This window comes from Carassius gibelio, chromosome A24 (assembly GCF_023724105.1).
Source record: "Carassius gibelio isolate Cgi1373 ecotype wild population from Czech Republic chromosome A24, carGib1.2-hapl.c, whole genome shotgun sequence".
In the NCBI taxonomy this organism is placed as follows: Eukaryota; Metazoa; Chordata; class Actinopteri; order Cypriniformes; family Cyprinidae; genus Carassius; species Carassius gibelio.
In genome coordinates, this window is record NC_068394.1 from 12,139,693 (window position 1) to 12,283,871 (window position 144,179).

General features: G+C 37.5%; 3 protein-coding genes across 11 annotated transcripts; 1 reads left to right on the plus strand and 2 right to left on the minus strand.

Annotated features, from left to right (window-relative positions):
• Positions 1-3,154: 3,154 nt before the first annotated feature.
• On the minus strand, positions 3,155-104,023 carry LOC127945905 (nuclear receptor coactivator 2). 9 transcript variants are annotated; one of them, XM_052542024.1, is made up of 22 exons: positions 103,601-104,023; positions 81,586-81,672; positions 50,529-50,636; positions 49,380-49,552; positions 42,405-42,508; positions 39,330-39,507; positions 37,503-37,685; positions 32,487-32,588; positions 30,746-30,886; positions 30,291-30,438; positions 25,383-26,634; positions 17,908-18,103; positions 15,771-15,971; positions 14,648-14,887; positions 14,411-14,540; positions 14,101-14,263; positions 12,957-13,253; positions 12,143-12,220; positions 11,596-12,064; positions 8,333-8,510; positions 7,634-7,826; positions 3,155-6,580 (listed from the first exon to the last, which is right to left on the minus strand). In XM_052542024.1, the coding sequence occupies exons 3-22, from the start codon at positions 50,615-50,617 to the stop codon at positions 6,566-6,568; spliced, it is 4,530 nt and encodes a 1,509-aa protein (XP_052397984.1). In that variant the 5' UTR covers positions 50,618-50,636; positions 81,586-81,672; positions 103,601-104,023; the 3' UTR covers positions 3,155-6,565. The 9 variants fall into 9 exon arrangements, with proteins under 9 accessions (XP_052397984.1, XP_052397985.1, XP_052397990.1 ...); XM_052542025.1 differs by having other exon boundaries at positions 50,529-50,633; positions 103,601-103,966; XM_052542030.1 differs by having other exon boundaries at positions 11,806-12,064; positions 103,601-103,962.
• Positions 104,024-104,782: 759 nt separating this feature from the next.
• On the minus strand, positions 104,783-112,812 carry LOC127946489 (translocating chain-associated membrane protein 1-like 1). The gene is made up of 11 exons (XM_052543112.1): positions 112,584-112,812; positions 111,425-111,488; positions 110,933-111,054; positions 110,673-110,789; positions 110,522-110,580; positions 110,031-110,115; positions 109,727-109,797; positions 109,369-109,473; positions 109,078-109,221; positions 107,260-107,405; positions 104,783-105,916 (listed from the first exon to the last, which is right to left on the minus strand). The coding sequence occupies exons 1-11, from the start codon at positions 112,704-112,706 to the stop codon at positions 105,843-105,845; spliced, it is 1,110 nt and encodes a 369-aa protein (XP_052399072.1). The 5' UTR covers positions 112,707-112,812; the 3' UTR covers positions 104,783-105,842.
• Positions 112,813-114,947: 2,135 nt separating this feature from the next.
• On the plus strand, positions 114,948-120,898 carry LOC127946412 (XK-related protein 9-like). Its single transcript, XM_052542967.1, has 4 exons — positions 114,948-115,037; positions 116,242-116,656; positions 118,039-118,235; positions 120,076-120,898. Exons 2-4 carry the CDS (start codon positions 116,340-116,342, stop codon positions 120,696-120,698), a joined length of 1,137 nt encoding a protein of 378 aa, XP_052398927.1. The 5' UTR covers positions 114,948-115,037; positions 116,242-116,339; the 3' UTR covers positions 120,699-120,898.
• Positions 120,899-144,179: the final 23,281 nt, after the last annotated feature.

The window sequence follows — 144,179 nt, forward strand, 5'->3', positions numbered from 1 at the left end:
AGAAGAACAGCGTACTTTGATTAAAAAGTTGATTAGAGAGGGGAAAACCTATAAAGAGGTGCAAAAAATGATAGGCTGTTCAGCTAAAATGATCTCCAATGCCTTAAAATGGAGAGCAAAACCAGAGAGACGTGGAAGAAAACGGAAGACAACCATCAAAATGGATAGAAGAATAACCAGAATGGCAAAGGCTCAGCCAGTGATCACCTCCAGGATGATCAAAGACAGTCTGGAGTTACCTGTAAGTACTGTGACAGTTAGAAGACGTCTGTGTGAAGCTAATCTATTTTCAAGAATCCCCCGCAAAGTCCCTCTGTTAAAAAAAAGGCATGTGCAGAAGAGGTTACAATTTGCCAAAGAACACATCAACTGGCCTAAAGAGAAATGGAGGAACATTTTGTGGACTGATGAGAGTAAAATTGTTCTTTTTGGGTCCAAGGGCCACAGGCAGTTTGTGAGACGACCCCCAAACTCTTAATTCAAGCCACAGTACACAGTGAAGACAGTGAAGCATGGAGGTGCAAGCATCATGATATGGGCATGTTTCTCCTACTATGGTGTTGGGCCTATTTATCGCATACCAGGGATCATGGATCAGTTTGCATATGTTAAAATACTTGAAGAGGTCATGTTGCCCTATGCTGAAGAGGACATGCCCTTGAAATGGTTGTTTCAACAAGACAATGACCCAAAACACACTAGTAAACGGGCAAAGTCTTGGTTCCAAACCAACAAAATTAATGTTATGGAGTGGCCAGCCCAATCTCCAGACCTTAATCCAATTGAGAACTTGTGGGGTGATATCAAAAATGCTGTTTCTGAAGCAAAACCAAGAAATGTGAATGAATTGTGGAATGTTGTTAAAGAATCATGAGAGGTGCCACAAGTTGGTTGACTCCATGCCACACAGATGTCAAGCAGTTTTAAAAAACTGTGGTCATACAACTAAATATTAGTTTAGTGATTCACAGGATTGCTAAATCCCAGAAAAAAAAAATGTTTGTACAAAATAGTTTTGAGTTTGTACAGTCAAAGGTAGACACTGCTATTTTTTTGAACACACCCCTTTCAACTAATTGCCCAATTGCACAGCCTTAAGAGCGTGCATATCATGAATGCTGGGTCTTGTTTGTTTTCTGAGAATCTACTGAACCTACTGGTAACTTGTTTGCCACGTAGCAATAAAAAATATACTAAAAACCTTGATTATTCTGGTTAGTCACATTGTACTGCTATTATTTTGAACAATACTGTATATATATACATATATACACTGCAAGTGCACATTCAAAACAATTAAGTGCACTTTTTTTTCCACAAGGCTTTGCATGGACAAAAAAATTCAAATAAAAATAAAAAATGCCATCATCTAGGATGCTTTTATCATTGACCCTAAGGGCTTCATTGTGATTGTATTATAACTTCAAGCTCTTTTAACTCACCATGAGCTCTGATGTATATATGTACTACCAGAAGCCCCAGGGAACTTCAGAAGCTGCAGACAGAATAGAAAAGCCTGCATCTCTCCCTGCTGAGAGGGTAATTGAATTGTCTTCTGAAGCTTGACCTATGACCCGCGCCAGTTCCTGTCAAGGGAACTTCGAACTGCGTCCTCTGAAGGGACACTATGGGGAACAACTCGTCGTGATCGTGTCTGAAGCATACTTTGAAAAACGCCAACGTGTTGGCTGGCGACAGCCTCTGACGTCGCTACGTGTGTTGCAGGCCCCGCCTTCGGAGGCCCGTCAGACAGATTACTGTACCTGTAAAAACAGGATAAAATGAAAAGACCGGTCACTGGAAGGAACTGTGTGCGAACGCACCACTAACAGAGACTAACGAGGGTCGTGACACTACACTTTAAGAACAGAGGGTCAGCAAGAAAGGTCACCGTTAAAGCAGTCTTTCCAACTCTTTTAAAAAGCATTACAGGTGTCATACTCCAAAGACTCCTGACCTCAGCTGGTTTCTGCACATGAAGTGTGGGCTTATGTTCATAATGGTAATGCAAAATAAAACACAAATAAGTTATCCGTCATCAAAACTAGCAAAATATTGTTAAGTGAAATTGTTTACAAATATTCTTACCATATAGCGACTTGTGCAAGTCCTGGGATCCCCCTCTAGTGCTTGGATAACTTTTGACTTGGCAGCTCGGGCACTAGACTTGGGTCTTGTGTGTGAAGCTTCAGACAGGATGCCTTTCCCGTTTCTGTGCGGTCATTGGTCAGCCCTGGGTTCATCCTCTGGGAATTGCACTTTAATGCTCTATTTCATATGCAGCAGAGTCTCTAACGTGTTAACTACTGCAGGCGCACTGTTAACCGCTCCTAACCGGGCGACGGTGCGAACTGCACGAGATCAGTTCCGAGGCTTTTGATGAAATTGAAAGTCATCAGCGGCATTCATTTAATAATGGGAGTTAACTATGTGCATGAACATGAAGTATCAAAACATCTGCTGTAGATAATTTGATTAAAAAAGTAAAGAAGCGGTGCAGGATTCAAATCTTTAACAGTTATACTTCACTAATACAACTATTATATTATGAGGTATAAATAATTGTTCTAAATAATAAGCACAGTAAATATAATGAATTATGTAGAATCTTTAACTGGTTCTACTATGAGTCACATTTATTTTGTACTTTTGTTTTATTAGTTTTTGTTTGTTTAGCAAAATATAATAAAACATTAAAAAATTAAAACTTAATATTAAATCTCTTTTTAGTTTACCACAAATAACAACACAATATTTTATTTTGAGTAGTAGTAGCAGCCGCAGCAATTCTACTAATAAACTTATATAGTATAATAATACTTATTTAATAAATTACTTACAAATTATATGTAAAAAAATATATAAATGTTATTATATTATATTATATATATTTTTTCATTTTATTTTCATTGCCAGAAAAAAATTATAATCTTAATTTTACATAGGAAGAAACGTTATGTGGCATATATATATATATATATATATAATTTTTTTTTTTTTTTGGCACTTCATTCATTTACTAGCAAAAACAGGCATGCAAGCCTTTATTAATTCAACCTTTGTAAATGTCCCATAAAAAAGTTTCTACAAAAGCTTTTATAAAGATCTATGCATCACAAAATCGAAATGGAAAACATTAGCCATGAGATGATAATAAATGTTGCAATAACAGAATCCTTTATTTACAATTCAGTTTGATTCAACATCAAATAGCATCAGCAAAGCCATATTAGTTGACAACTTGCATAACTGTATTTAAATTTCTCTCGGTATATCTAACTTTGCATAAAAGGCTCACACTAAGATTACACACATCGATGCGGATGAACAGAGATGTTAATGTGACCACAACTTGAAAAAAAAAAAAATACATCTCAGGAGCACAACACTGTAAGCTTTCTCCAAAAAGTCTTTATAAATTACATATTGCTTCGATTTCCCATTGCATCATTTTCATTCTCACACACAACCGAGAAGGTAAAATCAAGACTGTACAAATAATAAATCCCACAACTGATAACAAACAAAACATGGAAAATGAGCAATATCGAGACTGGAGGAGAGAGAAAGAGAGAGTGCAGGTGCGTGAGGGAATGGAGAAGAGAGACAGGTATGCATGTATGTATCCAGCAACAGATGAGCAGTAATGAACTGGGACGATCCTGTCAATGATTCACTATACAAATATAATACAGACAACTTTTGTAATATACAAGACAGTAAAACAGATCTAAGGCAATATGCTAAGTCTTAGCATTTCAAGGTTGTTGCATTTAGCTCTAAGAAATTGGCAGACTATACAAAAAGACATTTAAAGTCGGAGAAAAAACCCCCCAAGAGGTAAGGTAAAGACAATTTTAGGAAATTCAATAGCCGTTACAATTCCATGTATTTATTTATTTGAGGGCAAATGGCTCTTTTTGCACTAGCGCTGATAAAAAGACTAGAAAACTCTGCACCACCTTCACATCATGGCTTATATTTATTTCAAAATCGTGACAATCTTTGGACTTTGCAGAAGGGTAGTGGTACAAGTGCGACCTCAGGACTGGCTATTCTCCAATATGATAGTGTAGATGCTTCTGGATGGCGGGCCTTGTTCAAGGCATCCAACATTCATCAGAACTCGGACCAAAAAGGCTTGGAACAAAGGAGTGCGTTAGGCCTACTCCATTTAGTCGACAAATGTTAGCAAGGTTCGCTGAAATCGATAATTAAATCAAATTTTCATCAATGCAGGTGTTTCTCAAAGTACAGTTTTGAATGGTGGGACGCTTCATCCAAACAATGTGAAATCAAAACTGTATTTACAGAGTTCAAAAAGGAAAAGCCAAAGCTATACCAAGACACCAGGTAGGCTATATTCAGCGCATAATGACAGAGCTGGTCGTTGCAAACCTCAGTTGCTGCTGGTACATACAGTATATACTTAATAAAACATGTAGTAGCCTACTTTTTTATTTGCTTTTTGTTTTTTAACACACCAGCTTAAACACAGATGACATGGCGATATTTTCAGCGAAAGCTAAAGGCTGCCCGTTTAACCCCGATACAAACCGTGTGCAAACATGAGACGAAAACGAAATGAAAGGTATGTTTAAGTCTACTGATCAATCCAAAGGCAATGAAATTTGGCTTCGTCCTCAGATAAGCTAGAAAACACAAACTGTATCGCGTACATTACAGCGTTAAGAGCTCACGTGCCTGTAGTGACCGCTCATTCAAATCTAAACCGTTGATCCGGAGGTTTTCAAGACGGCGGACGTTTAGTGAGTCGTGGTTTAAAGTCGTGATTTACGGGATCAAAAATCTGCCTGGAACGCCGCGTTAAGTGTGTATGGTCAAATAGCCACGCAAAACATAAATGCTGCTTTTTTAGTCTATTTATTAGTTTACCTTTTTTTTTTTTTTTTTTTGGCTACACCAGAACTAAAACCTGCATTTCACTGAGGAACAAATAGGTTTGGAAATATTGTTTTTGTCTTATTCAAAACAGAAACCACAATAATAATAGGCTTAAAAAAAAAAAAATGATATCCTTAATACTGAGTTTGAACCGGGGAGCAAAATGTGTCTCCTGAAAAGTCCTGTACAAAAAATTACAAAAAGAAACAAAATTAAATCTCAAGTAATATTTATTGCTTGTTGTCTTTTCTTACACACCCCGGTTTCTGCTTGTACCTATAGCGTCTGGCGTGAAGCACGTCACTCCACACAACGGAGAAAGCACGCTTCAGTGTTGAGTTTATGGCTGTGTTGGGTTCCTCCGGTGGGGCTCCCGGCTAAAGGCTTAGAAGCAAGCGAGTATCTGTACACTGTACACACAGAACCCTCCCAGACCCCCACACCCGGGAAAGAAGGACCACCTCACCCCAGCTCCTCTTCCTTAGTACCACAGGAATCCACCCATCCTCATCTTCCCGCCAAACAAACACCTCCTCGTGAGAAATTCTCTTTAGTTCTAGAAACAGTTAATACCGGACTTTGAGGGGAGGAAGGGGTTATATATCGAAAAACTAAATAAAATAAAAAAATAAATATAATACGAAAAAAATCCCCCCTCCCATTACTGGTATTTACAATCTATCATCATTTCATGTTACTAACCACAACGAAACACATTCTCTCTGAAACTACTGGACCAAGGAAAACTAAATCCACAGGTATGCTGAACGTTTTTCTTATTCGGAGGCAATTCATGTGGACTTTCTCTCATTCTAACCGATGGTTTATAAAGAAATCTACAATGTTAATAATAATAAAAAAAAGAAACTATACATTAGAATAAAACTTAAATTTAATACACAAGAAACCTTTTGACTAAATTAAGTCTAATTTTATAAACCATCATCTGAATTCTCATAATCTATATGCAGATGCCTTTTCAACATCAATCGATCTTTATTTGCACTGTGAAAAAAAAAATAATAATAATAAAACAAAAAGGCAAAATGGCTGAATTTTGAGTTTGGTTTTTAAAATGCAGTCTTCTTGTCGGTTTTGAAACGTCAGATTGGAAAGAAGTCCGAAAGAGAGATGGTTGGGCAAAAAGAACGTCTTCTTAAGAAGAGTCTGAAGTCCAGAGGACGAACCGGGAAGAAAGACAGGGAAAAAGAGAGGGGGGGGGGAATACATTCATGGGAGACAAGGATTCCGATGCCAGTGTCACAGAGTCTTTTCAGGGGAGACCTAAGTCACACTACGGTGAATGCAGCGGAGCAGACTGACGGAAAGGGCTTGCAGTGTAAGTACGGGACAGAAGGCCGTGCTTGACTGAAGGAGGTGGGCGAGGGGGGGGGGGGGTATAGGCCAAAGTGTCAGTGTGTGTGTGTGTGTGTGAGTGAGAAAGAGAGTGAGGCAGAGTGTCCATCCCCTCCGAGCTCCAGTACCCCTGATGCATCCTCTAGAGATGTCCAGTAGGGGGCAGTAGACAGGCTCTCTAAAGACCCGTACAGCCCTGATAGCAGCTTAAACAGCACAGCATCACTCCAATCCCTCCTTGATCACGCTGCAGCTGAAACTCACTCATCAAACAGCTTCTATAAACTCGGTCATCTGCCCCGGGTCAACAATACTTCTGCTGTGGGAAAGAGGAAAAAGAAATCTGGTCTTAGACTCTTTTCTTCACAGAAATCGTATATGAGGTTGTTTTTTATGAGTGTTCACATTGTGGCAAAGTGTTTTGATTAACAACAATTAAGTTGTATGGTAAAAAAAAAAGTGCTTGTGCTCGTAACCCAGTTTCACGTACCCCTCACTAAAATGTGTTTTAATGGAAAACTTTGTGTTGCCATGATGAGATAATTACAGCTAAGAAACCGAGAGTAATAATTCATTAAACCTCCACTAATTGCAAAATGCTAAATTATAAAGACTTATGACTATTCACGCATCTTGGGAATAAATCAGCAGACTGAGAATTCAACGTCCGAAGGACTTATAAAAACTGATGCAACTTAGTTAAATATTCATACTATTTAAACTTAAAAGCTGCAGCGGACTGTGTAAAGCATAACAAATATTGACTATATAACTGGCGATATATGAATATATTAAATAACTCTTTTAAAGGAAAAAATATTGAAGGATTAAAAAGTTTGAGGTCAGTAAGATTTTTTTAATGCTTTAGGAACAAGTTTCTTATGTTCACCAAGCCTGTATTTATTTGATCAGTTAATTAATTATTTATTTTATCAATTTATATATTACTACAATTTAAAATAACTTGTCTTGTTTTGAATGATAAAGCTGTATCAGCATTTTAGTATTACTCCAGTCTTCAGTGTCACATGATCCTTCAGAAATCATTCTAATATGCTGATTTGGTGCTTAAGAAACATTTTGGATCATTAACAAATGTTGAAATAAGTAGATTCATGTTTTTGTGGAAATGTTATCTCTTTCAGAACTCTAATCTTTTTACTAAACTCCTTGGTGGAACATTGAGGAGTTTAAATGTGCTTCATTAGCGATCAAAAGTTTAGAGTTTGACCAGTGCTGCAAAGTAGTTTCACTCTAAAGATGGGTTTCTAAATGAGCTCGTATGGGTTCCCAAAAGGCATTAAACGTTCACACTGTTTATAATAGACAAAGGTGTCACATGACTCAGAAACTGACTGCGTATTTGTCTAACCTGTTCAGGGCCCATGTTGGCCATGCTGCCCCCAGGTCCAGAGTTCATAGAGCTCATGCTCATCTGGTTGCCCATTTGGCCCATGTTACTTGAGTTGGTGCCCATGGGCACGTTAAGATTCATGCCGTTACCATTGTACATGTTGTTACCGGCCTGCTGGGCAAACTGAGGTGGCGACTGCTGAGTGAACATACTGTGGAGGGAAGCAGATAAATGTAGAAGAACGTTCAGGTGGGAAAAATTATTCATCTGCTTCCTGAATTGAAAACTTTAAACATAGTTCATGTCTGATAACATTTCACACACACACTACGGTTCAAAAGTTTGGGGTTAGGGAGGTTTTTAATTAAGTCTCTATATATAAACCGTAATATTGTGAAAAAAACTGTACTAATGTTTTTGTCTGGATACATTTGAAAACATTTTTTGCGGAATTCTCTGATGAACAGAAAGTTCAAGAACAGTATTTATTCAAAACCGTTATCTTTTATAACGTTATAAATATAATCATTGTCACTTTCGATTAATTTAATATCCTTTCTGAATAAAAGCATTTATTCCTTAAAAAAACAAACAAAAAAAAAAAAAAATCTTGCTGACCCCAAACTTTTGAAAGGCAGTGTGTGTGTACATATACATATACATATACATATACACACACACACACACACACACACTATACGAGACGTAAAGCTGTACCTGTTGGCATTAATGCTGCCCTGTGTCCAGCCGTTCATGTCAGGGGAGGACTGGAAAGAGGTGTTTCCCTGCGCCTGTTGCATCATGGGACTCTGGGCGTGGCCCATCCTGGGAGACATGAGGGGGCTCTGAGGGGTGGCGGCACCACCGAACCCGGCTTCCGACTGCTGACTCATACCTGACACACACACACGCGCAGACATGAAGAGACAAACTCTGGCTCGCTATAAACATACATCAAAGAACTATTTAACACAAGTGAGGTCATTATTACTGTACAGTGCTTTTCACATCATATTCACTCTCACACTGTCAGACAACATCTACATTTAGCACCCAGAAATTAAATATAACTGCAACTATGACAACAATTAATAAAAAAAATGACAAAATCTAAACAAATGTGTTGTTTAGATTAGCTGAACATCATTTTGAGAAATGCAGACGCAGAAATCATATCGAGAATATTTCAGCCCATCTCCATAATCAAAAGTGAGGAATCAAGAGGGCTTTAGAGGTGTTATAAGCAGGCAGTGAGACAGAGTCACACATGCAGGTTAGTGTTAGTGGCTGAAACAGCCAGAGAAAAGAGGTTGGGTGGGTGGGATTGAGGGGTGGGGTCTGGGTCACCGCATAATTGGTTTAAAAATCAACTGCTCCGCCTCCACTGATCACCATCAGCCAATTAGTCTAGGCAGGACAGACACTGACACATATGACACAGCACAGGCATAGACACAGGCACAATGATCAACAGTTTAACACAACTTAAGCTTGGCTTAAATCAGGGGTAACCAACCCTGCTCCTGGTGATCGACTGTCCTGCAAAGTTTAGCTCCAACCCTAATCAAACACACCTGCCTTAAATTTTTAAGTGATCCTGAAGACCTTAATTAGCTGCTTCAGGTGTGTTTGATTAGGATTGGAGCTGAATTTTGCAGGAGCAGAAGCAGGGTTGGTTACCCCAGGCTTAAATGATAAACTGATCATCTGACTGCATCAGTAGCTCATGTGTTACATATAGATTTACTGTGGCAAAGTACAAAGATGGATGTTCTGGATTATGTCAATTGTGAATATGAAGATGCAATCTTAATGCCACTGATCTGTTGAATTTTGCTGATTACCACAGAATGATTTCAACTCGCTCTTGAATGCAAAATGCAATTAGTATTTCATTTCATTGGAAGCCTAACAGGGTCATTGAGTGGGTGGCAAAGTCTAAAATATGCAAATGATCACACTATTTGATTTTAAAAGCTGAGCTGTGAATGATAATATTTTTCTGTGGTAATAGACAACAATTGGGTTTATAGACATTAATTTGGAAATAACCTGAAGTATTCCTGTAATATATTCTTATTACACGTGGGAAAACCATTAGTGAGTCTTCTGCCCTCTAGTGCCACATTCTACCAGAACATTATGATCTTTCAAGGGCACTACATAAGGACAATTACTTAATACTGATTTACTACCATAAAGTGCTAAATAACCCAATCTAGTTCACATTACTTGGCTAGACAACCATAAACTGATGTATAAAAGCCCAAATACTCACTGAAACCGTTTTTAAAGTTTAGATCACGAAACATTAATAGATACTAATGAATTTTGGTCTTTAGTTTTATGGCAGCATCTAATCTAATAATAAAGTACATGATAATATAATCCAGAAACTATAAATCTCATTAAATCTCTCTCTCTCGTCATGTGTTATTGTATACTATTAAATATTTATTAAGATTTTAAATTCGATTTTATTTCTATATTTCCATTTTAATTTAAGACTTAGTCACTTTTGTTATATGCTTTTTTTCTTTTTTAAAATGTTTTATTTAGCTGTATTTTCATATCAGTTTTAGTCATTTTAGAATTTCAACTTATTCCAGTTAATGGCCAAGGCAATATTTCTAAATTTAATTTAAAGGGATAGTTTACCCCAAAATGAAAATTCTGTCATTAATTACTCTTCAGGTCGTTTCAAACCCCTAAGAGCTTCATTCATCTTCGTAACACAAATTAAGATATTTCTGATGAAATCCGAGAGCTTTCTGACCCTCCATTGACAGCAAAGTTACTGAAACGTTTTAGTTCATGTGACATCAGAGGTTCAATCCTAATGTTATGAAGCTATGAGAATACATTTTGTGCTCATAGAAAACAAAAATATCAAATTTAATTCAATAATTTCTCCTTGTTGCATTTACAAGGGTACCATGATGCATGTGTGTTAATTTCTCTGCTTGCAAACAAGGCGCAGCACATCTTAGTTTTGCGTCAGAATGCTGGCTCCTGCATCAGCAGCACTACCAGACACATATGTCGTGGTACTCTCGTGAACATGCGTTGACTGTCAGGAAAGAGATTTTTTTTTTTGAATAAAGTTTTTTTTTTTTCAGCTTCATAACATTATGGTTGAACCACTGATGTCACATGGACGTTTTTAACCTTATTACCTTCCTGGGCCATAAAACGTTGTATTGCTGTCTATAGAGGGTCAGAAAGCTCTCAGATTTCATCAAATATATCTTAAATTACGTTCTGAAGATGAACGATGGTCTTACAGGTTTGGAATGACTTCAGTGTTAGTAATTAATGACCGAATTTTCATTTTTGGGACACCTACCTCTTTAAGTTTTTGCATCTAATATATATATATATATTATATATATTATATATTTTTTTTTTCATTTTTTTTTTTTAAACCGAAAAAACCCCCCTGTTTTTAATAGTTTTAGTTAAAAAAAATAACAACACGTCGTTCCTCCTTCCATGAAACAGGTGGAAAGGTGCATTTTTAAGAACATCCATGGCTATTTTTATTTTTAGAACACATTAATGGTGCTTTTTTGTTATTCTGGAGTCCAGACTTCATTCATTTGGAAAATGAAATAAATAAATAAAAGAATCACCTTTTGTGTTCCACAAAAGAAAAAAGTTAAAAAGATTTATAACAACATGGGGGTTTAGCAAATGATGTCAAAATTTGAATTTTTACATAATCATTTAATTCTTTTATAATATAATATTTTAGGATTGGATTTGACTATAGTTGCTGGATTAGTATTTTTACACAGCTGACCTGTGTCCAGAAAATTGCATTTCCAATTATACCATGTGGTTTGTCCCTGAACTTTATGATTTTGAACCGCATATTCAGATCACACACGTTCAGCCTGTAGTGTTGCTGGTCGCAGGTGTGTGTGTTTGTGTGTATGGAAGCGCATGACACACAGACAGAGAGAAAGGGCAGGCAGTACCTGAGCTGGGGAACTGAAAGGCACTGTGCTGCATTTGAGGGCTCATAACAGCCCCAAACTGTCCGCTCAGATTGCCCAGCATCCCCTGGTTAGCTAGACTCATCTGAGAGCCATGCATGGCGTTGTGGGAGAGGAGCTGGGGGGCGGGGAGGTTGGGAGAACTGGGGGAGAAAGGGCTGCTGGAGGGGGGCGGCGAGGCCAGGCCTGTACCGTAGTTGGGTGGATAGGGGAACTGCTGGGGGTTGGCCTGGGGGATCCGTGGATTGTTCATGGCTCCGGGCATGCCTGCTGTGGCCGCCGCCATGTTTGGCGGCAGGTTGAGGCCCTGGGCTCGCATGACCATGCTGCGCTGCTGCTGCTGCTGCTGCTGCTGCTGCTGCTGCCGCTGTTGGTCCAGCTGACGTTGGCGCAAGTGATTACTCAGCAACTCTCTCTGCCGCTGGGCCAGCATCTGAGCGTTGATTGTCCCCTGGGAAGACAGAGAGAGTTAGGCATATTATTTCGGCATCGGAGCACAAGGGAGAATGCAAGGAGTGATTCAGCGTACCTGATTTGGAACGTTGGGTCTTAGAGGTAGGTTCATATTTGACACTCCAGCCATCGGATTCATCATAGGCTGACGATTCTGGAACAAGCAGCACATTGTAGAATCATTTCAAAAGCATAATCACTCGTCTGAATTTTCAATACCTAAGCAATGCATTTCAACAATTGCTCTGTTCAATATAATGGCTCTTTCTTTTAAGATACTGACTTTACACTTTGAATTCTATATAGCAAACAACACTAGTGGAGTGATACAAACAACAACATGCTCTAGTGCTGTAATCTATGAAAAGCACTGAACCTAGCCATTGTGCAAGATAGTATATTACAAATACACAATTACTATATAGTAAAAAGTTAAATATATAGAATATTCATTTTTCTTTCTTTAAAGTATTTAAAACCTACTGTATATAATAGTGCATTAAGTATGTACGTGTAATATATATATATATATATATATATATATATATATATATATATATATATATATATATGTATAATCATTGACTGTAGCTTTAAATTGCCAGAAACTAAACAGTTAAGAGGCATGACCCCTAAATAAACCCAAAATGAGGTCAAGGATCAATTTCTGAAATGTCCAGCAGGGGGCAGTTAACCACAGACTGTATTACTACACCAGTCTGATTTAGATTCAATTAGGCCTTTAAAATGGGTGTATATGAATAGGAAAAAAAGTAATATTGATGGCATAACCAGACAATATTATGAATAGGAAATAAAAAAATAACCAGTTTAACTCTACTTTAATTAAGAGCGTTCTTTCTTCCCATGTATGAGAGTGTAAACTGTACCTGCTGTGCTTGTAGCCTGTGTTGAAGCTGCAGTCTGAGTGCGTTGGGTTGAGTGGGGACGGCCCCGGTGGGCCTGAGTCCTGGTCTAGCCTGCATGCGGAGAATGGGGTAGCCCGGCCTCTGCCCCATCTGTCCTGCCATGCCATGGAAGCTGGGGTCCTGCATGGACGTGTACCCACCCTGCTGAATGTGGGCCTGGGAGGCGGTGTACTGCTGCTGGCCGTACATGGGTGGCTTCTGATCCATCATCATACTGGGGTCCTGACCGGGGAACTGATCCTGCTCCACCGGCTGAGCCTGAGCACAAGTGAGTAAACAACATTACATTTAAACTTAGTAATGCCATATGTGTGTGTGATGGTAATAGCTAATGCACGTTATAAATCTGACAGTTCTGGACCTGGATTTTGTATTAATGCACTGAAATTTCAGCAAGCGAAAAAGAATCTCGTCTCAAATAACCACTCAATCATTGTTTTAACCACAGAAAGATGGCAATAAAACATCTTAGTTTGTATAACTCTAGAGAGGAGCATTTTGCTAATATTCACTATTTTATATATTAAATATATGTTTGTAAGTTTAAACAAAATCTGTCAAGAAAGCAAGTTTTTATTACAGATTCCATTTAAATTTTAGTTTATATTTTTACAACAAATTGGAGTAGAAAGATAAGTATATTAAAAAAGTTAATATAAAAGATGCCTTGCATGCAATAAAAAAGCTAATTAAATGTAAATGTAATTTTATTAACTGATTAATAAAAGAAAACTTTTCAGTTTCAGTGTTTCAGGGCAAAAAATAAAATAGAAATCAGAAAAATTAGTTTGTTGCATCACTAGTATTTTAATGCAAGTTTTTATTACAGTCATTTATTTAACATTTATTTAAATGTTTATATTTTTAACCACAAATTGGAGTAGAAACAATTCTATAATTAAAATGTTGACTTAAAAACTACCTTTGGTGCAAGTAAAATGTTTGATCTGAGTGATGATTGAGTAAGTTTGATTAATTAGCTGATTAAAGTTTTTGGTAGGAAGTCAATTTGATTAATTCATAGATTTTTTAAATAAAGTTATTTCGGTTCTGGTGTTAGGTACACAAAAGAGGCTGGGTTGTAGAACAAAGGTGTTCAACCTACCCGTCCCACCAAAGCCGGGATGCCCAGAGCACGGTCAATCTCCTCCAGGCCGTCGAAATCTTTGAGAACCGTGTAGAGCTGGCTGAGCAGAGCGCCCTCATCGGACGGACCCTCAGAGGCAGGAGGGCACAAAACATCCTCACGAGAACCACTATACATAGAGCTTACAGAGATGAGAGACTCATTAAAGAGCTGAGACCCAAAACGGAGTGTATTTGTCTAGTTATTTTCTTACAGAAGGACAAAAAACCCAAAACACTCTAATAAAGTGGCGGGCCTTAAAACAGTGACAGTAATAAATGCTGTTTACCTGTTCTGGTTCCCAAACGGCACTGGCTCTATAGGCATCACACTGTCTGGCCATGGAGCCGTCTGATTGGGCGGTGCCTGTTGCTGGGGAAACTGGTGGCCAGCCATGCCCATGTCCATGTTTGACTGGGCTAAGGAAGAAACAGCAGATGATAAAAGATCATTCAAAACAGTTATCCTCAAGTGCTTTTCTATACTTTCTGTAAAGCTCTATGTATCCGTTTCTGTGTCCATTTACCATTGGGCATCATCTGGGACTGAAGCATCTGTCTTGGTCCAGGCTGGCTGTTGGGCCTCATGGGCATGCCTGCACCAGAGTTGGGCCCCATGCGAGAGTGGAGCGCCCCCTGTGTGAGGGAGTGCTGGCCGGCGGGAGCAGCTGTGACAGGCGAGGCTGCGCTACCGCCCGGACCAGGACCCTGTGCACCCCAACTGTCCTGCTGCATACCTACACGGGGACCATTATTACCCATGACTCCTTTAAAAAAGAGAAAGAAAGGGGGCTTTTCAATTTTGAAGGTAACACTAAACTAAATGGTATTAGCAACACGTGGAAGGGGACATTTTTGACTGAAATTTACACTACTGTTTAAAAGTTTGTGGATATTGAAAAAAGAAGTCAACACTTTTATTAAACTAGAATGCATTAAATTGATCAAAAGTGGCAGTTAAGACATTTACCATGTTAAAAATTATTATCCAAAGATGTATTAAAATAGAGAAATTATTTTAAATCGAAATAATATTTCAAATAATACTGTTCTTATTGAATTGGGTTGTGAAATTTGGGCTACGATTATATTATTCAGTATTTTATTCAGCTGACCTAAGCTAAGGGTGAACTGACAAAATAAAATAGATATAGAAAAAAAAAACAGTGGTATGTATAAAACCACAGTGTCATTTCATCTTCACAAATGTGATATTTCAAAACATGCAGACACGATCACAGCAGAAACCCTACAATTCTTTCTCAGGTTATGAGACAATCATATCTAGCTGCTCACAGTCTCACTTTATGTGCACATTCATTTGCAAGCATATGTAACCCACCACACACAAACAAAAGGTGCACGGGGGGGCTCGCTTTTGATCTGACTCAACACCTGTGTGCCGTTTTACACATTTGTCTTTCTCTCGGCCAACACATCATGCTTGACTGTGCATTACTGATCAAACTGAAACTTTGGTTTGTACACGGTCGGTGCGGCATTGGAACATTCCTCTCATAGTAGGTGTAAAGTGTGGGGGAAGCCCTGTGTTCCACCGCATATGTACAGACAAAATGTACTTCTATTGTATTTAAGGTTACTGCATCAGTGAATACGAAGCACTGCATTTCTGACCCCAGCTCAACTCACCTGCATTGACCATGTTGGGCTGATTAGGCATAACACTGTGGTTTCCCATCATGCCTTGCTGCTGCATGAGCGAGTAAGGGCTGTTGTTCCTCATCAGAGGGTACTGACCCTGAGCGCCTTTAGCAGCCATGTTCATATCCAAAGACACGCTTCTGACTGGAGGAGCTCTGCCCGGCTGACCTGGTCGTGGAGCGCCAAAATCTATGAACACACACAGCAAATATCCAATAAATGAAAAAAGTATTTAGTTGAACTCTGGAATTAAAAGTTTATAGAAAAAAAGACACCAATTTGAAAAAGTCAGTCTCTTATGCTCACCAAAACAGCATTTATAGGATCAAAATACAATGTCAAAAACTGATATTGTGATATAATTAACATTTTTATCATTATTGTCAATGTCGAAAACTGTTGTGATGATTCATATTCCTGTGTAAACTGATAAAAACAGTTACTCCAGGATTCTTTGAAGTTCATTTATCTCAAAAAATGTTCTGTAACAATATAAATGCATTTACTGTCACTTTCAATCAAACATGCTCGCTGAAAATAGTATTTTGATTCTTTCAAAAAAACAAAAAAAAAATCTTACTGACACATCTTTTGAACAGTGGTGTATCAAAATGTCTCTGATGACAGTTCGTGAGAGAGAATATCCACTCCGCTGAGAAACGAATGTGTCGTGAGAAACTCATGTTCCACCTGCTCATAGTTTCGGTCAGCCCCTGGGCACACTTGAATAGTTTCAGGGTGTTTCGTAAAAATTATGACATGAAAACATAAAGCACTCCGGGTTCATTTTCACGCTTGTGTAATTCTAAATATTTTTGCGAATACATTGGGACGCCGTTTGTGGACACAGGAATTTTTTCCCTGCTGTCACCTCGTAAACAAACGCAAATAAAATCCAAGACTACTCAGTGAAACTCTTTGTAAACACACACTGGTTAGGATTGGGTGCAATCTGGATAGTTGTCCTAAAGGACGTCGATTACACAATATAAGGCAAAGCTCAAACCAATGTGTTACATTGGTCTAATCTTACACCAGCGTTCAAGAGGGGGTTTGTGCATAAATATGAGCGATAAGGCAATTACATGACTATTTGAACACAAGTAAGCATGCTTGGGAAAAACCTGCAATATTTATGCATTTGCTCTTTTAAAGGTGCAGTTACATTAGCAAAATGTAATGTGAAAAAGGGTCCACTGTCTATTATCAATAGTGTTGAGATGAAGCACAGTTCACACAGAAGACACTTTCAAACTAAGTAGCTTTCTGATGGTCAGCACCGCAAATTTGCATAACTTAAACATGAGTGACTTTATTGCTCTCACACAGAACTCCCAATCCCGATTTACAGTCTGGACAAATTGACACAAGTTGTAATTTACACAACAACAGTCTTTTGGGGGCATGAAAATGCTAACTTTTGAATATGGGTTTTAAAGGAACACCACTTTTTTTGAATATAGGCTCATTTTCCAACTCCCCTGGAGTTAAACAGTTCAGTTTTACCGTTTTCGATTCCATTCAGCCGATCTCTGGTTCTGGTTGTAGGACTTTTAGCTTAGCTTAGCATAGATCATTGAATCTGAATAGACGTTAGCATCTCTGACCAAAGAGTTTCTATATTTTTCCTAGTTAAAACTCGACTCGTCTGTAGTTACACTGTGTTCGAAGACTGACAATATATGAAAGTTGCAATTTTCTAAGCCTATTTTTTTTTTAAAAAAGTGGAGTGTTCCTTTAAAGTGAAAGTTTTAGAAAACAACACCACTGAAAAAGAAAACATAATTTCTGGGTAAACTACAAAAATGAGATTTTGTGAAGTCATGCACTTTATGTGTTCAGTCTATAGCCATGTGTAGCAGTGTTGTTTTATATTGTGACATCGCCAACTACTGGCCTGGCACGCAAAATACAGCATTTTTTTAAAATGCAAAAAAATTTAAAATTCTGTTTTTAGTACATTACTGAAGTGTGAATGGTACATTCAGTCATTTAGTTTTTATTTGCAACTCTTTACCAATTTGGCAAGTTTATAATGTGTTTTAAAATCTGCTCAGATTTCAGAAGTCTTACATTTTCCAGCCATTGGATGAAAACTGTAGGAGAATGTGTGTGTGTTACTCACTCTGCTGGCCCACAGCCTGTAGTGCTCTTTGTTGCTGGGGACCCATGTTGGTTCCACCATCTCCAGTCATCTGCAGGATGTCATTGATGATTGACTGCTTGTCCACGGCAGCAGGCAAAGACACAGGTCTGGAATCCGCAAACAGTCCTGGCTGACTGTTCTGTAAATCATCCAGAATATCATCCAGCTCGCTTGACTGCAAACACACAAGGAAACTCCTTTAGTTTAGTATTTTCATTAGTCTCTTCAGTTTGTTGTCTAATATCAAAAACAGGTTTGCCAAGGTCAAATTTCTGGTGGGTTTTAGATGCACATGAAAACATGTTCTTATACATAACACGTCAATGCATATATAACGGCTATGTTTTGTATAGTCACAAGGTTTGGTATCTCAGCAGCGAAAGTCTTCCTCCTGATACACACCCCTCTCCCTCTCACATGTGCACACTCACACACACACACACAGGACTGGAATCTAGGACACCATTCACATTAAGTTAAAGGAGGCTAGCTGAACACTACTCCATTTGCCATGGTTCGGTTACCATCTTTAAAGATTGCTAGATTGCTTCTCCATCAGAGCAAGATCTTCTAAATGCACGCAAGCAAACGCACACTCTCTGCATGCCTGGGAACGCAGCTTGACTTTAAATACACCATCGATCTGACTTCAAATCCTTTCATCTCCTTCATAAGCTTTTAAAAATATTTATTACCTTTGAAATCTAAATGCACACTTGGCTGTAGTGCACTACAGTTCTGATATATATATATATATATATATATATTTGAAACATCTACCCTAATGCATTTCTAACTTTTTTTTTTAATTCTGGCTTGAGTTTGACAAAGTCCAACTCAGCCTGTTGAGATAAAGAAACCTTCTTGGAGCGGTGCATTTCAGATAAACAATACTGACGCAAAGATTCAGAACTGTACTTTTTTGTTTTGTTTATCTAGAGCTGTCGTCGTCTATAAGAAAAGACTGAAATGCAAACAACTTCTGTTAAATGACACTAAATAAATGCTAAATCAAGTGTTCCATACACAAGCACTCTACAGCTGGAGATTTAAATATTTACGCTGGGTAATATATAGATTTTAGGAGAATGCCAGTTCTGGAATTTTCAAGAAACAAGCAGTGAAGTCCTTAAGCCACCACAAGGGGGCAACACACATGACATCTATATTACAATCAGGACAGCAAATCTATTTATCTGCCCATCTGAATGATTACACCTATAATACATGTAAATTACATTATATAAATATTTATTTATCTATACACAGTATATATAGAAAACTTTGACTTCAGGACAGTGGATGAGAGAGTGTGTCTGTGTGTTTCAGGGCTGTTGTGGAGGGTAGTTAAGGTTAAAGGTCAAAGATCACATGCTGTATATTATTCTGTGGGTCGAACGTTTGCCTTCATGCGGCATGTCTGCAGCCTAATGAAGCTGTCGGCCTCTCTTGCCGTTGATTTGCGGCGGAAAAGCGCTGCACAAACAGGATGCGAGTGGAGAGGAGGAACTGCTTAATGAGGTCACTCTCCTTGTGTAGCGCTCGGAAGCTCTTTTTCCCGATCTATCCTCTCTCTCCTCTCATCTCATGCATACACACATACTTGCACACACACTTGTGTGTGCACCCCATGTCTCTGGCTGGCCTCTTGAATCAAACCTGCTGAAGATTATTCACTGTCCATGCATCTCACAGTCTGCTTGTTTCAGCCTTCCTGTCCTCCTCTTTCCAATTATCGCTCACTGCCTTCTCTCTTGTGTATTATCAGTGTGCACTCGCTCAGTCCAGACAGGAAGGTGCTTGTGCATTAGCATGGATTCTTTATATCGCACTGAGCTGCACCTTCATGGATCACTTTCTTGCCAGCGGGAGCGTTGACGTCAGTGTGATGTTGAGCCAATGGTGGAAAAGCTCCCTGTGTGGAGATCTATGGGAGCTGTGTTTCTCATCAGCTACCAGAGCACTTACAGTCAAACTATCCAACATATTCCACTATAATTTACACTTTTGGATGTGGGTATTTGATAAATGACATGTCCATGAACTTTTACTGTTAACATCAGGATTTTAAGTTGAATCGCATATGAATGCATAAGGAAAAGTGTAAATATTGAGGTTCTGTGAGTGGCAATAAATTTGTGTATATATATATATATATATATATATATATATATATATATATATATATATCTATATATAGATATATATATATATATATATATATATATATATATATATATTTTTTTTTTTTCATTTTAAATAAGTCACTTGCAGTTCACGTCTTAAGACATGACAAATAAACCGTATTATCATTAGGTCACAGGTACTGCAGCTATACTACCATTCAAAAGTTTGGCGGTCGGTAAGATTTTTGAAAAATGTTTTTTAATAAGTCTCTTATGATCAAAAAATCATGAGTTTTTTTGAGTCGTGCTCTGCATTTAACCCATCCGAAGTGCACACACACAGAGCAGTGAACACACACACACACACTGTGAACACACACCCGGAGCAGTGGGCAGCCATTTATGCTGCGGCACCCGGGGAGCAGTTGGGGGTTCGATGCCTTGCTCAAGGGTATATCTAAGTCATGGTATTGAGGGTGGAGAGAGCACTGTACATACACTCCCCCCACCCACAATTCCTGCCGGCCCGAGACTCAAACTCACAACCCTTCGATTGGGAGTCTGACTCTCTAACCATTAGACCATGACTTCCCTGTATGAAGTATGCTGATTTTGTTCTCTTTAAACATGTATTATTTTTCTCAGTAGGTGTGCTCCGATTGATCTGGCTTTGATTGGCTTATTTCTGTCAATGGTACGTTTTTGATAACGATAAATAGTTTCAATGTTTTGCCACTTGCTTGAGCAACTTAACATATAAATCTAGAAGTAAATGCAAAAGTAAAAAAAAAAACATTGAATAGTCTGTTGCTTATATTTATTGCGTTTAAACATCTTTGTGTAAAAAAACTAATTGCAATGCTGAAAAATTATTTTCAGTGACAATGTTTGGATTTGAAATCAAAATATGAAATGGATAAATGTTGTGTTTGTAGTAAACACCCACAGATCAGTAGCACTTCTCCTTTCACAAGTCACCTAAGAGGGGAATTCCTCACATTTTCAAATATGAAATTCAAGCCCTGAATAAATGTCTAAAAATCCTGATTGTTGTATCACTGTATATTGTTATAAATGAAAAAATGAAGGCTTTCAAAATATCGATATCGGCAGATACTGCTTTCTGTGATCGGCTTCAAAAAACCTGATCTGAGCAAACCTAATTCTCAATGTTGAAAAATGTTGTGCTGCTCTATATTGTTGTGGAAACTGTGATAAAAAAAATTCAGGACTCTTTGAGGAAGATAAAGTTAAAAAGAACAGTATTTATTTGAAACATAAATGTTTGTAACATTATAAATGTCTTTACTGTCACCTTTGATCAATTTATTGCATTCGCATTGAAAACTATTAAAACTACTAATTTATATCAAAATAAATAATTAAATATCACAAGCCCCAAACTTATTAGGAATGCAAAATTTACTAGAATTAGGAAAATACATCTATAAAATCAAGTATGTCAAGTCTAACTACTAAATTTAACTTACAAAAAAATCTTCAACATTTGTCAAGCCATTTGATAGAGAGACAAATTAGAAATCCCTATTACATATTGTATAACATTTGCTTATTTCCATGAGTTATAACATTGTATTTTTAATTTAATTAACCTATTCAAATGTAAGTTGGAGAATTAAACTTTTAGTTTACTTAGTTAAATTTAGCTTTGGCTGGAGTTCATTTAACATTATTTCAATGCAATAATAAGAAAGCACAATAACTGCTGCTTTGCAGTACTGCAGAGGACCCCTATGGTAGCGGACCCTCTGATGAAGACCCCTAAGGATATGCTATGAATACCAAACTTCAACCGTTAGTCCAAGTATGAAATAAGATATCAGTGCTGGTTTGATGGGACGGGGGGCTGTTAGTCATGTAGACAGGAGCAGGACCAAAGGGGTAAGAGGGGTTACAGGGTTAATTGGTACACAGAGGAACCACCAACGAAGCGACAGTGTCAGGGTTGGGACAGCTGTCTGCACCACACGTGTGTGTGTGTGTGTGTGCAACCCAGGAATGGTGTCAGGGACACAGGGTGCCTATTAGAGCTCTGTGAGGGGTTGGGAAGGGAAGAGGAGTGACACCCCATCCTGAGTCACACTTCCTGCTGCAGACACACACACACACACACGCACCTCCGCAAGAGCATCAGACTGTAACACACTTACAAAGCACATCTATAGAAGCACACTCAGAGAAAGACACACCATCGCCACCACAAATAGAAACAGTAAAATCCTTCTCTGTATGAGCACGTAGAGACAAAGCAGCACAAAAAAAACCTAGTGATGTTCCTACTAGCGAGTTGCTTAGCTGTCTGCTTATTCATGCTGACTAAAGGGGAGCCTAAGAAATTGAATGATTGGAACAACACAGTAGGCAGCAACAAAATAGTGCTCACAAGTTACTTTAGTATTACTGAGACACCAACCCTAATGCTCACAATACTAACCCACTATTGATTCTAATAGAGGAAGTCGTTAGCATGTTGCTAAGCTAATGCATGGTCTGCATTATGGGATTGTCTTCTCTATGAAGTCTGCATAAGATGCAAATCTGGCCAAAACAAGCTGTCTTATAAGACACTGCTGCCCCTGCCTACCTTTTAGAAACAGTGTTTTACATCTTAACTGTGCATATGATTTGAAACTGCTGTTTAGCTACACAGCTGCTTTAAAACAGAGTAAACTAGGACATACAGGATGTAAAAGAGACAGAGATTGAACGATCAATAGGGAGAGCGAGACAGAGAGAGAAAAAGAGGGACTGATACATCAGTGAACAGAGTGACTGAAGCCAGTGCAGCTGCCTGGGTGACAATAATATGTGCATCTGGGTCATTTCTACCGTCTGCCATAAAAACTGCATTATTGAAAGCCACCCTGTCCACAGCCATCGAAAGCCTTTATTTGTAAGCCAACTGTGAAAATAACCTTGAGCACTGAACGACGCTGGTGAAAGTCAGGAGTGGACGTGCTCCACGCGCTCAGAGGCACGGTGTCAGTGAAGACTCCTTGAGCCATCATGACCTTTCACACAGATCCCTGCTTCTCTTCAGTCTCAGCTGTAGCTCTGTCACAACAGCCAGCTGCTCATCTCATCACAGGAGCAAGAGAGAGATGAATGGTTCCAAACCCCAGTGAGCCACCATACTCTCTACATACACTGGATGCCATGCTAGGAGTCAAGGAACCTCCTAAGTCAAAAAAGACTCAGCTAATGACTTTGAAGAAATATTCATGACATTCAAATACTGTTTATTTTAAAAAAACATTTCGAATGCCATAACCTTTTTCACTAAATTTCACCAAATAAAATATAGCTGCTAAATGAATAGTGTAAATGGGACATCTTTTTGAATACGGGCTTGCTATTTGTTTAGATTGCTTTCGTTTTTGGTACAATTCCCAAATCTGAAATGAAAACTGGATGGAACTAAAGGTCATTAAAAATAAATAATTATATATATATATATATATATATATATATATATATATATATATATATTAAGATTCCTATTGCAAAAAAATACTGTTCTTTTGAAATTCCATTCATCAAAGAATCTTGAAAAAATGTGTCAACTGTTTTTAACAGTGATAACAATAAAAAAAAAAAAATGTTTCTTGAGAACCAAATTAACACATTAGAATGATTCCTGAAGAATCACTTCAGTGACACTGAAGACTGGAGTAATGTATTCTTGGCATCACTCGAATAAATGAACATTTAAAATAATATTTCACAATATCACTGTATTTTTTAACAAATAAATACCGCCATGTTAAGCAACTTCATTCTCTTGGAGAGCCTTATTTCATAACTGATGTCTAGGTAGGCAGCTCACTGGGGATTGGTCCTCCCTCTCCACTCTACATTTTTTTCCTCCATTCTCCCGCATCCTCAATAAATCAGGCTTTTTTTTCATGCACATCCATGCTTGAGCATCTCCTCCATCACTCTTCGTGTCCCGCTGTGGCCTCCCTGCTCTGTAAATCACTGTACTTCATGTTCTCAATGGCGCCGTCGTGGAGACCGTGAGGTCAGAGGTTCCTCACTAGCGCAGCTCTGGGCCTTTTCCTGGTAACCGAGGGGCGGTGAGGTCATTCTGCTAACAGGCTAACAGCAGCAGCTTCCTGAGACCGCTGCTTTGATTTGACAACTATGACTCAATTTGTGGCTCAATCAACAGCTTGTAAAAGAGGCCCAGGAAGACCAATGAGCACGAACACACACATACAGGATAATCTCTCTATTCTGTTGCCTGGCCCCAGACGCTCCTCTAACTTTACAGCCGCTGTGCCAGGCCTGATTGGTGCCCAGTGCCAGCTCAGCAGGGCATGTGCCAACTGCTGTGCCAGATGATATGCACTGAACACCACCGAGATGCCTTCTTTCAAATGTCACAGAGCTGCTTCTGAGAAAGTCCTGCCAGTTTCCCACAGAATCGACTTCCTGTGACAGAGATCTCACTTTCCCCATCTCTCTCGTTCTCTCTCTCTCTCTCCAGCTGGCTGAGTCATTTATATCCCTGCTGTTACCATACTGCCTCGATCTGGGGCTTCATTGGCCGGTTTATGAATCTGTTGTTTGCTCTACTTTCACACCCAAACAGAGAGGAATACAAAAAGAGGGGAAAGGAAAGGATGCATACACTAACACTACAGCAACAAACTGAAAACAAGGCGATTAGAGTGTTTGAATGTGTTGGTATCAGTTATCATATCGGTTATTTCTGCGTGAGAATTCACAAATCTGACTGATAGCCAATATCTAACCAAAACATTCATTACCCACAACCACTAATGATGAATCTTTACTGCATTTCACAAAAGGGACATTGTAATTCAATCATTATTTTTTTTCAAGTTTAAAACCAGCACACGCGATTCAGGTGGTGTTTTGCATATATAAACTATCTTTCGGTTTCAGTTATTCTGTATTGACACCATGCTATCAGTTACCACAACAAATATTTTTAACAATGCATTTACCATTTTTATACTGTATAAACTAGAAATTATAGACATACTTTCTTTTTTTGGATTTGCATTATTTCACAATGTTGAACCCTCCAAAATAAAATAATAATAACAATCAGAAAAAACTAATATGGCAACAGTAATAATAATCAAAAATTATTAGGTCATGTCCAATCTCACAGCGTCATGCTTTGTTGACCAGCACCATGTTTTACAACAGCCTATAATTTGTTCCTTTTTAAAACAAAACAAAAATCAACAGGTGCATGACGCCAATGAGATATGCGTCTAAATGACTTGTATTAAATATCTCTTGGTTTATTGCCAGGATGGCGGCATCACTTACCGGCTCCACACTGTCGTAGCCGCCATCAGTTTTCTCTGTCGTAATTCCTTGCATCTTACTGCCCTCCACTTTTATTTCTCCAGGTTCCATCTTGACTTTATCCTTAAGTACATTATCATCTTTATCCAGTAGGTAGCGCAGTAGGGCATTGTCCTTCTTCTTGGGGCTGACGGGCTCTTGTTTAATGGCTAATTCAGCCCCACCGGCCGCCCCACCTGCAGTATCCTGACACAGCTCCTTCCCCGTGGCCTCGGCTGTGAGTTTGGCCAGGTCGACGGGCGATGAGCTATTCTGGAGAAGTCTATGAAGGATCTTGTGCTTCTCCTTCAGGGAGGTAGCATGTGACCCGGCTCCGCCCATGCCGCCGTTCCCTAGGCCCCCAGCGGGGTCCTTACACCCGGGCTCTCCACCAGTCATTGGAGGAGGTGAGGTGGACTCGATAGGCTCAGTTTTAGTGGTGAGGAGCTGCAGGAGTTTAGTATGGCCTTTGTTGTCACGTAGCCGGTTCTGTGGATCACTGGCATCTGGGTTGTTAAACTGGCTAAGGTTGCCCTTTTCATCTCTTTGCTGGTCAATGCCATCGTCCTGCCCGCCGTTACCCTGCTCTGATTGGTTCTGCTCTCCGAATGACTCAGAGGCTCCCATTTTGTTCAACATGTGAAGATTGACGCCCAATGAGGCTGGTGACCCCAATTTCCTGTCGGGAGAGCCCAGCGATTGGCCGTGGCTCACTCCATGGCACTCGCTAAGTGCCTGAAGGGCATTGAGGGAACTGCTTGTATAACCATGGCTACTGCCAGCTCCCCCATTGGCACCAGTACTGCTAGTGCACATGCTCACAGGTGAATGTAAGCTTCCTGCTGGGGAGAACTGCGGTGGGGGCAAGCGTGGAGATCCTACCACTCCGGGACTGGCTCGGTGGCGTGGAGAAAGCATGCCCGGACTGCCTTGAGAAGGGCTGCTCAACTTCAGTGGATAGCCACTGCCCTGAGGTGTGGCCGCCTGCATGGTTGCTGAATGGCTCATGGTTCCCGGGCACCCGAAACGGTGGCCATGTACTGGGCCGATGGCACCGGGCTCCTTCTGGCCAACAGGGGAGGGGAAAGTGGATGTGTTGCTGCTGACAGTGGCATCCTGCCCCTGGGGAGCATTGGAGGAGCCTGCTGTGTTTGGAGAGCTCATGGGGTTCATGGTTTTGCCCATATTCTGAGCATTTCCAAGGTCAGGGGTCATGCCACAGACGGGCTGCTCCCTAAAACAGAAAGAAAATAGACATTTACAGTCGCTAATAGGTAATCAAATAATGCTGCAACATACACGCACATAGCACAAACATAGTTTATTACAGAGTAATTTAATGATTGCAAGCTTGATGTATCACAAGTATAAAATTCATAATTAGTGAACATAATAAAGGTCATTGTTACTATTGTTAACCAGAACTTAAACGATTAAAAATCTGTGATTGACAATTCAGTAACTGAAGTTTGGTAATTTAAATCAAGCTTAAAAAAATTAAAATAAAAAAATAATAACAATTAAAATGTGTGATAAAAAACAAACTTAACTAGACATGTTGCCTTGACAGCTAACTGAATTGAATTTTAAGTACTAAATTACTAAATCTAATGCAGTAAAAAATAAACGAAAGCTTAATAAAAAATTATTAATAAGTACCATAATAGTATATAAATATACTATTTAGTATATAATACTAAAATAAGCCATTTAAATAAATCCTTAGTTAAGTTTTAATACGCATCTTGTCAGTAAAGCCGGTTCTCTAATCAGTGGTAGATTCCCTCAGGTGCGTGATTTCACATAGAGCAGGGGCATGTTCAAGTTCAAAACAGTGTGCAACGTTTTGCTACGGTTTCCGGGTTGAACGTCATGTTTCCTGGAAACGGCGTGCACCGGTGTGCAACGGGGTTTGAGATGCGTTTTCTCTTGTTTGGTGGGTGTGTCAGAACTGCAGTCCAATCAGCAGCAACATGTATATAAAGCATGCGGTATTAAAGTGAACTCTCACAATGGCTTCAAGGAAAATAATTTACAAATGTGTTCGTTGCAGCTCGGTATATGCAACAACTGAGTATATTAGAAGACATGTTTGTCGGAAGTTTTAATGTAAAAATATAGGATATCAACATAATGATGTAGTTGTTTATATTTTTAGCTTCATTGCAAGTGTATGACATTTGGTATAGAAATAAACAATGGTAATTAAGTGCTTTTCCTAAAAATGAGAAAGAAAATACAGGCTATTAAAACCGTATGAACTACAAATAAAGTCAGTATGTGAGGCTAAATAGATGGCTCTGAAAATTCTTCACAAAGAATGGCCTTCTCAGCTGCCATAGTTGCAACTCTTGCGTAATCAGAACAGTGTGTTCAACGCATCACCGTTTCTGTTTAAAAAACGTTGTGGAACGTTTTGTTGGGGCTGAACGCAGCCCAGCTGTTACTACACAGAGCTGTTGTTAACTGACTAGCTGCGCAAATCCACGTTCATTATCAGCGTTTATTTGCGCATCTTCTCAGTTAACAATGGCTCTGTGTAGTAACAGCTGCTCTATGAGAAATCACGCACCTGAGGGAATTTACTGCTGATTAGAGAACCGGCTTTACTGACGAGATGCGCATTAACGATCGGACGATCTTGATCGGTGCACCCCTAGTTTTAAATTTTGGTGCAAATCTTATCCTACACCATTTAATGCACAAAAAATCCCTCAGACTAACACTGAAATAGTGACCCAAAGGGGCAATTAAGAAATCACCTAGCAACCATCTCAAACACAAAGTCCTAGCAACCATTTATCAAATAAGTTAAAAACACTTGGCAACCACATATCAATGCCCTAAACAATTCCCTGGCATAGTTTTAATGCCATGCAAAACGTTTGGTTAATTATTGTAAAAAGAAAGAGACATAAAACGAGAAGAAGTAGAAAAAAGTGAGAGGAAAAAGGGGCATAAAAACAAAACCAGAAAACAATGCCTTAGTTCAGGCAGGGCATGCCTCTCTCATCAGGCTGGCACGTGCTTTTGTTGACAATGGTGTTTTAATTGTGATCCAAGGAATTAATATTGATTTCCAAGTAAATTCTACTGAAACTATTTCATTACATTAATTCATTGCAGTCATTTGTTAAATTAATCTCGTAGTCAGGAAGCGGTTCTTCTAGCGCTCCAAACAAGGAATCCGAGAAAAGCGCTTAAGAGGAATTTCAGGAATGACTTAATTAACTAAAGTATGTTTCAGAAGAGAAGGTTAAAAGAGGGGAACAAATTATTATCAAAGAAAAACAGCAGTGCTCATCCCTCAAAACAAGCCACGGGACAGAGAAAACGAGCGGCTGTGCTGTCGTATCCCCCGCTAATGTAAAAATCTCCTCGGGGTATAAAGCTTTTAGCAAGCTACATACAAAAACTTGCTCAGAGCTGCTAAATGCATAGAGATGCCTTTGTTCGGAGCATGCAGGATGAATCAATGGTCAAGCTAGACTGTGTGTTATTGTGCTAGAGATGCTGTGCTTTAAGACAGCCACCCTCCCGTTGTGAGCTCACTCTGAATTTAATGTTTATCTGTGCTCGACACCCCAGCCTAACACTGCTGCTATTGTGTTAGAAAGCAAACCGGTGTTCCTTCCTCGCATGCTGTGAGAGAGATTGAAACTCTGTAGCTAACATATGAAACTGTGTTCACAACTGCCTGCTGTGGATCCAAGCTTTACTAAGCCATACCCTCCAAATGATTGGATGTTATGTGAACTTATGATATCTGATTTCACTGAATCATGCTTTAAAGAAAAATGTTTTACTCATCTTTGCATTAACTTCCTTTGTGGATAAGAAACTGAGAAATTCAGAAGAATATCCTGGTTGCTCTTTTCCATGCAATTACTACGAACGGGGCCTGAAGCTTTCAAGGTTCTAAAAAGTATTTAAAGCATCATACAAGCGGTCTGTGTGAACTGTGAGTACTGACATAAGTTTTATGAAGTCATATGATAGCTTTTTTGTGAGAAAATGTAAGTCGTTATTTACTGATAATATACCCCTTCAATTATTTCAGCTGTGACCGAATCAGTGAGTTCCTGAGTTGAATTCAAGAACCAGATCGGTCTAATTCATGAAGGACTCATTCAGTGATCATTTGTGAAATGGATCAGTGATTCACTCAAAAAAATAACTCGTTCTCAAATTGGACATTGCTATGTCTCCCATGAAAAACGAGAGGTGATCTACAGTGAATCAATACTTTTGGCCTGTTCCTCACACAAATCTATCATACGGCTTCAGAACACTTGATTTTGTGCATTATTTTTGAAACTCCAGACGCACCATAACTGAATGGAAAAGAAGCACAAGAATCCGCGTTCCACAAGAATGAAAAAAAAATCATATGTGTTTGGAACGTCGTCTTATTTTGGGTGAACTTTCCCTTTAACATCGGAATAATTCGTATTCAGTTACTCCATAATTAAATCAGCAATCAAATTCTGAGGAATTATCAGGGGTGAAAATGCTTGTTTGCCAATGTGTAGCTGTGGGAGTCGTGTTATTCTTGGTTCTGATGGAATGTTTAGAGACCAGCATCGGCCTCTGGGAAAACATGGTCAGATGTTCTCACATGACAGTGAGATTTCAGTATATGGTCATTAACTGGGCTTGTCAGAACTAGAAAGCGTGCGTTTCAACCGACTGCTCACACACAGAGCTGAATCAGACAGGAAACAGTGAGAAGTGGGTCAAAAATGACTCAAACACTTACTCATGTAGTAGTTCATAAAATACACCATTGCATTTACACAGAAAACTCAGATTCAGACATAAACAGAAACAGAAACAAAACAACTCAAGTGCAGGCACTCGTGGCAAGCTGTGCAGCTGGGTAGGGGGTACCTTTGTAAAATGTGCAGTGACATGTAGAGCTGTGGCTCGTTGGTAGCAGGTGACCGAACCAGTTTGCTCTTGGTGTGAGCTGAGACGATGGTCCCGTCCGACAGGGAAAACCGGTAGATAGGACTGAAAGCCTGCCCATGCCTCAGCACTGCAAAGCAACACACCCACATGATTAGAACATCATCACTTGGAGATATCTAAATGTACATTAAAGAACACTGAAACAAACAACATCTTAATTAGATCAAGATAACAAGCGCTATTAAACATAAACCAATATAATTCCTATAAGATTAGCCTTTTCTAGCAAAGATACTGCATACATTACTCACATGCGCACACTTATATATGTTTTCAGACACCAAAATGATTTGTTGTTTGCTACAATATATAAAAATACAGTAATGTCTACTATATTAAGTGTTAAGTGGATTAATGTGAGATGTGCTCAGTACCTTCTTGCTGATGCCGCTTGGCGAATGACATGTCTCCATCATTTTGGAGATGAAAGCGCTGAATGCATCTCCGCACCAAGTCTTCCCAGCCAGGTTTCATAGAGGCTCGTAACAGACTGGTGTCCAGGGAGGTGATCTTACCTACAAACACACAGTTTTGGTTTCGTCCGTGACAGGTTGTCTGTTTTCAAGGTTAAATCTTAAATGTATTAATGCAAAGAATGTTTAAGCACATCTAAAGCTGATCTGCAAAGCAAAATTTGAATACATGTATTGAGACTATTTGTAGTGTTTCACTAATTGCAGAAGTTTAATACTTAGGGCTATGGACTTGGAATAAACCCCTAAGCAGCACGACTGAGGAATATCGAACGTTAATTTGTAAGAACTGTGACCAAAAAATAAACAAAGCATGATAGAAACATCTCAGGGCTATATATGTACACACACACACACACACACACACAAACACAGTGGGTACGGAAAGTATTCAACCCCCTTTAAAATTTTCACTCTGTTATATTGCAGCTATTTGCTAAAATCATTTAAGTTATTTTTTTTCCTCATTAATGTACACACATCAGCCCATATTGACAGAAAAACAAAGAGTTGCTGACAAAAAAAAACTGAAATATCACATGGTCCTAAGTATTGCTGTGACACTCATATATTTAACTCAGGTGCTGTCCATTTCTTCTGATCATCCTTGAGATGGTTCTACACCTTCATTTGAGTCCAGGTGTGTTTGATTATACTGATTGGACTTGATTAGGAAAGCCACACACCTGTCTATATAAGACCTTACAGCTCACAGTGCATGTCAGAGCAAATGAGAATCATGAGGAACTGCCTGAAGAGCTCAGAGACAGAATTGTGGCGAGGAACAGATCTGGCCAAGGTTACAAAACAATTTCTGCACGATATGTGTGGAGAAAACCAGGCACTACTCATCACCTGTCCAATACAGTCCCAACAGTGGAGCATGGTGGTGGCAGCATCAAGCTGTGGGGCTGTTTTTCAGCTGCAGGGACAGGACGACTGGTTCCAATCGAGGGAAAGAAGAATGCGGCCAAGTACAGGGATATCCTGGATGAAAACCTTCTCCAGAGTGTTCAGGACCTCAGACTGGGCCGAAGGTTCACCTTCCAACAAGACAATGACCCTAAGCACACAGCTAAAATAAATAACGAAGGAGTGGCTTCACAGCAACTCTGTGACTGTTCATGAATGGCCCAGCCAGAGCCCTGACCTGAACCCAATTGAGAATCTCTGGAGAGACTTGAAAACGGCTGTCCACCAACGTTTACCATCAAACCTGACAGAACTGGAGAGGATCCCCAAATCCAGGAGTGAAAAACTTGTTGCATCTTTCCCAAAAAGACTCATGGCTGTATTAGATCAAAAGGCTGCTTCTACTAAATACTGAGCAAAGGGTCTGAATACTTAGAACCATGTGATATTTCAGTTTTTCATTTTTAATAAATGTCCAAAAATGTATGTCTGTGAACTGCGGAGCTACACGCTAATTTAAATAACTCAATAAAATTTTTTTTTTCTTTTGGTCACATCTAATTTCACCTAAAAACGTCAAAGGTTTACACTGTTAAACTGGGCGCTAAGCCATTTTTATTTTATGAAACAGTTGTTCCAGGTTACAGTCAGTCTCTGTTGTTGTCTAACTGCGATGTAAACTCCCTTTGAAGAGCAGAAGCGGAGAGAAGGGTGGTGTTGGCATGGTTACCTTGGAGGTCTTGGCGGGTGGTGAAGCTTTCGTGCGTGGGGAGCATGGGTCTCTCTTTCATGGGTACTCTCCGCGCGACGCAGATCAGACACGACTGGAAATCTACAGTCAGAGCGAGAGAGAAAAAGATCAGATCAGTGATAACAGATTATTAAAGTGTTCTGAAGGGTGCTTCTGAATGATGAGGCATGGGTTCTGTGTGTTTGTGTGTGCTGAGGGGGCGGTGCGGAGTGGAGCGTTGGGTGATATGATGGAATGTGACCTTTGCTTTGTGTCATTGTGGAGGCTGACCCTGCTGTGCTGCTCCCATGGAGACTAAGTTAGAAAAGTCATCCCTCATCCACCCACAAAAAGATCAGAAGAGAATCATAATGTCACCTACAGTCTAACACATCAGACGCATACATGATCAGGAATAATCAACAAGAGGACTGTAGTAACAGCATCCATGATATATATGCATCAAAAGTTTGAAGCATCCATGATAAAATACATAATTTGATGTTTTAGATGATTTTTAATTTGATTTAATATTTTTATTTAACAAGGACTCAAAATTAATAAAAAAAAAATGTTTACATTTATAATGTTGCAAAAGATTTCTATTTGCTCTTTTGAACTTTGTTAATTAAAAACCCTGCAAAAAAAACGCTATTATATATATATATATATATATATATATATATATATATATATAAAATAGCATTTTTTTTCAGTATATATATATATATATATATATATATATATATATATATATATATATATATATATATTAAAATCTGCATATTAGAGAGATTTCTGAGAGATCATGTGACATTGAAGAGTGGAGTAATGATGTTGAAAATTCTGCTTTGCCATCACAGGAATAAATTTAATAATGAAAACACTAAAATAGAAACACTTATTTTAAATTGTAATAATATTTCACAATATTACAGTCAAATATCAAATAAATGCAGCCTTGGTGAGTATAAGAGACTTCATTCAAAAACGTTAAAAAATACTAGAATAATATGTATACATGTAATGTATACATATATATATATATATATATATATATATGTATATATACATATATATATATATATATATATATATATATATATATGTATATATATATATATATATATATATATATATATATATATATATATATATATATATATGTATATATATATATATATATATGTATATATATATATATATATATGTATATATATATATATATATATATATGTATATATATATATATATATATATATATATATATATATATGTATATATATATATATATATATATATATATATATATATATATATATATATATATGTATATATATATATATATATATATATATATATATATATATATATGTATATGTATATATATATATATATATCATAAAAAAATAAAACCTTTACTCATAATTCTTCTTATGGTTATGTAGCTAAAGATATTCATTCAGCTTTCTCAAACCTGTAGTACTTGTCTCATTTTAAAGATGGATATCACTGAAAGTTAAAACTTGCAGTTCATTCAGTGAATCAGACATTGATTGAACAACCCCACTGACTGATTCAGAGAAGAAATTGTCAGAATTCGATTCAAAATTGTAACTTTAGTGTTTTAAAAAAAAAAAGTATATTATTGTGCCAACTGATTCCTTGTTTATGAATCAGACTACAGTTGCTAATGACATGTTCTCCTTTTTGAGCTACAGGTTATGATGTTTATATCAAGTCGATGTGAACAGGCCTTTACGTGCAAACACATGGCTGCTGCAGAACCCCTTGGGTGGTCTCTACTCCAAACTGCATGAAGACCCAGCTTACATGTCTCTGCAATAAACTCTCTCTGATACCCCTCTCCTCATACACATTCCTTCTCTGTCTCCTGCGCCAGGGTGAGCTGGCTGGCTGAAAGAGCAGCTGGCACACAGCTAACACAGACGGGCCATAAAGAGAGACGCTCCATCACTCAACACACCAACAGTACCCAGAAAAAATTAAACATTATGTGTGTGCATGTGAGGGAGAGAGAGAGAGAAAGAGAGAGAGAGAGAGAGAGAGAGAGAGAGGAGAGACCAATGCTAACCATCTCTCATTGCCTCGCACTCACTGTTACACACTCACACACTCTTAAACCCCAAGCCAGGGCCAAAACCAAAGCCGTGTTGATCCAGTAGAGAACTGGGTCTCAAATGCACCCTGAACTCTGGGTGACTCCGAGAGTAGGAAGAGGAGGAGAGAAAAGAGCAAATGAATCACAGACTGAAACATTTCTCGGGGCGGGACGCACGAGCGCTGCTGTTGCCTTTTCACCTTATTTTTCAGTAACTGGAAGACTAATTTTTCTCACGTCAGGAATGAATTTTAACACTAAATATTGTTTCTATGTTAGAGCAACTCAAACTTAAAGAGACTGAATACTCACTGTTGTTCTCATATGGATCACACCTTATGATTTGAGGTGGACTAAAATACTTTAATATTTTACAATACCTAATGGATATCCTAAAATGGCAAGATAGCAAGGTACAGTGTGGTAAACTGCAAGGAATTTTTTAAATGATATTATGATTATGAAACGAGGTACAGTATTTCTGCTCATCACTCTTTGCACAAAGCAAGAAATTGACGAAGAATGTTGTGATGAGTGGGGCGGGTGGAGTGAAGTGATTGGAAATGAGCGACACCTGCTACACCCACCGGTCTCGAGTCCCACGGAGGAGATCGGAAGGATATAAAACAGGAGCGACGGCAGTGAAGGACGAGAGAGGACCAGGCCTGGGCTTTATTTGGTGTTTTGATTTTGTCTGTGTGCGGCAGTTGTCCGTGAGGGGCTGTCGCGCTGTTTTGTCTTTATTTTGTTATTAAACTTCATTTTGATTGTCTGCCGTTTCCCGCCTCCTCCTTCCCACGAAACAACCACTGTTACAGTGGTGCTGCTCATTTCCAATCACTCCACCGGCCTCGCCCCATTCCCACGTCTCTCGGCCCCACTCGTCACAAATGTATTAAAATACTATTATTGTATTGCAGCTGTTAAACCAATGTAATATTGTATTGTCAGGCCCAAGCTCAATCTCATTCCTATTTATGAAGTTTCTTTCATTTAATTTTAGGGGTGTGACGGTATGCAAAAATCACGGTTCGCTACGTACCTCGGTTTTAAAGTCACGGTTCGGTTCATTTTCGGTGCAGTAAGGGAAAGAAATGCAAACATTAAACTGCAGGTTGTTTATTACTATAAACTTTTTTTTTACAATTTGTTTACACTTTTTTAAAAATACTTTTTAAAAATATATATATATATATAAAATAAAATAAAAATAAGAAATAAAATACTGCTGCAAAGTTCTCCACTAAATAAAATACTCTCAGTCTCAAACCAATATCATATAATAAAATATAATGAAAAATATAAATAAATAACTATGATTACAGTGCAGCATTACCAATCCCAGCTTGTAGGCCTGCTCATATTTAAAAAATCTATATATAACTTTTCCAAAGTGTAAAATGCAGCATCAACAGTTTCAGTTTTTAGACCTGCTCAGATTTCGTTATTGCGTTGGACCCATCGGAATTAAGATCAAAGGTCTGTTTAAATGCCGACGGGAGCTGTGTTTGAATTACAATAGTTTTTTTCCTAGTTGTAGTGATGTTCACACTCGCGTGATGCCTTTTGAAAGCCTTAGGCCGGTGACACACTGGCATTTTGCACCTGTCAAACATAGTCTATTTTGCCGTCAATACTGTTGACGGTGTCCTTTATCGGTAGGCTTTATATTTATGCTCAACATGAAGTATAGATATTGTTGTCGTGAAGACAAGATCCTGGTCTGTCGGCGGCCTCCCTCTTTGTCACCCACAGTAGCAGCAGCGCGCCAGCGCCACGTCAGGCACGATTCTGGTGTGTAAAGACACAGAAAACGCGAAGCAGCCGTCAAGCAACTGACACGCAGCCAGTGTGTCACCGGCCACCGGGCGGGATTTGCCGTGAACGCCACTTGATATGTTCGTTTGGAAACACGAAAATGTACCTATGCTCCGCATACAAAATATTGCATTCAGTCATTTGGTACACATGTGCACCGTAACGAAAGCCCTGTACCGAAACGGTCCAGTACGAATACACGTACCGTTACACCCCTATTTGTCTACTTTCAGTGCAATCCTAATCCTATATACAGTCATCGTGTCACCAAATGTAGTGTCTCAACACAACAGTACAGCGACTCTATCAGATGGTAATACCATGGAACTCTGATATATATCATGGAACTGAATTATTACAGAATTAACATGTCACTACAAAGTTCTGCAAAGAATACTGTGATACCTTGGTACACTACAGGTAAACAGTTTAGGGTAAGTAAGAAATTAATCATTTTATTCAGAAAAGGTACATTAAACTGCTAAAAAAATTAAAAATAAGAGTAAATGCTTGTGTTTTCTAGTCATCAAAAAATTCAGAAAATACAAAAAAGTTTCTAGAAAATGCAAAGCAACTGTTTTCAACATAATACTAAGAAATGTTTCTTAAACACCAAATTAGCATATTAGAATGATTTTCTGAAAATTCAGCTTTGCCATAGCAGGTATAAATTACACAATATTACTTTAATGTGTTTTAGATCAAATAAAAGCAGCCTTGATGAGACTTCTTTCCAAAACATTTAAAAAAATCTTACCAACCCCCAAAATTTTGAATGATAGTGCATGTTAAATTACTACTGCTTTTTATAGTAACAAGACCACAAAATGACAGCAACTTATGACAACTGTAGATAAGGACAACAATTTTCATCCACTGGAACCAAAAGTCCTTTGAAAAACTATAGGTTAAAAACTGCTTGTTTGTGGCAAGCTTGACAAATGAGCGCTCGGATCTATGTAAGGGGAGTAGTCACTTAGCTTGGCTGAAGCCTCCTGCTCTGCTTTGAAGCATTAAATCTAGAGTTTCAGTACTGTTCATGTGGCTTAAGTGTGTTTTAAGAAACCGTGGCTCACCCTCTCCCTCCTCCTTGATGGACTTTGGTTCAGACACAGCGAAACACTGCATAGTCTCATATTTCTGCTGTGCCTCGTGATCCTGCGTCTCTTCGGCCTCGCTGTGAGGGTTCACCAGCATACGGCAGTTGAAGGTGTGGCTGTTCCTCCGAGGATTCTCGCTGGACCACGGCACTCCATTCACTGTGGGAGAGAGGTGAAGAGACATTAGTGGTTAGGGCTGTCACTTTTGTGAAAAAAATCATTTTCGATTTTTAAGACATAAGTGTTCATTGAATCGATTGTAAAATCGATTTTCCATGTCTAAAAAAAAAAGACGTTTCCTTTTTCAACGTCAAATAACGGACGAACGTAAAGAGAGCGCTGAAAACACACAAGTCAGCAATGTCTCTTATTTATTGGCATGAAGTTTCATGCAGAATAACAAACAGCAACAGGAGTGCAACATTCTCGAAAAAATATATGCAGAGGGGATGTTTGTGAGTTTTTTTTTACATCTATATTTTTTAATTAATTATTTTAAAATGAATAGTGTACATATTTGGTTAAAATCGATTCGCTATTTTCAATTTCGAAACTTTTTTTGGTTGGTCCGATCCGATTGTGAAATCGATTTTCGAACTAAAAGTGACAGCCCTATTAGTGGTCGACCAATAGTGTTTTTTTGACAGCCGATACTGATATCGTGGAAAGCAGGGGGCCGATAGCCGATAGAGCCAATATAATTATATATATTTTTTATATTTAAGAAATTTAAAGACATTTGACTCATTTGATCATCAATGGATAAAACAAAAAACAAATGTATAATATAAACATGCTTATATTTTAGATGACAAAAGTATTTTTCATAAATAATATTTAATAAATATAATTAAAAAGGAAGTTAACTCTGTAACCAACAGGGCACTCAGTATTCTGGTAAGTTTGTGCACATTGGAAATCATATTTTTCAAATAAAGCCAGGGTAACACACATTTTACATACAGCACACAGAAAAAAATGACATGAATATGTCAGTGGGCAAATGCATAAAGCGCAGCATAATTTGAAATCACGAGTTTAAAGTTTAAAGCATTCAATTCACACGCTATTATTATTATTAATTTCGTAATGGTAATTAATATATTGTAACTCAATATCATAGTGAAACTGCATACTTCTCTCTAATGATGTATACACATTTGACTGCAAGCTCAACAACATCTCAAAATCTAAACACCAGCGAAGCATCTGAACAATATAACCAAGTCCCAGTCCTAAATATTTTTTCTTTTTTTGATAATTTGTTACACATAGACATATATAACAGTAAAGAATGTGATTTTGTCGCTACTTCTGTTTCATTGTGACTTTAAGAAACAAAATAAATTAGAAGTTCATTGGAAGTCACTGAGTTAGAACATTTCTTTTATATAAACGTAATGCTTCACATCACCAGCTATCACTGAAAATGATTATTTTTTTTTTTGACATATCTTGGAATTTATTTATCAAATGTGTATCCATATTAGTTTACCCAAATGTCTTCTTAACTGAATAAAATTTTTTATTCACCTCAAGTGAGCAATTGCTTGGTGTTACATGCAATATCTTTACGTGATATTTAATTTAAACTGAAATATGTTGATAGACAGCTATAGCTAGTGTGAACACTTCTTAGACTTAAATAATAAGTAATATTAATATAATCGCAGGGTGGAAATGCAACTGCTCTAAGTGACGTTACACTTGAGTGTTGTCGTTCCTAAAAAGAAGAGGTGCTAAAAGCACAAGTAAAATGAAAATAGCTAAATGGGAAGGAAACAATAAAGGGAAAATTCTCACCATGTGATTTGGGCAGGAGGTTTTTGATGAATTCATTATGGTCTCCTACATGCAGGATGCTGTAAACACTGGTGTTCATCAGCTCTTCCTGATTATACCGCAGGTACTGCGTCACGTTCTCGGACACAAACACGATGTTCCCCTCCATGTTCACCACAAAGAAGAACCCATCTAAGGCCTGGAGGAAAAAAAACACTGCCTATTAGTACTGTGAGCACAGATGCATAGCTAACACCAATATTATCACATGAAGTAGACATAAAGGCTACATAATATACACATCCTTGCTCTAAAAGCGTCAACATTCAATTGGGAAGATGTGATGACCAGCAGAAACTAAATAAAAAGCCGTCAAGGAAGGCTGGGAGTCCTTGTAGTCTCCAAACAACAGATCAAATGAAGTCAAGACGATCAAGACATGTGTCTGAATTCATGACCTTGAGATTGATTGAGTGGTTTTTGAGCAACAACAGACTGAACGTAATGATCTCAATTCAGGTAAACCATGATTAAGTAATTAGCTGCAGGAAAACAAGAAGATCTCGTCAGTTGCAGGTAGGAGGTTATTTTCACAGGCTTCCTCTCAGAGCGATACTGTCAGGCAGGCAGACAGGGGAAGTGGAGCAACTGTTTTCCTTATTTTAAATGCAGATTACAGGCTACGGCTTTATTAGAGTGCATACTTGTTTCACATCTCCTGACGGGTGCACTGAAGGTGTCTTTAATAAGGATATATTAATTTATATATACACCACTGTGCAAACGTCTTATGCCTCTAGTATTTTCACCATCAAAGTTATTTTAATATTTTATTGTAATGTGTCAGTATGAAATATCAGTTTACATTGATAAAAAAATGTTTTGCTATTAATTGGAATAATGCAGTGCATAATGCAGAAATGTAATTTATTCCTGTGATGCAAAGCTGAATTTTCAGCAGCCTTCTGTCTTTAGTATAACACGACCCTTCATAAATCCTTCTAATATGCTGATTTGCTGCTCAAAAAGTAGTAAAAAAAATAAATAATATTAGACATTTCCACAAAGTTAAATGGTTAACATTTTGTAAATAGTTAAATAATACAAACAAACGATATATCAGTAAAAACGATATATCAATTTACTTCTAATACTAAGCCTTCAGTTCAGAATCTGTGGTGAAAGCATCCATGCATGCTTTAATGTGTTCATTGTGTATGAAGATTAACTTTCTCGCCTGCTTGTTTCGAAAATAAACGAGCTCTTCTGAATCTCAGCGCTTCAGAGCATGTGACAGAAATGATATTGACGAGTCTTAATTGAAAGAACACAGCCTTAAGTCAAGCATTACCTATCAAGATGGTGTCAATTAGGCCTCTGAATGCAGTCAGCCCCTGAGGGCCTATAGCGATCGCTATAAAAGCTGCTGTTTGCTTTAGAATGTGGAGCAGCAGCTCGGAAATCATTCTTTAATCTGCGGCGGAGCGTAATAAGCTCTAAATCTTTTTATCAGCAAAACAAACACAGCGCAGAGAATTATTTCACAAACACTCGGCCGTGAAAAAATAAAAACAAAACCCTCAAGAAAGCCAAGAACGAACGTACGTACTCCAGAGAGCGGATAAAGCGAGGGATGGAAGAGGAGAAGAGGAGCAAGCGGAAAAAAAGCCCACAAGCCCCTATTTGTGCACTGCTCTAGATGTGGCCATCTGGTGGGCACATTCAGCAAACATCGCAGAGTAAACACAGGAATGCCAAATCCACCTTTATTTAGCCACAATTATGCAACTCTGTAAAATGTGCTGATGGAGGTGTATTGCAACATGAATGGAGCTGGGTGGGCCCGGCCCGGCCTCAATGTCCCGCTGTAGGAGGTTGCATAACTTCCTATACAAAGAAGAGACTAGGTCCAAACTCATTGCTAGTGTTAGTGGACTCTGAAAACGGACACACACCCTGTGGCACGGCGAGCTTGGCCACAAATCCCCACACACACTGCTCACGAAGAACACAAAGCTGCTTTAGCGGATCCTATGGCTGCTCACACTTCAGCTTCCAACGCCAAACAATGGGGTTTTTCACTGGGGCAGGGGGCCGTGCAGAACTGCGAAAGCTTTACACAAGGCCTGTCTGTGTGCACGAGTGCGTGTGCCTGGGAGGGGCTGTTATGGGTGTTGGGTGGAAAAGGCCAGTCGGGTGAGTCCCCCTCTCTCTGGCCTTTTGTCACAAGTGGTTTTAATTAGGTGCATTATAGCGTGTGGGTGTGAATCGTCCCTTCCTTTGGTTGTTTCAAACAGATGGAAGCTCAAGCGCACAAGCACGCAGGCTATATTTGGCATCTGCTTCGTGTTGATTCGGTGACGGAGGACCTTGGAGGCTATAAATACCCCAAAGAGGAGAGGGTGTGAGAGAAAGATGGAGCGGCTGGATGGGTGGATTCATTCAGAGCTGGGCGCCCTGCCTGCTCGGCCGACCGACCGACCGACGGAAGCTGTTCATTTGCACTGGAGAGAGTTGAACTGTTATTTAAAGGAATAGTTCACTCCGAAATAGAAAATGTATTTTTAAAAACCCTTTTCTAACCCTCAAGCAAACAGAATTTAAAAAACCCTTTTCTAACCATTAGCAAACAGAACTGGAGAAATAATGATCGGACTGTGATGGGGTAACAGACAGTTATGCCCCAAACTCACGCCACTGGTTGAGCTAACAGTGCATAATATGTCAAGTTTGCACACAATGAGTGAAAAACTTCTAGCATGGCATATCAGAGTATATCTGATGTTTCATTGCAGAGTTATATAAAAAGAGATTTGAATGTTTTCATGGATTTTAACAGTTTCAACATTTATTTAGTTTGAGCAGTGTTGTTACTGTTAACCGTTAAGTAGATCTACAGTTACTTTTAATACACACACACACACACACACATATGCTGAAAACTCAGATTATGAGCTCTATATTGAGCATCAAGATGGAGGAATACAAAAAGGCAATCACTATCATTCTGTCGCTCAGACAAGGTTAACGCTTGGCTTTTCTTCATGCATGTTCAGTAGAGCCAGTGTATCCGAGTAAACAGCACAACAGACCCACCTCCAGCATCATCGGTCCTAGGGCATCTTTGTCTATAACACTCTGGCCTGTCGACGACACATCAGCCTTCTGCACTTCATCCTCATTGGCTGCAGCAGCTTTTTCTGCAGAAGGAGAGAGCGATGCAGATAAATCATTACAGATTCTATTACAGATCATGAACACCACTGTCCAGAATAATTTGGCTATTTTACGTTGAAAACCAAAGTAAATAAGCTGTACTTCATTTTTTTGTCATGTGATCACATATTGGGAAAGGCCAGATCATATATAGCTGTCTGTGATTGAGATGCACTTGAGAACAACACACAAATGATTTGTTTTTATGCTAAAAATGATTTTGCATGTCAAGATAACATTTCCGCTTCGCGGGAAAATTACATTTTGTGTCAAAACAAGTCTAAAATATTTTTCATGTTGTTGAATTGCCAGTGTAAAATATCAAGTAAATTATTTGGCTTAAGATTTGCAATGAATTATTAAATGAAGCAGTTTTCCCAAAATGACAGCTGCGGGGTAAAATGTGCCAGGAGAGACCGTGCAAGTGACTCAACCCATAATGTTGAATATTGTCGGAATACACTGGGAAGCGCAAAAGCATGAAAATTCCCAGAATGTCTTTAAACCTGTTTCCTGCTGGTTTATAGAAATCTTTACAAAAATGTGAATAATGTGCAGTAAATTTAGACTTCGGATTTCAAAAGTACATTATCAAAAGTTACCCCCTCTCATTTATGTTCATTTTTATTTTGAAATACATCACACATACATTGTTCAAATTGTTTCCCCAATGATTCAACACCCCTTGCTCACCCTTTTTGAAAGGGACTTTAGTTATAGACGCTTTCTTCTAATTTGAGTTGATAGCAGGCATCCTGGAATATAATTAGTTACATTCGTTTTTACCTCATTCTCCTTTCTCCCTGAATAAAGGACAAGTTAAGCAAAAATTGGCACTGCTTACCCTCTCCCCTAATTAACCGAGTCAGAAACTCAGTCCTCGGTTGGAAACATCAACATTTCCATAAAAGATCCTAAAACCCATCATTAGATCCTGCAGAGTTTAAGTGTTTTATTTTCAAATTACATTAAAGACACTTTATGTGGTCCTGCTAGCTTGAGCATATTAGCATTTCTTGAAAGGGCAGTTCTCTCCCTCTCTGCTCACTAAAGCGTTTAATTTCTTACTGCACTCATGCACCTTTTTAAAGACCTTTCTCACTCTTCCATACTGCCAAGCGCTTGTTGAGACATGTTATTATGGCATACATCCGGACCTTAGCAACGCGAGAGACAGAAGCTGTCAGGCTAAATGGATGCATGTGAAGCCTCACATAACAACCATGCAGCCAACAGCCCGGACATGAATGGAACAGTCAATAAACACATGCGCTCACACACCAACTCCAAACAAACCATTATATAAAGAATGGAGAACATCATTGTCTCCAACAAAGTGACATGATTTGTAAACAAAATTGCCTGCAAAATAAAGGAACTCATGATGGAGCTAAATCTAGAAGGAAAGCTGATGAATCTCCGAAAGAACACGTCTCTGGTCATATTTCATCACAAATAGTAATAATAATAATTTATGCAATATTAATATTTTACTACTTTTAGTGGAAATATTTTTGTACTGTTTTAATGTACAAATGAAGGAAGTTGTTTGCAAACATTCTTTTTGTTCTTTTTTTGTACTGTTATTATTATTGTTTATTTTAATTATTAAATTAATTCACTATGTAAAGAAAAAAAATTCTTAAATATAATTATGATATTAATTTGCCCTTTTTAGTGTGATATATGTCCCAGAGATTAAAATAATGCTGGGAAAGTGGCTAAACTCTAGATTAGGGGTGTGCACGGATAGTAGAACATTCGAATATTCGTTCTGCTCTAATTATTCTATAAATAAAAATGATATTCGAATTGCGCAAAAAAAAAAAAAAAAAAAAAGTTACCTAATTTGGTCACTTTCGGTGATTCTCCACGGCATATTTGAAGATATATGCAAGCAAAAAATAATTAATGAAAGAATAAGGGGCCGTTCACATATTGCGCCTAAAAACGTATGGATAACGCTAGACGTGCTGCTTTCTCTAAATTAAAGAAATTCATTTTTCTAAAATTAAATAAATGTAAGTAATAAAATTACTAAAACTGAAATAAATATGAATTCAAATAGAAACATTAAAAAAAATATAAAGATGACAAAACCACAAAACTAAATTAATGAAACAACCAAACAAGGGAAATAAGGGAATATAAAAATAATAAGTGAATATAATTTAATAATTAATATTAAATTAATAGCAGCATACAAACAATACTAAAATTAACAATTTCTGCCATCAGTAACCTTAACAGTAATCCTTAATCTCATAATTCCCTAGACCAGTCTAACTTCCTGTCTGTTCCCATCCATTAAAGAGAGTAGTCGGGATCATCAGTGGATGCAGTGGGCTCGCAGAGGACACGATAGAACAGCAAACTGTGCTGGCATGATGGGTAGCCATATGGCAAAAAGAGAGGGCCATCCATCAGCCTCCCACTCAGACCGTTCTGGGACGCACCAAACGCTGCTCTTCCCGTATATGTGTGTGTGTGTGTGTGTAAGGGAGACATACGCATGCGTACACTACTGATGATGACTGAATGTGAGCGTGTTTTGTGTCAGCAGGTCTTTGCGGTGCCCAGCAGGGACTGGTAAACCAGCACATCTGCACCAGAGGTCCGATGAGAACTCATTCCTTTTCTCATTTCAAACTCGACTCCAAAACTGTTTCCTTTCCGTCAGCCAATCCCCATCAAACATAAAAAAGGCTGTGTTATCTCCAGAAAGAATGTGAATCAGGCCATAGCATTTACTTCAACAGCAAGCCTTTAGGATCTGCCCTATCAGTCACAATTCAAAGCCCCGCCCATGACTCTGCTCTCGGCCAATCAGTGCACACCCTGATCATAGATACTAGGTCATGACTCCCCTTGGGAGAATTCCATATCTCATGATCTAGTGGGTGTTGTTCAGTCTCTACATTTATAAGCGCTGACTCACTAATGAACAAATTAAATGTGCAATTAAACATAATACAGTTTTTAAGCTCCAGTTTGGGGTTTAAATGTATAGCAGTAAATAAACTGTAATATAGACACATTGAAAGAAGGTTTCGAGTCATATCAATGAAAGGAATCTAGATTTGGAGGTGGACTCTTTTGAGTTGGGAATCTGAGAAACCAACCGCAGCACCCTAGCAACCGCACACAAATGCGGTTACACATAACACTTCAGCAACACCCTGGCAATAACTACTACTTTTTCAAAATATAAATGCTTTTTTAAATGCACCGTTCACATATAAATTATTTTGTGGAACCCAAAGGAGATTTTAGGCAGACTGACAGTTTAGTTGACCGTTTACTTTCAATGTGTGAAAAAAAAAAAAAATGTGCAATTGGAATCCTGTCATTTCAATAGGAACCCACACAATCTGGAAATCAGCATGAGCGCGAAATATTTCCCCACACAGATATAACATGGATTCAAGTTTGTCGCTACAACTACTGACAATGGGCAATTTTAAAATGGGAAATTTACCAATTACCAAATTACAGTAATATTTTACTTAACATCTCATTTTGTGTAAGAAAAAGTCACACAGGTTTGGCGTTAGGAAAATGATGGTAACATTTTTTGGTGAACTATCCCTTTAACAGCTAACATTAACCATCAGTTTAACAAGCAGTAAACAATAATTCATGAAATTACTTAGGTGACTTAAATTACACTTATTATTATATTTTTCCTAGCACAAATTAAAATCCCTAAACTACCTCAATAGCAGTGATTTCTTAAATGTTTCATATTTAACCACAGAAACTAAGTAAAAAAGATCTCTCCAAAGAGACATTTGTTGTTAAGTGTCTGAATAAAATGTGAGGAACAGAATGGTTTTTTTTAGCAGAAAGCAGCTTCTGCTTTAAAGGGCTTCCTGTGAGTGTCAATGATGTTGTGCTTCCTTTACAAGGAAAGCTGACTGCTGTGCTCTATACTTGAGGCCTTGTTTACAGGCCAATTTGTGTCTTAGGAGGCAGTTTGAGACTGTACAAGCACAGTTAGAGCAGTGTGTGATGATGTGGCCGTGTGGCATTGAGCGTAGCTGTGAAGGAGGGGTAAGGGACGACGCAGCAGACGGTGACCATCGCTACGTTAGCTTTGCATCACATTGCTCAGCATTACATAACCCAGAGCTCAGTACATCACAAACAATTTCCATCACAGCCTATTCTGAATCAATGCAGACACACACACGGTAACACGTCAAAATAGCACCCAGTCTCAACTGTTGAAAACAACAAGGATGTTAATTTGGGCAGAAAAAACACTACAGGAGTAAGCCAATCTTATTTGTTATATAAATCTATATCAGTCTATATTAATGATATATTAATGTGCCATATATAACTGATATATCCCTCAATAAGGGAATGACTTCGAGGTTCAGTTAAGCTTCTTCTTAGAAGTTATTATATAATCGGATATAATGTTTCTAAAATTTATCCGCATAGATATTCAACTAACTAAAATCATAACATGTTAACAAGCACTGCACCTGGATCCAAATCTTGCACGTACTAATTTTGGCAACAAAGAAACACAAAAGAGTCAAACATCCCTGATAACTTGAGACAACTTTAAAGGGGGGGTGAAATGCTATTTCAAGCATACTGAGTTTTTTACACTGTTAAAGAGTTGGATTCCCATGCTAAACATGGACAAAGTTTCAAAAATTAAGTTGTACGTTTGAAGGAGTAGTTTTGTTCCAAAAAAACCTCTTCCGGTTTGTCACAGGTTTCGGAAAGTTTTTTTCGAGTATGGCTCTGTGTGACGTTAGATGGAGCGGAATTTCCTTATATGGGTCCTAAGTGCGCGCTCTTCTGCCGGAAGAGCGCGCGCTCCCATATAGCAGAGCAGAGAGAGGCTGAGCACAGCCTGATCAGAGCGAGAGCGTCGCGAAAAGACACAAAAGGAGTGTGTTTTTGGTTGCCAGGGCAAGACAACCCTGCACAGATTACCAAAAGAGAAACAGCATTAAGGGACCAGTGGATGGAATTTATTTTTACAGAGCATCAACGGAGTTGTGCAAGTGTTTTTGTTTGTTCCCTGCATTTCGGATTGCACGTCGTTTATTTCTTAAGGATAATGCAGTCCCAACGGAAAAGGGTCACGATTGTGTGTTGGAACCACATATGGTGAGTAAAACTGCTTCAAATATCTCTGTGTTGTTAACTTAGCTATCAGCGCATAAGCACATCAAGTAAACAACATGCGATGTCGTCATCAAACTGCACTTTCCACATGTACAGCTTAAAAAAAAAAAAAAAAAAAAAAAAAACGACATAAAGTGGAACTTAGTCATTTTCCAAAACCGCTAAGCAAATATATACAGTTTCAGTACATACCACATAGCATACCGCCTTTGCTGATGCTGCTCTTGTTAAATTTCAGCCTCTGGATCTGTTTCACAGCTTCCACATGCTCTCAACTCAAAAGCCTACTGGCGCTCGTGATTCTTTAGCTCCGCCCACACGTCACGCCTCTAGGCGCTTGTGTTTTTCCGGGGAAAATCGGTACAGACTATCTTTCTCTTATAAATATAATAAAAATAAAGACTTTTTGGAGTTATGAAGGATGCAGTACTACTCTATAGGTACTGAAGATTAACAGGATATTGAGTGAAAACGAGCATTTCACCCCCCCCTTTAAAATAAAACACGTATATAGAAAAGTAATGAAGTTATGAATTCTAATTAGGGATGTTCGTTTCACTTATCACCTAACCGACATTCGTTAACCGATTATTAACCGTTAACCGACAAGTTTTGTTTTAAATTAGAATTGAATTATATTAGAAAGGATAAGTGTAAAAAAATTAAATGCGTTAAAAATAATAACATTTGTTCCCCAGGGATTAATTTTACATATGAAAAAAGCAACAAAAAGCAGAGGAATTTGCCTCGATCATTTTTTGTAATCGAGTTACTCGTGGAATCGTTTCAGCCCTAATCACAATATAAACAAATCTTTGTGCGTAAAATAAGCCTAAAGACAAATAGGATGTCGCTTTCTGCCATCTGTTTCCTTTCGCACAGCACAAAAATTAACCGAAACTCTGCATTTTTTATTCATTTTCATAATTTATTATTCAAGTAAAACTATATTTCTCGTATAGGCCTATTTATTCACTATATATAACTTAACTTTATTATGTTTTTCTCTGCAAAAGTGCTGCAGGTGCGTGATGTAATATGAAGACCATGTGAATTTTTGAAACTGTAAGAATTAATTTATAAAAATATTTCTGCAGGGTAATGATAACCATACTGTGTAATCATACTGTGCTGCACATTATTGACAATATTAAGCTGAAGCTTGACTTTGCAAATTTAAAAAACACAAATCAAATCGCAATCGCAATATCTGTCAAAAAAAAATCACAATTAGATATTTTCCCCATATCGCACAGTCCTAATTAACGGTTAACCGATTAAAATGAACATTCCTACTTCTAATTAAATCTTATGTTTGGTTTCCGTATTTATTCTTAATACAGTATGAAATGAAAGCCACATGCCAACTTGTTTCACATCAGTGCATGTTTGCAGTTAGCATGATGCTAATCCATGTAGGCTCCTGCTTAAAGACAACCTGGAATCGATGGCTAATTTGACAAAGTTCTTTCTCAAGATCTCTAGACAGGCCATATAATTTCCTACAGAACCTGAAAAAGGCTACATGTGTCTTGTGTTAGCTAATAAGAAATTCTAGCCTAACGCAAAGTTCTGACTATGCTAAAGCTATGCTAAAGTTATGTTTTGAAGCCTCAGAGTTTATACTTAGGGGCTTTTTTGTGTTTTAACTAAAGATTTATAGATAAAACAGGTAATAATGTTAGTTCAAAATAGTTTTCTTACCTTGCTCTTTAATTTGACGAATCTGTTTGACGGTTTCCTTTAGGATTGCACATTTGTCAGGCTTGACATTGAAGTTGTCGATATCATTGAAGTTTGCGAAAATCAACTCTGCGAGCTCTTCGATGTATTTATTTTCATGTTCCCGGTTACGTTTCTCAGTGCTTCGTTTGGGACTGTGAAGAGAAACAGAAATGATTAAGACTATAATGCAAGAATAAAACTTGTCAGTCAGACCCAGTACATGCTTTATGTGTTTATGTGTTTATGTGCTTAAGTGAAAATATCATGGCCTCCTCAGTTTGTTAGTTTCAACTTTTACTTATCTATTATTTTGGCAAAGATCAAGAGAAAAAGAAATGAAATGAGGAAAAAAGCAGCATATTTTTCTTTTAGGGTATACTATCTCAACATCAGCATTTTTGTTACAAATCTGAAACGTTTAAAAACAACTGAGAAAACTACTGTTTTTTTACATTTCATTATTTGTTGAAAATTCACTAGGGCTGCACTTTCTTCATATTTCAAAATGTTGTACACATGGTAATGGGTGTCTTTGGACGATAAATTTGATTAAATCTAGTTAGTCGCAAGTTAGTCAATATTAACAATCTTCACACAACCCAATGACTAATAAAATCTAATGATATGTAATTTTGCATATTCCCAAAAAAATGCTTTATGACATTAGGAGGATAAAAAAAAATAGCTAAAAAAATCTAAACAATCCTCAACAGCAAAAGCAAGACACAGAAATAGACAAAAGTTCCCAAAGCTTCTTCTGTGCAGCCCTAAGCAGGTTGCATTTTCAATTTGCTGCTCTGCATCTTCAGCAGTTTGCACAGAAAATTTAGTCAATAAAGAAGGCATGCATAGCTCCTTCCTATGAATGAATTATACAGACTGATGTTTCCTGACTCAGTGGAAAAGCGCTTTATATAGAAACGTGAATTATCTAGGCTGAGCTCCACCGGTGGGAGGCCTGCTCAAGATTATTGCAGTTCAGCGGTTCATAGCATAGACACTGAGAAATTCACTCTTCTATACAAACAAGCAAAAAATGCGTATGCCGCAACGAATGCGGTGTCAGAATTCACTGTAACCTGCTGTTCATTTGTCTACTGGTTTGCATGCCATGTCTAGGTGAAGTACCTTGGGCCCAGGAGGTCTGAAGGGCATTCCTTGCGCTTTTGAGCCTCTGACCTGGCAGGGTCCGACGCGTTTTCCCCGACAGCACTCATCCTCAGTGCATATCACCTACTGGAGACAAAGTCAATGAAAGAGATTCAGAAAATGCTCAAAGGACACTTCCATCTTTAGGTAGGCTTGACCAAACTTATATTTATATTAAGGCTTCATTGCAGCATTTAAGGCAGTGGACCTATAAAAAACAGGTTAAATAACAACACACTGTGCCAACTATTTCTAATGCGTTTTGAGAAAACCAGTAGATTTAGGTCTGCTTGATGGTTCAGACACATGCAGTTAAACACCATAATGTAATTTGCAAACAAGCCAAACAGCTATTCTGAGAGAGATTCATGTGGAATCTATATGTCATCTATCAGGTGCTTACGGTTGAAATGACTCTAAAAGAGATTTCTGAGGATTTTGGGGAATAGTTTTTCCCCCCTGTTGTTTGGCTGCATGAGCCTGAAAACATCTTGGAAGCTTGCATTTCAGAAATCTCTGAAATAAATTCTTATCAGTCAATACAGTCTTGGACGGTTCTTTACAGGGACTGAACAGTAGCCGTGTTTCCACTATCGAGCTAGGACCGGGCGTGCTAGTGCGTGCCAGGGCCAGTCGCGTTTCCACTGTCACTTCCGGGGCTTGATCGTGCCTCGCCGGGGCTTCCTTGGGGCCAACGGCCAGGTTTTTTCGGCCCGACGAAATCCTTGGGCCAAAGCGGGCCAGCTGGGGCTAGAGGAGGGGTCACGAACAAAGGCGGAGTTTCTCAGCGTCTGGAGAGCGTCAGCGCGGATCATTTCAGAAAGAAAACAACTTTAACACCAGCATTAAAGACTTTTTAAAATCAGTTGAGCTCAAAACTCACTCTTAGTCAGCAGCGAGTGTTTGAAATAACTTGATCCGATGTGGATTGCAATCACTAAACAAGGCAGAAATATTTATAAGCGATGTAAAAGACTATGCACGCTAAACATTAACGTTACCATAGTAAATATGGTAAATATGACCGCTTGGAGAAATCAGACGTCAGCTTCTTATTCTCTATCACAATTGTGTATTTATTAAGTAACATTTTATCTATCGTCTTGTTTCGTGAGTTTAGCTCCACGTTTTATATCATCAAAATATAATAATGATATTTGTTCGGGAGCTTTTATAAAAATAGAGAGTCTGCGCTGTGGATCATTTCAGAAAGATAGCCGCGATAACGCCAGCATTAAACGCTTTATTTAAATAAGTTGAGCTAAAAACTCTCTTTCAGTCAGCAGCGAGTGTTTGAAATAACTTGATCCAATGTGGATTATAATCACCATACAGGGCAGAAATATTTATAAGCGATGTAAAAGACTATGCACGCTGGGCATTAACATTAAACATGGAAAATATGACCGCTTGAAGAAATCAGACGTCAGCTTCTTATTCTCTATCACAATCGTGTATTTACTAACTTATATTATCTATCACAAGCCTTGTCTCGAGAGTTTAGCTCATGTTGCCTATTATAAAAATATAATAATGTTTTTGTTCGGGATCCTTTATAAAAATAAAGATATCATTCATTCTTAATGTGACGTATAGACCACTGTGACTACAAATAAACAGAAACAGACTCTACTGAATAAGCAGGCTATTTTCATAAGCGTTAAAAATAAATAAATAAAACATAAAGTGTATTTATGTGCGATTAATTTTGAGTCTTGATAAATTAAATCATTATGATCAATGTATCACTTATTCTGTAGTTAAAACATCATGCTTTTGAATTTGAATAAAAAAGCATGCAAACAAACGGCCGCTTTTATCATGTTCGTTTTGTGATCACACATGTTCCAGTGACTTATTTCTTAGTTTTCTGATAACTTCTCTTTGTTAGTGAAATAATGAGGTTGCATGACGTTGTTCTGAGAGGCGTGTAAAGGGCGTGTTTTAGTGACGAGCAGCGGTGCTTCAAGCTCCACTGTGGAAACCCTGCGCTACTCTGGCCTCGGTGCTACTGGCCCGAGGCTATGAGCCCCGCCCGGCCCGCTTTAAGCCCTGGCTCGCACTGGCCCGACAGTGGAAATGCGGCTAATGTAATTACTAATTAGAGATAGTTAAAAGCGAGAAGGTTTAGGGGTTTTGTTCAGAGGTCATATACTGAAGATGTGGGTTGATGCTGGAAGGCGTAAGGAGGTCTGCAAAAATGAAAATGAGAGAAAATGGAACGAAAAAAGGGATTCAATTATATTGTGCGACAATGGGTGTCTCCTGAGAGCCAGCGAGAGAAAAGAGAGGGCAGAGCAATGAAAGAAAAGTGGAAGTAACACGAAAGTAAGAGAGATTGAGAGTGGTGAGAAATAAAGAGAGAGTAAGGGGTCAGCGAGTGAGAGAACACAATGTGCCAAATACTGTACAGCACAAAGAGACTGTTGAGCATGCAAATTTTCATTAAACAAGCCCCAACAAATACAGAAACAAGCGCAGCCATTTATCTTTCCAACACCTACTACAATATGTAGTTTCACTTTCTATTCACTTTTGGGTGCCTTATAGAACCACGCTTGACATGAAAATTGCCAATTCCCAAGAGAGAGAGAAAACTAGTACATTTCATCATCTAGTACTGGTCTTTTTTTTTTCTTTTTTCTTCTTAGATGGAAACTGCAAAACCATTTTTTCATCATTCTGTCACGAATAAAGAGATTAAAACAGCATTTATTTGAAATTAAATCATTTATAACTTTAAAACTATTGATTTCTTACAGAATTAATAAAATATGATATCATATTTAATGATAATATTATATAATATTACAAGTTAGTCTTCTTTTTTTCTTTTTGGTTAATACAAAAAAGAAAGAAACCTGTGCATGCAAAGTGTGGGTTGGTGCTGAAAGTTTTTGACATAAATAGAATTGTTAATGTAATGGAAAATGTTTTCAAATGGTTACAGTCTCTGTGCTGAATCTGCTGAAAACTGCATTCAGCATTCCAATAAAAACATCATATAAATAGCATTATGTGGGCTAATTATCACAATTGAAAATGGCAGACCTATTTTAAAAAGGTGGAATTCTGATAATGGTCCGTTGCAATTTGAGCATTATCTACTCAAAAGCATTGTTGGATCATTTAGATTAGTTAGATTTCCATTTCTGAAGCCAAACACAGAAGTCAGGGGGAAAAAAAAGATCGTCAAGATTTCGTCAGCAAAAAACAGGCACTTTAGAGTGTTGATGAGACCTGTTGTGAATTTGGCGCTAATTTAAAACACCAGGCAGTGGAGGTTAATGAACACCCCATCTATCTAATTTCTCCCAGGGCTTCATCTGCAGTGTTTGCGAAGCAGGCGGAGAGATGCCCGGGCCAGCACACGAGGCCAACACATTGGGCTGCGTTCAGGCCAAACTGACGCACACACATTGCCTTACGTAATTTGCACCCTCACTATAGGCTGGCTGGGGGAGTCAGAGCCGGAGTGAATGGAGCGCTGGTATTGAATCCCTGCTGGATTGCACTGCCCTACTTAAACCTAATGACAGAGAGGCCGATCAAACAGCTCTGGGGGACAAGGCCGACACTACAGACACTGGACACCAGCTAACTACAGGAAAAAAAAACAGAGAAAGATTTCTTCAGACAGCGTTAACCTTCAGGTCTGAGAGACATTCATCAGCCAGACATCTGAATCGTAACATTACGTAAGGCCTTCTGCCAATCACAGGGCCCTTCTGTTCATCTTGATGACAAACGACTTCTTGTGACACAGTCTAGAAGGTTTTTCATGCCCCTTTGGACAGCAGACACCACTGGAATCGTGAATGTAATTAGACAATGTCACAGTCAGCATTACTGTTAGTCTGCATTAACATTAAATATGCCAAAAGCACCGTTACAGATGCCGGGTATACAATACAAAATTTTAGACCTGATTTTTCACTTCATTTTTGTGACACGATCCAGCTCACGGAGACAGAGACGGTAGAAAGCACGTAAATACCACGTAAAGGAAGGCGGAGCCTCAGGGCACACCTACCTATTACTTAATCGCTACAGACTAGTGAAGTACGAATGAGTTTTGCAGCTGGAAAGAACGTTTCCAGAGAGTCCACTTTGGCAAGCCCTTTTGAACTCCTAAAATGAAATTCGTTTTGGACTTATTTTGTTCAAAATGACATCACATCAGCTGATCTTCGATTTCGTTTTAAGCATATCGGGGCCTTTACTCTTATTTGTATGAACAAGAATTGACTATTTTAAATTGTTTCCACTGTTATCATGAAAAAATACAAAGTGTCTCGCCAGCAGCTCCATATTATGCACCTGTTCGCAAACAGCTTCCACATTAGGGTTAGGCGATGTCTACAGTGAAACAACGTGATGGACGATGAAATTGGAGGGGGGTTAGGAGTGTGCCCGAAACGTGAAACAAATAACGCATTCTACAGAGTATTGAAATATTTTTCATCCCATCTCGTAGGCTATTTATTCCCTTTAGGGTTTCCGTAGTATACTTCATTTCCTTTCTGAACACGGAACTGGGATGTGAATCTCGATGTCAGCTTAACATCGTGATGTCTGCCCAACCCTATTCCACATGACACACAAACACTTAGATACATGCCTAATCACACAGATTTATCTAGGTTACCGTTAGAGTGGACGTAAAACTGCTATTACTTTTTGAAGTTGATGAATGATAGACGAAAGCATTTCCTGCTCAATATACTGCAATTACCTCAAGGACAAGCCGTTAACTTTCTGTCCATCAAGGACAGTTTTTTTTTTTTTTTTTTTTTTTTTACTATTTTGGTCGACCAAGCCTTGTTTAGTCGGCTATTAGGGGACAGCTCTAGTATCACCAAACACATGATATGAAAGTAGTAGTATTTAGAAATCTAAATATCTGGACAACAGTGTGAAATGTACTTGTGAAATGTGCTTTGACTGGAAATTACATCAGCGATGACCTACAGCCAATGAGAGAGCAAGATACAGGGCAAGGGAAATTTCAGAGGAACAGCGATCTGATGGCCTTAAAAAGCATGTAGTGTAAACCCAGCATTAGCCATGGATAAAATAGAAAACTATATAAAGTATCATTGAACCAAGTATCATGGTATGGATAATCATACAGTTTCACTGGAATTGGCATGAGGTATGGAGAAATGCATTTCCTAAACTCTCAAAAAATAGGAAACACTCATGCATCCAGCTGTCAGGTGCACTGTTTTTCTTCATACCAAGACAACAGAGCCACTTCAACCTCTACAGCCTTAAAAATATAAATAGCTCACTGTCATGTGACACATAATTCAATCAATTGTTAATAGCAGCTTCTCAGAGGCAGCAGGGGACTTTCACGCAGTAAGGTAGGTGAAAACACGGACAATCACCATATAATGAGAGGCGTCGAACGTTAGACATGGTAATTAGTGTTTAAAGAGACAGCTATCAACTCTTCCCGCTAACTGACACAATCCGATTGGCTGAAGAGGATTCAACATAGATGGAGGGGACCAAAGTGCAAAAGATTAAGAATACCAAATATCTGATAAAAGAGAGGCAACGTCAAGCAGCTTTCTGATAAATGTACGAATTCAAAGTTTGCAAGTATGGTGGTAAATCAAATTCTTTAATTTTGAAATTTTGAAATTTAGTTTTCAAACTAGTCTGCAGTACCAGTATCAGCGAGCACTGATTCTATTAAAGACATGACAAAACAGCAATACTGACAAGACGTTTAACAAATGAAAAAAATTAAATTAAATTAATAAAATAATAATAAAAATAATAATAAAAAAAAATCAATTCACTTCAAACCATAAACAAAAACTAAAAGAAACAAAATGAAATTAAACACAATTAAATAAAAGAAAAAAATATCTAAAATAATTTAAAATGGAACATAAACAAACTACAAATACATCAAATAAAAACAAAAACAAAAGTGACAACACTAGACTGGACTTGCGACCTTTGACGTCAACAGCAAAATATTTAAGTTTATTCTCTTTTATGTCTATATAAAAATTGATTTACCAGTCCCAATTGTACAAAGTTACATGGTTAGTTGTTTGAGATCAGAACTGACCAGCCAGCAATTTCTGGGCAATGACCCACTAGTTGAGAAGCACCATCATAAATCACACTCAGAAACACCTTTTATTACTGTGCTGATAACGATCGCTCTCGAGATCTTTGCAGATACTCTAATATGTTTATATTATCAGGAATTGCTACACTAGTGTTCAAGTGCTATATCTGATGGGAGTTTTTACAGAGATGCCAACTGCCGTCAGGCTAGGAGGACACAGTAATGAAACCGCAGGCTCTAAGTGACTGATAAGATCTCTACAGAGTGAGTGTGCTTGAAAAGGAAAGAGACACTTTCTTCCTTTTCTTTTCCTACCTTAAGTTAGAATCAATTATGTTTTTTTTTATGGGTTGTTGATGAAATTCTCTTTGATAATGTAAGTGAAAATAACGTAAAACAGTTAATGCCAGACTGCTTTTGACAGGTTTACAGTTAGCAGATGTCCTGCTAGCTGCATGCATCACCCACATACGCTCAAGAATGAGTCAGAGATGTTCGTGTCCCCTAAGGCACAGGGAGACAGTCAGAGGTGTCTGATATCCATATACCCCACACAGAACTCCATGATGACTAGTGGTATGGTGACCGGCTTGTGTTAAAACTCCCAGTGAGAAACATGTGTCTAATAAACCTCACTGTTCTAAATAGATGTATGCACAGAAATATGTGGAATCTGCTGATAAAATCTAGAACTAGTATTACACATAATAATAATACATAAAAAAATCATGGGTGGCCTGATATTATAATTCTGACCATCACTGACAATAAATATTTTCATGTTTCATGATTGATAAAAGGCATGATTGATAAAAGACACAAATTAAAATAATTTTTTATTAAAATCAAAAAAATAAAATCATTTTAAATGATATACGTGAATTGAGACAACACAACATCTCAATACATTTTAATTAAGTGAGAATAATCTAATGCAGAAATGGAGGAAAATTAACATTAAAAATAAATAAATAAATAAATGTCCAATATCAAAAAAAAAAAAAAAGAAAGAAATATCCATCTAATATATATTTTATTTCAGCATTATTTCGATTACCAAAAAATATTTTTTTTTATAGTTATTTTAACTAAATCTAAAACAACCCTGATCAATATATTGTGTAACCCTAAAATAAAATCAACTGTTAATGTTCATGTCTTGCACTGCCTTTAAAGTTGATTGCCTTTAAACTGATTGATACTGGTTAGTTAACAAACACAACCAATTTTTAATGAGCTTCTAAAATGAGCACATTTTTTTTTCGATGTAATCTTAAATAGTGAAAAATATGAGTATTCTGTCTAGCTAACACCTCAACCACTAATTCTACATACTGCATACACTGTAGAAGCGGCAAAGAGTAAAAATCAATCAACGGTTCAATCAAAAACGCACCCGTTTCTGTTCAAACATGGGTCAAATCATAAATCAGGATTGCCTTGTTTAATATTAATGAATGACTCATAAAGGCGGGCTACAATCAGCTACTTTAACCTAGTTAAGTTTTGCTAATTAGATCCACACAAACAGTTCAACATGAATGTAGCATGACCAGCTTCTGGAAGCCCCTGCGCTTTAAGTAGGTCGCAGCTGGTGCAGTGAACAGGGCATAGCCCACGACAGGGCCTGGGAGGCACTGATATGGATCATTAATTATTTACAGCAGTAGGGAAGGAAAGGGCCAGTCAGCCAGGCAGACTCTGAACAGCCTGCTGCTGTTCCACGCTCAACATGAGCCATGTCAGACCTCCACTGATCAACAGCACTGCGGAGGCAGAGACAGATAATGAGGAACACTGACACATTTCTCAATCATTCACTCCCATTAGCAATTCTAGGCTATGTTAAAGATGCAGGTGATAAATGTTAATGGACGACCAATCAGAGGCATTCACTGGTGGGCGGAACTGTGGGGTGGTTCTAAACTCATGCCCCACCCACACACCATCTCCGTGCTATGTAATAGACCTTAGAAGAGTAGATGGCCTAGATAATTTGATGTGAACGGAAATTAGGCTATCAATTATCCAGCCAATTAAGCATTAAAAATACATCTTTCTGTCCACTGGAAATTTGTGGGAAGACATACAGTATTGTTCAAAATAATAGCAGTACAATGTGACTAACCAGAATAATCAAGGTTTTTCGTATATTTTTTTATTGCTACGTGGCAAACAAGTTACCAGTAGGTTCAGTAGATTCTCAGAAAACAAATGAGACCCAGCATTCATGATATGCACGCTCTTAAGGCTGTGCAATTGGGCAATTAGTTGAATTAGTTGAAAGGGGTGTGTTCAAAAAAATAGCAGTGTGGCATTCAATCACTGAGGTCATCAATTTTGTGAAGAAACAGGTGTGAATCAGGTGGCCCCTATTTAAGGATGAAGCCAACACTTGTTGAACATGCATTTGAAAGCTGAGGAAATGGGTCGTTCAAGACATTGTTCAGAAGAACAGCGTACTTTGATTAAAAAGTTGATTAGAGAGGGGAAAACCTATAAAGAGGTGCAAAAAATGATGGGCTGTTCAGCTAAAATGATCTCCAATGCCTTAAAATGGAGAGCAAAACCAGAGAGACGTGGAAGAAAACGGAAGACAACCATCAAAATGGATAGAAGAATAACCAGAATGGCAAAGGCTCAGCCAATGATCACCTCCAGGATGATCAAAGACAGTCTGGAGTTACCTGTAAGTACTGTGACAGTTAGAAGACGTCTGTGTGAAGCTAATCTATTTTCAAGAATCCCCCGCAAAGTCCCTCTGTTAAAAAAAAGGCATGTGCAGAAGAGGTTACAATTTGCCAAAAAACACATCAACTGGCCTAAAGAGAAATGGAGGAACATTTTGTGGACTGATGAGAGTAAAATTGTTCTTTTGGGTCCAAGGGCCACAGGCAGTTTGTGAGACGACCCCCAAACTCTGAATTCAAGCCACAGTACACAGTGAAGACAGTGAAGCATGGAGGTGCAAGCATCATGATATGGGCATGTTTCTCCTACTATGGTGTTGGGCCTATTTATCGCATACCAGGGATCATGGATCAGTTTGCATATGTTAAAATACTTGAAGAGGTCATGTTGCCCTATGCTGAAGAGGACATGCCCTTGAAATGGTTGTTTCAACAAGACAATGACCCAAAACACACTAGTAAACGGGCAAAGTCTTGGTTCCAAACCAACAAAATTAATGTTATGGAGTGGCCAGCCCAATCTCCAGACCTTAATCCAATTGAGAACTTGTGGGGTGATATCAAAAATGCTGTTTCTGAAGCAAAACCAAGAAATTTGAATGAATTGTGGAATGTTGTTAAAGAATCATGGAGTGGAATAACAGCTGAGAGGTGCCACAAGTTGGTTGACTCCATGCCACACAGATGTCAAGCAGTTTTAAAAAACTGTGGTCGTACAACTAAATATTAGTTTAGTGATTCACAGGATTGCTAAATCCCAGAAAAAAAAAATGTTTGTACAAAATAGTTTTGAGTTTGTACAGTCAAAGGTAGACACTGCTATTTTTTTGAACACACCCCTTTCAACTAATTGCCCAATTGCACAGCCTTAAGAGCGTGCATATCATGAATGCTGGGTCTTGTTTGTTTTCTGACAATCTACTGAACCTACTGGTAACTTGTTTGCCACGTAGCAATAAAAAATATACTAAAAACCTTGATTATTCTGGTTAGTCACATTGTACTGCTATTATTTTGAACAAAACTGTATTTTAGTGGTTTCTCAGCTGAACGATTAACAACAAGGTGCTTCACTGATATGTAAGTGTCCAGGATAAATAAAAATAATTAAATCTACTTTGAAACACGTGCCAAATTCTTAAAAATGTGCTATTTGGATTAAATAAATATAATAATAATAATAATAATAATAATAATAAATAAAATATTTTAATTGAATGCCTCCTCAAAAACATAATATGGTGTAAAGAAAAAAATATACATATACACATTGTATTTTCTTGGAATTCATTATTTTTGAAAAAGGTTTTAAAATCTATCAATTAAAGCCTGACCGATATGGGTTTTTTGGGGCCGATACAGATACAGATATTAGGGATAAAGAAAGGCAGACATCTATATATCAGCTGATATTCTTTCTTTATATAATAGTATATTTTTCACAGCCAAAAGTTTGGACACTTTCCCATTCGTGTTACAATTTTACTTGTCTGTATATAGACTTACAGTATATACATAAACAGAATATATATATACACATAAACACATATTTTGCAATGATAACTCAAATCTGGTGACCAAACACTTATTGATCATGTCACGAATTAATGAGGTGACCGAGAGAGCATTTAACAATAAACCTTATTTCACTTCGGGACATTCATACACGGATCTGCACTACTGTCTTGACACACAGACGAAACTTACAGGAGAAGTGTGACGTGTGACATACCTCTGTAAATAAATACAATATAAATTCACGTCTCGAGCTTTTCAATGCCCTTTGAATGTAACGCGTACATACCCTTGAAACAGGAATCATGGCGGAATTTCATGTGAAATCCACTCTTCAGGCCACCTACATTCGAATAAGACAATGCTTGAATGCTGCTGCCTGAACAAGAAATTGTTGACTGGTGTCACTATCCCGCGAACGTGTTTGTGGATCTCTAAGGAGCCCTCTCGAAAGCCACCCTCTCTAGGTCGGTAGCCCCCTGGGATCACTAGTTCGGTCGGTGCCGGACCACAAATTTAACCACCCATAGCTCCCAAACCCCAGGGGTTATCAATGCGGGGGTGGTCCCATTCGAAAGAGGGCCTCTAGACGTACACTCGTTTTGCATTCGAGAGGGTTTTCCCAGAGCTGAAGGGACCCCCCGAATTTGGTGTGGATACGCTGCACCATTAAGGAGATATGGCCGTTCAAATTTTCAATGGTTTTCCATAGACTTTAAAACATTTCATCCAGGTCGCCAGTAGCAAACAATGGAGCGTGCTCTGCTGGACAAACTAAGCAATTACACAATTTAGAGCACTTTATGTTTTGTAAAAAAAAAAACAATCATATCAGCGGCATATTCACTAATACCGATATGTTACGACAGGCTCATACCAGCCAATAATATTGGCGAAATTTTATATAGTATGTATTTCATACGTAATTCCACCGGAACTGCTTTCGTTTACCACAGTGAGCGCAAGCTAGATTCAAGTGATTATTACATTTTGAATATGGATATTTTTCTTACAAAAATGCATCAGTTCACCTCATGAGGCCAGTGTTCACCACTCAGAGCTGTATAAGAATTTTTTTTATGGAAGGGCGCTTTTTATTTCATGTCTTTTGGACAAAAGTAATGCAACACCCTCTGAGTGCCATGGTAACAGCTTGAAAGATCAAAGACCATTTTTTATGTAACTCCGACTATATTCTTCTTAAAGAAGAAAGTCATATACACCTAGGATGCCTTGTGGGTGAGTAAAACACAGCCTGATTCTCTTTTCTGGGTGAACTAACCCTTTAAGACAGTTGGGAACACAGTCATCAAGCAAAACATTGGTAACACACCATGCCGCAATGGACTGAAATCCTGCAGCACCCTCAAGGTCCCGCTGCTCAAGAAGGCACATGTTCAGGACCATTTAAAGTTTGCTAAAGAACATCTAAATTATTCAGAGAAGGCTTGGGAGAAAGTGCTGTGGTCAGATGAGACCAAAATTTAGCTCTTTGGCATTAACTCGACTCGCCACGTTTGGTGGGAGAGAAGTGCTGACTATGACCCCAAAAAGACCATCCTTACAGTCTGCTTAGGGTACAGAACCACTTCACCACATTGAGTGGCAAATGGATGAGGCCATGTACTGTAAATTCTTGGACAAGAATCTCCTTCCCTCAGCCAGAACACTGAAGATGGGTCATGGATAGGTCTTCCAGCATGACAATGACCCGAAACATACTGCCAAGGCAACAAGAATGGCTCAAGAATAAGCACATTAAGGTCATGGAGTGGCCTAGCCAGTCTACAGACCTCAATCCTATAGAAAATCTGTGGAGAGAGCTGCAACTTTGAGATGCCAAATGACAGCCAAGAAACCTTAAGGATTTAGAGAGGATCTGTAAAGAGGAGTGGATCAAAATCCCTCCTGAGATGGGTGGAAACCTGGTGACCAACTACAAATAACGTCTTGCCACTGTACTAGCCAACAAGGGTTTTTGCACCAAGTACAAAGTTGTGTTTTGCTTAGGGATCAAATGCTTATTTCACTCAATGAAATATAAATTCATTTCTAACCTTTATATTCTGAATTCTGGATATTTCGGTTGGTATTCTGTCTCTATATATTAAAATAAACCTCTGGTATTCTGTCTCTATACCATTAAAATAGCAGACCCTTCATTTCTTTGTAAGTGGGCAAACTTACAAAATCAGCAGGGGATAAAATTAATATTTTCCCCACTGTAACTGTGCTCTTTTGTTAAACACTTCTCATGAAAAACACTTGACAGGTCAGACAGTTTACCTGTGATTTTAGAGTGCTTGATTAGATGCACCAGAGCATGTCCATCAAACATTCTGTCAGTGTCCGTACTGTGCCTGATCAAGTCTGAATGATCATGAAAGGTAAAATAATGATGACAATTATTACATCATTTTAATTGTGAATCCCGTGTGCAGTTCAGTAATTGGATTGGACAAAGGGTGTACTCACACTAGGTGATCTAAACCGTGCCCGATCACGTTTGACCACCAAAGCCTGGTTCGTTTGAATAATGTGATCGAACTGTACCGTACCAAGGCATGGTTCTTTAAGCCATCCCTGGCTCGCTTGGAAGAGGTGGGCCACAGCATGAATTAGTTGGGCTCAGTGCCCTCCATAAGTATTGCAACAGTAAAGACAAAATTTTTCTGATTGATGTGTAGTCAATAAACCTGTAAATATGATTAAAAGATGAATATGAGACAAAACTACAGAATTTCACATTTTATTATTGGGCGGTTCAGCAATTTTAGAATTTCATATCCCTATCTGATGTGAGCATAAGTACTGGAACAGTTGCCTGACAGGTCATTCTAAGAGTTCAGCTGTGTCCTGTAGCATTAATTCTACAGATGTTAAAATCAGGGAATGTGTCTTATCAGTTATATCCATTGCTTCTGCATTCTACCATGACACACACAAACCAGGTTGAAGACGAGGAAGCCGACTCTGAAAGAAAAGCAAGCAATTTGGATGCTAAAAGAAAAGAGGAAGTCTACTGGCAACATCAGCAACCAACGATTTTTGATCAGCGGAGAAAAACAACAGTAGTTGATGACAGACAAATCATAAAAGCTGTGAAAATGAACCATAAAATACATGTCTGTAAAATCACCAACAACCTCCAGAAAGCTGGGGTATTGCTCTGTCAATCTACAGTCCGCATGATAATTTGACACAGAATTACAGAAGCTACACAGCAAGATGCAAACCTCTGATCAGCACCAAAAATAGAAAGGCAAGATTCTTCACAAATGTGACCCAGTAGAGTTTTGGAACGGAGTTGATGGACCGATGAGACAAAGATTAACCTTTATCTAAGTGCTTGGAAAGCAAAAGTGTGGAGAGAAAAAGGGAACTGCAATTGATCCTAAGCATACAACCTCATCTGTAAAGAGTGGTTGAGGTGGTGTCATGGCATGGGCATGAATGGCTGTATCTAAAACAGGACCTCTTAAATTTTAACCCTCTGAGGTCTAGGGGGTTTTGGTTTAGAGGGTTAGGGTTAGGGTTAGAAACCTTATATTATATATTATTGTATATTACAAACAAAAAAACACTTTTTGTTTGTAATATGTGAGTAAGCGTCAGCTATCATGAATATTATTGTGATGTACACCTGAGAAGACAAAGGCCTGCATAATGAGCTGCATAATGAGCCATTCAGTCAGGTGTGTGACTGAGAGGGAAGAGTTACAAGAAAGAATGTGAGGAAAAAAAAAAATATATATATATATATATATGTTTGTATTTAATTATCCCACAAAATAATTTGAGATCCACTTGCAAGTGCAGTTAAACATTTTATTAGGAACAATCAAAGCTGAATTTTTAGCATCATTACTCCAGTCACATGATCCTTCAGAAATCATTCTAATATTCAGATTTTCTACTCAAAACAAACAAAAAAACATTATTATTATTATTATTATTTGTATTAATTGTGAAAAGAGTTGAGAACATTTTTGTCAGGTTTTTTTTATAGACTGAAAGAAAAGCATTGTTTTGTTTTTATTTATCATCGTGTGTGCTAAATAAAAGTTTTCTAATATATCGCATTAGATATAATGAAGGGAGATGTGAAAGACAGACATCGCGTTGTTTTCATATGGATTACTTTATCACAGAATATTTGTTTTTAGTAGCAGTTTAAAAGTAGACATATCAAGCTTTCTATAGATATCTCTCTCATGTCTCTTCATTGATTATTCAGTTCATTTAAATTAAGTTTCTAAATGAAGAACACTGCAGACCAAGGCTGCAGACCGCGCACCTTGTTTGTTTTCTTTAATTTAAAAGTGCACAAATTTTTGTAGTTATGTGTGGATACAAATAAAAGTAAACCCTTTATTTCGATTCGATTGATGTATTGCTCTTATCTGAATGATCAAAACTGAAAGTGTAATTTATAGCGGTGTAACGGTACGTGTATACGCACCAGACCATTTCGGTACAGGGCTTTCGGTACGGTGCACGTGTGTCCCGAAGACTGATTGCAATATTTTGTGTGCGGAACAATAGGTTACATTTTTGTGTTTCCAAACGAACATATTAAGTGGCGGAAGTCTCCGCTGCGTGGCGTGAGCATGGCATTTCTGCTGCGTGTCAGTTGCGTGATGGCTGCTTCACGTTTTCTGTGTCTTTACACACTAGAGTCGTGCCTGATGTGGTGCTGGTGCGCTGCTACTACTGTGGGTGACAAAGAGGCCGCCGACAGACCAGGAATCTTGTCTTCACGACAACAATATCTATACTTAATGTTGAGCATAAATATAAAGCCTACTGATAAAGGACACCGTCAACAGTATTGACGGCAAAGTAGACTATGTTTGACAGGGGCAATATGCCAGTGACTATGTTTACAAGCTGTTAAAATTCAGGTTATGGTCGGGTTAAGGTCACTATTTGGGTTTCTGAAACATTCGGGATAACCCAATTACATGCGTGAGCAGAGAGAGTTACTCCCGAATACATGGAATGTGTAATCAGTCGCCAATATCCCGATGTAAACGGCGACGCACGGTTAGCGTCTGGAAAATGTACCGAACCGTAACCGAGTTATGTACCGAACTGTGATTTTTGCGTACCGTTACACCCCTAGTAATTTAAGTTATTTTCGGGGTTATCAGGAGAAGATGCCTCCACACGAATATACGCAGGGATTGACTCCAGAGGGTTGATGATGACTTAATGTATGATGGCAGCAGCAGAATGAATTTGGAAAGGTACAAAATCATCTTGGCTACCAATTTTCAAGAAAAAGTCACCAAAATTATTAGAAAGCACTTTATATTGGATCAGGACAATGACCCAAAACACCATGCCAGTTCAGTCAAGGACTTTATCAGGGCAAAGAAATGTAAAGTCTTAGATTGCCCAAATCAATCTCCAGATTTAAATCCAACTGAAGATTAATGTCACAAGCTGAAGAGGAGACTAAAGACAGAAAGTCCCCAAAATAAACAACGGTTAGAATTGGCTGCATTAAAGGCTGAAGAAAAGCATAAGACCAAGAGTCTGGTGATGTCTATGGGTTGCAGACTCAATGCTCTGATTGCATGCAAGGGATCTGCAACTAAATATGTAAGTAATAATTGATGATGGGCCTTTGAATTATTTGAAAAATAATGCATTGCCAGGTACATTCAGAGAAAATTTTAACATACAACCTCTTTGGACAAAATGTAATACCTTGAAAAATGCCATTTAACAATTTTTTATACTTTTTAAGGGCCTTAACTTTCTCTAAGTTGATTTATCAATAAAATTAGGATATATTTTGCATTTTTGGGCAGTCAAACTGGATGATATTTTACAATTTGAAATAAATTTGGCTATTCATAAAAAACTCATTATATCAATCAATATCAATTATATCAGACATTTTAATGTGACTTAAGCCCCTATCACACTGAGATTTCGGATAATACACAGGTCAAGTGTCCCAGCAATTGTTCCCGGATCGTTAGATTTTGGTTCATTCACACTGCCAGAGATTTCCTGGAATCTGTGCATGCGTTCACACACAACCTGTAAAGGTCCCGTAATGACACGTGACATCAGGATGTGACATAAAATGTACATGTCAAAAACGTTAGGCACATTAGCTTTCACTTAAACTGGCGAATGATCTCAGCTTCAGCGCGGATAGTGATGAGCTAACAGATCTCTGCTTCATTACAGATTGCACATATTTTTTTGGTGCAACTGTTGATCTACCTTTAAAACACCCAGTAAAAGAGTCGCACGATAACATGCGTCATCACTACGACACACCCTTTACGCCATTGGTTCTGGTTTTTGTTCATAAAGAGCTCGTTCCAGGATTGAACCTGGCAATGTTACTAGGTCCCGCGTTTAATTTCACACAGAAGATTTTTCTGGGGCCAACATGCAGTGTAAAAGTGGCTTTACTGGCCTTGACATATAGTTATTAGGGTTAACATGGGTCCTCTCTATAAATATCAATGCGATTTTTATGATTTATGGTTTTATTTCCCTGCATATATGGAAAAGAACAGTGTGAACATTCATCAAAATCTCTTGCGTTTTGAAACAACAACAACATTATGTTCTTTAAAGATCAGTCCATTCAAAAAATGTCATTACCATTATTTAAACTTCTTGGACTTTTTGAACTGTCAAAGTTTATAAAGAGATGGTAAAAGAAATCCATATGAATAAATTGTTTTAATCCAAGTCTTTTAAGAGACAAATGATGAACAGATTTAATCTAGGCCTTCATTGACAAAAACACTGATCAATGGACATACACGGTGCACATAAGTTACAATAAACAAAAGCTCAAATGTGCTTGATTGATGCACAACCAATGATGTTTGTTCTTGTGTTTCAAGTACGGTTGCATTTACCATATTTTATTCTTATGGAGTTTGAACAATATGAGAGGGAGTCAATTTTCAGGTTTGGATGAACTATCCCCAAACCATCCATGCTAAATATCTACTCTAAAGACAATATTTGGCTTATGTATACAAAAAGTTTCCAAACCATCCAACAATAGAGTTCTAAACTGCATTATTTTCAATGCATTTTCTAATCTTGACAGATTTTAAGTATTGAAAATATAACATCCAGTACAGCATCTCAATTGTGCTCAGGCTCCCTTTTTTCCAAGTACTATATTCTCTTGAGGAAAGACCTCCATCCCTTTACCCTGTCTACCGTTTCTTGCTATAAACAGATGTGCCAGCCTGCAACACTCATCAAAGGAGGAAAAGAGAATAAGGCAGCGCAGAGAACTTTCACTCTCCAGCATACAGAGCACTCACAGCCTCCAGTTCTCTCCTCCAGTGATATCATTTAAAGTCCACAGGGATGACTCCCTACCGCAAAGCTTTGCTCCCATCAACACAACTAAGAAGAGACCCTCTATCTCAGACAGTTTGAGGGTTATAGGGAGTTATGTTTGTTTGTAATTCAACAGAACTAAAAATGGCATGCTTGATCACTGATACCAAATGAACATATGATGTTCGGGAGGGTTTACTCTAGAAATACAGAAAAGAATCGCAGTCGATCGCTTCAGTCCCTGAAGGCAACAACAACACGGATAAAAGTTAAACGGCAGCCCCAGCATGTGTTCTCTTTCCAGTTCTGACAACCAGATTCTCAATCTGGCTTCTAAACTAGCTTGACTTTATCAAAAGTACTGTGTGGTTAGGCCAGCTTCACCAGCAACATTTTTAATGTCTACGCTAGGTTATCAGTTAGACTAGCACCAAAGCAGCACTAACTAGCTGTTTGTTTTCCAGCATGGTGAGTTTTAAACCCTTATTAGGGATAGACGTATCGATCCTGAAGTATCGATACTGATGCGACAATCTGAGTTATTGATACTCAAATAAAACATATCTATACTAAGGTGTTTTTTTTACAATTTTGTTTAACATAAAAAATTAATGCATACAATATGTACTGAATTTGGTGAACAACCTATGTTAGCAAATAAATGTGTAGGATATAACTATTTTCCTGCTCATCCGAACACACACAAATGCTGCAAGACAGAACAGAGAGCGTTCACTCACTTCTGACTGTGCATTCAAACAGGACTGCATTTCCAAAGATATCATAAGAAACCATTGATAATTTTGGGAACGGCAGAACAATGCTTGTCAGAGGACAGAAGAAAAAAAACATACATGCTTGAGTTATATCACAATAAACAAATTGTGCAATTACATTTATTTAAATGGAACGTTAAATGTTGATATTGATCGTGTTCTATTCTGTAATGTTAGTATAAATCATAACTGTCAGAATAAAAAGGTTGCATTTGATGCATGCAACAGCCTTTCAGTGTCAGTCCCTTATGAAAATGAATCATGGTGGTATTACTAAAGTGACGGTAGTTTCAACTATATTATTTGTGGATTTCCATGGTCACCTCTACAGTAAACATTTTAACCATATGTATACAAAAATATAACCTAATAAGTTGCAAATAAAGTGCACTGATTGTTAAAAGTTAAGTGGGTATAATTACCCGTTTAATTCTCAGTCATTTTACAATTTAATCAATTTCATTATTTAAAAGTTTAGAATTATTGTATCGGTATCGAGATTAATGATACTGGCCTTTAAAAGTATCTGTATCGTATTGAAAACAAAATAAGCGGTATCGGCTATCCTTACCCTTTATATTATATAGTGGATCAATTGGACACAAATTGATATTTACTGTGTCAGAAATACTGATTAATCTATAACTTTTTATTTTCTTTACACCGTCTTTTTCTCATTTAGGGCCATGAACATGCCTGCAAATTGTTGAAAATATTGAAATGTGTGAAAATATTGAAATTTACGCTGCAATTATTTATCATATCTGTGATTCAGTTTGAACCATTTTAGGGTTAAAAACATAATTTTATGGGTAACCATCTTTTTTTATGTATTTTATGTCAGTTTCTCAGCTAACCTCTGAAGGTATTTCCATTTCCATTTTCTGTAGTGCAGGCATACATTTTTATCAGTTCATGCATATAAATTTCAATGGAAATCGGACCTATGCGGTTGCAAAAAATTGTTACACGTTCTCATGTTTATTTATTTTTCTTCTGCGAAATGTATTAATATTAAAATATTTATAATTTAAAAAGAAATCAGTTAGGGTCAACAGGACTCGCACCATAAAAAAACGTACACAAAATTTGAACGTCATGAAATTCTAATAATCAAAATTTCATTTAAAACTGAAGAAAAAATATATTTTTAAAAGGAAAAGGTGACATTTTATGCTTTGAAAAGTAGCTTAAGGTAAATACATCCAAATTTGACTTCTGCTAAGCAGTAGAAAAAAATGTAAAAACGCTTTTCCCATACAATTTATGATATAGATTACACTTTCATAATGCTAAACAGCTTAAACCATTGACAAACGTTTTGAGTTAAAATCTGGGTATTATGCCTATAATGCTAACATGGTCTGTCAAAGCTGTGCTGAAACCACTGTCTATAGCTGTAATAAAACATTTAAATATGTGGAAATGTCACTTCTGAAAAGGATCTTACCTGATTTGCCCCTTTCAATGGCAGTTTTTTAGCTGTGTGTATGGTTCCATAATGCATGGGCATCACTCTATGAATCCTCCATATATCACTGGTGTATACTAAAATTTAGATGAACATAGCACAGCCTAAAAATTATTTTGGAATATATAAAAAAAGAAAATGAAAAAAAAAATAAGACCTTAAAACTGGGTCATGGCAATTCACTGTATGTGACGCACTAAATAGGCATGCTGGACAACAGGTGTGATGCAAACAATGCTATTATTTTGCACTTAGCAAAAAGGAGTTCACAACCAGGCTAATTATCCTGCAGCCTTTTTTTTCCTGCAGACACACCCAAAAACTGACACTTTCCCCTTATGATCTTGTGTAAGCACAGGCGTTCCTTGTTAGTGTAAACTTATCATTAAGACACTCTGACACGATTAAATCACAAGCCTCACAAAACATGACATGCCGAAACCTCCTATAGTTACATATTTAAAGGGTTAGCTCAACCAAAAATACTGTCCATGTCCAGAAAGGTAATAAAAACATCATCAAAGTAGTCCATGTGACATCAGAGGGTCAGTTAGAATTTGTTGAAGCATAGAAAATACATTTTGGCCCAAAGATAAAAAAATTACAATTTTATTCAGCATCGTATTCTCTTCCGGGTCTGTTTTACGGGAAGTCGTGGCCTAGTGGTTAGAGAGTTTGATTCGAGTCTGGGTTCGAGTCTCGCAATACCACGACTTAGGTGCCCTTGAACAAGGCACTGAATCCACCACTGCTCCCCGGGCACTGCAGCATAAATGGCTGCCCACTGCTCCGGGTGTGTGTTCACTGCTCTGTGTGTGTGCACTTTGGATGGGTTCAATGCAGAGCACGAATTCTGAGTATGGGTCACCATTCTTGGCTGAATGTCACATCACTTTCACACTTTTACTTGTCAATCTGCGTTCACGTGATGGGAAGTTCGGTTCTTTTCCGTGAACCGGTTCTTTCGGACAGTTCGATTCAATAAACCGGTTGAAAAAAACAAAACAGTTCACCAGTTCTTTTGCGCTCGACGTAATGACGTCATTGGCGATGACTGCCCTTCATTCAAGCCTTCGATTTACCCGCGCTCATAACATTAGCACAGAATAAGTTAGGAAATCAATCACAAAAGAACCAGTTCAGTTCAGTTGTGCTTTGTGTCAGTCTGCTTCACGCTGAATCATGAATGCGCAGTATCATCAGCTCCTCAGTTCTCAAATCGGACGCGTCCACCAGAAACGGTTCTCGGTTCATTGTACTGGTGATCCAAAAAAGATGCAACCGGTTCTTGACTCGAGAACGAGTCAATCTTTTGTTTGTTATCTGACTCTGCTTGGTGTTCAACTTCAGTTCTCTCTTCACAGCAGTTCATTCACTGTACTGTTTGAGTAAATTAATTACTCCGGGATATTGGTTTGTTTTAACTCAAAGGGAGTGTCAGCCATGTTAAAAAGTTAACAGCTTAAAGTGATAGTTCACTTTCAAATAAAATTTTGGTATGTTTTAGCTTACCTCAAGGACATCCAAGATGTAGGTGTCTTTGTTTCCGCAGTAGTTTCCATTTATATATTTTTAGGTCAAACCGTTCTTGTCTGTGGACTCATATAATGGAAGTCTATGGTCACCACCTCAAAGAGCATGCACCGAGAAGTCTAAATTAAACAATTCCCCATCGTAAGTACAAATTGATGACCGAAGACACGAAACGAGTGGTTTGTGTAAGAAAATGAACAGTATTTATATTGTTTTTACCTCTTGTACAAAATCACGTCCAACTGATCTGAGGGCTCACGTGCTTCCTATTGTGTGACGTGAGCACGTGCACTCTGCTCTGTGAAAGCGCGGAAAGCGAAATACATTTATTTCAAATAAATATGGCTGTGTAAATATTCAACACTGTCTGTTGATATATTGAAATCGTCTTCCATTGCAATTTCCTGTACGTCTAAATATGTTTAGATCTTCCCGGTGAAAGATAACACTTCCGAAATCTCTGTGTAAACCATAGACAGTAAGTGTAAACAATGAGTGACGTACATGCGCCAGAGATCACCTCCGGCACTTTCCGCACTTGCGCAGACTAAGCCAGAGCCTGTGCACAAGTCACACAATAGGAAGCACGTGCGCCCTCAGATCAGTTGGATGTGGTTGTGTACAAGAGGTAAAAATGATATAAATACAGTTCTTAGGTCATCAATGTGTACTTACGATGGGGAATTGTTTAAATTGGAATCCTCTGTGCATGCTTTTTTGAGGTGGTGACCATAGACCTCTATTATATGAGTCACAGACAAGAACGGTTTGACCTAAAAATATCAAAATGGGAACTACTGCGGAAATAAAGACACCTACATATTGGATGCCCTTGAGGTAAGCTAAAAGATATAAAAATTTAATTTGAAAGTGAACCATCCCTTTAAGTAATTTTTGGATTAATGCTTATTGGAGAAGCGAACCGTTTCAAACGATTCTGTTTGATTTGGTGAACTGGTTCACGAAGAAAAAACTGTTAAATCGAAAGATTCGTTCATGAACCGGACATCACTACACTGCAGAGTTGTGAACGCACTCACAACAGACCCGGAAGAGAAGACAATGCTGAATAAAGTTGTAATTTTTGTTATTTTTGGACCAAAATGTATTTTCTATGCTTCAACAAATTCTAACTTGCCCTCTGATGTCACATGGACTACTTTGAAGATGTTTTTATTACCTTTTTGGACACGGACAGTATACCGTGCACACAGTTTCAATGGAGGGACTGAGATCTCTTGGACTAAATCTAAAAAATCTTAAACTGTGTTCCGAAGATGAACTGAGGTCGTAGGGGTCTGGAACGACATGAGGGTGAGTCATTAATGACATAATTTTTATTTTTGGGTGACTAACCCTTTAATGGCTACTTGCTGGAGCCCGGAATTCATGAGTTCATCCAGTCATGCATGGCTAGACCTGGTGTAGTCTCACTGAACATCAAACGATGGACAATAAATGGAAGCAGATGGTAAACATGGATTTATTCACAGCCTGAACTGTCCAAACAAACAAACAAACAAAAATTCCCGAACATCAAATGCAGGACTCTACACAATGTGAACAAAATTATTATTGAGCTATTCTGTAATTCAATCAACTTATAGTAATATAAAGTAATGCTCTGAAATGTTAAATTGTAGTATGGACCCTTACAATGTGAGAAGAATACAGGCAGCAGAAGCGGATGAATATGATGAAAGTTTCATCAGTGTTCTGTGTTTCTTTAATACACAGTACCTTACTGGACAGTACATCAATAGTGTGGACAAACTGTTAGCAGAGACTACGACAGCAGCAATTTTCCAAATAGCTTGCAAGGGGATTGGATCTCATTAACCTGGACATCCTGTGGCTTCGCCAGGGCAATGATGTATATAGCTACACTAAAATGTAGATTCTTGTACCATCTTTGGGAAGTGGAGTAAACCTCTTTGCATTTACATCACCACAAACCTAAGCAGAACTGCCTTTTAGAAGCTAGGAAATACATATAGACACCCACACAAATAATGACTGAAAAAAATCGGTTGACTCTGCCCCACTGATAAAGTTGTCAGAGCCATTTGTGTGTACACATCCAATGATGGGTTGGATATCAGTGGAAGAGACAGTGCCTGTCCGACAGGAGGATGACAATCTGGGTTCTTCAAAAAACAGAGACGACAATGCTGGAATTGAAAGGAAGAACCAAAAATCTCCAGACTTCATGGTTTTAGCAGGCTGCAAGTACAGTGCTCCACAGATCATTAGTATGAATTGTTCATGTTCAAATGTCAAGCTGTAAGTCTGAACTGAACTAAAGATCTGAAATCAAAGAGACAAGCTTGAGATTTGATGGGCCAATGAAAAAGACAATTCGTAGAAACAATCCTTTAAAAATCGAGCTTAAAACACATGCCAAATACTTCTAAATGCAATGTTTGTATTCATGTTGATTTTGAGAAACAATTTCTAGACAAAAATGTAAATACAAAGACTCAAAAAATGCATGTGGTACAACCAAGTTAAAACCAATGACTTTTTCTAGCAGCTTGAATACATGTGAGTGCATTACACTTTACAAAAATTTTTTAAATGTATTTGTCAAAGTTTCATGAACAATTATTGTATAAATATCATTACATTTTTTTGTGAGTTGCACCAAATGGCATCTCAACCTAACTGCCAATAATAGGATTATTTTTATAAAAGGATCCAATTACGTGTTTTTTATTTATGTTTTTCAAATTTCTAATGTATCAAAATATATAAACATAAAACATATATTACAAATATAACATTTATAAAAATGCAAATATTAATACATATATATATATAAAAATTAAAAATAAATTACACAAATTACTTTAGATGATTATGATATTTATTTGATACTATATCAGGACAGTTGTATCAACTAAAAGCAACACACTCCCTCCCACACCCACACAACAAAATTTGTACACTAAACAAATATCCTTATTTTGCTTATTAAATTTTGTTCGAGAAGAAGTCTGTATATTAAATCACAAAAGTTTTGACTAAAAGTCTTCTTTAGTTTCATAAAAAAAAATGATTTTTTTTATTTTAATTAAAATACAAAAGATAAATGCAGAAGATACACTATAGTCTTGAGCCTCCAGCTCCAACTGTGGGATGGATACTGTGGAAGGTTAACACGTCGCCTACCAAAAGACAGAGGGTTAAACTTGCCAAACAAAGCCCAACAGACATCTCAAGAGAAGAGCAGAAGAGGGAGACTCAATCCATCATTCTCCTGGAGTAGACAAAGAGGCAGCTTGCACCAAAGCTTCATGTGCCATCCCTGTAATCTTGTGGCTTGAAAAGCTCAGAGGGATCAAGACTGGCGACACACCCTGTGCTTGTAGGGCTCCCGGACATAGCAAGGGCACCACTTCTGCATCGGTCCAGGGGTCTTTGAAGGTTTTGTATAATGACTAGCCTTGCCGTTAAGAACAATGTCCTTGCTTGACCCTCATATACGGACCGGCGCATGATTCAAACCGAGGGGAATTGCATCATAATCATACGTTAAATCTCACCACGTGAATCCAACCTTCACGCCTCTCTAATGGCGCCGAGCCCAAATCCATCTCGAAGGTGAAATTAGTTCAATCTCTGAGTGGGGGGGTGTGGGGGGCTCGAGGTTCGCAAAGCCAAAATACACAAGAGTGTGTGGAGCTGTTGCGAGCAACCCACAGCTATTACCCAACATTACTGATTACAGTGTGGAGAGATCCCTAAGGCCGATGGGGAGCGTGGTTATGCAGAACAGATGGGCCTTTATTAGTAGTGAGTGTCTGAGGGAGATTTGCAGGAGATTCAGTGTTTACAGCCTCTTCAGCTGATGATAATGAGCCCGAAGACGAAGCGTCAGCTAGTGAGAACGAGCACAGACAGGAAGTGAAGGAAATGAAACCAATCAGTGCTGATGGAGAATATGTGAAAGACTTGAAAACAGTCTTGCAAGGAAATGCAAAAAACAAGCGGCGGATGAGAAGGGGGGTGGGGACTGCAACAAGCATGTGACTGAGATAGAGAGAGAGAGCAAAAGAGGAGGAGGAGGGGAGATTGACATTCTCTCCTCCCCAGAGCCGCAGGCCCGGTCTCCAGCCACTGTCCCAGATGGTTAGACTGAGAGAGGGAAAGAGAGATGTTCCTGCCACTCATAAGCTCTACAATTACTGAGAACGTAATGGTCTTAAAGTACCAGCATCAAGCAGGCCCCAAAAAGCCAGCGTCCATTTACCAATGCTGATCATATTCATGAATCTTTTAAACTGACAGCCACTTCAAGTTGCCACAGGGAGAGCGCTGTATAATAAACACATTAAGCGGCAAACGGTGGATCTGGAGCAGTTCGCGGGCACAGGGCGCTCGCGGCTGGAATGGATTTCCCTTATCTGTCCATCAGAAGTGTACTGTTTGCTCTAGCGCTGAGCCTGTCGGAACATTTCGAAACGCCGGGTTAATTGTATTCCCATAACTGAAAGTGTAACAGAGAGGGGGTTAAATCTCTGATGTGTATTGATGGGTTTTGGGTTACGAGAGGCACAGATGCAGTGAGAAAAATCAATAAACGTCTCTAGTGCTTGCTAGGTGGGAGGGTCCACATTCTGCAGCTGACAAACAGAGCTCGGAGATTAGATCGCCGGCGAGCTTAAATACCACCTCCGGGTTTGGTCGAAAATGTCTTAACTTGTGTTCCAGCCTACATAAAAGAAAGGGTTTATGGAACAAGGGTATTGTAAATAGCTGCCTCACACTGATTTTCTAATACAACAACTTAACCTACATTGAATAATATAGAACATTAGTTGAGCAAGATGTGTTTGCCACATCCAGAAAGCTGTATTTTAACTGTATTTTTTATATATTAGTATATGTATGTTAACTGTATTTTTTAGAAGTTTCTGCAAATATAAATGTTAACCAATCCAAATTAGTTCAGGAAAGAGTTTAGCTAGAGTGGAGCAGGGATGACACATTTTTGTTAGCCAACCTGGAAGATAGCATTACCCTGGATTCCACAAAAAAAAAAAAGGAGAGATTTTTCCATTGGCTTTACAGAAAAGAGGCTCTTTGACCAAAAGGTTTATGTTATATCCTTACATGTTCATCAAGATAATCTTCACAAATAAACACAACTTCTATTAATTTTATAACCTAAATATTGTCAGCAGAAATAAAATGCTGACAACTCTTTAAATCCTTATTTAAAATTTGGGCTACAATTTGTAAAGTTCCAGTTATTGTAGATTGCATGAGCGCGAGTAGAAACACAGCAAGACTGTAAAGTGAGTAGCATAAGACTGTCCTGTTCGGCATCATGATATATTTATTGTCCCTGACAACCATTAAGCCACTTTTTAGCAACTGCCTTTTTTAAGACCTTGAATATTATGCCATAAAATAAATGTGAAAATATCTAGAGCTTGTGTTAACCACAAACCTTATTTCAGGCAAATTTCTGCAAACAGACAAAAGTGCAAACTTGATTTGGTGTTTCAGGAATCCCTCCTGTAGGACAAAACAAAACAAAAAACTGACAAATTCTGATTAAAAAAATATCCAATATCACTACTAATGCATATGCATAGGAAAACACTGTCAACTACAGTTGGGCTTTAGCATTAGCATTAGCATTAGCATTAATGGTCTACTGTTTGTTTTCTTTTTCAGGTCAACTGCTGTAATGATGCAGCAACAGTTTGAAAAGATTACTGCAGAGCACTTTAGTGCTCATCAACATGATTACAGCTAGTTATCTGAATAACAACACATCTCCTCATTGCACACGTACATCACCGAGTCATTTATGTGACATCTGAATATACATTTGCAGGAATTTACATTTTTTGAAAGTTTTTTTTTTGCTGTTCTGCAATATATCTATAGAACGTTTCCTATCAGATATCGAATAGACGTTTATAAAATATCTTTAAGATATTTATGATTTAGAATGTACGTTAAAATGATGTCTGAAAGATGTCTATCAGAAGTTTGTACACAGCAGATGCTTTCCAGATGAAGTGATCTTGCAGACCTACGTGTGCTATCTGGGTCCAGTTTAATAGCACAGACATTTGATGCTAATTCTATCACCTTGTTCACGGCACATTATTGCAAGAATGCACATCAAATATGTACTACAGGCTACATGTCTAAAGTTTACAGTTATACATTCAACTGTATACATTCCATATGTATCTGTGGGATGTAAATAGACTTGCCTAGTCAACTGTTTAAGGCCTATTTCTCAATACAGAATAGGTTCCTTTAAGGGTTATAGATGTGTGGATGACATGGATAACTTGCATTAATATATATATAGAATCTCTTTGCAAGATATGGACAGCGCTGAGGAGTTGACACCACATGCAACACTCAGCATAACCTGACACATGGGATGGAACGCACACAGAGAAAACAAGTCAGTTGAAAAATCTTTCAGGACTCTTACATAATCATCTGGATACACTGATTGTGCACTTGAAATTCCACTGACATATTTCCAGCCAAATTTTTACATTTCTATTTTTTGTTGTTGTAATGTGAATCACAAAACCTGCTCAGAGCACAACATGAGAAACGTGCGCATCATAAACACTTCTGAGGGGCCCTTATATGAACACATACAGTCTGCGGTGGTTTGACATAATGGAAAATATTTATGGCTGTTGCATGTTCTCACACAAAGTTAATGGCACAAATTTAGAGTATGCGGTTCATCACCTCCAGATGAGAGAATGACAACTCATCATGCACTCATTTAAAGGACAGTTATGATAATATCATTATCAGGTTTTTAAAGCATGCAAAAAAGGCAATGAGCAGAATGGACAAAGAAATACATATTTTATTTTAATATATCCAATCGTATTATTCTACTCGTCTACAGTAGTCTTAATTTTACAGCAATGATTGTATTATATTCTTCCAAGTTCATTGTGTAAAAAGTTACTTCCTTTAAGAGTATGCATACTAATCTCACAATATAAGTGATAAGAAAAAAAAACAGACACTTAAACTGTTTATTTCAGTGAACTGAATGACAATCAACCATCAGCTGAAATTGCATGCCCTACTTGCTTGCATCAAAATGTAACACTTTTTGAAACAATCACTGCTTTTTGTTTTTCTAAGGTGTGTACAACGGTCGGTTCATGGAGGAGGAGGAGGAGAGAGAGCCGTGTGCAAACAGCTTATCCTCTCACTGTCATCTGCTCCTAATGACAGCTGACAAACTACTAATGCAAATCCCATCTGAGCAGCTACAGCTGCCCCACCCCCAGCTTCCCCTGCCCTTCCTGTACAGGACAACCCCTCCTGCCCTGCTACATACACAACGAATGAAAATGCTTGAAAAGTCCTCCTCTCTGAGGGTCGGCTCACAGCGAGCGCTCTTCTTTTAAACCAAGACAATACCCTGCTCTTCAGTCACATGACAGCAGAGAGCAATGGTTCAAGCAGAGCAGGTGGCGACTGTGTCATCCACAAGCAGCCAAACACATGCTCACTTGCGGCTGCTATTCTGAGTGCCACTTACTGGAGCAAACTACTGACTCAATCTATGAATTCTTGCCAGTAACAAGTATGTATATAAATAAAAAAAACATTTAAATGTGTATGACATAATTCATTTTAAAAACATATTTCAAATTTTAACTGACATTTTAATACATTCATATTCAATATTTGAATATCTAAAATATGTTTTATATATTCATAAATAATATGTACATGTGTTTTGTATACATAATGTAATGTATATGCATTCTCATTTTTATTTATATATTATATAAAAATACATAGAAACATATTTGTTTGTTATTTTATTATTAGTAAATGTATAAATTGTTATTAATTATAAAAATATATGTAAAAATAAAAAATATATACATGTATCTAATATTGCATATGTATTTATCATTTTTATTTATATATTATATAAAAAATACACACACATATATACATACACACACACACACACATATATGTTTGTTATATTATATTAGTAAATATATAAATATAAATTATGCATTACATACATTATTTGAGATATATATATATATATATATATATATAAAATAGATGTTCAATAAATTACATCTTGAAATATATTCAAATATAAAACATCTATTTTAAATAGGCTAGTAAAAATATTTCAAAATGTTACTGTTTTGCTGTCCTTTGGATCAAATAAATGCAGGCTTGGTGAACGGAAGAGACTTCTTCTTCTTCTTCAAACAAAAAAAAAACATTTACAAGCTTACTGTTCAAAAACTTCTGACTGGTAGCTACTAATTTCTAGCTTTTAATTGGCTTAGAAATCTATAAATGCTGGACAATAACAAATAATAATGATTTGTTGATATACTACAAACACTGTTTATCACATAATAAGGCAGAATAGCTTCTATACTGTAATAAATGATATGTTAATTAGCACTGCATTATACTTTATTTATCACCTGCTGGAGATGACTTGAAAAACAATTCATTGTTGTGATCGTATATTAATGTCTTCGTATTTGCATAAGTTTCTGTTTTCCTGTGAAAACCACAGTGATAGCCGGACGCTTTTGTCCATATTAGGAATTTCCTGATATCACTATCAGTGCGAGAGCACGCTCCAGCTTCGAGTATTAATGAAACACACACTGCAGGAGAGTTTAGCGCTCTGTAATGTTCATCTCGCTGTATTATGGGTCCGAATGAAATATCAGGTCATGCGCAGACTATCCTGTCTCTTTGAGTTTGAATCTATATTTATTCACACCAGCTCTTGAAAACAATGTGATTCAAAAGGGTCTTACTCTGTGCAACCACATAACTAAAGATGAGGTTTTTTATTTTTTTATTATTATGAGAATATATATGAGAATATATATTATATATATCCAAGTCCATCGGATCTGGACATCCCTAATATATATACACACACACACACACACACACATACATAAATGGAAATTTCAACTACAGATCCAGCGTCAGAAAATCTAAAAAATATGATGATGATGATGATGATGATGAGATATATATATATATATATATATATATATATATATATATATATATACTTTCAAATTCTGTTAATGTGGTTCATCTTTTTACCACTAAGCATTCACAAAGTAAAACAGATATGATCAAACCCCTTGTTTGGGGATTTCATTTCTTGGGCTTATCTCACTGGTTTATAGGTTAAAGTTTTTTAATTTCACTGACACAAAAATCCTATATTTTCTAAAACGCACGTCGATGGTTTGGCTGAGAGTTTGAGCTTTTAAAAGTAAGAAACCATTGTTTTAGAAGAATAAAAGACATAATGAAAAATGGAAGTGATCAAGAATGCAAACAAGAGAAAAAACAAGGTTCCTTTTTACTGCTCAAATCAAATACAGGGAGGAAATGACATCATGCCACCCACACAAACCGCACCAACTCACACTTTCATTTGTTTCGCAGTAAATCACACAAGTGTTTTCTTCATCTTCTCACTATGTAGTTTCATAAACACACAGTAGACCTTCAATGTCGTGAAGTAACCAACAATCTGATAGGGGAAAGTGTGAGAGAAAGTGACCGTGTGTTCATCACAGGTTGCTAAGCTCACCTTGGCTTCAGTCCAGACTCAGCCTCAGGGCATTTCTGCAGCAGTGGAACCAGTGGAAATCTTTGCGCATTATTCACGTCTCTCAGTCTGTGGAAGAGCAGAACCATCCAGTCAAGATCTCAGCCAAGGCTCAACACAAGCAATGCAATACAGTACAAGTCAAAACCAAAAAGTGCAATTTTATTTATTTTTTTCCATACAGCAGCCATGCTTTTTAATTACACACACACACACATGCATTACAGAGAGAAAAAAATGTAGTTTCAAAGTTTTATTTGAAAGTTTATGCTAAAAAAAAAGTAATCTTGCTAAATGTTATTGCAAAATAAAACAATGGTTTCTGTTTTAATGTCCTTTAAAATATAACTTATTTTTGTGATGCAAAGCTGAATTTCCATCAGCCATTACTCCAGTATAAATTGCCACATGATCCTTCAGAAGTCATTCTAATATGCTGATTTATTGTTAGAATTATAAATGCTGGCAACAGTTTTGCTGGCAAATATTTTGTTTGGAAACTACAATACTTTTTTTAGGGTTTTTTGAAGAACAAAAAGTTAAAAGAACAGCATTTATACAAAATATAAATATTTCTAACAATATAAATGTTCGCTATCACTTCTTAACACTTTACGCATCCTTGCTGAATAAAAGTTTTAAATTCTTAAAAAGAAAGAATTTAAAGAATCCTGAAAAAAAGGTATCACGGGCTCCAAAAAAATATGAATCAGCACAAGAGTTTCCAGCAATGATAATAAATCTGCATATAAGAATGATTTCTGAAGGCCTTTTTGGGAATATTAATATTTCTTGTAATTTTTCATAGTTTTCTTATTCTTGTTCACAAGTATTTTTACTGTATTAGAGTCAAAATATTGAGAAAAGAGGCTCTAATAGGATAAAAAAAAATACATATATACACATACATATATATATATATATATTCACACACACACACACACACACACACAATTGGTTATATATAAAATTTGTTATTCTATTATCAGAATGCATTTATTTATTTATCTTTGGCTTTTAATTTTAGGTTGAAATATGACCTAGACATATTCTTGACCAAGTTTCTTGTGATAAGCTCACTTACGTTTTTAGAGAGTTCTGAGCAAATAACCTTTAAGTTGAGGCCACACCGTCAACTGACCTTGAAGTAAACATTAAGGTTTGTATGACGGTAGATTCTATGACATCACTTCCTGTCTGTCTCGTGAGAGCCGAGCTCTGTCAGCTGTGAGCACAGCACTTGAGCTGTCCGCTATCAACCAATCAAAGATACAGCGGAGTATTCCCAGACCTGTCAGTTAGAGTGTGGCTATTCTTAATAACGACACGAGAGGACCAACTGCGCTTGGGTGTTACTGAGAAGACCCACAGAGGTCAACGATTGGGTGGCATTCATGGCTTATATCCTTATAATCCCATATATTATAAGCCTTTGCTTCTAAATTTTCCAAAAAGAAATAAGACCAGGTAATAGATAGCAATGCAAGTGAATAGTTCACCTCCAAAATAAGATAATGTTTACAAGTTTTTGATAGTGCTTTGCCATATGTGCACCTTTCAACTGAACAGTCTTCTGATGAATTTTAGAATGAAAAAGATACATAGTTGTGTTATATTTGGTGAAAAACAATGGGACCATACGGAGCGTTCATGTTTTTCAGGCAATTAGCTTAAGTGAACTACCATATGAGAGCGATCCATCTCTGCAAGCTTGTTGAAAAATGAAGAGCTGGATATAAGTTTTAATCGGCCATCTCCGTCCTGGCCTTCTCAGTAATGACAAGGGGAAAGATCTAATTGATCCCACAATACTCTTTAGACTCTTAGACCGTCCATTAAAAAGTTCATGAAAGTTGAACACTGAGTGGAGACATAAGGGACAGTTGAATCGGCACACATAAAGTGAGCTCAAGAGACAAAATGAGGAAAAGAATATAAAATTAGGCATTCCAGAGGAGATTCAATTTAGCAAAAATATAAAGTAGTCTACCGATCAAAAGTTTGGGGCCAGTACATTTCAATATTTTGTAAAGAAGTCTCTTATCCTTACCAAGGCTACATGTTTTTGTTCAAAAACACAGTAAGTATGGTAATACTATGAAATATTATTACAATTTAAAATGTTTTCGATTTAAATATATAATACAATTTATTACGCCAAAGCTTAATTGGACCCACTTTATATTAAGTGGCCTTAACTACTATGTACTTACATTTTAATTAATAATTTAGTACAATGTACGTATTGTGTACATACATGTTTTTACATTGTACTTATAAAAAAACTACATGTAATTACATCTGTAATTAATTTCTGTAATTACATTTATAATTACACTGTTGACCCATACTTTACACCTTAACCCACCCTTAAACTTACCCATACCTCCAACCATCTCCCTAACCTTACCCCTATCCCACCTCAATAGCAGCAAAAGTGTTTTACAATACAATATGAACACAATAAGTACATTGTACTTATTTTTTTATGTAAGTACATAGTAGTTAAGGCCACCTAATATAAAGTGGCACCGCTTAATTTCTAGCATCATTTCTCCAGTCTTCAGTGTCACATAAAAAAAAAAAAAAATCTATATAATATGTTGATTTGCTGCTCAGGCTACATTTTTCTAATTATCAACACTTTTAAGCACCTTTCACACTGCGATTCAGGAAAATACACGGGTAATACGTCCCGGGAATTGTTTCCAGGTTGCTAGATTTTGCCCCTTTCACACTGCCAGGGATTACCCGGAATATGTGGGTGCGTTCACACACAACCCGTAAAGGTCCCTTGAAGACACATGACATCAGGATGTTACGTGTAATTTACGAGTCGAAAACGCTAGGCACGTTAACTTTCACTTAAGCTTGCAAATGATCTCAGCATCAGTGCGGAAAGTGAGGAACTAACTGATCTCTGCTTCATTAGGGGCCGTTCACATATCGCACCTAAAAACGCGTGGAAAACGCTAGGTGCGACGTTTTCTCCTTCTTTCCAAAGCGCTCGGGCAGGTGCGCCCCTGAGGCGTCTGCCTTTGCTAAGCAACCATGACGTGTTCTCTCCATGAAAACGCAGAAATTTCAGCAAAGGATAAATTGATTTTCAGCTCTAAAAATAGTAGCTCTGCTACTAAATTTATTTCAAAATGGCAATCCATATCTTAGCTGAGCTTTCAACGTTGTTAAGGGAAAGGATGAAGCTGATTGGTTAGTTCTTGTCACATGACCCGCGGTGCGCTTGCGGCTCTCTGAAAAGTTTAAATGATTTTAACTCGATGCGGTGCGGACTCGCCTGGAAAAAACGACCGCGTCGCTTCCATTATGAGCGTGCATACCGCGCGCCTACATTGGAAATAACAAATTTGAACGCGCAAAAGATGCGATATGTGAACGGCCCCTTAAAGTTTGCACATATTTTTTTTTCATCGCGAACCTTGATCTGCCTTCAAAACATCAGTAAAAGAGTCACACGATAACATGCGTCATCACTACCACACACCCTTTATGGCATTAGTTCTGGCTTTAGTTCACACATCACTTGTTCCGGGACTGAACCCGGCAACGTTACTAGGTCCCCGACCCAGGATCAATCCTGAAATCAATCCCGCCCCACAGAAGGCGCCCCGGAAATGTTCCAGCAATTTTCCGTGTCCAACGTGCAGTGTGAAAGGGGCTTTAGAGACTTAAAGGGTGCCAGCATCCCCAAAATGGTTTGAAGCAATCATCACAAACTTTTATGAAGACTATTAAGGGACGGAAAACGAGCTCAACGCCATTAATAGGGTAAAAAATTGGAGGACAAAAAAAAATAACAGGAAGAGAAAAAAAAAAGACAATCATCATCAGGTTGGTAAAGATTTAATAGTGTTACACACGTCTTCAGGGCCTCTGGTTCCACAAGGGAATCGTTTCAAGCTTATTAGATAGTAACATGAAGTACGCCTTTTTAATTATGTTCAGCAAGTAATTAGTGGAAAAAAGGGTTTAAATCATCTCCCCGATCCCAGAATTAGCCTCGGAGAAGAAAAAGAAAAAAAATTACTTGCCACAGTAAGTATCATTCAACTAAGTTGAAAGCGCATGTAGAAACAGCCGGAATTCTCCCATTGTGAGCAAATGCCTTTAAAGGGGTTGTTGACTTAGGCAGAAGCTCTCTTGGGAGCTTGTGAACAAATACCTAAAGGGGAGGGCCATCCGCAGCGCTGTCACATGATGTCATGTGCTGACCAGATATTGCTACACGTAGTTTCACAGCAGCCGCCCTGCTACAACACCATGCGCACAATGACAACAACACAAATGGAGAACAAAAGAACAAGCGCAGGGATTCTGATGGGTACATTAAATAATAAGAATGGGCAGGCACTTCTATAAATAATAATAATAATAAATATTCTATACATAAGTTACACAAGGGTGTGAATGGCTTTAGCAATCTAAAGGGGAAACAGAGAAATCATGTGGCCTGTGTGAAAAAAGTACATTAAAATGTATCTAGCATATCCAAAACATTATTATTATTATTATTATTATTATTATTATAAACACTATTAATCATAATTAAATAGAGAGAGACACATCAGATGCATTCTGAAATACTTCATTTATCTCACTGGTCAGGAGGAAGTAAAAAAAAGAAAGAAAAAAAAAAAAAGTATTTTCTGAGGCCAAAGGAATTTCCCTCAATTTCTTGTGTCACATGTTTGTTCTCGCCCACAGCAGATCTTAACCCGATTGGTCACTGTAGTTATGGGGTGCCTCAACCATGTTAAATCAGTCAACCGGCTGATTCAGCTGTCAGATAAAACACCAAAAAAGCCTTTTTGTTTTTGTGGAAATGTCTTTCAAACACCATGAAGTCACAAGCTTTTGTGGCCGTAGAACGGAAACCAAACAAAAAGTCAGGACTGCAGATACATTTCAAATCAGGCTCCATAACAGCTGCTCCTTACTATTCAATAAACACTCCACACCAAAGGGCCAGGAAGATCTGCGAGCCTCAATCTCTCTCCATCTGCAGTCTGGGTCAAAAGTTCATGTCAGTGTTACAGTTGTGTGTGCACCGCCACAGACCATATTCCCCATCTTCTCAACCACTGGCCACTGTGATGCCAAATACTACAACAGCGTAGAAATGATTAACTGAACACTTATTATCCTTCGTAATGTCACGTCAGAAACACATTTCCCATTAGACCAGAGGATCTTTTGAGATGTAGACTGTACTACAAGAGAACATATGGCGATTTTGGGATTCAAAACTTCCTACCTAGTCCAGAAGTTGACCAAATTTCAATGCTGTTGTTAATTAAAAATGAACTAAAATAAGTTTGTTGAAATACTAAAATTACAACAACAAAAAAATTATATATATATATATATATATATATATATATATATATATATATATATATATATATATATATATATATATATATATATATATATATATATATAAAAATTTTGTAATATATATGAAGAGTTCAGATGCAAAAAAAAGTGCCATCTGAAATTTTCATCTAAAATTACGATTTTTAACCAGCTCCTATTCTTAGGTTGAGAAATTTTACTCTAATGGCAATATGCAGATCCTTTTCCAGGCTATTAAAGTGAAATAACTGAACATAAATATAGAAATTTGATAAAAATCCTATTTTTAGATGGAAATTTCAGATGGCATTTAGAGGCTTTTTTCATCTGAACTCTTCATATATAAATTAAAGAAATACAAATATTTGTAAATATTACAAGTCAACATAAAAGCATAAAAAGCAGATTCAAAATATTATTAAAAATTATAATAACATAAAAATAAAACTTAAATAAGTTTCTTTTAAACAAGGTTCAAGATTATTTCAGAAGTTGTTTCAGATCTTAACTACTGGAATGTGCCACTCTAATTTTTGTGCAATTATATTTACATTTATTCCATTAGCAAACTTCCGTCACAAATTAATGCAGGCTTTGCAATGGGACTGTTATTGAAGAACGGGACAGTTCACACTACACTGAACCCAATAGCAAACTTATTTACATAAAAAAAAGGTGAAAACTAGAAATCAATCAATCAATAAAAATTGCCTATTTAATTCTAAGAGTCAAAGAGAAAGGGGAAACCATTATGGTACAAAAATTTAAAAGCATGTGGACCTCAAGAAAGAAATAAAACGAAAAATGAACACTATTCACAAAATAACACCACTCAAAAAGGATTCCAGAAGTTCAGATTTTATTCTAAAACCATCCAGCTCCTGAAACTTTTGAGAAGTCTCACGTGTCCAGTCAAGTTTACTTCGCTTCTCTTTGACTAGATGTGAGCGGGGATCGTCTAAACCCTGTGTTTGAGGGTAAGTGATCCTGCTCTCTCCCTCATGATCCTCTCGTTTCCTCCTGGCCTGAAGCAGGTGCAAGTCATCTCAGTGGGGATGTCACTAAAGGCTTATGTCAGGGGAAAGCAGCCAGCTAATCGCACCACTCAAGGGCTAAAGATTAGATAGGCCGTGCAGATTCTTTTACTCACTCAAAACTGACCACAATGGGCCAGACGAGGAGGCCAAATACAAATTTAACCTTCCATGTCAACATTTTCACTGGCAATCCATCAACTTCTTGATTGTATTAGTCAGACAAAGATTTAAAGCCCCAACTAAGTAAATAACATCACCACACTGTACAGGCCACTGGAGCTAATGGAATTATATACACTTAACCAGACTTTTACATTTTCTGAAGAAAATTGGATTTGCACAAACATGCAATGCCACATGCTAGAGTCCCTAGCCCCAAGTATGAGCGATAGTAAAAGCAATGCTTGCCATAATGTTGTGCTACTAAACAATGCTGATAAACTTTCTCCTCTAAATTTTCTTGCTCTGTAGACATATGTTCCTTATCTTAAAAGGCATATGAAATGAGTCTTATCTGCTGAGCCAAAGCCATGAATCCAGCAGTAAACATGCTGCTCAGTACCACCAGTCTGGGTGTTAATGTTCCGAAGTTATATCAGTATTAAGCTGTAAATTCCACATCATGTTGATTTCGCGGAGGTGATCACCTCACCCTAAAACAAAACTGAAGCTCTTCCAACAGCTCATTTCAGTAATATATTTGCAATCGTGTGCATTCCCTTTTCTGTGCATTGAATGAGGTAGCTTGTAACCACATTCACACTTGAACCCATGACGAACCTCGTGAGCAGTAAAGAGAGAGTCATTTCTTGCATATGAGAAACCAGAAAAACTACTTTGGGTCTAAAAGGCGTATCCAAAAAATACATCAAATCAGACAATTAAGCTACTTTCACTAAAGCAGCTGTGATGAAACACTATGAAAATCCATCCATCAAATAATTATTTTCATTTTCAGTGTGGAGAACCCAACATTAGCAGACATCCCACGAGGCAGCATTCTCCACTCAGTTGCTTAGGTACAGTCACAAACCAAAGCACCGTTGGCCACATCTCAGTGATTTTCTGGAGGACTTAAAATGAGTTGAGCATAGAAAACTGAACAGAAATCTCTTTGCATCGTATGAAATTTATTATAACGAATATTAAATGCATATATTTGCATAATCATGTCTAAAAAAACAAAAAAACTAAGCACTAAAAATGGTTTTAAATGTTGCTAAATGAGTTAGGTATGTAAAAAATATATTTGTATATGTATTTGTATTGATTGGTAAAGCACAGAACAGGGTAAAAAGGATTGTATATTAACTGGTTCAAAGATGAATTTTAAATAAGTTATATAGTAAAAAAGGTCATCTAAACAAACAGAGATATTAAAATATAAAATATCCAGATAAACTAGCTGTAATATCGATCAATACCAGATATAAAACTGATATATCATTCATCGCTAATAAAATTAATTCATATTATAACATTCTCCTAATGAACCAGATGACAAAAGCTAAAATACTACTTTTTGAGACATCAAGCCGATCGCTTTCATGAAAGTCCCTCTGTGTGAAATGAGTTTTTCTAGAGGTATCCATCCTGACACTCTTCCTGCTCTGCCTCACACATCAATGATCGGTTTCTGTTTAGGGATCGTGATGTCAGCTCCAATTCCACATCTGATTATCGTTCTCTTTACTCTCCAGCTGGGAGCCCACACTTACCCTTTTTGGATAAGAGCCATCTCCACAATGGCCAGACTCACTAAGGTGGCTTTGTGTTTTTCTAGTTGAGTTCTGTAAATCTAACAGCTTTATTCAACATTTCGGTGACTCAGAAGTGGATGGCGAGACCTATAATAACTAAAGAAAGGTATTTGCTTGATTTTTCTGAACTAGAGGTCGACCGATAGCGGATTTTGCCGATGCCAATAGCTAGGTTGGACCACACTGGCCGATACCGATTAATTAAACAAGTTTTTAAAATGGATACTGAACAAAAACTAAAATAGTCCTTTATTGAAAAAAAACAGTACTGAAGCATACTATAATCATAATCATAATAATAAATACCTAAATACCGTGAACACCTTTATAGTTCTGTGTAAGTTATATGATGCTAGTTTTACTCAAATCAAACGGTCAGATGCTCATGAAGTTATTCTCAGAACAGTTCTGGAGATGTTGTTCATGTGTTTATGTCCTCAGTTAGTGAGACGGCAGATGCTGAAATCACCGCGAGCGTCACGCGCGCTTCAGTGTGTGTAACGTTAGTTGATGAAACCTCGCGTCTGCGCCATTCAGTAACCCAGTCACTCAGAACATGCAGGATTCATATTCAAATCAGCATTTGAGGCGTAATAGTTACAGATACTAGTCCATATCGCCATTTGATTTAAGTGTAATGACCTACGTTTGATTAATTCATTCTAAATTTGACAAAGTTCATGACATTCCGCGTTAAACTTTGAATTCTGTTTTTATGACTGGATTCCGCACACATTTTCCGCATTGCGGAAATCATAGTAAATGAACTATTTCTAGTCTACTCTAGTCTGAACTACGTCATGAATTTCTTTAAGCTGTGGCCATGTGTAATATCAATAACCAACATATTTAAATACAGATTGTGTAATTAAATAGTTCTTTGTTAACTTACAGCTTAAAATCTAACCACTCATGCTATTCTAGAATAAATTAGTGAAATTAGGGAATTAGTAAAAAGTGTTTTTGACTTGTTTGCTTATTTGCATATATTTTGATAAAATACACAGTAAAACTGTGAAACGATACTACAATTCAAAATTATTGTTTTCTATTTAAATATACTTCATTCATGAATTTTTAGCAGCCATTACTTCAATCTCCATAATCCTTCAGAAATCATTCTAACACGCTGATATGAAAAATATCTAAACATTATTAAATGTTCAAAAGTTTGGGGTAAGATTAAAAAAACAAAGAATAAGAGAGTATAGAAGAGATTGTCAAAGAAGAGATTGTCGTTATGGAATCTATCAGCAGGGGATAAGTAGGATCATGCTAACCAGCCAAAACTTGACCCCTTGGAAAAGGCCAAGGACCTGATGCTCTGACTTGGAATGAATAGATGGCCCTTTTCTGCACAATTAAAGAAAACATTCTAAGTTGCAAAAAGGCAAAACCTTGAACTAGAAGTCCTGCATTACCGGATCAGGAATACTGCTGATTTTCCAGAAGGACACGTAATTGGACAAGACAGGGGAAAACTAAAAGGCCAAAACACAGCACTCAGCAGACGTTGATCTGCCAGTCAACATCAAGACTGTAAAATTGCATTACGGCTTCCGGTTATCAAATACCATGGTTATCCAAAATTAGTGTTTAGGCCACTCAAGCTTAAGGCTTTCAAAATAAACCATAATGTCATGATTACAACTCCAGGCCATTTTCTGTACGATGACTTTAGAAATAAAAATAAACTGAGTAATGTACTGGGCTTTAAAGACCGAGCATGCATTGTTGGAGTTAATGCATTACAGCATAATCTTATGAATGTCTAATTGTATTAGATATTTAATTGCACAATAGCATTTCCCCAACATTTCTACTTTTTTTTACATTTAGATACATTTTGCTTAATCTAAAACGTAAATTTTTAACATGCTAATAATTAAATAACACCGTTAATGGAATGATTTATTTTCATTATGAGATTTAGTAAAAATATAATTTATTAGTCTTTTAAATTATTAGTATTTTAAAGATTATAAGTGAGCATTAGATGAAGGCAAAGGAAATGAATATCCATTTTATAATACATTGTATTACAATGTGGTGATGCAATTACAATGACTATTTATTTTTATTATTTTGCTTTAATAATTCATATAGTTGATTAAATAAATATGATATGGCATTTTAATATCTATATGAATAACACTGTCAGAATAACTCTGTGGAAAAACTGAAAAAAATTCTGTTAGGACACTTTCCATTAAGTCTATGAATATTTCCTTTAACCCTAAAACAGGAAACAATGCAATGCATAATTAAAAATACAGATCTGTTTATGAAATTACATTAATATGGACAATTTCTTCATATTAACATAATTTATGGACTTTTCCAGAGCGTGCATTAAAATAATTACCAGAACTAGTACTGTGCATCCCTAAAGTAAAATGTGTTGCGAGTAGCAATTAACACCCTAAAATATGTTCAGCATATACAAATTGTTAACGATTTAAGATGCAAAGATAATCATTCCCTCCACTGCCCCCATGGTACGTGGGTGTGTGAGTAATTGTCTCCTCAGGTGTAACATGAGAGAAATTGCTTTGACAACCCACAATTCCAGGTGCCAAAGCCACAGATATCTGTAACAGATCGACTCAGACTAATTATAGAGGTTTTAAGGGCTGCTTACAGTCTCTTTCTTTAACCTATGACCAGTAGTTATCTTTAGTGCAGGAGTAAATTAACTTCTTCTGTATACAGACGGCCCAAAGCTAAAAGCAGCCAACGTAATGTAAACTCACCTACATCAGGACATTACTTTCGTGAATACTCTACACAAATTTCCTTCAAGAGAGCCAGTGCTCAATCAGATTAAGGACTTTCTTTACTCTTTGTGCGTATGCATACGAAAATAGCATCAAGGCAAGTCTGTTTTGTAGCAGACAGATGACAGCCAATTCAACGTATTTTGACGACAGACAAGCTGGATGGCGAATTAATCAAGCTGCTTAGCAAACTCCAGTGACAGCAGCTGCCAAGTCTTCTGTCTAACGCCAGAGAGAGAGTTATGAATAACTTCTGATACGCTAATTAGAAGCAGTAATTGTTTCAGTTAAGGTCGTTTACTAATAAGAGCACCAGGTATTGGTTTAAACATAAAACCATACTGTCGTTTACTGCCACCGGCGATGCATTAGAGGACCGATCAAGGAGAAGAAAATGAATGAGCACAACTTAATTCTACAGAATAGGATATCAACTCTTAAAGGGGCCATTTGATGCGATTTCAGTTTTTCCTTTCTCTTTTGAGTGTTACAAGCTCTTGGTTTATCTGTAAAGTTGCAAAGACTAAAGTCTCAAATCCAAAGAGATATTCTTTATCAAAGTTAAGACTCTGCCACGCCCCCCTAAGACGGCTCATTCAAACATGGCTCCACATGTCTACGTCACTATGTGGAAATATTTGCGTACTGGCGCCCAAATGTTCACGTAAAGGTTTAGCTACTTTAAAGGGGGGGTGAAATGCTATTTCATGCATACTGAGTTTTTTACACTGTTAAAGAGTTGGATTCTAAAGAGTTGGATCGGATTCTGGATCATAAATATACGCTGAATCTGACTGTTAGCCATGGTTTGTTTTGGATGTGTTTTTCCTCAAGGTAATGTCACAGCTTCCAAACGCTCTCAACGCAAAAGCCTACTGGCGCTCGTGATTCTTTAGCTCCGCCCACGCCTCCAGCCGGTCGTGTTTTTCCGGGAAAAATCGGTACTATCTTTCTCTTATGAATATAACAAAACTAAAGACTTTTTGGAGTTATGAAGGATGCAGTACTACTCTATAGGTACTCAAGATTAACAGGATATTGAGTGAAAACGAGCATTCCACCCCCCCCTTTAAGAATGTCAGACGAGCTTCATCACGATGTCTGTCATGCGACTCAGTTCCCCTTTCGGGCTTCAATTGAATGTAAAACTAAGGACATTATACCATCTTTACTTTTATTTAGAAAGATGAAGCTTGTGATTATGGAAAGGGGCATTACATTTCCGATGAGTGCTTGCGGTGTTCGGCCAATCACAATGCACTGGGTCAGCTGGCCAATCAGAGCAGACTGCTCTTGTCAGAAGGAGGGACTTTGTAGAAAACGACACGTTTGAGAGAGACGGGGTATAGAGGACCTACAATAATGTACGGTATTTGAAAATTAATGTGTTTTTTTGAACATTGAAGCATGTCAACATATTTTGTTACACCAAATACACAAAATAGTGATCTTTAAAAAAGCATCAATGACCCCTTTAACTGTAATGCAAACACAGTTTTTGTCCCGAATCATTTTGCTGTCGATGACTTGCCTTTTGCAAGCAATGCATGGACACTGGCTTGCACTTTCCGGGCCGTGCGGACAGCCGAGTCAGGCCTTTAGCAAGCGATGCATTTTGTCTGTTTTTTTTGTAAAGATGACTTCTTCTGCTAGTGTTGCATTTTTGTTTTGCAAGCTGAAGCTGTATCTTTGCCACCATGTGCATTCCTGCATGCTGTACGCAAGCATCCGCAGAAGTCTTTTCCCCCCTGAATTCGTACTGCATGAAAGAGCAATTAGATCTGTGGCCCAGTTTTTGGAGCTGGCCGATAGATAGTAGGCCCAGTCGATTTTAAAGCAGGAAAGGCTCTGCGGGAGAAAGAGGCCTATGCCATCTGGAGGATCTACTGGAACCTTCTTTTTAAACAAAGAAAAACGCAACCTGAGGGCATTTGTATATGAGAGAACTACGCTTCTTTCATCATCTGTGGTTCAGAGCTGGAACCGAAACTACAGCAAGCGTTTATTGAGGTATCTGTCAGCAGATGATGACTACATTAGAGTCGTCACTCAATGGCAGGTCTTTGAAGAATGCTAAATAATCCAAACTGTTCAAGCAGAGTCAGATTCACGCAGATGCAGAATAGATAAACAAAATCAGTCTTTATCTCCTTTCAATTTGGAGATGTTTAGATGAAGCTGACTGAAGCATATCAGTGCTTAATAATTAATAATCATCATGAAGAACTGTAGAACAAACAATAGGGATGAGAAATTAAATCTGGTTGCAAAGTAATTCTATGTTTGCAAGCTGACTGTTAACAGAAAATAAGATCATTGTCATGACTAGAAGTCAGATCATATTCTGATTCACGTACTAATGACTCTTTTGAAGCAGTTCATTTGCTCAATTGTCAAATAAATAAATTAAAATCTTTGAATCAGTCTAGCAAATCCTTTCCTCAATGAACTCACTGAATCTGCCAAAGCAGTAACTATGCAATGGAAAGGCTTTAGAGCCAAATAAAATGAGTGAAAGATTAATAAATGTACGGAAAAAAAAGATGCATGTATAAAGTTGTTCCATTGCAACAGGTGTAAACAAATTCATCAAAATTGTGAGGGCCTTCATTACTTTGGAAACTAGGAGTTTAGAAACTAATTCAACATTTAAACATGTTTCCATGAAATACTAATACATACACTACCATTAAAAAGTTTGGGGTAAGTACATTTTTCACTTTTAATCAGCAAGGATGCATTAAATTGATCAATTTATAAAGACATTTATAAAGTTACAAAAGATTCCATCCATCCAATTTTTTTCTCTCTTTTCATCACAGGTATAAATTATATTTCAAAATTATAATATTTAACAATATTACTGTTTTTATTGTATTTATGATAAAATAAATACAGACTTGGTCAGCAGAAGAACAAAAGTTTAAATATATTAATATAAGTTTAAATATATTAATATTTTTGCTTCTGCTGCTTGGTTTGAATATTATGTTATGCAAAACAGAAGACAGACATTTTATAAGTTTATAGAACCCTACCATCATGATGTTTCTTTTATTTATTCTTCTTCTTATTTTTTTTTTTTTAAACGATACAAAACCAGATACGAATGAGCACTGGAATCTCAATGTGGTCAAGTTCAGTCTAAGGTCTCTGACGAAGAACAGGATGCAATCTTGAAGCGTTTAAAATCTGTGCGGGGGTCTCTGTGGTCTTTATACACAGTACACTAATGTGCAGTTGGCCACTGCTTGACCCGACATTACAATGCGGACAGGCAAGCCTCGCATACATCTCTTTAATGAAGCGAAAGTGAAGCTGCACAATGTCTCTTGGCAACGTTAACCTCAAGCTCAACTTGTGGCCACCCTGGGTTAACCTGCTCTGTGATCATTGTTTCCTTCCTTCGACTTGGCATTTCTTAAAGTAGGGCCCCCCCACCCCACCACTCTGGCTTTCTGAACTGGTGCCAGGCCACACTTGATGCCAAGGATTACTCTGGGTCTGCTGCCAGGCACACGCTGGGCTCCAGCGTGCAGAGACCTCCAGACAGAGGTGAAAAGAACAACATCCTCTCCACATAGCTGCAGTTTGATATCTTCTAGCGACACGGGGGCCTTGAGATCCACTTCACTGAGGGTGTTGGTAAGAAGGCGCTGATCATTCTGCTAACTTTCATTTATCAGGTTCATTAATTGGGTTAAGAACACCAAGCAGTGCTTAACCAGTCAGACCGGGTGATAATATGGAAAACCCAGCTGCATTCCATCTCAGTGATACCAAGCTGAGCATCTATATAGTGATTCAAAGTGGGTGAACTACTTGTTGGTAGCCTTCACATGATAGATTTATACCCTTCCTTCTGAAATAAAAAATTCACTGGTGAACAACTGGAGCAACTGGTGAATTAAGTCTAGAATCTTTGTGCTCAACTTTCTAGTATCTTTGTGCTCAATTTCTAAAGAACTCCCCTTCCCTTGTGCCTCCTTATCATAAAAAAAAAATATATATAAATAAAAACTTTGTTACAGTAGCTGTGTTCACATGCACCCCCAAAAATCTGTTAATAATCAGATTAATTGATGGATCAATCAGATTGAAAAAAAGCCTTCATGAAAACACCTCGAATGAGCTCAATCTGAAGAAATTTCAACGTGAACGGATGAATACATGCTTATGTAAAGGAATATGGATATTGAATTTCAACATTTGGGGTTCAAATAAACACCACTTTCAGAATCTGAAATACGACTGGATTCATTTCAACTGACAAAAATGTGTGCATGTTAAGTGAGGCACTTACAAAGGAAGTGAATGGATTGTAAAATAATTTGTAACAATATGTACGTTAACATGATTTTAGTGTGAAAAAAACCTGCTTACTAACTTTGACTGTAAAGTTATATACAATTATACCAAGGCAGAGCAAATCCACAAACCCTAAAACGACCATAAAAATTATTTAAACAGATTTACAGCTCAAACTATATGTCAGTTTCAACAAAATAATTATTGTACATGCTTTTATGAAATTTAAAGGCTTCACATTTCTCCTTTTACATCTTCCAAAATTTAGCCCTACAAACTTCCACTGTAAGTGCCTCACCATCTTCATTTTTTTTAAATAAAAACAGGGGCGAGTAAATTTTTTGCGCTAACTTTGTGTTATGCCACGAATGCTGTCGTTTGAGCTTAACTCAACCAGGAATATTCCTTCAGCTTCGGTGCATTTGCACTTTGTGGGGCTTACATGACCTCAATCATCTTAGCAGTAGGCCAGTTTGTGCAAGGCCACCTTCACAGTAAATATCTGTGGCAATAACATAATGTCACCAGCCAAAGTCAAATCAATACGTATTTGAGTGGAGAAAGAGTCTCGCTTGTAAGTGCAGAGTGACGTATTCAATGCCCGGATCAGTATCAGTCCTTCTGCTTTCCTTAAAACCTTTCTTCAATTAAAAAGGAAATGTAATTGCAGCTGAGGTCAAGCAAAGTGCTTCTAAATCCATTCCTACAGCTCATACACCACACATATTTGGCTTATTTAATACATAAAAACTCAAACGCGGGTAAAAACATGAAACACACGGAAGAGCTGTTTTATAGTAAAAAAAAAAAACAAAGTTGTAATTCTAACTGAAAGCGACGCTGACACTATTTTTCATGTTTAATATGATAAAGTTGCTAAAGTGCCACATGAGTAAATGTGGCATGACTAGAATTGCAGAGCTGCTGCAAACATACACTTCGCTATGATCAGATGCTTGCTTAACTGCTGCTTTCTCAACGCTGTCAAGTTTGTTGTGTGTTTATTTTGTTATCAAAACATTTTCATTATTTGGATGGACAACATTCTGAAGTACACTGAGCTATCTAGACTAAACCGATGTGCAAGAGAAAGACGGCACATTTTGAACAGTCTGAGAGCCATCATGGACGCACACAGCAGGCTCATTAGGCAGAAGTGGGGAGTTGAGAGAGATGTGTGTGTAGCAATCCTGGGTCAGACTCTGTGCAAGGACAGTATGTCTGTGAGAGGAAGCGGTGAGTGGAATGAACCCAGCCATTATAACTCAGCTCATCCGTCACTGTGAGGCCTCAGGCCCGTCTACCCGCGGTTACCCTGGCAACACGCTCCGAAACTTACATTCAGTACCGTTTCAGGAGTACAAGAAACAATTACTGAAATCATTTTTGTTTTGCTTTAAATGTGAGCCATGTGAAGTACAAAATGTTTTAGGCAAGCAAAAAAGATTATATAAAAATAAAAAGGAGTATTAGAGCTATAAATTTAATTTGAAAACAATTCTAATAAATAAATAAATAAAACACGACAAAACATTTTAAAACAATTTGCAGGTGATTAGTATATAATGAAATTAATGTGATTGAATCTGAGGCATGAAGAGAAGAAAAACTTATGCATGCAAAAAACAAAAATCTAACAATAGCATCTCAAAATTAAATAAAAACACGAAAAAATGTGATTAATTAGCATATAATTGAATTATTTTTATTTAAAATGTCAGGTGTGTGGAAGGCATTAGGGTTGTACATTTAATTTGAAAACAATTCTTAGAAAAAAAAAAGTAAAACATTAATTAAATAAATTGCAATTGCATTATCCATTGACAGTCCTACTAACATTATACAGATCTATTTTCCAAATTAAGTCAATACTCATTCGTTCTAACTACAGCTTTTTTTTTTTTTACAAACTCCAGCTGAGGCTCTGTGAATATCGTTCCAGAGCAAAGCACATTACTGTTGAATGTGAGCAGCAATGTCATTTAGGCAGACCTGGTTTCCTCCCTGCCCTTTGCTCCCGGTGTAATTTGAGAGAAGACTGAAAAAAGGACCCGTGCTCAGAGAACTGAATGAAAGGTAGAGAGAGAGCAGGCATGTTCACATTCAGCCGTGGTCTAACCTAATCAAGCCGGACAAGGTCATCATTTTCCAGCTTTCTTCTAATTAGGCTTAATTTGGTTACAGTAATCCTTACAGACCGAGCTACTGTGGCCTGGTAAAACACACTCACCAAGATACACACTTAAAAATTATTGGCTAATGTTTATATCCTTGCAAGTTTTTTTTTTTTTTTTAGCCAATGATTTTAGTGTATCTCTGCGTGTCAATCTGATGCCATTTGACACTGATTTGATTTGACAGTGGCTCATATGATCATTCCTCTAACTGACAGACTGCATCTTGTCAATGAGGTGTTAAAATCAAACAGCCTCGTGACAAATTTCTGTTCCTTTCAGCCTTCTGCTGAGCATGTGTGGCGGCCGAGCTGCCCAGCTGAAGGCCTGCGACTGTGGCAAATGCACTTTGCAGGAAGATCAAAGTTCAACAATCATCCTGCGATTCACTGTGATGGAATAGCTCGATCAATATAGAGTGTCAAAGGTCAGCTGATCCACGCTGAAATCATGGTTCTTGACTGCTGGATGGCTGCATGTGAACTAACACTCCTCTTTCCACCCCACTGCAGGTAGCTGGGAGGGTCATGTGACCACAACATCCACTGGTGGATATGCCAGATTTAGATTGTCACACTTGAATGCGGTTACGCCACAGAGACCTAGTCAGCATCTGTTCTGAAATTATTATTTTTAATTGATAAACAGAAAAAAATAAAATAATTATATATAAAAAAATTAAATAATTATATATGAAATTACTAGTAAATTTCACTAATAATAATAATTAGAAAGAAATGTCAAGTAACACGTTGAATTAAACGTTAAATCTATTAGTACAACTCTGAAACAGTTTTAACTCTTTAATTTTTACAGTGCAGTTTGCATTATTTCAGTTTTATTTATATAATATTTTAGTGTTCGTTAAAATTAGCTTTTATTTTAGAATGGTCAGTTTTCATTCAAATGTAAAGTTTTAGATTAACTTTTAGTAATTTTGTATGTGCCTTTGATATTTTTATTATTAAGTGGCTATATTTTTATTTCAGTTTTGGAACTACAAATTATTTTATTAAGTTATTTGCCATTTTTTTATTTATTGACTAAAGTATTTCAGCTTTACTTCATTTAAAAACTATTTTAGTACACTGAGGGTTAAAAAAAAAAAAAACTCATCAAGACACTGATAAATAAAGGTACATTTATCTAAAATCTGCTATCTAAAATCATTCAGAATTTTTTAGGCCACACCTCAGGCCTTTGTCCTATTTACTGGTACACAGCAACCAATCAATCAATATTACTGGGTTTTAGAAAATTTCAAAACAAATAGTATTTTCTTGTACACCAACATAGTATAATATGTTTGGGAAGAAAACATTAGGTTAGTTTTCAGCATTAATTTAACGTTATACCTCTGTAATATTTCATAATATTTAGAATTAGTATTTTAAAATGTAAATGTTTTGTTTATTTTAGTAATTTAAAATTTGATTGTTATTTTTATTATAATAATTATATTTTAAGTCTAAGATTAAGCAATTTATATTGGTTTCATTTAAAATTATTTTTTATATTTTAGTTTTAACAATAACATCACTAGTAATTTCTTGCGTACACACGAAACCATAAAACAATACTTTGCATTGTTCACAAATCAAACTAATTAAAGCAATGGCCATATTACTCTTATGTTGGGCTGCGGGAGCGTTTGTTCACCACACAAGCCCTACTTTGGAATGTGTCAGCATGATGTAAGAGGTGGGTAACAAAGCTAGCACGAACTGAACTACTGGTCCAACAGGCTGAGTCGCACTACTGCAGCTCTTAGCAGCACTGAGGCAAATCTGAGGTGAACACCGGCTGTCAGTGTAAAGCCTCCAAGCTTGGGCATTCAAGCAGATCATTTCTTATAAACCACCAATGGAGTAAACCAGTAGGGTTTGGGAGCTGAGAACCTGTTCTTATATGGAAACAGAACTCTCATGACATTCGATTCAGCAAAGAGAACATTGTAAATATTCATACCAAACACTAAAATACTCCTCCAGTGTTTCTTTACTATAAAGTTGCAACGCAACATTACCACTGAATCGCAAACATACAGCAACCATTGTAGTCCGACTCTCAATCGAATCACTCTTACGGACCAGTTCTTTATGGTGAATCAAAAACACTTCAGAATGAATCAGTAAGCTGACTCTCTTACTGAATCACGTGTGTTTTGTCACAGATGAACAATATTTGGAAATAACCTTTTTAATAAAATATAAATTTTGTATTTGTTTATTTTATTTTATATCTGATATAAAATCTGAGGGCTGTAAAAGCGAATAGTATAATGCCTTATTTCCAAATATTTCAATATTAGTTGACATTGGTTAATGCATTACACAACATTATAACAGAGCTATAACTTTAACGTTAACAAACACAGCTATCTGTCCATTGTTAGTTCATGTAACCTCAGGACCACTACATAATATTAACAGATAGAACTTTTGATTTTAATAATGTTTCATTACGTTATAATTACTTTAACGAAGATAAATACATGCTTTATAATTTTCACTGTTCGTTCATATTAGCCAAAGCAGTTAACTAATGTTAACAAATGGTACTTGTATTGCAAAACCTTATTTAAAAAATCGTTAATGGCAACGTTATTCCCAGCCACGGGCGCCCCAACTTTTCCTTTCCTTACACAGGCGAGCTCCAATAAACCGAACCGTGGCGTGCAGTAGTCGAGCAAAGAGCTGACTCACTAATCCAAGCTCCCACAAAGAACCGAAACGCGGTGACTGACAAATAACAACGCGCGTTTACTTTCAACAGAACGACACTGTTGCTCTATCGGCTGGCTTTAGAACGGTTACAGTCCAGCTCGCTACAATGTAACACAAGCGTTCCAATGGAACTTCACTCACGTTACTAATGTAACGGCTCTGTCCGCTAAAGTTAAAATACCACTGAATACTGTTCCACGGATGGACTTGCCTTCCTCACAGTCAAACGGAGGCTCGCAGGCTAAAGCTAGCCACGCAAATAAGAGGGGGGAGCTGGCTGAACTTAATCGCTCAAATGCGAGCAGCGCGGGTGAATCAAGTAAACCAGCGACACAACTGAAATTCTAAAACAGTAACAGTCGTGCATCCGCCTCAAGGTCGCTCAAAGCGCTTTGTTTACACGCCGACAACAGCCAAAACACAACTCTCTAACTCTGCAAAGTGGGCAGGCTGAAACAGCGAGTGTAGCTGGTTTAGCAAGCTAATGCAGGATACCGCCGCCGCGGAACTGTGATTGGATCATGCAGCGAGTGTGTAAAATTCGCGTTACAAAGCCACCCCTCGCCGCCATTCACCACCAAACATTCACCATTTTCAACCACGTCGGACTTACAGTGTTTGGTGTCCTCCTAAATCCCGTACGTTACGTCCAGCGCTGACCTTCGGGTTGGTGAAACAGCATTATAGTTAACTGCCGCCGCCATGTTCCTGCTGCCGTGTGCCTAACGATGGCTGGCTGCTTGTTTATCTCGCCAGAAAAACCTCCCCCACATACTACGGGCACAGTATCTACTCGTTTACTCTAGCCTGCATAGCAACCTTGCAGTGAGCAATGGGGCAAAATGATGATACAGCAAACATAAGGAAGAGGCTCTCCCCTTGGAGTGAATTTTCTGTGTCTTTGTGTTTATAAACCGCAAGCAGATGTTTCATAATATTATATGAGGGAACCAAAACTGTTTTGAAAAGCCAGTTTGCATAGCACTTTACGAAAGCTTTCTCTTTTAAAGCGGTGCCGTGGGAGAAAAAGTGTGCCAGTGGTCAGGTTACGAGCCGGTGTTGTTGTTATTCCAAACCCAGAGCAATCTGCACTCTATTATCAATGTCATAACAGCTTAATTAGAAATCACATTCTATGACCCACATGAAACCGCTTTCCAGACCTCCATAAATCACATGCCGCGTGTTATGATTTACTTCAGGAATCTTGATGTGCATTTAATCTGCGTTTCTTATCAAATAAAAACTTTTTTTAACAAAACACCAAACATCAGAACCTTCTCGAACAAGTTTAGGTCCTGAAAATATAAGAGAAAATTCAATAATCTTTGGCTCTGAGAATAGCAGACGCCAATTTTATCCATCTTTTTTTATTTAGTTTTTTTTTTCTCCTGCTAGTAGGCATTTAAATAATTGTTTTGCAGGTCTCAAAACATTGCATCTTAAATAAAGATTCAAGTCTTCTATGTACTGAAGAAATATCAATATATGTTAATTTTGACATATAACTGTAGGAAATATATATTATATAGCATATAGCCTAATAATAAAAGCAATATAAATGCATATTTAGTACTTATAAGTCAAGACGTGTCCTCGATTATGAGTCCACATCTCTATACGTCATTTAAAGATAGTACATAAGAACATTTCTCGACCATTACGTCTCTGAAATACAATGGGAAGAAGCCCCTACAAGGGTTTTTCAATATACACGTACGTGTCTCATAACTGTATGGAGTTATCAAATACACACACAGTTCTTAATTTTCTCACAGAATACAAGCCTCAGATGGCCACGAGCTCAGTGAGTGTTTGATCGGGCAGGAAGCCAAAGCTTACCGTTATTACTCAGCAGCAATAAACCCCAAATGTGTCAGGTATCAGATCAAACCCCACACGGCGACAGGTTGATGTATGAAATACTTCCATGTGAACGCAAGCCAGCGAGCGAGATGAAGCACGGGCGAATCGAAACGAATCCTACAGTTCCAGCCCGAGTCGATCAAAGGTCCACACCGAGTGTAACTTCTCTCGAAGGGAAATCTGCAAACAGTGACTTATGCAATATTCGCTTTTCACGCTCTTTCAGATTGGCACGCGCCTGACAGCAATTGTGAAACAGCACGGGGGTGTCGCAACGAAGCGTCCCGACGGCACCAGCAGTGCAGGAAAGCTTAAAGATGTGTTGTCATCTCGGTTGCATTTTTTAGACGTTAATGCTAATGGAAAATACCCCTCAACATCCGCGCAGAGTGATTAGCAAAACCAACAAATATCGTTGTGCTTAAGAAAAAGATAACTTGGCGAACAGCGCCACTACATGATCAACACCAACATTTGAAGGAAAATTACCTCTTAAAGCTTAATGAAATAAAATCAAGTTTTCAGTATACCTTTTTACTGTATTTAATTTGAGAATTATGTAACAAATAGTTTTTTATATATATATATAAAATACATTTTGTTGTAATATTATTAGGTTCATATACGAAGAGTATAGAGTATAGAGCATTGCGTTAGCAAGCAAGGTTGGGGGTTCGATTCCCCGGGAACACATGATTGGTAAATAATTGATAGCCTGAATGCACTGTAAGTTGCTTTGGATAAAAGCGTCTGCTTAATGTATGAATTTCATTTAAGTAAAAAATAAGAAGTTTTTTTTATATATGCCATACAGAAGCTCGAACAACTGTTGCTATGGTTACTTCCTCACGAGAACGAGAAAACTGTTCACCAATGTTATTTAGTACTTTCTGACCAACTCGGACTCGAAATTTATTGGTAACTGAACCGCTGTTTTATATATATATATATATTTTTTTTTTTTTTACTTTGTGTTGAGTGGTTCAAGCCCTTCAAGTAATTGTCATTTGAACAATGGCTTTTAATTAACGAATATATATGTGTATAGTATATATAGAGAGAGAGAGAGAGAGTGTGTGTGTTTTGACCGTGGTTTTCTAAAATGTAATAAAACAAATACAGACTCACTCATAGCCAATGCATCGAAATGAGGCAAAAACTGTGAAAACAACATTTTTATTAATGTATTCACTGGTTGTCTTTCTCATTAATTGTACTTGGGAAAAATAAATGTTGTGAATGAGTTATTGAACTTCTCTCTGTGTACTGTTTTTCTTAAACCAAACCTATCTATGAACATGTTGATGTCTGAGAACTTTTCCTTAGATTTGATCACAGTCTCACACGCTCACTGGAATGACACTTGTGATTGGACATTTTTATGCGTTTTCAACACCAAACCGCCAAGTCAGATTAGCAAAGTTCAAGAATAAAAGCTATAACCTTTTGACAAATCAAAAGCATACAGCTTTTCTTCATTTTGTTCATCATCCTTTGCTAAATTAAATTACAAAATGTGTGGAGCACTACACTTTTTGTTTACCTTGACTAATTACACAGAAAAAATACAACAAATTGATATCTTAAAAAAGGCATCAAATAAACATTTTAGCTTGTGATTTCTTTTTTTCTTTTTTTGATGAAAAAAATAAAAATAACGTGACAATGCATTTATACAACACAAATAAAGAGACATTTGAAATAGTTCCAAATGCATAGGACAGAATAAACAAAAACTGTGAGCCTTCAGAGAACTTTAAATACAACCCTGATTTCAAATTCAAGTTAAAATACTGAATAAGTCCTCTCTGATCTGTATGGTTAGGCACTTGTAAAAATAAGTTACATTGTCCCCACAGCTTTCATGTTTTCTTTGTAGGTATGGCTGGATCATAGATTTGGATTTGGGATGGCAGCATTAAGAAAATAAAGTAAAGAGCATATGGACCTTTAGAGCAAGAAAACAAATGTAGAGGAGAAAAAAAACAAAACTCCAAATCCCCCAAAGCCACTTTTCATCAAGCCCTTCATGCAAAGAGACATACTAGTTGGATGGCTTCATGAAATACAGCATTCAGCATCTTACAGGATCAAAAAGCAGTTTTTTTTTTCCTTTTCTTTTTCTGATAAACGAGGGGAAAGGGAAAATGGGCTACAGACAAACTGCATGATGAAGAGAAGGGATAGAAATGATTCATCCAGGACAGAAGTTGGGACTTTATGATGACTTCTCCTTCCTCGCTCGGGGAGAATCTGCTCCACTGGCCCCAACAGATCCATTCACACCATTGGCTGAGAAAATTCAAATGAGAAGATGCTTGATGTAAGTGTTAAGCAGTTCATTTTGTAGTCTAGGTACCTGAAGTGCTGTTACCACCGGGTCAAAGGTTTGGAATGATCCATTTTTTTATGTTTTTGAACTCAAAAAGGCTGCATTTATTCAAATCAAACATACAGTAACAGCAATTACATTTTTCTTTGAAGTAATTACAATTTAAAAGATCCATTTTCTATTTTAATATTTCAAAATGTGATTTATTCTTGTGGTGGCAAAGCTGAATTTTCAGCAGCCATTGCTCCAGTAATTACATCAGTTCTTTTAAACAGGGGCAGTTGTGGCATAATGGTTAGAGTCACAGATACTTGTAGCCCGGAGGTTGTGGGTTTGAGTCTCGAAATGAGCAGGAAGTGTTTGGTGGGGGGAGTGACTGAATAGTCCACACTCTATACCCACAACTGAGGTACCCTTGAGTAAGGCACCTAAACCCCAATTGTTCTCTGGGCATCACAGCAAAAATAGCTACCCACAGCACAGTGTGTGTGTGTGTGTGTGTGTGTGTTCACAACTCACTGCGCACTTCTTGTATGGGTTAAATGCTGAGGATAAATTCCGAGCATGGCCTTGGCCATCACGTCACAATCATTTTTCACAATATTAATGTTTTTACCATGTTTTTTTAATTAAATAAATGCAGCCCTGGTGAGCATAAGAGACTTCTTTCAAAAACATGAAAAATCTCATGCAAGAAGAAAGATGCCACTAAAAGGGACAGGTCACCCAAAAATGAAAATAGTCACTCACCCTCTACTTGTTCCATAACTTAGTCTCTTTCTTTTGCTGACATTAATGCCCTCAAATGATGGTAGACATTTGCAAGGACACAGAAGACATTATCGTAACCTAAGAGTTGACGGTAGCCATTGACTGTCATAGTATTTTTTTTCCATAGTAATGGAAGTTAATGGCTGCCATCAAACGTTTGGTTCCCAACATTCTTGCAATTATCTTCTTTTTTATTCAGCAGCTGAAGGTAATTCATATGGGCTTGAATTAATGACTGAATTTTCATTTTTGGGTGTTATGTTTAACAGTTATGTTTATTGGTTAATGCACTCCGATGGTCAAATACACACTTAATGGTCTAAATGCCATTTTGGCGAGTATTCATGTAAACGCTTGTGTCTTATGTAAACAGTTGAAATCAGATGCATGTCCGTTTATTGGTAAAACAGTGACAGCAGCCTCTAAAATGACTCATATCATCAGTCATATCACCCACCCATAACTGGAACATTAGAATAGCATGTGGTATTTAAATAAACCTGTTAACTGATCTTAAGTGGGCAATACTGACCTTTCTTTGATTTGCTCTTAGAAGAGGACGATTTCTTCTTCAAGGTCTGAGTCTGTGCGTGTTCTCTCCATCGTCGCAGCTGGAAGTTGATAAATTTCCACATCATAAAAGCCTGAGTGGTGCATATTGCAGCCAGGACAGTCACCCTGAGAGAAACAGAGTGCCATTACAAACAACTCCAATAGTAATACAGCAAAAGGTTGGCACTGCTTTTCCATCATCTGGTGTTTAAATGCAACACGTCCATCCAAAAGGCTCTCACTTTCAGTAGAAAATCTTTTACAATGTGATTACATATTATGAGTTGAGACTTTTGACTGGAAATTTTGGGCCACTAGATTTTTTTTTTTTTATAATTGATGCCAATGTTTGCTTTCTTTGGCTACATAACTACAAATACCATTTTTCACTCTGCACTTTTATACTTAAAACCAAACATTTCAAAACTAAATGGTGCAAATCAGTTTTGGACAGCATTGCACAAACCAAAGCCAGCATGGTGCAAAGCATTCAAATTTAATTTGAATTTCTTGAAAAATGAAAACAAACGGCAACTGCTGAAGAGCAAGCCAAATTGCTTAATTTTTTGCATGACTTATCTCAATTATTCCTTCCTTTCCTTTCCAATGACAAGAGGAATATCACCCTGCTTACTAGGGCTGGGTTTTGACAAATTTCACAGTTCGATTTTTTAAATAGAAACATTTAAATGGTGGTTGTCACAAAAACTTAGAATTATAAAAAAAAATCAATATTCAAGAAAAGTAAAAATTATAATGAATGTTATATGGTGTATACTTATCTAATTGCTCCTCTCCAGAGTTTATTTTTCTAGGTGACTAATAAGCTTATGATCACGGTGTAATAAATGTGGTGTTATGTGACATTGTTTACAAGCTATTTTTGTCTTTCTGCGGTTGAAACACTGATTGAGTGATTGCATGAGACAGGATACAGATTTCGCTAAGTTGTACTCTTGGTGCGTTCAAGTCCTCCTGGGAAGTTTGTACGCACGAGGTGGGAAGTCATGCGTATGACGGCATGTGCGTTCAAGTCACTTTTGCCGGAGCAAGATGGCGGGTACTTTCTCTTAATTAAAAACACAAAAATACAGCAATGTTCTTAAACTCTTGTTCTAGAAAATTAACAAAGAAATGTGCATTAGGTATACTTCGTTTTTTAATGTTTTAAATTATTTTATGAAGCCGCTGCCAACTTTATTGTTACAAGTTGCATTGTTATATTATAATGCCATCATATTATGCGTCGTCGATTTACTTACTGCGCTGTAAATAGAAAAGCCTGGCAATAATCACAGCTAAATACCTTTAAGTATTGTATATTCCGCCATGTTAGTCACTGACACGCCCCCAACTCCGAGCTCCCCACTGGTATTTACGATATTGTGGTGGCGTTCATGTGCATTCAACTCGGAAATACGATCTAAACGAGATTACTTGAACGCACCATCTCTTTTAACATAGCTTCAGATGTTCATTCATGTTTATTTCGCAATGTAACCGCTATTAAAGCGGAAATTGTCAGAGCTACTACAATCTGTCTCTTTACATTAAACGTCTCCAAAAACGACAATTAATATTTGAGTGTTTTAATAAAATGCGCAGAATTGGAAATCTGAGACTTTGTTTGATATCAAAAGTAACAATAACAAAGCGCATTGCAGTTTATTGGATGGGAGGCGCGCTACAATGTCCCGCTCATTATCTGACAGGCTAGGGATTTATGAATCGATATCGTTTCATAAAAAGGAGAATGGAGAAATCAATATTTTTTTTTTAACCCAGCCATACTGCTTACCGAACAAACAGGACATTAAAGCTTCCCTCTGCGACGTTCAGACCCTGTTTCTCTGCTCCGGCCAGCCCAAAGCCCACAGTGAGAACGGACAGGGAAAGAGTCAACAACCGGCCCAGCACAAACAGAACAGCCCACACTGTAAACCTGTTAACATACACAACATGCTTCAATGGTCAAACATCCTTTCGTGAGCTTCAAACACAGAAATGTGCTAATAAATATACAATTTCCCCATGCACAGTAAAATTCATTAGAGGGGTTTATTAACTGGAGTTAATTAATAGCACTCACCCGGTCTGCCGGTCTTCATTGCTGAAGTAAATGAGTCGGGATACATGGAAGAGGAGCTCAACGAAGTAATGCAGAACCAGCAACACCAAGCCCAACCGGTTCAGACTGGAAAACACGTCATTAATGGTTTTAACATAAATTAAACTACTCTATTAATCTTAAATTGTTTTTGTTTTTTAAATGATAGTAATAGATGAAGAGTAGGTCTCATTTATGTGAAAACGAAATAGAAAACTTTTGTAACCTTATACTAGGGACGGCATGTTTCAAGTGAACGTGTAATTTATGTTTTAGTACAAAACGTGTGCACTGACAACAGTTTATGACAATTAATAAACTTGACATATCAGTTGCTTACTTTAGAACGTAGGCTCCTGTGATTTGGACCATGTAAAGGCTGATGTAAACAAGCTGACGAGGAATGTCCTCCTGAAAAATTAATTCAAACCACATTTACTGAAACGGTTCCATATTTTTAAACTGTCATTGTGTGTACACATCCGAAAAATGTCCACATTGATTGTCTATTGTCATGTCTTCGCTGAATTTCATTTGGTCAACACTGGAAAGGGAAATAAGTCTGGTCACAATAACAGGATGCATGAATATGGTTTTAGTGCACGTTGCGCATCCTCAAACACTTTGCTTGCTTGCTTGCTTACTTTCTTGGTCTTCTGGAAGTAGAGCTCAGGGATAGCATGAAGCCAGTAACCAAGCTGACAGATGTAGTAAAACTTCAGCTGGAACCTAAAAACAAGACAAACTACTTCTTTAGCATCTCCACGACTCTTGGAAGTCGAATGTCAATGATAATTGCATTTGCACGCTGTGTGTAACATACAGTAGGTCTACAAAAATCAGAAGAGAGAATTAGAGGTAGACTAATGCAGGATAATTTGATCAGGAGCCTTGAGAAATCTTTTGAACGGGCTTCTTGATGTGAGCCAGTCCTGCAGATCAGTTTACCAAAGAAGATGCAACTTATGAGTGCTCAAGCAGCAGATCGGCAGATGTGACGCAAGATGGAATATTAACCTCTAATATTCCAGGTCCAAATTGAGAACACCCATCACTTCCCCTTCATTAATCAGCATATTCCACGATTTAAATTGTAAAAATGCTATGGATTTAAATACATCTGCACTGTACTTACGGCATAAGGGTGTGCGGGTAACCGTCCCACAGACTGACAGGGTTGGACAGGAGGTTCTCCTTCAGATGAAGCAGAGTAAGTGAAATGAATCTTTCATACACAGACCTGGACACAAACTTATTTACATGAAGCGGAGTAGTGAAGCGCTTACAGAAACAAGAATGCTTGCTCCCCACAGGCAGGAGAAGAGGTAGAAGGCACTCAGCTGACCCGACTCATTGAACTTGCTGTGCTTGGTTTTGGAGAAGTGCATCTTCCTGTTGATTTTCTGAACAGTTGTGGATTTTTTTTTAAAAAGGGAAAGGAAATCAAACCATTTAGTATTAACTAAAGCTTAAGATGCACATGAACATTTATGGACAAAGGTCACACAAATTATAAGTGTGTATTCAGTTTTTACAGGATACTTACATCCAGCACATATTCCTGAATGATGGCGTGCATGATAATTGCAACTAGCATGTAGAAGAAGACGGTGGCCACATCTTTCAGACCGTAATGGAAGTAATTCACTGCTGTTTCCTCTGGACCTGCTAAAATCCACGATACAAACAAAATGCAAGCATAAATATGAATATAATGCTGTCTGATTAAAATACTTAATTGCATGATGGCACACTCACTATGGCCAAGTATGGGAACTTGATTTAATTAAATTGTTTAGACAGAACCAATGATCGTACACCTTACTGTTTAACCGCTTGGAAGTGAGCATTATTATTGCAAAATAAAAAGACAATAATTGTACAACAAAAAGTTTTTTTTTTTTTGTAACAGAAAATATTAAAACTAGAAAAATTATATTCTTACTCAAGCTATACAAACAGACCAAAAGAAACTGGAGTGCAAATTAATAATACATTTAAAAAAAAAATATATATATAATTCAAGCCACATACTTACCATTTGCTGGAATGGTTACATTGTATTGCACAGTTATGAACAAAACCGCTACTTTTGAGGTAATCTATGTAAAAAAGAAACATAAAAATGCAGTCAATATAAAAATAAACAAAGGAACAGTTCATCAAAAACCTGTAATTTCACTGCTGGTTATATATGCTCTATATAATTGTGTATGTGACGAATAAAAATCTTAAAACTTAAATTACAGAATGGCAGGCAGACTCTCACCAGTCACTTGAGTTGTATGTAAGAAATTAGGTTTACCATGCACATGAATAGTGTTAAAAAAAATAAGCCATGCTGATTTTAAGAAATATGAGGATAAGTAAATTACAGATTTATTTTTTAAAGTGAATATAAATAATAAATCTGGTTAGAAATGTCCTTTATGAGCAAAAAAAAATATGTTCCAGTAATGTAAACTTCACTTCCCATGATGCACCAGCACTGGCGCTGATATTTAGCAAACTATCGTCCAAATATAACGGTAGCGCAAACTCGCAGTCCTAAAGAGTGCGGAGTGTGTCACATCAGTAGATTACTGTCAGTAAAAGCTTTCTGGCAGCAAAACCCGTGACCCTGCTGTCTCTGTGCACCGGTGACAGCGCTCACTCATTCTCCGATTGCCACGTAACGCTTCATTCATCTGCGCGTAAAAGTATCAGTGCAGCTACAATGTTACGTATTCATACTTACAAATCAATTCTGTTATTCCGTTCAAACACTCATTTAAGTGTAATACATTAACGCACGTGCTTATTTTTTTTTATCTCGCAGGTTTAAAACTTCCTTTAAACGCTTCATAGGGAATTCCGCTCTCACGCTCATGCATCGTGTCTCTGTTAATCAAAATTCCCAGCTTTTTAATGCAATAAGCATTTAGCACCTGCGCTTGAGAGTAAACTTACACTAAAATATGCAATCGGTTTTAAAAGTTCCGCATATTAAAGGCAAAAGCAAAAAGAAACAGTTCTATTTTCAGTTAAGGAAGTGAAAGGGACGAGACTATGATAGAACACAAAATATCTGTTATATTGCTTATAGAAGAAAAAGGTGGGAAAATATAAACATTGACCAGGCTGATTTGTCATCTTTGACTCCAAACTGGGTTTAAATATGTAAGAGCGAATGAATTAATTCAAAAGTGGACTGTTACCTCAAACATAAGACCCAACAGAAACACCATAGCAACACAAGACACGATATCCGCGTGGTTCTGGATCACAAACTCGTGGCTGAGCACCGGGGGGTTCTTGGTGGTCTTTTTTCGGATTCCCATCTTGGTGGATGTTGAGAGAACTTTTCTTGAGTGGGAGTGAGGAACACGTCTTCACTATTGTTACAAGGCAGGCACGTCAGTCTTAACGCCTACTTCTGTCTTTCTTCTTCAGCCCCTTCTTTCAATTTAAGGCACGTTGAACAGTGACAAACATACAGTAGCGCCATCTGTTGGACTGGAGTAACTGAGACGCTTCATTCATTTTAACCTCAAGGTCTTGTTGTAGTGGATACAAGGGAGGATAAATAGTGAATTACATGAATACAAATAAATATAGATACATGCATATCTAATACAAATAGTTATTATTACTAAACAGTAAAAAATGTAGGGAAGTTGTGGCCTAGTGGTTAGAGAGTTTGACTCCTAACCCTAGGGTTGTGGGTTTGAGTCTTGGGCCGGCAATACAGTGAGTTAGGTTTCCTTGAGCAAGACACTGAAACCCCCAACTGCTCCCTGGGCGACGCAGCATAAATGGCTGACCACTGCCCCGGGTGTGTGTTCACAGTGTGTGTGTGTGTTCACTGCTCTGTGTGTGTGCACTTTAGATGGGTTAAATGTAGAGCACGAATTCTGAGTATGGGTCACCATAGGCGTAATGGTTATTATACTGTACAAACTGTATATTCTATGGCCCAACACCAACCCTAACCCTCACAGGAAACTTTGTGCATTTTTACTTTCTCAAAAAAAAAAAAAACTCATTCTGTGTAATTTATAAGCGTTTTGAAAAATGAGGACATGGGTTATGTCCTCATAAGTCACCCTCTCCTTGTAATACCTGTATCATACCCATGTCATTATACATAGTTGTGTGCTGATACTGTATGTCACAAAAACGCCCACACACACACACACACACACACACAAAATTGTAGGTCATATAATATAATTGTTACGGATCACTCAGGAGACAGAGGAGTAACAGATGAAGATGGTATTTATTAAAGACATAATCAGAGGAGCAGGTAGTGAGGAGTGGATGGGTGTTGGGATCCGTGCCGGGAAGGTAGTGACCACACACACGCACAGTTGGGGCTTTGAGGACTTCGGAGGCAATCTTTAGAGAGAAGATAGAAGAGGAGTCTTCGGGGGTTATCCTTGGAGAGAAGGTAAAGAGGAGTTAGTCCTACTAGTTAGCACACAGGAATGATCTTGTCGCGAACGTGACCGGACAATGACTGGGTGCGTGTGTGTGGCTTTTATGGTGCTGCGGTGGATGACTGGTGATGAGGAGCAGGTGGTGATGGTTCAGTACTCAGGTGAGGGTGTGCGCTGTGATTGTGTGGAGGTGGAACCTGGCGTGTTTGTAACAATAATATTCATATTTATGATATCATATTTTATTTATTATGCTACAGGTCAACAAAAGTTTGGAATAATTAAGATAAAAAGACCTTGGTTAAGCTCACAAAGTTTTTTGATCTATTTGATCAAAAATACAGTGAAACGGTAATATTGTGAATATTATTATTAGCTATCATATATATATATATATATATATATATATATATACTATTTTAATATATTTTAAAATGAAATTGTTTTCAGTGACGCAAAGCTGAATTTTCAGCATCATTCCTCCAGACTTCAGTGTCACATGATCCTTCTGAAATCATTCTATAATAGGCTGATTATATTTTATTGTTCATTCTTTTCATAATAATTGTGAATGCCCTGCTGATGTAAGAAGGTGTTGTGGTGTGTATTCTGAATCAAGTGCTTAAACAAGTAGCTTTAAATCAGTAAAGATTGAGAAAACAAGCTTTTAATAAGGAACCAAAGAGAACGTAATCAACTAAATGGGATGCAATGATCCCAAGGCCTTTGTAACAGGAAGTACAGTTTCTTGAAAATATGTTTCATTCTGTAAAACATGTAAAGCAACATACCAGGCATTTCCTGTGTCATTGTTTTCTTCTTCACATTAACAACAGCCAAACACACATAAACACAGCACATTGCCAGCATGTGGTTATATTGTAGGTAAATGGTAGTTTCAGATTAGGATGTCAGCAATCACCAGAACGCACGGTTATTTCCTAGTTTGAAATAATAGGAGGGCCGAGGAGATTGAACATTTTGTTATAATTATGAGAATGACAAACATTTCTTCTGTATTTTTAAGTGTTCGTGAATGAATGATTCCTGTATTTCCTCATCGTTCTGTCTCCTGAATAAATCTAAGCATTTGGATGTGTTTTACATAACACAGTAAATGATTAGTTCAAAAAGGGAGTGGTTGGCTCTGTCATTATGAGAAATCATATGTTCTAGAGACGTGACTCGTCGTCACTGCTGATCAGAGCAAGAAGAAGAATGGAAACCCTGGTAAGTTCTGAATCTCATTTCTCACAATTTTAACATTTCCAGACAGTTAGTGATAGTACATGTAAATTAATATTACAGCTGGGAACATTAAGAAGGGAAAGTTTATGGCTTATCTGAAAACAATATGATCTACCCATTGCTAACCGCTGTATAGCGAAGCCTACGTGTATTTTGTCCTGATATCAAAATAAAAACGATATTTACTTGACTGTTTTGTTTACAATAGTACATAACAACATGTTGCTATACTAAATTGTGCATAGACCTGGTGACAGGCAAGACAAGCTTATTTTTTTATAGCACATATCATACATACTGATAATTCAAAGTGCTTTGCATAGGCATGATAAATAAATAAGTCAGTCAGTCAGTCAATTGGAAAATAGTTTAAGAACATAAAAAGGACATTTCCTGCCCTCTATACAAAAAAAAAAAAAACTTTTAATGGATGGAATAGCCTATGGACAACAAATAAAGTAACAAAAAATGTTCATGTGACATATGTAAATGTTTTTATTTTTCGTTTTTTGGACTGAAATATATGGAGCTCAAAATATGTTTCTTTTAGATTTTAAAAATGTATTTATACTTTTTAATGTATTTTTTTTAAATATACAAAAAATATATATATTGGTAGAAAATATATTTATGCCAACCAAACATCTTTTCAGCATATATATATATATATATATATATATATATAAATCTATATATATATATATATATATATATATATATATATATATATATATCTATCTATATATATCTATATCTCTATATCTCTATATCTCTCTCTCTCTCTCTCTCTCTCTCTCTCTCTCTCTCTCTCTCTCTCTCTCTATATATATATATATATATATATATATATATATATATATATATATATATATATATATTGCCATAGGGGAGTGCAAGTCAAAATTTGGGAATAGTTATTAAATAGGTAATTGCTTTTGAAAATGTGTGCATATTTTCTACATGTCTTACTTACGTAATCATTCATCATTCATTGTGCAGTGACTTGTACAGGGCAAAGTCCAGAACATAAATAGATTGTAGAAACACATTCAGATAAAAGGAGAGTTATATATAGTTATAGTTTCAATAAGAATTCAAAATATTACAAATTATATTACACTTCATTCATTCCCTAATGCATGCTGTAAATCATATTGATGTCTGTCTGTTCTGTCATACAATACAGATGGACAGTTTTGGATGAAAACATGAGGAGACTGAGTCAACCAGCTGTTCTCGCCTAAAGGAACCAACAACTTCTGCATACTCAGCATTCCCAAAGACATGCCAGAAACCACAATTATGACAACTACCAGAAAGAGATTTAGCTGGTTTCGGTGGCTCTGCACTGTTTTTGGACTACTTTTTTATTTAGCAGACATTGGATCAGACGTATTGTTATCTGTGCAGTATTTCAAAGATGGACATGTGACCTGGGCTGCACTGACTCTTGTGTTTGTTCTGGTCGGATCTTTATGCATACAAATATTCAGCTATTCATGGTTCAAAGATGACAAGGAAAATTATGGTGAAGATAACAAGGGTCTGTCCACTTGCCATCTGATCGGAATACATGTACTGCAGATAGGCATTTTTACAAGGTAACTTCACGCTTATTTATTTTTTAAATCAATTCAAACTGTCTGGATCTAATATTTCATATTAAAATGATAGTCCATCCAAAATAAAAAAATAATGTCCCTTATGGCTTTCCAAACCTGTATGACTTTCATTATTCTGTGGAACACAAAATATATTTTTTATCGGTACAATGAAAGTTAATGGGGCCCAAAACAGTTGACTTTTACTGCATGAAAAAAAGGATGCATTTTTTTTCTTTCTGTCTGCTTTTATGTCACACACACACACACACACACACACACACACACACACACACACACACACACACACACACACACACACACACACACACACACACACACACACACACACACACACATACACATATACAGTACAGACCAAAAGTTACTAAAACATTACTATTTTTAATGTTTCTGAAAGAAGTTTCTTCTGCTCATCAAGCCTGCATTTATTTTAAAAAAAATACAAAAACAAATTTAATATTGTGAAATATTATTACAATTTAAAATAATTGTTTTATTATACTTTAAATTTTCTGTGATGCAAAGCTGAATTTTTAGGATCATTATCACATGATCCTTTAGAAATCATTCTAATATGATGATTCATTTTCAAAGTTGGAAACCGTTCTGATGCTTAATATTTTTTCAGAACATGTGATACTTTTTTATGATACTTTGATGAATAATAATAAAAAAAGCTATGTTTTTAAACATATTTATTTACTTTGTAATAACAGTATACACTACTGGTCAGTAATTTGGGGTCAGTCATTTTTTTCTTTCTTTTTTAAAATAAAATCAATACTTTTATTCAGCAAGGATGTGTTAAATTGATAAAAAGTGATAGTAAAGAAAATATATTATTAGAATATATTTTATTAGACATTTTTTTATTTTGAATAAATGCAGTTCTTTTTAACATTTAATTCATCAAATATATTAGACAGCAGAACTGTTTCCAACACTCATAATAAATCAGAATATTAGAATGATTTCTACATGATCATGTGATCGACTGGATGTTACATGTGACACTGAAGGCTGGAGTAATGAAACTGAAAAATCAGCTTTGCATCACAGGAATATTTTATTTATTTTCTTTTTTTTTAAGTATATTCAAATAGAAAACTATTATTTTAAGTGGTAATAATTTTGTAAACATTGTTGATCAAATAAATGCAGTCTTGATGAGCAGAAGAAACTTCTTTCAAAAACATTAAAAATAGTAATGTTTCCATGATGGTCTGTACTGTATATATATATATATATATATATATATATATATATATATATATATATATATATATATATATATATTAATCACACTGATGCATACATTTACAACTTAAGTTTATCTTTGACCTGTCTGTTATTCTAAGGTATGGCCATCTCCTGAAGAGGAGTTTTAAAGCCCTGCGTTCGGACGATACTACAGATGAGGAGCAGTTCCATCTTTTCGGCCTTGCTACAGATCTCAGCATGCTCCGCATGTTTGAGATGTTCCTGGAGAGCGTTCCTCAACTCGTTCTGCAGGTCTATATCATACTGGAGCACAACCATCACTCTAAACTGCAATGTGAGTCCTCCAGATTAGATACCGTCATTACATGCACATCTGCACGTAAATCAGGTCATGATTCATCATAAGAAAAAGAAATATGATAAATACACTACCATTATATGGTTAGTAGGATCCTTTTTTTTTCATTTAGCATTTAAAATGTCAAAACGAGCAACACTTTTTATAACATAAATGGCTGTTCTTTTCAACTTTCTATTCATCAGAGAATCCTGAAAATATGAATCATGCCTTCCACAAAAATATTAAAGCTGCAGTTGGTAACTTTTGACGCTCTAGCGGTTAATAAACAGAACAAAAACAGAAACAGAAACAGAAACAGCTTGATTTTTTTCACAGATTATCTGTCTCATATTCTACTGTCAGGACATAATGACAGGTTTAACAAATATGTAAAAAATATATTTTTACAAAAGTTACCTACTGCAGCTTTAAGCAGCCGTTTACAAAATTGATAATCCCAAGAAGTGTTAAGAACGACTTCTGAAGTCTCATGTGACAGTAATGGCTATTGGAAATTCAGCTTTGCCATCACAGGAATAAGTAACGTTTTATAATATAATATATTTAAGAAAAACACTTATATTAAATTGGGACCCACTTTATATTAAGTGGCCTTAACTACTATGTACTTACATTTTAATTAATAATTTAGTACAATGTACTTATTGTGTACATACATGTTTTTACATTGTACTTATATTTAAAAAAAAAACTACTTGTAATTACATCTGTATTTAATTTCTGTAATAATATTTATAATTATACTGTTGACCCATACTTTACACCTTAACCCACCCTTAAACTTACCCATACCTCCAACCCTCTCCCTAACCTTACCCCTATCCCACCTCAATGGCAGCAAAAGTGTTTTACAATACAATATGAACACAATAAGTACATTGTACTTATTATTTTATGTAAGTACATAGTAGTTAAGGCCACCTAATATAAAGTGGGACCTTAAATTGTAACAGTATTTTACAATATTGCTGTTTTATTGTATTATCAAATAAATACAGCTCTGGTGAACATAAGAGACTTCTTTAAAAAACAAAACAATAGTTTTAATAGGTTTTAATAATGGTTACTCCATCCCAAAATGACAATGTTGTCATTAATCACTTACCCCCATGTCGTTCCTAACCCGTAAAAGCTTTGTTCATATTCGGAAAAACAATTTAAGATATTCTGGATGAAAACCAGGAGGCTTGTGACTGTCCCGTTGACTGCCAAGTAAGTTACTCTGTCAAATTCCAGAAAAATATGAAAGACATCGACAGGATAGTCCATCTGCCATCAGTGGATCAACGGTAATGTTATGAAGCGACAAGAATACTTTTTGTAAGTGAAGAAAGAAAAAAATAATCAGTCAATGGGACACTCACAAGCCTCCCGGTTTTCATCCAAAATCTCTTCAATTGTGTTGAAAAGACGAACGGAGCTTTTACGGGTTAGGAAAGACATGGGGGTAAGTGATTAATGACATTTTAATTTTGGGGTGGAGTATCCCTTTAAATAATACAAAATAGCAGATATTGTATGTACATTTTAAATAAAAAAGCTTAAAAGCTTTATTAAAATGTTTTGCTTGAAAGTGTGCTTGTAAAAATGCCCTGACATTTTAAACTGAGCCTTATGAATTTTTTGGGGCCACTTTATGCCTTATATGTAAACATACATACATACATACATACATACATATATATATATATATATATATATATATATATATATATATATATATATATATATATAAAATATGTTGACCAAAATTAAATTTGATTAGTTTTTTAACAAAAGTATCTCTCTCTCTCTCTCTCTTTTTTTTATATAGACATTAGCATGGCCCTGTCTTTTCTCACCATAGCCTGGGCCACGGTGGATTATCGTCGCTGTTTTCGGCGCTCTCTGCCTAATCTTAAAGAGATGCCTTCTGGAATCCCGACAGTCGTATACTTGTCCTACAAAATATTTACCATAACCCCTCGAATCCTCAGCCTCACACTCTTCATCATGCTCTCCAGCTTCAACATTGTAGCAGTGGCCTTCATATGGCTGGTGGGAACCGTCTGGGCTTTCGTGGAGGAGACCGACTTCTGCACTTCACGAGTCCTTGAACATCTTTATCGAGCCATTGTTGGAGTTATTCTCCTTTTTACCTTCTTTAACGTTAAAGGAGAGAACACCAAAGTTCACATGACTGTGTATTACATTTTCAATGTGGGTCAAAACCTTGCTGCACCGGTTTTGTTGTATCTGTTCAAACCGGAATATGGAGGGAATGATTTCTTCCTACCCATCATATTTTTTATATTCGTGTCTCATTCAATGGGACTGGGTTTTCTGGCACTCTATTACAGCCTCCTGCACCCCCGTCAACCTTGCATAGAGGATCAAGCAGATGGGCAAAACCAGGAGCCCAAAACAACACGTTCCAAGCATTTTTTGCAAATATAATAGACTTGCTGTAAAAAGTGCATATTTATATACATATTTATGTAGTAATTATAAAGTATGAAGGATCTGTCTGAAATATGAACGTCTGAAAGCTGCTAAGGAAGGTGTCATATCTGATTTTACAGGTATGAATGTTGAACATTAAATGTTTTATTGAACTTTAAGTTTGTGTTTGTTTGTTTGTTTTTATTTTTCATATGTTTGGGGTCATAATATATATATATATATATATATATATATATATATATATATATATATATATATATATATATGTGTGTGTGTGTGTGTGTGTGTGTGTGTGTGTGTGTGTGTGTGTGTGTGTGTGTGTGTGTGTGTGTGTGTGTGTGTCTGTGTGTGTGTGTGTGTGTGTGTGTGTGTATCATAATTCCTTACAGCCTATTAGGTCAATCACTACCACAAATATAACACAAGATGGCACTGTTGTTCTGAAAACAATGCCTTCTGAATAAAGTAAACTGTCTTATTCAACAGAAGATTTTGTTGGCATCATGGAGACTTGTTAAAACATGAGCTGAGATTTAAAAACTGTACTAAACTTGGTATTTTTAAAATAAAATAATTATAACGTTTATGTAACAAAGTAATTACATTTTATTTGGCTGTCGTCTGATACAAGGTAAAAAAAAACAGCAGGCTAAAACATTTATTTCTACATAAATTCTGCAAATACTTAAAAAAACAAAAAACAAGGTGGGATTGTAATTATCTCCGTTAATTTGTTACAACATTAGCTTAATGTGTGAATGTCTGACTAAAGCAGAACGATATGTGAACTTTGACCCTCACAATCTCTGAGACCAAGAAAGGCTGAGAGAGATTCAGAGCAAATAAGATAATAAACCAATCCAATTCTGTTTTGTCTACCGGCAAAATGTTGTGCAAGCCAGTGGAGTGAGGCAGGATTGAAAGAAGATGAAAAAAGAGCTAGACAAAGATAAAGAGAGAGAGGATTCAACTAGAGAAGTGGTCACAGCATTTCCTCAGTATGCCGTTCAGTGAACATCTGTGCGGAGGCGGTGAGCTCACCATGCAAACAGACTGCAGATTTATTCTACAGTAGTAGCACTTCAAATAAACACGAGTACTGCTTTGCAGGCTGCAAGTCTTCTTTGATTTTCTCATGTATACATACAAACATACAGTGGCCCTTAAAGGTTTTTGACAATTTTTCGTACATTTAATTCACACACAAAAGAAAAGGAAAAGAAAAGAACCCCCCCCCCAAAAAAAAAGAAAACTCAAATTTTAACCAATTTAATTCATACATAATGGGGCTCAATAATTATTATTATTATTTTATTTTTTTGCATTTGTACTGTTTTGCCAGTTACAGGATTCATATTTTGCTCTAAAAGGGTCTGAACAGTCATTTAAAAGTATTTTCAAAGTTTGCAGAGATCTCAAAATTGGTGTGATGCTTCCCAGCCCCCCTCTATTCAGGCACCCCCACACACATGCACCGGGCACTAGGGGGTGCTGTAATACAAAACAAGAACATTTCCGTTATGTCCCTGTATAATTAAAATCTATTGCGATTACGGCTGTTGCGAACAAAATAAAAATGAACTGAAAAGTGTCAATTGAGGCATTAATTAAATGTGGCCTGTTTCTTTCGCGCGTTTGTATGGCATTGCGCATTATAACCAATCTCACATGATTCTTTTGAGCCAATTAATGCAATGGCCAATCGGAGGCATTCAGATTAGCCATATAAGTAAATATTTTATATAATTTGTTCACCATTTGAATAACGTAGAAATTAAAGCCCTATGATCACGGACTTAACCTTTTTTATGATATATTTATAACACTAAAATGAGGCTACTTTTAGCCTTACCCTGGAGCTGGTTCATCCTCCGCCTATGCTTACATGTGAACAATCTATTTTGAACAAATTGCGCATATGTAACTGCTCTGGTCCTAACCTGCACCTTGTGCTTGTTTCGAGTGGGACTCGAACCTGTGTTGCCAGCATGGGAGGCGACCACAGCAACAAAAAGTCTAAAGACGGGAGCCCCTAGTGTCAGTGGCTAGTGCACCTCTTGCGATCAGGGGAGTGATGTTTACATGCACAGCATCTACCACCCGGCCTCCATTACACTCACCCCATAAGCCTCACTCCCATCCGGGTCACGGCACCAATGTAACCCTTCTGGTCCTAATTGCCCCACCTCATTCTTGTTCCGAGTGGGACTCGAACCTGGGTTGCTGGCATCGGAGGCAGGCGAACTAACAAGGAGGTTAAAGACTGCAGTACATTATGTCAGTCGCTACTGTGCCTCCTGAGATCAGGGGAGTAAGGTTTACCTGCACAGCATCTACCAGCTGGCCTCTGTTACACATACTGTAAATGATAACACAGGGACACGCTGTGCAGATGCTTAGAGGTCTAAAAGGCATAGATTACAAAACATAGCCAATTATGAGTTTTTTCTGTAATAATCTATAAAAAAACAAATGTATTAGGCTATTGTGGAGAGAGAGAGAGAGAGAGAGAGAGAGAGGTTGCTATGCAAGAACAGAATGTCATCTACTGTTGATGGTCTCAGCTGACTCTTCCGCTCCTGAATTACAAACCCAGCAAAGGAGAAGTCTCTCTAGCTTGTGGCGCTTGATGTCGGGACGGCAAGGACAGATCTTGCGATCTGAGCCAATAAGGTAGGGAATAAAACAGCATGCTTCTTCCACCAAGTCATCACGTCAAAAGATTAATTATTAGGTGTCTATAAATCGATATAGGCTGATATTTCAGCCTGGCACTGAGGGGGGACTGCTTCGTCACCCTAGTCTTCCACATATGATAAAGTCTGATACTCTTGTAACTCTCTTTTCAGGTGGCGGGGAGCGCACACATGCTGTTTAGAACCTCCACGCTTGTCCTTCAGTTCTAGAAAAAAGCGAATACAATTAAAAAGAAAAGTTGAGAACAACTGTCCAATCCACAGTGAGGAATGAGATGACATATTTTCACCATAGGCAGACGTAACCATTAGGGAAAATTAGGAGACCGCTTTGGGTCGAGCGCAGTTTACTGTGTTTATTACCTCGACCACCATCTGCGTGTCTGCGTTGAACCTGATTCTTGTGTATCCTTGTAGCAAATGAAAATATAATTATTAATCTTAATTGAATATTGAGCAACAGTCTGTATTATATGTTTCTTGTTTTAAAATGCAGCTTACTCCTTTATGAGAAGAACCCATGTAGAGTATGCATAAGCAGTTACTTTCCATACAGGGCATCAATTCTGACACACAACTGTATGCACTGCACATGTTCTTCATTTTTGGTTGATATAAATCTTAGGTGTGTAAATATCAGTTTCTTGTCATTTTTTTTTTTTCAGTTTCATTTATAAAAGTTATTTATCAGACAGCCTTAGGAGATTGTAGGCAGCTGTTCAGTGCAAACTACCCCAAAGCACCACCTAGTGTCCAACCTACTTTAATACGGTTATAACCTGTTTAAAAGTGAATGCTGCACTGCACTGGGTGGGGTAACAATGTTGACGACTACATTGCCCGGCAACATTGCTCAAAAAGTTGCCTCATTTATTATCAGCCGAAGAGCCTTGTGAGTTGCGTTTGATATACGTCGTTCAAACACACAATAGTCAACTGAAGAGTCAAGGATTGATGCTTCCAGGGCTTTGGTGGCTTCATTCCAGAAATGTGACAGTGCCAGTCACTGTTTCTTCATTCAAGTTTGTTTGGCAGTCTACTTCTCCTCAAGGCCTGCAAATGTCCTCATACTGAGAGCTAACAGACTCCAGCATCTTGTGTATTTTCCTCTCTGTCCGTCACACACACTAATTTCATGAGAAGTTCGTCAAGGCCTAATTTATTTAATGCATTGATGATGGCTGCCTTAATATTTCTGCTGTTTTGTGTTTTTCGTTATTCCACTTGTAGACATGCAGTGCATCCACTCAAATAACTCCCACTTGCTGTTGATATAATGCAGAGTAATGCAGAGATAGCCAGTTTTTCATCTGCGTATCCTCTGCGTATTTGCTGACTCTGCGTGAGACAGTTGTTGGATCAACCAAGCAGGGTCATAGCTGGGGTATGCAAGGCCCCAAAGTAAACAATGTTTAAGTTTGTTCAAGTTTGTAGGTGTCTAGGTACAGAAACTCAATAATCGAATGTAAATAGCATTGCATAATCTTCACTGTAAAAATTAAACATAGATTCATTTTTGTTAAAATTACAAAGAAAGCAGAATTTGTCATAGATTCATTAATAATGCGTCACAAAACCTAGTCATTTATACTAGCTCATCCAGTGAACAATTTAAATAGAACTGACTTGAATGAAATCGAACTTGATAATTTCATATAATTGGTTAAGTTATAAGGAACCTATAGGGAACAAATTAAATTGAGCCGATGATATAAAGGATTAATTTCATTTCAATGTAATATCTTGACGATTCTAAACTATTATCTAAATAGATAGCTGTGTTGTTTTGCACTCAGACAGATCAGGCTTTGTTTTGTCTGGTGAATGCCGTCTGTCTCCCTGCTTCACACCAGTTTACTGTTGATTTTCTTATTACCATTTCCTGTAAAAGTCGGTCAGAAATGGGCCATACAACATACACTAACCACAATTTGTCCGAGCACAATAAAAGTGGAGAGGCAGTCATACAGATGGCTGTTTCCCATTAGAGCTTCAAAGTCTATATAAAGCGTGATTAATGTGAGCTTGAGATGCGGCGTGTCTTTAATTATCATGACTTGAATTGTGGCAGCAAGCTCAGATACATTAGCGGCAGCGGTAATCTGTAAATGTCGACACAGGCTGGATTCTGACACTGCTTCATAGCTGGAGAATTCACTGGAATGGGACGGCTGAAGCGATCAGTGTGGTATATTAGGGCACAGGTCCTTTAATCACAGTGCACATGCTAACAAATAAGTGACCGGCAGTGACAGATTGGCAAAAGAGGAAAGTTTAATTAAGTCCAATCCCCTTCGTTCTGATCATAGTGTGGCCCTACAGATCTCCGGGAGGTTCTTTAAATAAAATCCACATGCATGGTGCTGTTTTTCAAAATTCACCATTAAACTATGGTTTGCAGCACCAATGGCAGCTGGAATTTAGCAAGGGGCATTTTTGTAAAGCAGGGCTGCATTTGGCATACGTTCAGGGGACTGTTGAGAGAGGAAAAGCAATCTGCATTGTAGCTATAGTGAGGTCAGTCATTACCAGAGACCTGACACTGCCTGATTTCATATGCGAGAGAAGCAAAGCAAAAGAGCCCGGCTCAAGATGGAGCGCTGAGGTGGGCTGTGTCACAAACATACACACACCTGGAACTCATTCACGGATGTTAAAGATCACATACATATAAGAACGGGACACACACAGGCATGGTTGCATATGCACATGCACATGTAAAATAACACATGCACTGCTATGCAGCTAGATTTAGACAGAATTATGAGGGAATATGTTTGGTCTAGGTAACTACATCAGCTCTGTCAATCACATTTGGGTTTGATCTTGGTAAAACTGGGATCATTAATTAATTGAAAATCATTTTGAAAAGAAAAACAGTTTAATGATGCCGGGGCCTTTTATGTATAATGGCAAAAGGATCCTAATGGTAGAATAAATGAAAACAAATGTCTGCCCTTGGCTGTGTAAATGGTAAATGAAAAATAAAAACGTACATTCCCCTAAATAGGTTTATTTGTTCTTGGTAATGAACAATGTTGCAAATAGAGTGTGCTTACATTAGAATCAGCATTAATTGATGATTACTTTGGTGTATTTGCTTCATGAGCCAAATGAAACTATGATTTTATAATTGCAGATCAGCTTTTAAAAATAGAACAGTGACATTCCTAGGAATTATTCAGCTTATAAATCAGATGGCTTTCAACATGCAATTTAAAATGAATGGAAGGAAAGAAAATGGAACAGAGTGGATAAAATATTTGGCAAACTGTATGGCTTGCCCTGTTTGGAACAGGTTATGTTAACCCACAGTAACACATATTTTCATGGAGTGTTCCAAACCATTATGAAGTTAAATAGGTAAAGCCGATTCACTCCAAAATCAATGAATATATTGCATGATTACTATATTCATATATGCTATTTATTTATGTAGTACTCTATGGTACTTGAAAGCCAACCATGTTACAAAAGTAAGTTGAAAATCAAATAAAAAAGTATGTTTAAAATACACATTTTGAAAAGCATTTTTTTTTTAGAAAATCATGATCTTAATGTTAAGAGGTCATAATATATTTTGGTATAGTCACATTTAAAAGATTAGAGATAGGCAGTAATATAGTCACATTTTGTTGCTTTGCAGCCTGAAGACGGTGACAGTTTTCGTTTTATCCAGCTGTATTTATAACATCCAAATATATAACACCAACATGTTAAAAAAAAATTAAATAAATAATAAAGCCATCTGACTTTCAGCTGTGATCATCTGCGGTCATTTTGAATAGCTCAGCATGAAAAGAGTTTTCTTGGAGCATTTCGGTCCTTGGAAAGTGAAACTAAAGGAAACAATCAACTATGGGTGGCAAGACACTGTCAAAAGATCTCCGGGATAATGTTGTGGACATGCACAAGTCAGGAGATGGATACAAAACAAATTTCAAAGGCTTTAGAAGCACAGTGAAGTCTATTATAAAGAAATGGAAGGAACTTGGTACAACACAGATCCTGTCGGATCGGGACATCGCTCCAAACTGGGTGAAAGAGCAAGGGGGAAACTGGCCAGAGAGGAGACCAAGAGGCCAACAGCAACTCTGAAGCAGCTAGAGGTCTCAATTCTGCATATCGTCACTTTGGATCTACCTGTTTGTGTGCATTCCATGACCAATAGAAGGAAAAATGGATGTGGCAAAATACCATCAACCTACAATGGGAAGAAGGTTAAACAAAAACTGTGTCTATCTTCATTTCAGGCTGCAAAGCAACAAAATGTGATTATTTTAAAGGGGGGCGATTCTTTTCTGTATTTTGTGACAATACAAGCTATCAAACATTTGTGATATGTATATCATATGTCACCCTACTCAAGTATACTCTATATATGTGGATGAAGTTGGATATACTTATGTTGAAATTGATATAAATAGCTGAACAATAATATAGTATAAATTTGCAGAAAAAAAGTACTTTTAATATATTTTTTAAATAATATACCAATACATAATTAATCAAGTAAACAATGCTGAAAAAAAAAAACCTTACAATTTTAAGGAACACAAGTAATGGATTTCAATGCAATCTTCAATGCAAACATAAAAGGCAACTGATGAGGTTTTTTTTATTAGTTCAAAAATACATATACTGCAAAAATTGGTTTTGTGGTTCAGACTCATTCGTCCTCTTCCCGGTATGCACAAAGGCATGAACAATTAAAATGGTTGCATTGTTTGACCATTTTTTCTAGTTTATTTATGTCATATTTATAAGGATAAAAGGTATGGGAACTTAAAGGGATCTAATTAAAGTAAATGAATTCTACCTGATTTTATACAGTAGGTCCAAAGCTGGAGCTCTTATGTACACTTTCGTTTATGTTTTGGAAATTGTGAGTTTGATGAACCAAGCCGTGGAAGATGTTGCCATGATCCACAACATTAACTTTAACATGTTGCGCTGTCAGAATACAACATGGTGGTTTTGGAGCAATTAACTGGCCGCTGCACCTCATCAAACGCACTGTACTGCAGGCACTCAGTAACCTACCATAAAAGAGGAAGAAATGAGTCAGAGGAAAGCCAATTTGTATAATCCTAATTTAGATGATGTTGGTATAGTGTTTCAAGACTGATGCCAGCCTGGGCAGCACACGACAGAGGCCTGTGTCTCCTGGCCCCGTCCCAGTCACCTCACGCACAGATAGAAAACAGAAGCCATGTTTTTGTTGGGCAGGCTCCTGCAGCGCATAAGCAAGATGGATGTTATAGCCGTGCCTGTTTATTTGTGCAATCTGAAGGCATAAGGAAGAGTTGCTGTATGCACACGGACCTCTGATTTGGACCGTCTATACAATCAACATCTAAACAAGATTTCAAATTATGAATGAGGAATGAACTGGAGAGAGAAATTGCGCAGTGCAGAGCAGAATTGCACGCCTACGGAAAAGGAAGCTAGTCTTGATTACGATGACTATGTCAGGCCGTCTTGTTTATTCTCTTACATCATAGCTCAACACAAAATGGCCTGGCTACGGAAGCCATCAATCGCAAGCTTTCTGTTTTGAATTGCGCTGTAGTCCTGAGCTTGATTTCTGGGCAGGAGGGTTGATGAATGCTTAACATCATAGTCTGACCAATTACGGGGTGTAACAATGTTGAATTGAGAGAGTAAAGGGAATATATTTCTCTTTGTGCAAAGAAAGTCCAAAACATCTAGCGCAAGACGATCTGTGGCTCGGGGTGGTAAGTGTCCATTTTCATCCAAAAATAGTGCTGGGGTCCATTTCTCTGTTCTAAGCTTTGAAGATCTGTGACTCCCCACATTCACTACTGCACTGTACCTATGTCCAAGGACATAAAAACAGAAAAGTAGTCAAAGACAGTGTGAATGAAAACAGGAAATTAAAATCATTTTGATATGCATTAGTAAGGCATGCTAATTTCTGACCTTAAGGGGGTTTATTTTGCAATAATACTATAATAATGACTATACAGTATCCTGTTTATTACAGGGAAGAAATGTAAACCAAAAATGTTTACATTAAAAAATTATTTTAGTTCAAATTATTTTACCTGTGTATTATCTCAAAGCTTCTAATAAAAAAATATTTAAAAAATAAAAGCTAGTCAATGTACAACACAATCAGCCTAGCAACAATATTAAACTGCAGTCGAAGTTTTCTGAGGCCATTTTGTTACTACAATCATAACTGAGACACAAGATGCAAGAGACATTTTTTCTCACTTTCTCTTTTTAATGTGTAGTGTTTCATGGGAGTTGGTGGTCAATAAAGAGTTCTTTTGGCACACTTGGCTTGTTTCACTTCTTTTACAGTTGGAGATTTTGCCGCAGGAGCTTGGGTAATGTAGTTTTTCACCAGGAATTCTGCTGATAAACATGATTAATAAATAAATAAATAAATAAATAAATAAATAAATAAATAAATATTGCGGGATGACAGCTTTAACAAAAGCATATACCCTTATTAACAACCTCATAGCTCACAGCTCTGTCTTTAACTGTTTATCAGTTATTGTGCAATTCTGGAAGTGAAGCCAGAATTTTTCAACCCATCAAATAACCAACCATTTTTAACATTTGTGGTAAAACTTCATTACACATTGTACTGTACTGAAAATCCCACCAATCAGAATTCTGCAGCTAAGTTATCAAGCCAATGGATCTTGCAGAAACAGCCACTCCTGTAAAGCACTGCAAAAGATTTAACTTAATTTGCTGTGAAAATACTTGGGTAACACTTTAGAATAAGGTTCCATTAGTTAATGTTAGTTAATGTATTAATTAACATGAACAAACAATGAATTATACATTTATTACTGTATTTATTCATCTTCGTTAATGTTAGTTAATGAAAATACAGTTATTCATTGTTAGTTCATGGTAATTCACAGTGCATCCATTAATGTTAACAAGCACAACTTTTGAAAAGTACAACATTAACTAATGGAACCTTATTCTAAAGTGTTACCAATACTTGTATATGTGTATATATGCATATTTTGCGATAAACTACATATCTTTTAAATTATTTTTTTTTTTTTAAACTTTAATCCATAGTTTTAATCCATTCATCTGTAGTTTTATTTTATTTTTTATTTTTATTTTTTTAATGGGACTGTATTCCTTTTACACATTAAAGCCATTAGGTACACAATATTATCCAATTTCCAAATACTTGTTTGCTTTACATTAAAATTTCAGATTCGCTATGTTGCAGGTTGGTTTGGTTCAAGGCTTATAATATTTTGACAAAGAATCATGATGGGAAAAATAAATGGAAAAAATCAACACTGTTGAAAAAGTGGAAAAAGTGAAAAAGCAATGCACTCTATTAGGAAATATCAGGCCACAAAATGCCCCAATTTGACCTTTCTCTGGGAGTTTGATTGACAGGCGATTTGACCAATCATAACACAGAATCTGCCATTTTACCATATGGACTGGATTAACATCAGTTAAGTAAGACAGAAACAGGATGTAAATGCAATAACGCTATTTATTAACTCAGCACAATGGTCAGAATAACGACAATGATGATAGCAACACAGTAGCACAGGTGGGCGGATACAATGCCGGACGAAACTGTGACGCAGGGACCTCGGTGGACAACTGGTGAAGGTGCTCAATCCCGTGATGATCCCTTGAATGGTATTCCGGTAGTGTAGTAAACCCTTGTGATGGTGCTCGGTGATCCAATGCTGAGTAAGTAATCCGGGGAAGAAACGATGACACGGGGAATCCAATCCGACTAGACAGACACAGGAACAGGTACAGGAACACACCGGGAAGCACAACGATCTGACAACATGAGACACTGGTTACTGAACTTATAAAGGGAACAAACAATAGAATCCAGCTGGCGCTACTGATCACCGCTGATCAGTGACCATGCCCACAGACACACAACAGCACACTAGACGAGAGAGAGACAGTGAATTCATGAACCGTGACAGTACCCCCTCCCCAAAGAATGCCTCCTGGCGTTCCTGACGGACTTACCTGTCGATTGTAATCATCGATAAGGGAGTGATCCAGAATGTCTCCAGCAGGAACCCAAATTCTCTTTTCCAGACCGTAACCCTCCCAGTCCACCAGGTACTGAAATCTGCATCCCCTCCTTCTTGAGTCCAGAATACGGTTAACCGAATAAGTTGGTTCCCCATCTACGAGACGCGTTGGTGGTGAGGGTGGAGGGTGCGGGGGTTGGGGGTTTGTGAACCGAGACTGGCAGATTAATGAGTGCCCAAAACACGGGTTTGATCTTGGATACATGGAAGACGGGATGGATTCTCCTGTACGTAGGAGGAAGTTTGAGTTGGACTGCCACAGGACTAATGATCTTGGTGACAGGAAACAGGCTGATGAATTTGGGAGCAAGTTTTATTTTATTAAAACTGGTGGCTGGTAACCTAAACTACATTCAAACGGAGTATGGCCCGTGGATGACACTGGTAATGAATTGTGGGTGTACTCCACCATAGAAAGTTGTTGGTTCCAAGAGGAAGGATTCTTGGAAACCAAACATCACAACGTTCTCTCAAGATCTTGGTTGGCTCTCTCCGTTTGACCATTGCTTTGGGGATGAAACCCGGAAGAGAGACTGACAGTCGCCCCCAATAACTTACAAAATTCTTGCCAAAATTTGGACACAAATTGGGGTCCCCTGTTGGAAACCACGTCCATCGGGAGGCCATGTAAGCGAAAGACGTGATCTAAGACAGCAACCGCTGTTTCCTTGGCTGAGGGTAATTTGGGCAAAGGGATAAAATGAGCCGCCTTCGAGAACCGGTCCACGACAGTCAAAACAACCGTCTTGCCCTGGGACGGCGGAAGGGCAGTAATAAAAACTAGCGCAATGTGGGACCAGGTTTTAGAGCGGTTGGAGTAACCCATCTGGGGTTCGATTGGAACTCTTTCCAGTGGCACAAGCCGAGCAAGCCAAAACAAAACTGCGGATGTTGCGAGCCATTAATGGCCACCAGAATCATTGCTTCACCAAAAAACTTGTGCGATTTACTCCTGGATGACACGCTATACTGGAGCAATGACCCCACTGAATGACGTCATACCGATACTCCTCTGGGACAAAAAACAGTTTGGTGGGCAATCGGGCGGAGACGTTACCCCTTCTAAGGCCTTCATAACCTTCGATTCGACCTCCATCTGAGAGTGGTGACCACTAATGTGGCATTCGGAACGGTCAAAAATACAAGATAAAGAATCGGGTTTGATGTTTTTGGAACCCGGGCGGTACCTCTGACGCGTCGACCGCCACCACGAACTGACGTGATGGATCAGGGCCAACGAGGATGGGAGCCGAAACGAAGCGGCTCTTAAGTTTGGCAAATACAGCTTCCGCTGTATCAGACCACCTGAACGTCGTTCTGGGGGAGGTCAAAGCAGTCAGAGGCGTGACTAGTTGGCTGAAGTTGAAAAAAAATTGGCAAAACCCAGAAACCACTGTAGGGCCTTACGGGAATCTGGACTTGGCCAATCTGTCACAGCCTTAACTTTATCAGGAACAATACGCATTCCCTCAGACGAGACGATGTACCCTAGAAAGGGAACAGACTGTGCATGAGAAATGCATTTCTCCGCCTTGACAAAAAGCCCATTCTCTAACAAACTCTGAAGCACTCGCCTGACGTGCTGAACGTGTTCCTGGAGAGAAGAGGAAAAGATAAATATGTCATCCAGGTAAACATATATGAATTGGTCAACCATATCTCTCAGCACGTCATTGACGAGTGTCTGGAAGACCGCTGGCGAGTTGGATAGCCCGAAAGGCATAATCAAGTATTCAAAGTGCCCCCTAGGGGTATTAAACGCAGTCTTCCATTCATCACCCTTCCTTATGCGAACCAAATGATAAGCATTACGTAAATCCAATTTTGTGAAGATGGATGCTCCCTGTAATCACTCGAAGGCTGAAGACATCAACAGCAAAGGATAAGTATTCTTTACCGTGATGTTGTTCAACCCTCGGTAATCAATGCACGGTCGCACAGACCCATCCTTCTTCCCCGCAAAAAAACCCCCGCCCCCACTGGAGATGAGGAAGGTCTAATGAATTTGGATGCTAGAGAATCACAAACATATTTCTCCATAGCCTCCTTCTCTGGAACAGAAAGTGAATATAACTTGCCCTTAGGCGGAGACTCACCTGGCAATAAGTCTAGCAGCACAAGACTTACTGAACACTTCTCTCAGGTCCTGGTTCTCCTCGGGCATGTTAGATAAATTCACTGCCTCCTCCTGTAAAACAGACACAGGTACAGACAAACACGCAGACACTAGACATGACTCATGACTAGGGATGGGTACTGAAACCCGGTATTAAACTGGCCCCGGGGCTAAATTATGAAAGACCATAGTATCAGTAAGATCTGACGGTATCGGTTCTGCTTTTGGTACTGGAGGAAAAAAAATTATGTACAATGTATTTTTGCTTAATAATGTTGTCGTGCACATTTAATCTCGCCAAACATTTCTAATGTGCGATCATATTAAGACGTTTGTCCGTGAGATCTGTGTGAACTCTCATGCACGCCGCGGAGGCTGTCTGTCAGTCACACACACACACACACCACAACGAGTACACGCACATGCATTAACTGTACGTAAACTCCTGCTTAATAATAAAGAATGACGATGGTGAAGAGATTTGCTTTATGTTATCGTGCACATTTTATCTTACCAAACATTTTTTAAATTTGTGATATTATTAAGACGTTTGTCTGTGAGATCTGCAAGAACTCGCATGCGCGCCGCGGAGGCTGTCTGTCAGTCACACACACACACAAGAATGAGCGCGGTACACGCATAACAGTACGAAAACTCCCGCTTAATACAAAGAGTGATGATGGTGGAGAGAGCAAAACATTCCAAAGTGTGGTTATACTTCACTAGAGTTAATGCTGACAACCCTCGTTGTCATAAGTGCAAAACAATATTTGCATGTAAGGGCGGAAACACAAGCAATCTGTCAAAGCAAAAGTGCATTATGTGTATCGACTGCCTAGCTAAAAATCAGTATGTAAATGTAAACATTTATTTGGCTAACTTAAATGCCACATTTTGCAACCTCTTTATTATATATATATATATATATATATATATATATATATATATATATATATATATATATACATTTTTAAGCTGTAGCTATTATGAACCAACCAACTCCTCCTAACACCTCTGGTCCAAGACAAGCCCATTATTAATTTTACATAAAAAAATAAAGAAATGTTAATTCTGTTCTCAACTTGTTCTTAAAAAAAAACACACACACACACAACACAAACTACCGATAAGAATACCGTTAAAGTACCGGACCGTTAAGCAGTATCGGTAAGAGTAGTAATACCGTTAAAACCTTAACGAAACCCATCCCTACTCATGACACGTATTACTCCACATAGATACGGAATTGTGCCCCCAATCGACTCTGGGATTATTCTGTGTGAACCAAGGATGCCCAAGTACGATGGGTGCCAGAGGTGAGTTCATGAGGAGGAATGTTATTGTCTCAGTGCCCCCGAATCCAGTAAGGCCTTGGTGTCATGTGTGTTGGTTGCCCACCTTAGTCTTAACGGAAGGAGAGTAGATGATGATGGTGAGGATGAGGTCTTCTCGGCGGAGATCCCACCCGAAAGTAACTTCATAGTTACTGCCGGGCTTGATCTTTTAATGGGCATGAGTGGATGAAGTGGCCCGCCCTCCCGCAGTATAGGCACAGTCCTTAGGACCTCTGCTGTTCTCTCTCCTCCCGGGAAAGCTGAGCTCTACCCACCTGCATGGGCTCAGGGTCGTAAAGGGGACTGACCGTATCCAGGTTCTCAGAGCACATGGTCTCCGTGCCGCGAAACGGATGGTCCTGTTGGAAGCAACCCATTCTGCTCAGCCGAGCATCCACTCGTAGTGCTAACTCGATCAGTCCATTGAGACTGGTAGGAAGGTCCAGCATATAAATCTCCCTCTGGACACGGTCAGCCAACCCATGCAAGAATCTGTCCCATTGGGCCTCCTCGTTCCATCGGCACTCTGCAGCCAGGGTGCGGAACTGGATCGAAAACCGCACAATCGAAAACCCTCTTCATCTCCTCGGAGAGTGCCTGGAACGAGGAGCAGCATGGGTCTTGATTTTCCACACCGCCGTTCCCCAGAGAGACGCCTTGCCCGATAGCAGTGTCAACACAAATGCCACTTTGGACTGTTCCTGATGGAACGTCTGAGGCTGTAATGCAAAGTGCATAGAACATGGGGTCAAAAATGCTCTGCAAAACTCTGGTTCACCTGCATATCCTTCTGGTGTACACAGTCTTGGTTCTCGCCGTGGCCACGGCTCTGGTGGAGGGAGCTGAGCTGGCGGTATGGGCGGCGCAGTGGAAACTCTCAGCTGTTGTATTTGTTGGGTGAGCTCGGACACCTCCGTCCTGTGAGAGAGATGTTCTCCTCTTGGGTGTCCATTCTTGCGATGCTTCGAGCTGCGAACTCGTCCCATGTCGTAGCACCTGCTACATCCATAAATGGTCAGATCGTTCTGTTACATAAGACAGAAACAGTATGTAAATGCAATAACGCTATTTATTAACTCAGCACAATGGTCAGAATAAAGACAATGATAGCAACACAGTAGCACAGGCAGGCGGACACAATGCAGGATGGAACTGTGATGCAGGGAACTCAGTGGACAACTGGTGAAGGTGCTCAATCCCGTGATGATCCCTTGAATGGTATTCCAGTATTGTAGTAAACCCTCGTGACGGTGCTTGGTGATCCAGTGCTGAGTAAGTAATCCGGGGAAGAAACGACGACGACACAGGGAATCCAATCTGACAAGACAGACACAGGAACAGGTACAGGAACACACCGGGAAGCACAACGATCTGACAACATGATACACTGGTTACTGAACTTATAAAGGGAACAAACAATAGAATCCAGCTGGTGCAGCTCATCACCGCTGATCAGTGACCACGCCCACAGACACACACAACAGCACACTAGACGAGAGAGAGACAGTGAATTCATGAACCGTGACATCAGTGGACTTGAACTTGAAAAATGTGTGTACTGACGTCTTTCTAAGAACTTTCTTGAAACAAGATACCTTCTGATGTTAATTAATGTTTATTTTGTGCTGTATTAAAGAGGATGATCATTCTATATACTGCTTGAATCGAGGAGCTACAGCAACCTGTCACAAAATATAATTTTTTATTTCTTAAAAGACCAAATTTGAAGGCTGAGACTTTGTTTCATACCATGCTCCATGTCTCATTAGAAATAGCAATGCTAACGAAGAAGGGTGGGTTTTCGAGAAGGGTCAATCAGAATCGAGTATTTCAGAAAGATGTTTAACAATAATCATAGTAAAACGTTATAAATAAGTAACACTGACTTTATAGGTTAGCTTGTAGGGGTTTAATAAAACAAATCATTTCACTGAACACAGCAGACACGTATTTGTCTTCATTTGTTGCAACATTTGTGAAAACTTTAAGTGCAGACGTGTTGAAATGCAGATGACCCTGAGAAATGACAGTGAAAGGAAATGACTTTGAGATAAATGCCGACAGTGAAGGAGCTATAAACGTAAAACATGAGAAACATTTGGAAGAAGACATAAAGCACATATGCAACTGGTTTAGCGAGTGATGTTGTCTTTCATTCTTTACAAGTCCATTGTGAATCTGCCTTTTATCAAGATCATGTCACAACTCATCCATCGCTCTATCTCCATTTCTAGATCAGGTCTAAACACTGAATTATGAAAAAGATGCAGTGTGGACTTAAAGTGTGTGACTCCTCTTTCATGATGGGTTTAGTGAAATTTGTTCTACATTAAGCCGGTGATAATCATATTATAGACTGCGATCCATTAAGTCTACTGTAAAAATGCACCGTGCACTAGTTTTGAACTCGATACAGGGACGAAACTTGAGAGGCACTGTGAAACATTAAAGGCTCTTTGATGTAATATTTAACCCATCTGCACTAGAGGGGAGAGCTACATAAAATGCGCTTGGGACCGTGGAACCGGGCGTTGTGAGAAATGGGATGTGTTTCTCTCTTGTACGGAGCCGTGCAAAAGCAAGAAACAGCAGACTGGACTGCAACCGTTAGCTCGTCGCATTTTTATCGGAGCAATAAAACTAAACCCTTCTTGCCTCGCCGGGGAGTGGATGTCCCCTTGGAAAAAAAAACGAAAAAAAAAAACACTTTCACCAGACAGCAAACAGGAGGAGTGAGGCCACTGTCACATGCGTCAGGTAACAAATGAATGCTCTTTCTTTGCTCGATAGTGATGACCTGAACGGTGTTGCTTGGCTTAAAATTAAACTCAGAAGAGTTCCTTAATTCTCTTTATTTATATTTTATCAAATATTTTTGTAGAAATGTTGGGATGTGGTGTAAAAATCATCTCAATATTTAAAATAATTCATGTTTTTTTATTAATATTATAATTGATTTTTTTATAGGCTATGTACATAAAATGTCATGTTAGGTTTTAAAGTCACTAGGTTTTAAACGATTTCCTTCTTTTTTATCTCGGATACTCTTTGTCATTGCCCCCTATATCACATGCTGTGGTGCAAGACGTCTTTTTGGAGAAGAGCTTACAAACTTTGTCACTGTGTCTAGATGAATGATAGTCCTTGCATTTTCTGCAGCAAGCTCACTCTTTTACCGACACGTTCTTGAATTCAGAATGAACACTACATTATGATGTTGTAAGTGACTGGTCTCAGTGGGACTCCGGAAAGCATTGCTATTCAGCAATGTAATACGGCAAAGGAACCCTCAAAAAATTATCCCAAACAGTCCACACACGGCTCAGACTTAGACTGGGCTTAAAGTCTTTTCCACCCTGGTTTTGCCAGGAAATGTAGTGGCATGGATCCACGGTGAGACAAAACACAACCATGACATCACTCCAGCCTCAAAAATCCAAACAGTTTCCTTATTAGCATACATTCCGCACTAAGCATTGCAAATAATAATGTCTTCTGTCTCCTACAGCAGGCAATTGGGAACTGACCACTGACGAACAGCAGCCAAGTAAAATACCAGTAAAGAGAAGGAGGACCTCAATTAAATGGGTTTGCTCATGTGCAGCACTTGCCAAAAGGACTCAAGCTATAATTTGAATTATTATTATTATTTTTTCATTCATAGTGCTGGACAAAGCCACAAAGCATGGGGAAAGTACGGTGAAAGTCTGAATGGTGCCAGATGGGTGAGAATATGGTTAAAAGTTATTAGAGTTATTAGAGTTTCTAATGTTAAGATTGGTACACTAAACACTGATGGTGTCCACAGGAAAATGTGCATGCAGAGAATATCAGAGGGCTCATTCAAAGGCATTCAGAATGTCTGAAAAGTCCTATTAAATGAAAACATTATTCTTCTCTCTCCCAATTTCAGAACTCAAATTGTTTTTCAGTTTTTAAAACAGTATTTTCTTTTTCGGCTTCAGTCAATCAATCATTACTGTGTTTAAAGTTATGGATTCTAAAACATATTTATATTACATATCTTTACAAATTTATATTAATTTAAAATAAAAGCTTAATAATTATTTTTAAACTAAACTGGCTCATGTAATGCATTAAGGGCTTCCATAGTGTAAAATGTTTTACTATGTATCCTTTAATTTGGAGCAAGAGAAACTTGAGAAAAAAGAGGAGAGACATTACCATGTCAGAGATGTGTCACTTTGCTCGAAGCTGATTGGTCAAATTTCGGTTTGAGATCTCTAAACCATAGGTCTTCAACCCAGCTCTTGGGGACACACTGTCTACACCTTTGTTCATCTGTGAATCAGCTAATCAAGCTCTTTAAGATCACTTGAAATGTCACAGGCCAGGTGTGCCGAAGCAGGTTGGAAATAAACTTTGCAGGACAGTGGGTCCTCAGGAGCAGGGTTGAAGACCTATAACCTGCCCCTTAAGTTAAAATGGTGATGAACACCATTTAAAGCCGAGCTCCATTCATGGAACCTAAAACCCAGATATTTGATAAACAGGATCAATTACTTCAAAGATCTGACTCAAAGGAATGTAGCTTCTGTGTAGCTGTTTTTTTTTTTGTCATTTTGGAGCTTGACAGACCCAGTTCACAATCATTATATTTATATTCCTTTTGTTCTTAATAGAGAAAAAAGTCATTGACAGTGACATGACATTGAGTAAATAAGGACTTTTTTCTGTAAACTAAACCTTTAAAGATTGACGCTTGATGTTAAAAAGTATATTTCACAGTGATGGAGAGCTTGTTATTCATTGCACTCAGGGGTATCCAACTGGTTCTCTCTAAGGCCCCAGCATTAACAAATGAACTTGCCTTGTGACATCCACAGCACAACTGAGCTATGACTGATGGTGATTATTTATCATTTATGGACCTCCTGAACAACATCACTAATACCACCACTGGGTCCACTCCGGGCTTGATGAAGACCTAGCTCCCCGATATTAGAGACTTAGACCTCAGGGCCTACGCAGAAACTGGACCCTTTCCTGCCTGCTGGGTCATTAATGACAGTCCCATAGCACCTGTATACTGCACAGCGCTCCTGTGGGCCTAGTGGTTATTTATGTGGCTTACAGGACCCTGTCGCATTACTTCAGCCCTGTGGGTAGATTGAGGCCAAAGGTAGAATTTTAAATCTTTTGCTACTCGAGGACCAGCATTCTCAGTCAAACTTAATCTTAGCCAGTCAAAGAGCAAACTTAAAACTGGTCACAGAACAGCGACGCATTTAAGGCATGCAGTTTCACTGGAAATGTTTTTAAAGAATGTATCAGTGTATACTTGTTATGCAATGAAACATATATAATATTCTCAATGTTACAAGAAATGGCTTTTGTGAGTCCCTGTGCAAACAATATTAATATATTCATATAACGAATACAAAAAGATAATCAAAAAACCAAAACATCAACAATTCATCAGCAACACTAGTTGAGAATCAAGAATGGCAATATCATACTGTGTTGCAAAGAGTAGTAAGTTGACTACAAAAACAACATTTTTTGGAGATCACAAAATAATTTATAGTTCTAGTTTTCAAAAAACATGTTTGTGATTCCCCATGATAGTCTACTGATATGTTCTGAGCTGACCCTGAAGGTGTCCAAAAGTGTTGTCTAAATAGGCAGCCCAGTAGGTTTTGAGACACATCCCAAATGTAGGTATTTCCCATTCTCATCCAGAAGATGTCAGTGAATCTTCATGGAATCTACCCTAAATAACCCGAGTAGGCTACTCTTTGTTTTTTAAAGTGCAATGCGATCCGACTTCATCATCATAATACTTGCTCTTCAGTAATTAAGCCTACTGCTTTGTCGACGCCGGAAGTTCTTTAATCTTCTTCAAATCAATAAACACGTGACATAAAAAACCTACGTAAAATAAATAATTTACTAAAAGCAATAGATGTATTTGTAAATGTATTTGAATGTCTGCTGTTATAGTATTTGGGATTACGACAACAACAGTACAGAAAAATAAGAGTTCCTTTGCAAAATTATGGACGTATAAATAGCCTATTATACACTTTCATTTAACTGTGATTTCGGCTTTCTAACAATTATTGTCCTAAATAAATAACATAAACGGATGTTTATGTTTATAATATATGTTTTAATTAAGATGTGCAAATAAGAAAAGTTGAATTTCGTTAAATCGTCCTCATGCAACTTTTAAAATATTATTAATATTGAAAATAATTCGTTAACGTGGTCGGCATTAATATGTGATGTAAATATGCTACATGATACAATTCATTTTCATTCAAATAATCTACAAAATGTATGTGGTCGTATTGATTTTATTCCTTAACTGTATTGTCTATCAGACTAATGAATTATAAATGCGTTTGCAGATGCAAGTGACATTTAAAGAACGCTAGAAATGTAACATTTTACATTTCACAGTTTACACTATGCGCATCTGCATTAATCCAAATAAATACAGAAAAAGCTAATTTAATAAACATAGCCCATGTTTTAATTTCCCTTCATCACAAAATGTCGATAATACGAAAGTAGCCTAAGAGTTTTTATGGATATTATTGAGATCAGCGCGCTCACCTGAAACAAATATTCAATAGGCCTAAATATTCTGATATATTATTTTATTTGTTTTTATTTTATTTAGCATTTGATTTTGTTCTATATTTTGGTATATTTTATTTTGGAAAGTTTTATCAATGTCTAAAGTAGGCTACTGTTTGTGCCATGCGCTTTAAATCACATTTTCGTGTCCGATACATGTCGCCTAATAAACGCAGCATCGTCGTGTTTCTCTTCTCCCTGTCGGAACAGAAATATAGGGGTTATATGACAGGGAAGTGGTTCGTATGGGGTTATATGACAGGGAAGTGGTTCTTTGTGGTTTGGAGGCCGCGCGCCTCGTCTTGTCACCGCCAAACACTGAGCGCGCGCCGCATGTGGCACAACTCTATCGCAAACACAGAGGAGACCGCGCGAACCTATCTGCTTCTGTAAAGAGAATATTACATTTCTTGCTTAGTTTAAATTTCTCTCGGAAAAGTATGTAAATCATCCGAGAAATAAACAGTGTTCAATGAAAACACACAATTGTTCAATACAAATAAATCCATAAGCTAAATATGCATACATTAACCAATGTGAATTCGCATTTTTTTTAAATTAAGAAAATTGTATTATATTATTTATATTAAATAACCTGTCCATTTAGTAACGTATAATAATAGAATTGTTCAACATTCGTTTCATATGCTTGCATGTTGTTTCCATCATGCCGTCTTAAAGGCCAGAGATAATTGCAACACATTTTTTTAAACGTCAGTAACTATAGCCTACATGTTTTTTTTTTTTTTTTTTTCGTTGAGTGTTTCGTTGATATAACATTCCCATAATTGCCTGTTACAAACGTAAGTTGTTTAGAAATCTAAATTGTATCCCCAAACCGTGTAAACGGATTCCAGGTACAAAGGGTGATGGCGTTTATACTTCAACACCAGTTTTAACACAAATAAAAAGCACTGACATTTAATAATTTTACGCATAAATGTAGTATATTAATCAAATTTAAATTCAACTCTAAACGTTTGTGACGTTTATTTCAAAACAGCAAATAAAGTTATAGATAGACAGATAAAACTGATAGTTAGGCTACACAGATCGATCGATTAAAAGTTTTATTTATTTATTTTTTAAAACCATGTAAAAATGAAACACTTAAGTGAATATAACGAGCTGATAGGATGAAACATTGATGATTTTTTTTTTTACACTGTAAATCCTTTATATAAATCTCTATATGAGTCTTACAAATTCTATTGGTATCTCAGAAAGGGGGTGGTCATTGATGCTAGTGATTTGAGATCAGCTAATGAAGTTGGAGTTGTCCCTTTGTTTCAACACTTCCAGGTCTGCTTTACAAATAAATAAACACACTGATCGCCTCATTTGCAAGATATATTTGACCTAATCTATAAATCCGATTAATTGCATCAGCATTAAACTTCCTATCCATTAATCTTTAGTGAATTCTTGTTTTAATCGAGGTGCAGGAGGAGCTCTCACCTGCTGCTCGACCCGCAAGAGACAGACTAATGCTCCTATTTAATGATTTTCACAGAACTCCTGGAGCATGACAGCCAGCCAAAAAAATCTCCTCTCACTTCCACCCCAAACCAAATCAATCAAAAAGAATATTAAAGGCTATGCGTCTTCGTGTTTGTATAAGCTTGGTTTTCACAACTGGAAAGTGATAGTCATCTGCTCAGGAAGGCTGGAGGGATATCGAGTGCGAGCAGGTAAACTGACAGCTATCAAAACTCCAGTCTGCTGCGTGACTGCACCAGTCACACTCATGATTAAAAGAAGAAGTGGACAGGGAAGGGAGGTGGAGAGGCTGTAGCCAGCACAGGTGCCTCGACCGCACAATAGACAGGGCTGACAAAAGGAGCGGCATGATGGAGATTGACAGGTGTCTGTCTCAGAGAAGCCACGTCTCACGCTGGAGTTTCAGGTTAGACTGATTTGTGACCCTGAAAAATCCCCCATCATCAAAAGGTAGGGATGACCTCGTGATGATACGTGATCCCATCAATAGCTCTGTCTAAGACACATCTGTCATTTGCACAATGCTAACTCCAGTTTTCATCACGTGTAAAGCTTGAAATTACAGAAAAGAGGGGAATCTTACCGCATGAAGTTCAATTACAAAAAATCTTTCACATGCCAGTCCATTGTTTATTAGATGATTTTAACAACACTGTTTTCGGTTTCTGTCTTTGTCATTTACTAAGTATGAAAATGTGTGTGGCAGTTTTTCCTATATATAAAATGTAAATTTAAATGTGAATATTTTATTAATAATACATAAATATAAAATTGTCATATTAATATAAAAACTGTATGTAATTGGTGCTGTCAAACGATTAATCGCGATTAATCGCATCCAAAATAAAAGTTGTTGTTTACATAATATACAGTATGTGGGTGTACTGTGTACATTTATTATGTATATATACATACACACAGTATATAATTCGAAAATATTTACATGTTTATATTTATATTCATATAATTTATAGTATATATAAATATATTAAAATAAAAATAAACATAACATATTTTTCTACAAATCATATGCATGTGTGTGTATTTATATGTATATAATATACACAACACACACACATATATATTATGTTACCAAAACTTTTGGATTTTGGATGCGATTAATCACGATTAAATATTTG

What these genes read in the sequence shown, in the direction of transcription:
- LOC127945905 (XM_052542024.1), bottom strand. Translation starts at nt 50,617, where the DNA reads ATGAGTGCTGTCGGGGAAAACGCGTCGGACCCTGCCAGGTCAGAGGCT. An exon ending in CATCAAGGAGGAGGGAGAGG is followed by an intron (nt 32,589 to 37,502) that starts GTGAGCCACGGT and finishes CTCTGACTGTAG; the next exon opens with ATTTCCAGTCGTGTCTGATC. An exon ending in CTTTCAGTTCCCCAGCTCAG is followed by an intron (nt 8,511 to 11,595) that starts GTACTGCCTGCC and finishes TGTGTGTGTCAG; the next exon opens with GTATGAGTCAGCAGTCGGAA.
- LOC127946489 (XM_052543112.1), bottom strand. Translation starts at nt 112,706, where the DNA reads ATGGGAATCCGAAAAAAGACCACCAAGAACCCCCCGGTGCTCAGCCAC. An exon ending in ACTTCCAGAAGACCAAGAAA is followed by an intron (nt 109,798 to 110,030) that starts GTAAGCAAGCAA and finishes TTAATTTTTCAG; the next exon opens with GAGGACATTCCTCGTCAGCT. An exon ending in ACAGGAGCCTACGTTCTAAA is followed by an intron (nt 109,474 to 109,726) that starts GTAAGCAACTGA and finishes CGTGTTTTCCAG; the next exon opens with TCTGAACCGGTTGGGCTTGG.
- LOC127946412 (XM_052542967.1), top strand. Translation starts at nt 116,340, where the DNA reads ATGCCAGAAACCACAATTATGACAACTACCAGAAAGAGATTTAGCTGG. An exon ending in CAGATAGGCATTTTTACAAG is followed by an intron (nt 116,657 to 118,038) that starts GTAACTTCACGC and finishes TGTTATTCTAAG; the next exon opens with GTATGGCCATCTCCTGAAGA. An exon ending in CCATCACTCTAAACTGCAAT is followed by an intron (nt 118,236 to 120,075) that starts GTGAGTCCTCCA and finishes TTTTTTATATAG; the next exon opens with ACATTAGCATGGCCCTGTCT.